The following is a 144,179-nucleotide window of genomic DNA, read 5'->3' on the forward strand; positions in this document are numbered from 1 at the left end:
AATAAGGCGTTTCATGTTTGGTTTGGTTTTTAAAATTTGCTTCAGAGTCATGGAAATTTATTGGTAAAAATGTGTATGTACCCTGTTTAAGGAGACAAACGACTTGGGGACACACAGGGGCTCAGTTAGGAGAGCGGGCGCCCCATGTAAAGATTTTTATTTTATTTTTTTAAACGGAGGAAAATAACTTGTATTGAGTTATTGTTTCCAGTTTACTAACGTGGCTCATCTTCCTCAGAGTGCAGACGCCGGCTCTAAACAGAAGAGTGAAGCCATCGCTCGCCTGGAGGAGAAAATAAACCAGATGACAGGGACTGTAAAACAGATGGAGACCAGGTGAGGACATTTCTTTACAGCCATGATGGATCTAATGAATAATCATCACAGTAGACAGTTTTTTTTTCAAAATCAGTTGAGCAAACAAACATCTTATTGTCCTGTTTTGTCATTTTTCTCCCTCCACTCTCATTATTTTTCATTATCATTATTTGTTTTAATCGTTTAATCAGTGAGAAACATTTGGTGAAGCAGGCCAAAAACCTGAACTCAGCAGCAGGGAAGCTGCTGCAGCTGCAGCAGTAGCTCCCCGCTTTCATAACTCTGAATACAAAACATACAACCCTGCCTAACATAGAAACAACCAAACTAGGATGTTATCTTTTCTGTACGATGCTCCTTTTGTTGTTGAAAATAAAACCATTTTCCCACAACCTCCTGCAGTGGCTCTCCAGCATCAGCTTCGAGTAGTGTGGACTGAATCGATCCTTTTAGCAGCCCTTAATCCTTGTGTTCTCTGACAGATCAGATTTATACTTTTATTTGGTAGGCATTTATACGGAAGCCAAGAACATCCATGAATGCAATTTTTTTTTTAATTTAAATGTTATGCCATTATTTCAAGATCACAAGTTACTGATTTTGTTAGCTTGGTACAATGTTTCGGGGGTTTGGGGCAAACTCATGGCGTTTTTTCATGCGTGTATATCCTCATGTCAGTCTGCGTCCCCTCTCTAAATTCAGGGGTTTTCACAGCACCGTGAATGCAGCGCAGCGCGGGCATGAGTTCTTTTTTTCCTCAGCAACAGTTTGTGACTCATGGGGTGGATAATCGATCTGTCAATCCGATTACGACTGATCAGATCAGATCGATGGATGACAGGAGCAGCTGCTGCGAGTGAACTTTTAGACCCAGCAGAATGAACGGTTAAGTTTCACTTTCAAGGCGCCTGATGTTCTGCTGCTCCATCCCAAATGAATGAATGTGTGGGAAACCCTGCAGGATAACAAAGCCTGTTTTCTCATGTTAATCTCATCAATTCTCAAGAAAACATGTTGCCTTTTTCTTGACATAATGAGATAATTTATCAGGAGAAAACAACTTTTGTTTCCTGGAGATCACAGGGTAATTATGGAGAACTTGAAAATGACTGTTCAAATCATTGATCACCTGATTTAAGCCTTTCGACGTCACTTTCATGACCATCATAACAGTACCTCCAGGATTTCATGGTGTTTTGATCACAAAAATTTACGCGAATTTATCTAATTCTCGTGAATTCCACACGACCTTGCAATTTTGTCAAATCACTGCAACTTTACTGCAAAGTTGACTGTTTAAATAGGTAAAAAAAACGTTCTGAAGAGCTGCCTGCAGTGTATTGATCCGCTCAGCCCTTCTCCAAATCTATCTGTCTGTTTATCATGAAACTGCTGCTGCGCCTGGGACAGAGTCACACACGCAGTGACAGGGATAACTGTTGGCATCCCACTGCTAATTTACCCAACATGCATAATATTGCATGTTGAAAAAAACACCGAAAATGCCATACTATAGTATGGCCTTTTTGGCTAAAAATGTCAAAATCTAAAATGTCCAAAAACCACTTGGAATCCACCTTAAATAACGTGCGGAGAAGGGCCATAGCAAAGAAAGTTGCAAAAACGGTCAAAAACACCATATTATTGCATGTCGAAAAAACCACCGAAAATGCCATACTATAGTATGGCATGCCATAGCGAAGAAAGTAAATACCCATAAATTACCCAATGTAGTCTAACAGGTTTCATGACTGAGCTGAACCGTTTTGGTGTCTGTGTGAGAAGCACCCTAATGCAAACATATGAGCCCCCCGCAGCTCATCTCAATAATAACGCCTAAAAATATTGCAACCTGCACTGCATTTTTTTTTGAAAAGCTGTGGTGAAATCAGGCATTTCAGGACGCAACAATCACAAAAACAGCCCACAAAATTGCCGGAGGGGCTGCATAACAGATTCATAACTCCTGTCTGTATTATACCTACAGTCTGATGCGTTGATCAATAACAGGTAGTATCTCCTTAATTTGACATTTTCACTTAAATCAGTTGCTACATCAGTGCATGTATGGCACATCTGAGCTCTGATGAACATCACAAGTTAGAAGAGGAAACAACCATTTGTGTTCTTGAGATAACAAAACAATGAACTTGCAGTCTTGAGAAAATGACATAAAAATAAACTTGCATGCATGGTCGTTCTTGGCTTCCTTACTTTTCTTAAAAATACCGCATTAATGCTTTTTTGGCAAAGGTAAGACGAGACGATGGCATGGTCAGATTTAGATTTGATGGACTGATGATTAATGTGAACACGTCCTGGATATTTGGGAGGTAGTGGGCTTGCTGTAATGTTATTCCAAAGAATAAGACCACCATCACAGACTGTACTTGAATATTTTCAACCATCATAGAGAATCAGAAACTCTGAACTGGTGTTTAGGGGCTGGTATCAAATGTTTGGTGATCCACATCCAAGTGTAGAAAACCAGGACAGGAGCAGGGTAAAGTAAGAAATAAAAGGGCAAAATTAATTTATTAATTTTGAATTGTATGTGAACATAACATTGGTGTAAACTGTAGTAATCATTAGGCTAATAAAACATTAAACAAACACAGCCTGCTTCATCTTCTTTGGCTAAAGTTTCCCTGTTGTCCTCGTTGGATTTCAGTCCGCAGATATTTTTGTTTTTTTTTGTGTGTGTGTTTTTTTTAATTTAGTTCCTTTCCAACCATGTTTTCTTTTGCCTTCATTTTACCATAAGTTTGTATAACACCGCCCCCCTCCCCAAACCAGATGCAAACAGGCTGAGAGAGAGAGGGATCTGGCTTTAGAGGCCAACCGGCTCTTCAAACAGGAGTTTGGAGACAAAATCGAGAGTCTGCAGACGGAGGTGGAGCAGCTGAGGAGGCACAGGTAAAGTCTGAGGAGGCGGCAATCAAAATATGAGTAGAAGCTTTCAGTGTGTAACTTTTAAAGACAAGGGTGCTGACATTGTTGAACAATACTGAACAAGATACTGTATATCTGTGTCTCATATGTATAGTCATAAGTCATAAAGGGCCCCAACATCATAATCAATGCTATTGTTTGTTTATGGTAATTTTAGATCCTCTGATTGATTTTAACATTGCTGCATGTAGCTTTAACTGTAGTTTTATTGTATATTTGGCCTCCTCATTAGAAATATCTTCGACTTGAGGCATTATTTTTTTAGCTTGTCCGTCCCACCCTTTTTGATGAATGCGGTATCTCACAAACACCTTCAAAGAATTGTTTCAAATTTGGCACAAACGTTCACTTAGACTCCAGGATAAACTGATTAGATTTTGGTGGAGAAAAGTCAAGTTCAGTGTGTCACCTTGCATCCATCTCATTCACCTTAATGCGATGTCTCACAAACACCTTAACAAAATGTCTTCAGATTTGACACAAATGTCCACTTGGACTCAATGATGAACTGATAAGGTTTTGGTTGTCAAAAGTCAAAGTCACTCTGACCTCAAAAACATATTTTTGGCCGCAGCTCAAGAATTCATCAGACAATTATGACAGGATTTTACTCAATTATCCAATAGAACAAAATGATGTGATGACAATTTATACCCAAAACGTTCGAAGGTCAGCTTAACTGTGACATCATAATGTTCTGCAAAAACACTTTTTTGGCCCTTACTCAGCGTTATAATCTTGGGTGTCCAGATTGAAACTGTGCTGATTGTATAGATCTTCTGTGCTGTCGGGGGGAAGATGGATCCATGTTTTCACAAATTTAGATGTAAACTGTAAGTGCAACTTGACTGGTGCGCATTGGCATACAAACGCAAGGCGATGAATCTAGTTTCGTCTTTGGGCTTTTTAAAACATGTTTTATTTTCTTTAAGGACATAGTCTTGTATATGTGGTGTCCACTCTGCCAGGTGAGCTAGTGTGTGCGCTGTCTCCGGGATAAGAGATCAGATCAGATCATTTGAATTATTACATTTTATTAATATATTCATCTATTGATTGTTCTGAATGTTATTTGCATATACTTGAGTTGTATTTGTCCTGTTTCAGGTCTCATCTGGAGCTGGAGTTGAGAAAAGAACGAGAGCGAAGAAGTGAGCATCATCCCAACGCTGCGTCCGGACAGGCCAGTACTCCTCGCAGGGAGCGGAGACACCCAGAGAACATACCAAAGGTAAATCTGTCATCAAAGTAGTGCCAAATGAAAGATGACCTAAACATTTTATTTCTTCATTTATTCGTTTTTTTACAGCTGTCGACTTTGTGCTTATATGTGTGAACTCTACCAACAGCGTCCTCCAGAATCCCCGTCAGTCAAAAGTGAGAATGACCAGTTACTCACAGCAGCAGACGACAAAACAAGCCTCAGCTCCAGCTTGTAAGTAGTTTTAGGAACTAAAAATAAAAAAATGTAATAACTTAAGGAAATATTTTTTATTTATTTATTTATCCCCTTCTCTTCCTTTTAAGGTCCTCAAGGTCACATCATGAGGATGAACAGGTGAGGTCTAATCTACGCTGAATAAATGTTTAATTATTCTTACCAAAAAAAGATGTGTTAATAATTGGTTTTATTACAGTTAAAAAATTCTGCAAGAAAAAAACTCAATAACTTTAAATCCAAGTATACTTTTCACTCTTTTCATTAATGCAGATACATTTGTTAAGATGCAAACAAAAGTCAAGTAACAGCTAAAACAATCGACAGCTTGTGCACTGCCTGCTAAAGGCGGGAATGTCGCATTATTATGCAGCTTTGCACAGCAGAGCGGCACGATGCTGCTGTTGTTTGGTTCTGTGTGAAAATGCAAAGGTGCCGTAAGGGAGACGACTTCGTAACAGCCTTACAGCACAGTCTCTGTAAAAAGGGCTATCATGTCATCAAGCACCGGTGTCGAATTGGTATTTGTTTTCTAAAATCCCATAAAGGCTATAATCAACACTGTGTTGCTGATTGATTTTCTGCAGGAAGAGTCCTTTGTGGAGATCAGTCAGCCTTCCATCTGTACGCTGTGTGAGCAGGACGACTCCCTGCTGAAGACAAAGGTATCAGGATTATTCTGAACATCTAATCTCTCTTTGACAGTTTTTAGATATTTAGTGCCTCTATAAAATAGAAGATGGTGTTTATGAAAGCTTACAGTGCTCCAGTTTTTCTCCACAAACTCATCATTTTTATATCAAGTACTCAACACGTAAAACGTTGACATTGTGATGGTGCACCTAGTGGAAATAGCGTGTAATCTCGCCATATGCCAAATATGATAAGAATGACATTTAGACCAGATGTTAAGATCAAAGACTATAGTAACAGTCAGATCTCTGTGTAGTCAAATTTAAAACGTAAGAAGGTAGTTTACACAATAAGGCTTTATAAATGTACAAATACCAACGAGTGAGCCTGCAAAATGTCAAAGATGGCCAGCCAGCCCTGAAAAAAGCGTATAGCTTTACAGTTTGTAAGAAATCTCAGTTCACTATGATATGCAGTACCAAACATGTGCAACAGTGTGCAAAAATGGAAAATTATAGGTGCTTACTAGGAATTGCTCTAACAAGATGTTAACATGTTTGTTTCTTGAGACACGTTTTGCTCAAAAAAGTCTTTTTTTTTTGTTACGGCGGGCTGTAATCCTGTTTTCTGTCTGTAGAAACAGTGTAAGAACTGCAGCGGGGTTTTCTGTGAGAGCTGTGTGTCCAACGAGCTGCCGTTACCTTCCTCCATTCTCCCAGAGACCGTGTGCTCCGCCTGCTTCTCTCTGTTACTCCAACAATACGCTTCAACGCCAACATGAAGCAACGCGACACGATGATCGGACACATGGAAACATTCAGAGGCATTTATTTTGTACAACTGGCACTGCGAAAATGCACTTTTTGACTTCATGATGCTATGAAAGATCTGAAGGAGTCCTGGGAGTTCTGGATATTTTAGTTACTTTAAGTAAGTGAAGTCTAAACATGAGAGCTGTTTGGATGCAGGTTTTCATTTTTTAAATACTGGTGTCGCCGTAACTCTTCCTTTCTGGCTGTGTTGAGCTGCTGTGGTATTTCTTTAGTGAAAACCTACTCCCAAAAACGCTGTAAAATGGCGCCTGAGTGGAGATTTCTGATATAAAATGACAACTTGAATCATCTCATGCATGAAAAACTAACTTTCCACAAGGTCCACTGAGTGGATCATTAAGTAAAAGGTCAACAACTGTATATTTTATAACTATAATTTAGTTTTAAAAGATGAGAAAAGGAAAAATATGCTCCATAATAACACAGCTGTTAATGGCATACACGTCAGTGTGTGATGTATGTGGTGATGAATCAGATTTTTCATCATTTCACTCAGACAAAGCATTCATTTTGTACACTTCTGAGCTCAAAGTGGCATCTAATTCAGGGCAATACTGACAAAAAAAATATGCCAAACTCGTTTGACCAAATACAGTTTTGGTAAAGACTTTATGTGCTGCCAGAAGCTTTTTATGCACTCTGAAATTGTAAAAAAAAAAAAAAAAAAATCATCATGATAAACTCTGTACTAAGTGAAGGTAAAACTGAAATTCTGTATTTAAGACCAGAAAAAGTCACATATTTACATTATATCACGCTGTTACAATAACCAAAATCTACACTTTTATCTAGTCTCGTAACATAAAATCTGTATTTGATGAACATATCGTCCAGCTCTGGAGTTCAGACTGGAGAGAAAGAGTTGATTATGCTGTTTGACATTTTGGGCAGTGCGCTTATTTTCTGTTTTGTGGAGAACTGAACGAGAAGATTGATGCCGCTCTCACGTCTGTTTGTTCAATAAAAAGCTGCAGCAAGTTAGCTTAGCTTAGCATAAGGACTGGAAACAGGGGGAAACTGCTAGCCTGGCTCAGTGTAAAGATAACAAAATCCCCTCACCAGCATCTCTAAGCTCACAAATGAACATGTTATATCTTTATTTAACACTAACAAAAATGTAAAAAGTCTAAAAATGACTTTGTTTGGGAAGGGGGAGACTCTTTTTTTGTTTGGGAGCAGTCACTTTGTGCATTGTTGAATGTGTTAATTAAGCCCTTTTTACACAGACTCAAACAACAGCGGCATCAGTTCATGTTTTAGACAGCATGCCGGCATCACGGAAGCATGACAGACGTGATGTTTAACACAACAGTGTTTGCCCCCAGTGTGACATCAAACACAAGCTTCAACAGCGCTTTCTCAACAATAGGCACATTTCCATTAACCCTCAAATTGTGCAAATTGAAACTGCAGAACAGAAAATACGCCCACTGGAAACGCATCAAATACAAAAAAACCAACAACTCCCATTTATTGCACAAAAGTTTTTATGCTGGCATGAGTTGGTATTATTTCCCAAAAGTACAATGGAAACACTTTTTTCTTCTCAATAGATCATGTGATGTGCAACAATGGTTGGCGGTAATGCGGCTTTATGAATGCTAACCGCCATTAAACCCAAATACAGTAAGAAGAAGAAGAAGTACAAAGTCACATGACAATCTACAAAACATGGCGTGGTGTGGACGGAGGAAGAGAGCGAGATCTTCTAAACTCTTATATGAAACAAAGAAATAACGGCGGTATTAGCTTGACTTTATCGAGTGGCTGCAATAGAAATAAACCTGACAACGTTTTGAGCATCCATCGCCATGGTTACTGGAATGTTATTGCGAGAGCAAAGTTGCGTAACATCGTGAGAGAAATCGCTTAATATCACTCAATGGAAACGCAGTCGTCTCGCAATTGTGTTATATCGAAATTTTGAAAATATCACTACATTTTATGCATATCTGTAATGGTAACCCGCCTACTAACAATGGAATGAATGAATGACTTCATTTAGTGCCAAAAATGAAAACATATCATGAACAAATAAGCAAAACAAAAAGACAGCGTTTGAAAAGGAGTAACACGTATTTATCCCAACTCTTTCTCACTTTTTTACTTTCAACTCGTATATTATTTCAACAAAATTATTTACACCTAGCATACAAAGGACTATCCCCAATTTACTCATCACCAAAATAACAACATGTCAGTAACAGTCATTTAGCATCTTTGTTATATGGCGGATCTCGTCCTGTGCTCGGAGGGAAGCTCCCAAATCCCATTGTTTTCCATTTTGTGGACTTCACGGCTGCTGTCCGGCTTTGACACCAGTGATTACTCTGCACATTGAACAAATACTAACGTTCAAATCATCGCTAGCATGCTCTCTGCAAATAAGCGCCTGTCCCAAAATGTTGGTTGCTTGTTTCTTTAAGTTTACAAAGCTGAATATTCGGGGTCAAATCTACCTTTACTGTCGCTGTTGTGTTGTGTATTGTTTAGAAGTGGCGTTAATAACAAAAAGGCTTAAAACCATAAATCATCTTTCTGTTGATGACAGTTTTTACTCGTCACATCAGTTTATCTCAAACAGTTTTAAATCATAAAATTCAGCATTTGTTTGTTTATTCTGGATATTCTCTCTTTTTCTGGACATTTTAAATGCATGGCTCTCTGCCTGACTGGTTTGAAGTGGGCGTATCAGTGCATCTTTACAACGGCTCTTATGTTTCGGTGATTTATATGAAGAATAATTAGAAGCTCACTGAAACCAGCTTAGTTGTTCTTGTTGAAGCTAATTAACACGCGAGATGGAAATGCTTCTTAGATCTACAATAAACTTTTATTAAATTTTTCCGGTGTATGACTCTGGATTTTTTCAACCTCTATTTCACCTTTTGTGTGGTGAGCTCAACCCTAAACTTTATCTGAGGACATTTTTCAGTGTGTTTATTATTTTAAATTATTTGTGCTCAAAAGCTTTTTTAAAGAAAAAGCTTTTCGGTTAAAGTAGGCAGCACTAAATTAACGCAATGCTATTTTTTTTTCTTTTTAAGCACGTAACAAAATGCACCCTCCTGCAATTAGTTTTAACATTCAAAGTAACTCTTTATTTCAACACTTTAAGTACAAATTTAAGGTACTTGTACTTTTCTTTAAACCTCTTCTTTTTATGCTACTTTTGCTTTTTTTTTTTTTTTACTTTTTACTTCACTTAATTTATTAAAAACTTCAGTTGCTAGCAGTTACTTGACAAACGAAGATTTTTGTATAATAAACATAACGAGTGTTTTCACAGTGTGATAGTAGTACTTTTACTTAAGTAAAGGAATACTTTGCTTTACTTTGGAATACTTCCTCCACCACTGGATATTTTACTTCAGTAACAGTTCAGACTTATGCAAAATAAATCATGTCACTGTTATAATTATAATTACAACAACAACAACAACAACAACAACAACAGTGGTGATGGTGATGATGATAATAAAATAATAATGAAAAAAGAGTGACTATCATAGTAATTATTATTATCTAAATAGAGTTATTATAGCAATATCTCATTATTATTTGACAATACTATTATTATTACATGTGGACGTACAAAAAATGGGTTACTTGTACTCTCTTTTGCCAAATATGTAATACCCAAAACTGACAGTGGGAGGAGATGCAGCATTATTGACATGGACTGACATTTCAGGAGTTAACAGGAGATGGAAAACACGCTGAACATGCTTTCTCTCTCTCTATAGACATTTTACTGACTTCACACCTTTATCCTGACCGGCTGCACCTGCCAGGTCTGACATCTGTAAAGTGTAACATCAAATCTCAAATCATTTACCAAGAATAAAAAAACACTAGCTTCCCATTCAAATATTTAAAATGTGTTTACAATTTTTGGATGAAGAGTAACTTGATTTAGTTCTCACAGAATAAAACATGCTGCTTCATGTTTTGTACTTTGGACTGAAAGAAGTGTCCCCTTTGTCTCTTGTGTTAACCAGCGAGACAAAACCAGACTTGTCATTAAAACCAGTGAATCAATGTGTTACACGCCAGACGGGGGCAAAGTGCCTTTTGTGTTGTGTTCTCTTTTCTCTGCTTTCTCTCTCTCCCTCCTTTTTTTCTGTTTTCTAACAACCTGATGAGTTTACTACAAAACAGTTGTTTTTCATTGTACTATCCTGGCGGGAAACTCAGCGGTGTCTTGATGAAAACATAATCCGTGGGGCGGCCTCTCAGTGAGGAGAGCGTCCGCCCCATGTAGGCTGAGTCCTCGGCAGCGACCCGGGTTCGATTCTGTCCTGCGGCTCTTTGCTGAGTGTCATCCTCATTCTCTCTCCCCCTTTCCTGTCACTCTCTGACTGTGCTGTAATAACTGCAAAAAAAGTCAAAATAATAATAATTTTCAAAAAATCCGTAATCCTGGCACAACCGTGGCAACAAACTCAGTGATGACTTGCAAAAAATAACAATAAACAAAAAACAAAAAAAGACTTTTTGTGCCACCAACCCATCAGGAAATGCAACACTGTCTCAGTAAAAACAGCCACTTTAATGCCACTATATTTGCAGGAAATGCAGCGATGTCTTGATAAAAAAAAGCAAAAACACTTTTTTTATGCCACTATCGCTACAGGGCACTCAACAATGTCCCAATTAAACACAACCACTTTTTGTGCTACTGTACCAGCAGAAAACCAGGCAATTAATGTCTCAATAATAAACAAATGCTTTTCGTGCCACTATCCAGTCTTGGTGAAAAAAAAATGCACTCACATGCCGCTATCCTGCCATGTCTCAAAAAATAAAAACAGTTGCTTTTCATGGTAATATCCTGGCAGGAAACACAGCAGTCTGTGAAAAACAACAACTTTTCATGATAAGATCCCCGCTGGAAAAGCTGTGATGGGTTGCTGCAAAACGATTATTTTTCATGGCAGTATCCTGGCAGGAAACACAGCAGTGTCTCAAAACAAAAAAATCTGTTATCCTGCCACTACCCTGGCATGTGATATCTCGTTAAAAAAACCCAAAGTTTTAATGCCACTGTCCTGGCAGGAAATGCAGAAAAGGTCGCTACTAAACATCCACTTTTGTTGCCTAAAAAGCTGCAGAAAACACAGTGATGACCCACTGAATCACTTAACAAGTCATCTCTCACACTAGGACTTTTTGGAGGCCTTTATGATACGTATGAAATGTGCAACTGCAGAATATTTATTGTTTGCAGAAACATATATTACCAGCATTTTTTGTGGCGACTGAGCCGCTGTTTAAAGCAGCGAGACAAAGTCGGGCCCAGCGAAGGCATCAGGTCACGAGAGGTCACAGAAAAGGCTTCTCTGTGTCTCCTCACAGACCTCTGCCACATAACTTACTGTACGCTGAAACCTCACATCTGTGTGAGAACATCTGTCCTAAAGCTAATGTACACATGAAAACATGACACTTTTGTCTCAGCAGTCTAAACAACATAAATTTGATCAGGAAAGTAGTACTTTTATGATATGGTTGTAATAACTGTATCAAGTTGCATGATGGTTTTTGAGGCAGTTTCAGACGTGTTTTTTTTAATTTGTGGAATTTATTTTTCTCAGTTTTTCTTCAGGCGTCTCTGTTTTTCCTCTCTGAGGACATTAATCCAGCGCTTGTCTCGGCCTGCGTGTTTATGTCCCGCTTTAAAGCGTAATCCATCTCCGTTTCCTCTGCCTGACTTCTGGCCCGCTGTTTGGTTTTATTCCAGGATTTATTGATGGTTATCGGTCACATAATGTTCCTCCAAAAGTCGTTGCCTAATTTTCTGACTTCGGGTTTGAGGCATTTGAGTTACAGCAAACTGGAAAAGCAGATGTTAGAGAACAATTTGTCTAAATGCCAAAGCGACGCTGTCGTCAGAAAGAGACTTAAATGTCAGTGTGTTCATTTGTGATCTTGGATTTTTAGGGTTTTTTTTCTTTCCAATAACTGTCATTGTTTATTGATTACTTATTTTTTTATAGATGACAGTGTGCATTAATCAATACTGATATTTTGGAAACACCACAGGTCTACCTCAACAGTTTCATTGCAACTAAAAACAGTCTGGAAAAACTTTCTATTTTCTATCCAATAAAATCCCCTGCGGTGATCCTAACTGATGTGATCAGTTGGCATGAAATTCTAAAATATGATAAAATTACAGCGAAAGAGGAAACATAACTAAGAATAAAAATTTAAAATGAAATGAAAATTAGCAAGAAAAGTAAAAAAAAAAAGAAACAACAACAATGATAAAGGAAATTGCCTAAAAAAATGCTAAAATACATATATATGTTCTCATTTTTTCTCTCTTTTAATAGACTAATTCCAGATTCCAGAAAATTGGGAAAATATGTGAAATTTGGGCACCAGGGATTAACCCTTGTGTTGGTAGCATCGACCTGTCGGCCCATTTTGGCATTGTTGTTGTTGGGGGTTTTTAAACTTCTTTTATCATTTTATCATATTTATTTTTGTATTTATTTCTTCTTTGACCTTGAACTCTGGACTTTATATTATTAATATTTATATATATAATATTTTTGCACACTTATTTGCACATTTTGTTCTCTGTTCATACTTTACATATCTTTATTATTATTATTATTGTCATTTTATTTTATTCTATGTTAAGTACCTTCCTTTGTATATATTTTTGCTTTATTTTGCCTTTTTAACCAATATTTTATTCAGTTGCTGCTCTCTTATTTGCTGCTGTAACGAAACAATTTCCTATTTATTAATTTCCTATTCCTATTTATTTTTATTCTGTTCTATAACTAGTTTTTAGTTTGAGAAGCATTCACTTGTGATACACTATAGATTTTTATTGTGTTTTGTGTGTGATGTGCTTTTTTGTTTAGTTATAAAATAAATAAATACAAATTACATTTAAAAATAAATAATAATAAATAATAAATAAATATCTATTTGCCTGTCCATGCAGCCGCCTTGCCCTGACACCTCTCCATTTAAGACATGTGTTTAGTCCCTGTTTGTCTGTATTTCAGGCCTTTGTGTAATAACAATAAGTGAATATTGACGTGTGTCCTCTTGATCTTCTAAATATGCCGTTCTTTTTAAAAATGTTAAGCAAATGACTCTAACACTACAAAAATGACTAAACAAACAGTATCTGACCACGACTGTCACCGTGACAACTGTTGATTAACTGATTTTGTTTAATAAAAAACTTTTCCACAGTTTTATTATTTTAATGTCATGATATGGCTTGAGGAATTTCAGAGAAAAGGTGGAGGTGAAACTATGTTTCCTGGAACAATTTTACATCAAAGGCACACGCTGGCACAAAATAAAACCCAGTGGAAAAACACGTGGGATCAAAACAGCAGCATCAGATCGTCGAACACATTTCAAACTACAAAGGGTCAAAGAGCCGATGCAAATACCTCCCAAATCCTCCTTTAAGGGAAAATCAAGTCAAATACTTTATGTTTTGAAACTGAATTTACAGCTAAGCTGTTGAAAGAGAGCAATGTCCACAATGTTATTCCCGTCTCTTTCTCAACAGTGCAGCCTTTTTTTTTCCAAAAATAAAACTACATGATGGAAAACATGGAAATGCTGACATGCTTTAAGTCATAAATGTGTAAAACAGCAGCTGTTTTGCATTATACACTTATGTATGAGGGACAATCCCGTCTCACACTGGCTCGTCTCAGATATGTCAGACTGATGTTAGCCTTAACAATATTTTGTGTTATGGATAAAAACAAAAAACGTTGTTTTGAGAACAAATTTCAACTTGTGGAAAATTCAAGTATATCGACGGTAAAAACACACCGCTGCAATCTTCTACTTTTGATGATGGCTTGTTCATGAAAAATGTGTTGTTTATCTTGAATTAACCATTGTCAGAAAGGAGGTCTTGTCTAAAAATAGAGATGCCCTGCCCAATAATAAGACACAAAAATACATTCAAATTATCTCAATAAATAAGATGAAAGGCTGAACTTTAAATAATTAAATAATCTCATCTCTTTAAGGTGCTAAATGGTTTAGTTCACACCTGCTCTTGGGTTGACTGCTGATGCTGCTCATATCTTTCCTCAAGAAGTTAAAATCTGGGCTCCAAATAAAGAAAAGAAAGGAAAGAGGAATAAAGCACATTTGATAAAAAAAAAAAAAAAAGTGTAATTTTGGTTCTAAAAATGTTCTGAGAATGGTACAAATCCAACTAGTGAATGTTTTAGTAAGATTTTATTGGAAAGTTTTCTTTATGTTGCCATTTTCTTCTTAGATACCGGCCAACATTCTCTATGGACATCAAATTTTATTTATTTTTTTAATATATCACATTACATTTTCTTCTAAAAAACAAAAAAGATCTGCAATCTCAGTCCCCAAGAACATTTTCTGAATGTTGCTTTGAAAATGTTCCTCCTTTGTTCTCATGTAACATTGTGGGAACGTTTTATAAAAGAACATTCTGTGATCTGTCACCTCTCAACATCACCAAAACATCCTCAGGACGCTGCATTCAATACATCACGTCTTAGTCAGCATTTAACCTTACAGGAGCAGTATTTGAAAAGATAAACATCCTTAAAATGTTCTTTTAACATTAGATTGAAATGTTTTCTTTAAAACATTATTGCAACTTGTAGGGAACGTAGCCAATGTTGTGGGAACGTTGCCTGCTAGCTGGGTAGGGTCGGTCCGAGGTTGTGTTTGAACATTGGGGGGGCTTTATTTCCAGCATTCTGGTGAATTTTCTGAACTAATTTGTGATTTTTAAAAAAATTAATTTATGGTTAAAATGTCGTTTGGTAAAATGTTGTTTGGTATCAAAATAAAAGCCCTCTGGTACTTTAATGTTTTATCAATACATATGTTGTAAATATGAAGGGAACTGTGTCCCCTGTACCACTCCAAAATATATGCCTATAGACTCCAATCACACATATGAACAAATCTGTTTTAAAAATACTTTTTATGCGCAGGACTTCAGAAACAAAAACAAAAGCAGGTGAGACGGTGCAGATGGATGAATTCTCTCATGTGACAGCCAGAGGTCCCTCTCCCGGCTGTGTTTTGGCAATAGCCAAAACACAGTATCAGGTATCGTACTGTACGTGTCGTACTGTAGACGACGCCTGAAACATTTAACATCCTGAGTGAGTAATGTTTAAACTCGATTATCACAAGTTAAATGTTACTCTCCAGTTACAGAGTGTAAGTTTGAGAAACGTGACGGTGCAGCGCTGGAATAAAATGTTACACAGTGACCACGGTTAGTGTGGACAGTTCAGACGTCCAAGACTTCCCAGTGGAGTGATTAAATGCATAATGAAAACATGTTGTGTCTGAGTGTTTCTCAACACTAAAGACAATGTTTCTCGCTTTTAAACAATTGCACATTAACCCTTTAAGACCTGGATCGATATTTATTTTCTTGTGCTGCATTCAGATGCTTTTTACAGACCTATATTTATGATTATTATCATTATGCACATGAAATTATAAATATTTTTGTATAAAAAAAATAATTTCCCTTTTTTAAAATGTAATGTAATTTTTGTGTAACTCCTTTCTTTTTTTTTTTTGCAATTTCTTGTTAAGTTGCTCATTGCCTTCTTCCCATGTTTTTCAAAAGAAATCTAGCTAAATTGCTCAAAGTTCAAAAGGTTAAGGGCATTAATGCAGGTATCAAGTGTGTCCTTTCTGGTTTTTAAAAGCACTCTTCTGAACTCAAAACAACAAGTTAAGCATTTACAAACCTACGCTGGATAATATGGGTGACATCAGTGACAAGACTATAAAAATCTCTCAGTATCAACAAGATGGAAAATATGCACAATCACTCAAAAAAAGACAGATCCCACTTTAATGCAACAAACGTTGCTTCTGTCATGCATTACAGATGAATAATTTAAGACATGTCGTCACTGACACAGCATAACTCCAGCCATACTGAACCATAACATTTATTTTTCTCTTCACTAATCCATATTTCAATAACAGATCAGATGGCCATGTAATGCAAAAGAGGTTGTTCATAGCAAAAAACAAAGATACGTATCGTCTGTTTTCTTGGCCTCTTTTAGCTCATTGTTTTGATGTTACGGCTCATTTACCGTATGCTCAGTCTGGCCGCTGTCAGCAGGCAGCTGTTTTCAGCAAACAAGCTCTGATAAAGTCATTAATCTGGGTTCAATGGGTTTATCTGAGCCAAAATTGGAAGCGAAAGAAATATACTGGGACTTGGTGGAGACCAAAGCAGAGCTGAAAAGTGAGTGATTGTGTGACTCTGACTAACAGGTACTTTAAAAGTACTCAAACCACACTGTGAAAACACCACACTACAAGTGAATCAGGAAAACAGCAGAAAAATGCCCCCTGTCACTTTTAAACTCATATATATCATATATTTAGATCCTTAGCCTTTTAGTCATGGGCAGGGTACACCCTGGACAGACTATTGCAGATAAAGAGACACATATGGACAGACAACCATGAACACTCTCATTCAGACCTACGGGCAATTCAGAGTCACCACTTAACCTGACCTACATGTCTTTGGACTGTGGGAGGAAGCCAGAGAACCCAGAGAAACACATGCAACTCTGCACAGAAGGACCCCCCACCCAAAGTCCGAAACTTGCTCCAACCCAGGATCGAGCCTGGGTACTGCCTGCTGTGAAGCAACAATACAAACCACGACATCCCCGTGCCGCCTGCCCCTAAAATGAAAAGACAAACGTTAAAACACAAACAAACAAAAATAATAAATATATATATATATATAATATAATAATATAATAAAATAATATTATTATATAATATAATAAAAATAATATTATTTAATAATATAATAAAAATAAAATAAATGATAATAAAAGAAATAAGGTGTATACGTCTTAAATCTTCTTTGTACAACTTAATGTCATATATATTATTGTTTTTTTCATTGTTGTGTTTGTTTTATGTTTTTTTTTAATGTATTTGAAATAGTTAATATATGTTACTAAAATTATAATTTTTCAGTGTTTTGAAATTGATTATATATCTGTGCAATATACTGCATAAATGAAAAATGGTCAATAATGATAATTATAAAAATAAAAATAAAAATAATAATAAAAAAACAGACCCATGGATGTATTATAGGGAAGTCAAGATTGGGACACACCTCTTTGACAGTGCGCATGCGCGAACCGTTGCGCGACGTCAGTTTGAATTTGCGATTTTTCCCTGAAACAAAATGTGACAAATATTACCAAAAATAACCGTTTTACTTTGCTGTAAACCCCGTGGAAACGATCTCACGTTATCACATTTAACCATAGCTAATCTATAATGTCGGGGATGCCGGTAACGTTAGTTTTTTGACGAAGGACGCTTGTCCCGGCAAACTTTCTCGTAGCTAGCTAGCTAGCATACGTCAGTTGGGAAGTAAGCTAGCACTGTTGCTAACAGCTGATCGACTGAAATTCACGGTGAATAAATGAGTGTTGGCGACATCACCGACAACATGTAAACGGGTCTAGTGTTATTTTTCAGTAACACTGGTTACCTTATGAAAAGCGGCGCCTGTAAACTTCTGGAGCATGACAGGTACAGTGTGTTTTAACAGTTAACGTATGTTAAGCTGAGCAAAACATTGACTTGTGTTAGCTAACTAACGTTAAGGCATTATGCTGACACAGTCAAATGCGAGACCAGGTTGGCAGGTTCATGTCTTCTTTTTTCTAGTTTTTCACGAAAAGTAGACATTTAACTTACTTTACCTGACAGCCCACTTTCTTAGGATACACATACGGAAACAAGTACTTGATGGTATTTGGTATTTATTCCACAGAGACCTGAGTACTGCATTTCGTTCTTTCAGTGTTTTTCGTTGTAAGAATGACAATAAAATATCCCTGAATCCTTGAAGAAGACTTAATTAATCCCACAGCCCAGTCAGAAACAGAGAAAAATGCAAAAAAAAAAAAAAGAAAAAAAAAGTGATGTGAGTGACAAAGGGATGTAATATTATCAAATCCAAATAGGGATTATGTAGAGATATATAAAATATAATTGCACAGGATAACTGAAATACACACATGGTGTACAGTATGTTTCCTGTAAAAATATAGGAATATAGCCAAGGAATATTAGTGTACATTAAGTGGTTAAATATTGCAAAGAAGGAAAGTGCATGTTACACAGTAAAACTGCTAACTGCTGTGCATTTTTGCTTCGCACTAATGAACTGCTGCACCTCTTCAATTGCATGCATTTTATACAGTCTCTTTTATTGCTTTATTTTTATTAATGTTATCTAAATGGGTTTTATATGCCATCTTATGATATGCATTCTGTGCATTCTATTTTTATCCTTATTTTATCTTGCTTTTTACTAGTATTGTCAAGTGGGTTTTATTAATGCAGAAGACGTATTCTATGTATTGATATGATGATCAATACATAGAATGCATCTATGGTGGTCACATGCAGTTTTTCATTATGTATTTTTGTCTTTTCATGTGACAGTGCATGCAATTTCTTTGTTGTAAAGCATGTTGGGCTGCATTGAATGAAAGATGCAATACAAGTAAAACACATTAGTATTATAGATATTAAAAAATACAAATATCTACATATATTATGTGAATATTCATGATGATTATGGGGAAAAACATATATAATCTGCAAAAGTAGCTGTCATGTTATGAGTGATGGGTGATGAAGGCAGTGAAACAACAGTGTTACATGACATTAAATTGTCTCGTTACAGAGTCTGACTGCTGCTGGGATGAAGGATTTGCGAAGGCGCTCCTTCCTGCACTGTGGATGCCGCAGTCTGTTGCAGAAGGAGTCTCATGCAGGGGGTGAGAGGTGTTGTCCATGATAGACGTCAGCTTGGCAGTCATCCTCCTCTCACCCACCTCCCCTACGGAGTCAAGAGGGCAGCCCAAGACAGAACTAACCGTCCTAACCAGTTTGTCCAGTCACTTTCTGTCCTTCTCTGTGCTTCCAACACCCCAGCAGACTGCTGCGTCACCTCAACAGTGTCCTGCACACTCCAAAGGACCTCAAGTCTCTTCATTGATCCTTATCGAAAAGGTTAATAATATATATGTGTTGAAAACATGGTAATTGCCCTCTGGTGGATTTGATAAATGGTCTTGAAACCATTTTGAACTTGTTATGGATGAATAATCACAAAGTGGCATGAAAATCTAAAAACACGGCTACTTTTATTACTTCCTGAAATGCTTTGCGCATATAGTAGGACTTTGTTTTAATCCAGAATTTGGTAAGGTATTAAAGCCACAACATCATACAACATATACACACACATATCAAAAACTTGTCTTGATGTGCCTAAATTCAGCAATTATATAAATAATAGAAGTAATAAAAACAATAGTTCCACTTAATAAAACCAGAAAAAAATCAGGCTAGTTAAATGAATTATACCACAACACAACCACATAAAATTAGTCATTGAGGAGGACTGGAAATCTATAACAAGTCATAGAGCCAAGGGTGCATTTAATTCATTCATCTAGTCGCAAGCTGTCAACATTTCTTTCTTTTTTTTGTTGAAATGCAGCAGAAGCTATTTATAAAACTCCACTAAATCCTACTAATAGAAAGTCAGAAAGCTTGATGATAATTTGAGCCTTGGACTGACAAAAAATCTACAAAACGTGTGTAATCCTGTGGAGAAAACAAGAGGGAAGGGGAAGAGAGGAGACCTCTCGCTCAACTGGTAGAGTGTGCGTCCCATATGGCTGTGGCTTCTGCAGCGGTCCAGGTTCAAGTGCGGCCTGTTATAATGTTTTTTGCATTTTCTTTGGGTTATTTTATTTATTTATTTTACTTTTTTGTGCTTATTGGGGTAATTTTCCTGTCACTTTACTTTTTTCTTGGTAATTTTCACTTTTTTTTGGTGAGTTCCTAATTGCCCTTTTACAGTAGAAATGACAACTATTGGGTATATAATTTATTGTATTAAGGTAATGACAGCTCATCCTGCTATATTTTCTCCAACAGATGGCGCTGAGATCCAAAATACATTATACACAGCTAAATCTACTGTAATCCCGCAATACATTTGTAGATGGATTCTGGTCAAATATCCTCAAGGGACTATGCATGTTTTGGGGTTTTAGGGTTGCTTTATCTGTATTATTTTGGATTAAAGGACATAATAACAATAATATCTCATTAAACACCGTATTTATTTATTCTATGTAAAAACAAGTACTAACAGAAATACATACATGAGAATTTACTCAAATGTATTATATTTAAAGAAACATTTCTCAGGTATCTTTTCTGTTTTTCAAGAATTCAGGACGCTTTTGTCTGGACTATTAATTTCATTTTGCTGCATGACGTTTCAGTGTTATTTTGTCAACCTTTTTGTAATTATTGATTTGAGGTTTATTAATCTTTTTGCTGTTTATGTTTTTACTAACGTCCACAGGTTGCTGACTTGGTGGTGAACCGTGTGTGTTACAGCATTGATCCAGCATTGATCAGCCTGGCAGAGCGGCTTGATGGCTCGGTTGAGCTGTGTGCTGCTGGGGGCTGATCTGACAGTGTTGATGGTGCAGCAGCGGGGCAGTTTGACCTCCCACCGGAGGAGTGGCGTTGACAGAAGGATGGTCCAGCAGATAGAGGCGGCAGCATGCTGAGCGCAGCCGCCGCACAATGCCACATACAAACTTACCCGAGCTGTGGAAGTAGACTTCTTTACCTTCATGACACCGCAGGGGCGACAACAAGAGCCAAACACACTGAGAGCCAAAGATCAAAACTACAGCGGTGAGTCCGTCACTCGTTTTTCCACCTTGAAGTTGTTTACAACTGAATTTCTTCAGGCCCTGTGTGCATGTGTGAAGAGGCGAGCATAAATCATAATATTTCTGCAGCGTGTCATCGGTGCACTCAGGTTTTTAGCGACTTTATTGTGCTTTATGCCACTTTTTAATGTATTTCGAGCAACGCTATATCCGTGATCTAAAGTTATACTGAGACAATTTATCACACGATTAAAGGGTGGCTTGTGCGTAAATGCGCAACTGGAGTGTGTTTTGTTTTGGTTAAGCGGTTCGTTGAGCCAGTTAACATGATTTATGATACTGTTTCAAACTCCTGTGCTCTTTATTATTATGACTCATAGCAACTGCATCATGTTATAAAGTGTACTTTTGTTCTGTAAAGTGATCACAAAATTATTATAGTTCATGCAACAATGTGTAAAAAGAGTCTCAGCATTCTATTAGTTGTATTACTTACTTCTAAACTGTGCTTGTGATGCTCCTGTGATGGCATTTTGCTGTATTGTGATTTTTTAAAATCAACAATCCTTTTTTTTGGACCAATATAACTCCCATAGTAAGTGTTACTTTGGAACCAGTGCTATTTTATATCCTTCAGATATTTTAATGGTGTAATTCTAGCTTAAAAAATTAACTTTAATCAAGCATTTTGATTGTGAATGACTGTGAGTGTGCACTGGGTCCATAGACAGCAGAGAAATGACCTCTTCTCTATGTGTTACTTTGTCAGGTCAAGCATCAGTAGCTGCTCTGGTGATCCGCTCTGCTCACCGCATTCAGTAAGGAGATTTATCACACGCAACCTGAAGAGATGAGCAGCAGCAAGAAGTAAGTGACTTCAGCAAGCTTAACAGGAGTGCTTTTAACTCCACACACAGATACTTGACCTTAAATGAATTGAATAAGATGTGTAGAAGAGCCTGCTAACAGCTACTGGTGCTTAAAATAAGGAGGAATAAATGCAGGTGCACTTCAGGAACAAGTGGTTCAGTAATGAGACTGACAAGTTAAAACATGTGCTCTAACAGCCAAGAAGGTTGAAATTTATGATTTCAGATACTGCTTTCAGACAGCATACGTAGCTGTAGCTGACTTTGGTGTATTTCATACTTATATGAAATTAAAGTCATATCTGATTAAAATGTACTACTTACCTGTGAAATCTTGTCTGTATATAGTTTAAGTGTTTAAACATGAAGAGCTGTGAAACTGCTTTGCACATACAACTGAGTGTAAACAAAAGTGACCCTAAACACAACAACTTTGTTATCACGGATGTTATTTAGGCTTTATTGACTTGTCTGTGCATCCTTAAAAGTGGATTACCAGACTGATCACTAGATCTTTTAACCTGAGGGCAATTGGTGGCCCAGGTAACACTGCATCATTGTGACTTTGCATTTTTCTAGTTGCCATCAGGAAGCCATAACCAAAATTTTGCCCATGTTGATGGCCGAACTTTTAGTGTAGTTTGTGTGACAGTTACCAAGAAGCAAAGCTTTGAATACCAACCTCATGCACAGAGAAAACTGCTGTCAGACGAAAGCCCGATGTGGCTATCATTTAACAAAAAACTGTAGGTATCTGTTTATTGTGTGGAGAAAGTCTTTGAGGTTGAGGGAAATCTGATATGTGATGACATTCTGCTCTCATGCATGAGGGATTTGACTTTTCAAAACTTGATTTGCGTACAGGACACTAGATACACGACCAGGACACATTCATTCATATCTCATGCAGTGACTACAGTAGATACTGTATACCATAATACCACAGTCTGGATGCCTTCAGGCTGTGTGATATTTCTATGGTTTGGACACGACAGTTGCATCAGCTCGGGTACAGAGAACACACTCACCTCTCCAAACAGATAGTGAATGTAGGCTACATGCAGATTACTGTAGGCCCTACAAGGACAGGGAGACTGATACGTTATCTGCGAAGTGAAAGACAGATAGCAGCTTATATACAATCAAGAGTGCAAAGTAACAGCTTGTCAAGTTTTGATTGCTTGCACAGCTTGTAATAAGGTTGTTTGAAAATTTAGCTATTGATAATCAGTACAGACATAACTTAAAATGTTATTCCTGGTAAATGATTAATGTCATGATGTCAGATTGAGGTATCTTCCATGCAGCTTTAAGAGATCTTGATAGCAGAAATTGTTTCAGTTTTCTACAACATAGAAGGCAGAGCGAGACAAAAAATTGGCTCTAAATCACGGCAAGTAAATACTGTCAATTCCAAACTGGGATCTCAAGCTTCAAGTCCTGAACTGTTGCATCAAAATAATATTTTATAGCCAATATTGTAGTCACGTGAAACTAAATTGCAAGATTTTAGATAGAGATAGAAGAGGTATAATACAAAATAATCACTGCATGGATGCCTTTTGAAAGATTTAAACAAACAGCTTTTGTGTTTTGTATCAACATATATTTCTGAATTGATGCTTTGTGCTGCAAGTAACAGCCAATGGCAGCAGCCTGCAGAGTTGTGTGCAAAGATTTTGCACCATGACCGAGTATGTAGTCCTATCACTTAACCTGCTATTACATTAAATCCATTACATGCACACATTATTGAAACATATGGTAGAATCAGTCATCACCGATGGTGGCTTATGTTATATAATTTAAAATGATGTGAGGACTTTCTTTGATGCTAAAGTTTATCTTGTTGGTAACATAACAAAAACACAAAAAGTCAAAGGCTGCCAACTCAGTTTGGTTTCTGTGCCTTAAACTAAAATTAATCCTTGAAAAAAAGGGTATTTGTGAGCATCGAAATCTGTTCTAGTCTGCATGTTGTGTACTGATGAAGCATTCTGGGAAATGTAGGAAATCACTTTCTAGTTTTGGAAACAGGCAAAAAAGGTCAAAGGGGACAAGGTAAATAAAAACTGAAGTACAAACTTATTTTCAAAATCACAGAAAAGACCCCTGGAGTGCACATAACAATACAAATTGTTGATATGCAACAATGACAGTGGATTCATGTTCAGTCTCTAATCATAATCAAAGCATAAACCCTTTTTTATCTCTGCTGAATAACTTCACTAAAACATGTTGTTGTCCTCTCTTCCTCTGACAATATGTTAAGTTCAGTGTAGATATCAACTTTGGTGCAGATGTGTGTGGGCGGTTGGCTCAGGCAGAGTGGAGCTTGGCCTGTTATGTCCATGATTGTTCCATAGGTGGCAATGGAGGGAGTAGGAAGGCCAGCGTTAGCAGGGAAGCTGGTGAAGTCCAGAAATAAAAGAGCTCAGCTTTTAACTGCAGCTGAATCATGGTGTTGTTTTAAAATGCTTTACAAGTTGACCCGGAGCAGACAGAACTACACATGGAAGTTAAAACTTGATAAATTTGTTTCTTGTTAAGATGCTTTTGAGTAATCAATCAGCCTACCGTCTCTGAATTTTAGGTAATCTTATAATTACCTTTTTTTTTTTTTTATTTTAGAAATAACAAAGTTTTGCAGGAACCAGAATTATGATTTTGTATTTTTTCTCTTTTATGGGAAATTAGAAAGCAGGTTATGTTAGTTTAGGAAAAAAAAATACTCTCAGTTGCAGTAGTAGAGCACAGCATTATACTGGTAGTGTCAGTGTGTTGTGAAAATGTAGAATAATTATAGTTTGTGAATTGAACAGCTTCCTACAAGTAAACACAGGAATTTTTTTCAGCACCATTTTTACTTCACGTGTGTTGATGGAGAGTTGTTTGTCCACACATCATCAGCAAGTGTTAAAACGATTCTGATGGCACAGAAATATCAGTAATGGTTTTACTTTTTGTAGAGCTAAAATAACATGGATAATTTGGCAGTGCTTTCTGTTCTGTCTTTGCAACTTTTCAAAACAAGACGCTGGTGAACTGAATCTGTGAGTGACGTGAAGATTATGCGCCATGATGCAGTGAGCAGAGAATGTCCTCATGAGCAGGACGCCGAATCCTGACCAGCTGGAGGAACTCTGTTCTGCAGCTGACCTTTTGACCTCTGAGACCTCTGTGTCCGAGGTGTCCCCATGCCATTTTACTCAGCTCCTGCTGTGCAGTCCACTTTGACCTAGAATGGACTAAGTTGAGTTGGAAAATATTTAGTGAAGGGATCAATGACATTATGATGAAAAATAGCAGTGCACTAAACAAAAAAGAATCTTAGACAATATATAGAGGGACCAGAGCAACAGGCCAAGCTCCATACTTGTTCTTCATGTTTACTTCAGTCAGTCGACTTTACTTCCCTACTAAGCAAGTAAAGAAAAGCCATCATTCTCGTGTTATAGCTTTGCTATATTTATCTTTTAATTAAAAAAAGAAAGAATTATGCCCCTGATATCATGTAATTGAATATGGTATCGAATGTTGACATTTTTCAAGGTGTTGCATTTAAGTTATAAATTAAGTATTGTGACGACACTATTATCAAGCAGATTTTCTGTGGCCAAATCCTCCAAAAAAACTCAAAATCCCTGTGAATTTTTTTTGAATTCAAGGATAATTATGAGCCCCTAAAACAAAACTAAAAAAAAAGTTGTGATTGTTTCACAAAACAAACCAATTGTCTGTAATCCCATTAGGATAAACCCAGGGCTTAAGTATTTCCGGTATTAACGTGCAACATGCCATGTGTATCTGTGTATATTGTGTGTTGGTTAATAAGAGTTGGGGGGCAGTTTTTACGCTTTAATTGACAGTGGATGCTACTGCTATTCATTTTGACAAAGTTTAATATGTAAATATGTAAATGAGCTGTTTTTGTCAATAATTGCGGTTATTTCTTTTTTCATTTTTTTATGACAGCCCCTGACTGACTGCGAGTACATACTGTATCTCCCCCAACACGAAAACAAACAAACACAACTTTCTTTCAGCTACAGAACCAGCCTAAATGAAACATTTTCTTTTACTTTTTCACGTTACTGCTTGTTGGGAAACATTACGCTTCGTTTGAGGCGCGTGTTGAGTCGTCTCAGAGATGGGAGGCTCCGACACGCCGACCTGTAACGGGCTCCTGTGTGTGTTGTCACTTAAGTAAAGCCGGGGTAATCCTGTAAGGGCGGATGAGTAGACAGACATGTGATGCCCCACTTGTTTCTTAGGTGGAGGTTGGTGGAGAGGGGGGCTGGCAGGCTTTACTGAACAGATGGAGAGGCTTTGTAGTGTGTGTAGGCGTGTGACTGATTAGACACAACACTAACTGATACTATTTCAGATGTTTTTCCCCGCAGTTATAAAACACAACACCTTGATTCAGTGTCCAACAGGTGAAGTGTGGATAGAGACAGATCCTTATGGCTTCAAGTCTCCATCAGTCTGGAGTTTTTTGCCCGTGACAAACACCAGTCATTCTGGCCTTCACACTCAATTAGCAGAGACTTCCTGCCCTCTCGCTCACCCGCCTCCGCCAGATTAAATCCATTACATCGTACCTATTGACTGCGCACTTTGCCCCGCTCAAGGACGACACTCATTGTCACACTTGAGGGTCGTTTACTCACTGAAAGGAGATTTTAAGGAGCTATCTCAAAGCTCTGAGGTAGCCACGCTGTCTGTAAATGAGTCTTTAATGGGTGGAGATGAGCGCCACCAGCAGCACCAGACTGAGCCCCAGTCCAAACTTACTGCAGGTGAACGAGCCTAAGCGCTATGGCTCCACGTTGTCTCTGGAGGAGAAGTGTGAGCAGTCTTTCTTCCTCTTTTACTACTACAGGATGGAGGATGAGGCGGTGCTGGACCGGGGGGCGTCCTTACTCAAGCACATCTGTGACGAGGAGGAGGTAGAAGGTAAGTTTGCCTGCTTCTGTACTCTTTATTTCCTTTGACTTTGATCAGAAAAGTTTTACTTTACCCTCCATGTGATGTAGATGGCAAAGCAATAGAAACACAAATGCCAGGAAAAATCAAACATGGTGCATGAGGAATATTTATACAAGGTTGAACTTCTTTATAAAATATTTTTTCAGTACTAAAACTTCAGCGAAGTTCCTGAGATATTGCTGAATCTCTATTTTGAGAGTCACTTGTTTACAAACAACAATGCCATAACCAAACATCAGTTATTTTTTACACTCTTTTTAAATTGGTGTTTTTTCTTCTTTTTCCTAAACAACTTGGTTCCTGTGAATTGATTTTTTTCCAAAGTAACAACACTCATTGAAAGAAACAGGAAAGGCGTCATGTAGCCTCCTGGGAGACTGCCAAATTTCTTGCACTTCCTGCACATACAGCTCAACTCAGGTAACGCCTCACCTGTTAGGTGAGCTGGCATGAGAGTGATGTAGAACACGCAGCATGTCACCCTGTGTTTACTGCACTAATCTCCACAAAGACCGGCAAGACAACAAAGAGAAAGGGAAGAAAAATACTTTCAGTATGGAGTAAAACTAATATGGTAACATTATAATTGTATTCTCTTTGCATCATTATAAATTGATTAATGTAATCAGGGAATGTACAGTGGTTTAACTGCAAGCACACAAATTTCTAATCATCATTAACATTTTTATTTGAAAAATATTTATAATATTTTATTTTGAGGCAATTTTTAAAGTTGAGTGAGCCTAGCAAATAAGCACATAGGATTTATTTGTCGCTGCTATAGTATTTCTAGTATTTTTATCCTGTTGGGTTCGAGAACCATCTTTTCTTAACAATTTATTTTAGCTTTGAAACTCTTCAATATATTATTGCATTTTTCTCATTCTGGACCAATTTGCTATACAGCCAGCTAATTGCAAATTAATGCATATGCCCATTTAATTTTGTCAAAACTCTCCTCACTGCTCGTGATGCCTCTTGTTGCCGAGGAGCAAAGTTAGGTTTACATGGTGATGACATTAGCCCACAGCCAACATCACGGGTTTATTGGTTCCAGTCCAGCAGATTAAAGGGCCTGGCACTGAGCCACTTTTACCATCCAAGAGGCCTCATCGTTTGTTTTGATTTTTTGAGGGGAAGTTCTCTGAATGTTTCTTAAAAAAAACAACATAATTCAGTCTCTCTTAAAGACTAAACTTAGCAAACTGAATTTGAAGATGGAAAATTGTGCCACACAACTTCATTTTTTTCAGTAAATTCCAGCCAATCTTCTTTCACTAAACTTTTTAAATCAGACTTTATTGTCATGTCCCAGCAATACATCTTAGAGAAAAATGAATGCAGAGTTGATGTTATTATACTTTATTAACAAGCTTGAAAAACCTGCTTATTCATTTTTACAGTATATTGACATTAATAGAAGACAATGGCATATTGTGTGAACTTGGTTGTTCCAGCATATGTTATCATTTAAGAAGCCATCATTGGAAACAGGCAAGCACTTCCAAAAAATACTTAGCATGGATGAACCATCTGTCAATTCCCATCTATGACAGGCTAACCTTAACCAATCTGAGCCAGTCAGGAGAGGAATGAAGAAAAGCCTTCAGTGCAGTTTTATGCTCTTCTTTTAATTAAGATATACTCTCCAGTTTTGATAGAACTGATGCTTAATGCAGCATCTATACCAGTGATATTCACCCTACAGCCTGCGGGCCAAATCTGGCCCCTGATAATGTGCTGAATGGCCCCTCAACAATTTTTTAATGTCCTAAAATCCTAGACACATCCAAAAATCCTAGCAGCGTCTTAAAATCCTTGAAATGTCCTAAGATCCCAGAAATGTTCAAAAATCTTAGAAACGTCATAAAATCCCAGAAATGTCCTAAAATCCTTCAATGTATAGAGCTTCTGGGCCTGGCTCCTGGCCTCCTGACATTTTGCAGAAGTGACCCCCAAGCATCCCCTGAACTACACTGACCTCTTAAAGAGCCACCATTGTTGTTTACTCTCTGTGTCACACACATTAACACAATCCCTGTAGCTGCAAGTAGCTCCTCTTAGTATGCTGACGGATCTGAACCACTGCTGGTTGGGACATAAATAAATTACTTGAGGCCTTACTATGTACTGTATGTATATTTGTCCAAACCTGTGATCCAGCAATTCTTGCATGATATAGTAATATATCGAGAATCCAGCTGCCGTACAAGTTATAACTTTATGTAAGGTTTACTTGATTAGAAGTAAATGGACTAAAACATGCAAAACCACTGGTATGACCCTCATATGACTGTCATTTTCTTTTCTTTTCTTTTCTTTTTGCTGTTGATTTTGTTTGTTGTTTTTTTTTTTTTAGTTTATTTTCAGGTAATTTTCTGTAACTTTTTATTAATTTCTTGTTTTTTGAGGGGCCATTTCTTGTTAAATTGCTTGTCGCCTGTGTTTTTGAAAATAAACCAATTTGCTCAGGTATGAAAGGGTTAAAGTGACTTTGTTGTATGCATGTTTAAAATACATGTAACAGTCAACATTGGAATTTGCACAGCAGGAATCCTCAGGCTGGAGGTGAACATTTTGTCAGGTGTAACCTCAGCTTGAACCCTGCTTCAATCTCACTTACTTCCCGTGCGTAACCAGCGTCTTAGCTGTGTCTGCATGTGTCCCTGTCTGCTGGCTAAATCTCTTTTTTGGAGTCTCCACTGAGCTCAGTCTCCTCCCTGCTGCTCGCTCACAGCCGATAGCCTTAATTGAAGACTGATAAAAAGAACAGAAGGAGATGAGGTGGCTTGACATTTCTCACATTGTACAAGATAAAAGTCTGGAACAGGATCTCTGGTCCATTGGCCTCAATTATCTTTATCTGACACTGATTAGGCTGTGTTCTCGATCAGGCAAAATATTAGCTATCTGAACTCTGCGTAACAGATGATAGCAAAGCTCAAGATAGAAGATTTGGTTACGTATGCACGTAAACACTCACATGTGGAGTGACCTTAGGTTAAATGTGTGTATTCCTGTGATGTAATTCAGAGTTTGAAGATATTGCCTGTTACAGCTGAGTCAGACGCTAAGAGGACAAAAAGCTGTGAGCATCTCTTCCCCCTTATCCAAGAGTGCATTTTTAAAGCTGTTTTGTATTAGCATGCTGTCAGTGCTGTGTGGCGTATTGCCATCCCTCCCCACTGGTCTGGGCAGGTCCATGCGGTGCGGTTACTGGGGAAACTGGCGGCGGCGTTGCCTCTCCTCAGAAATCTAGTGAGCTAAACAAACCTCCCTGCAAACACAAGGATTTTATTTCATTCAGTGTGTGCTCACAGGCAGCTCCAAAGAAGTTCTTCTTCCACACCAAAAAAAGAAGAGGAAGTCGTTTCACAAAGCTGCTCTGGCAGTGTGCAAATCTTCCTTTCCAGCTCCTTGACTCAACTATTTTTTATTCCTTCTCGTCCATCACTCTTGTCTCATTCTCTCGCCTCCTTTCTTGTTGTCGTCCAGCCTCTGCAAACGTCTTCAAGCTCTGCTTTATTGCTCATCTATCAGCACTTTGGTCTTTATCTCTTTTTGTGTGTCCATGTCTCTGTTCTCATTTATTAACGCTGCCCAGCCATCTGCTTCTGGGTGTTGTTGTAATACCCAGTAGCTGTACAGCAAGCCTGATTGCCCTTTTGGTCAACTCTGATGTTACAGAATGAACCAGTGTAAATGTAAAACGTGACCCAAAAAATACTTTATATAAAGCCAGGCATTTATATAAAGCTTTTTTTACTTTCTTCGAAAATGAACTTTCTGACTCAGTGGCCAAGGTAGCTGGTAGATGAAATAATCTACCAGTCAAGCATAGTTTTTTTACCATCCAAAAAAACAGCATAAAAACAACATATACATTTCCTTCAGTACATTTAAATCAAATGATCGCGGATCAGCTGATGTGCCATACAGCCGACAGCGTAGCACAGCACAAGTAGTAGCGCTGGAGATGGTCATGTTCTGTGACTCCGCTCGTGTCTGTGTTAATGACACCAAAAGGCGACAGAGATTCTCAACATAGTTTTTAATGACATGACTATAATGGTACAAACACTTATCAAGTGTAGAGTGTGGCCCTCAGATTTACTCGTCACTCTGAAAATCTACTTGCATTTGGCTCTTGTGGGGGAGTTAAATTCAGATCCTGTTTACTCCATAAGTTTATATTGCTTAAAATTGTAAATACAGGTGAGTGGGTCATTTTGCCTAAATGAGCTGCAAAGAATGTTTTTAGTATTTTTTTTCCAAGTCCCTAACTTCCCTGTTTCAAACACAAAATTCTGTTCACACAACCTGTTTTTAAAAAAAACCCCTCAACTTTTGGAGTCATTTTTACTTTTGAATGTTGACTGTTGACTTCCACAGCCTCCCCTCATCACAAAGGAAATAAAGTGTACAGATTGATGTTACTTTTTTCAAAGCACTCACTCAGAGTTTCAAGTGATGCTCTGGACATGCAAAAGTTTTCCCTCCAGTCCTTATCAACAAGACTTTTTCTGCATTGTGACCCTGACATTCGTAATGTTTTAATTAGAGGTTGCCCAAATAATCGTTGGCAGTGATATTGTGGCTGTTATTATATCAGCCTTTAGAAACTGATTGACCTTAAGGTTGAAAGTGTAATGTGTCAAAATTACACATACAAAAAACAGGTATAAAATACAAAGCAAAATTGGCAGTTTCAGTACAAAAATGTCATTATCAGCCCTGATAAACTCAAACTGATGCAACTATTTGAACATCTGGTATGAAATGAATAAACATAGTCTGCATGGTACACAAGTGCCGTGCTGTTTATTCATATTGTTTAATTAATTCGTCTTCTGACTGAACTTTCACTCACTAGGAATTTTGTTTCCTAGGGGAGATAAATCCTGTGTTCTTATTTTTCTTCTTGGCCGAAGATGCCATCAGGATGTTAGCTGTGTACGATTGATCTAGTGTTTTTATGTTATCCCATAAACACTGGACCAGTACCGTCTTTGTTGAACCAAAAGCCTAGTGGGCAGCAGCTGTGGTGTGGGTGATACGGGTCTGTCTCGAACTGTTTGTCTGTTTTCTTCTGGAGAGTTCCTCCGCCTCTTACTGACTTTCATTCATTCTGTGTCATGTGAGAGGAGAGAGTCACCAAAACAAACTGACGGATTGAAGAACTTATGTAATAATTGTCAAAAATGTGTTCATGTATATCCAAACAAGTTACATGTATTTAATCTGTTTCTCCTTAGTTTTGGGACACAGTTTGGTCACATCAGCAACAATCATACAAACAAACTACGGACTGATGTTTGACAACAGGCTAATATCTGCATATTGGATTAATCTCACTGAAATGTCATGTGAAAACCACGTTGAAAATTTTGCAGCAGACAGCGAAGCAGAAAACTCAAAATCAGGGTTCCCATGGATCCCTAAAAAGTCTTAAAGGGCATCTAATGAATTAATCTAAAAATAAGGTCTTAATTGGTATTAAAATCTTAATCTTAAATAGATCTTTCAAAAGTTTTTAAAAAAGCTTAGACATTATAAATGGGACTTAAAATTATTTTTTCTTATATGTAAAATCTGCATGTCATGTTTATGTTACAATAAAAACTAAGGCTACATTGTTGCAAAGCAATTGATGTCAATTTTGGCTGTGGTAAAAATGGTGTTAAATTTTACAGTGGCATTGATGAAGCCTTAAAAAGTCTTAGATCTAACTTGTCTAAAGCTGTAGGAACCCTGTTCAAAATGTTCCCTTTCAGGAGCCTTTCATGTTTTAGATGAGACAGTTAAAACCTTTTTAAATCTCTCTTGTCTCTGATGCTCAGCATTAGCTTGGTATGCTGAACCGTCGGTGTCACTGAATTTAGATGAACCCTAAAAAAAAGGCATTGTGGTGCCAGTGCATAATGAATGCTGTTGTGCTTCAAGAGAGATCATTGTTTGTTGTTTTGAGGGGTTCAGCAACTTCCTGGTTGGGTCATGTGCAGTGCTTGGCTCAGCGTTACCCGACGTGCTCCAAAAGGCGATGTTTGACACTGATCCCATAGAGCCTTTTGTTTTAGGGGGACTTTTGATGTTTATCCTGAAAGGTTGCTTTTTATAGCCGTCCTCTGCTCAGGAAGGAGAAACATGTGGTACCAGAAATGTAAAACCTCTAAGTTTTGATTAAACTTATGGGGAACCACACAGGTAAAAGAAGAATATAGGTATTAGAGAGAAGATAAAAACTTTGATTGGAGGGGTGTTGACGACACGCAAACCTTTTTTTTTAAATGCTTGTGTGTGTTCAGTACAATATATGCAATAACATACAGGCTAAAACTAAGTGAAAGTGGAGACCAAAATAAGTGAGCGAGTATTGATGGATTGCATCTGATTCACCAGATAAACCCTTTGAAACCTGAAGCAATATAAGCTTTCTTGTGCTGCTTTCAGACACCTTCCACAAAGATTTAAACATTTGAAACCTAAAGAAATTGATTTGATGGCTAAAAGGCAGTGAACAACTTGGCAAGACATCTCCCACAAATTGCAAGAAATAAGGAAAAAAGTAACGAGAAAATTACCTGAAAAATAGTTTTAAAAGAGAGAGAGCATTAAAATTGTTAGAAGTCAATTATAATAATAAATATGTGGAAAATGTCCAGAAAAGTGTATAATATTACTATTAGAATTATTGGAATCTATTTTATCATTATTTTTATATCAGTTTTTTCCCCTTTTTTCTCCTTTCCTTTCTTTTGGTAAATTTCAGGTTATTTTCTTCTTACTAATAGCTTGTAACCTGTGTTTTTGAAAGAAATCGAGCCAGTTTGCACAGGTTTCAAAGTGTTTAATGGCAGAGAAAAATGTATTGGCAAAATCATTTTTTCAAAACACTCTTACCTTACAATACACATCTTCTCTGACTATCACTAATTGCAGTAAGTTTCAAAGATTTATCGATTGCCAAGTATATCACTACATCAGCAAGTGTCAGTGCAGCTTCGGATCTTTGATATTGTTGCAACAGTCAGCATGTTTGTAATGTGGTTCAGTGCTTTGTGTAAACACACTGACACCATATATCACCTGGAAATGTGTCGATTAAATTCCGTCTGGAATACCAAACCAACACTCCTGATAAATTTAGTTAAGATTAAAGGCCCTGAACCTCAGCCAAGTGACCAGCAGGCAAATGATGTGGTCCATCTGAATGGTGTGTTATTAGCAAACAGTCTGGTCTGCTTGGCATCACTGACTCTCAGCCACACAACTACATGTAAAACTGCACGTCCCCTTGGTATTGTGCCAACATACATAACAGGGATGTAGTCATGCAATCAGTTATGGCGTCCTGCTTCTTTTTCTGTCCAATATTTGTTTTGACAGTGTAGTGTGACCTCTGTGACCCTGCTCTGCTACACTGTCTTGAGAATGTGAGAATGTTCCCTGTTGAACTGAACTGAGAAGTGGTCAAGATCGGTATAGGGCGGTGATACTCAACCTGCTTTGCTTGGGGGCCGCTTGTGCAAATTGACAGGAGGCCAGGGGCCAGTCACTCGAGGATTTTAGGATGCCTCTAGGATTTCAGGACACTTTTAGTATTTAAGGACATTTGTAGTATTTTAGGTCACTTCTAGGATATTAGGATGTTTCTAGGATGCTTCTTAGATTTAGGACGTTTAAGCATTTCAGGATGTTTCTAGATATTAAGACATTAGAGGCTTAGCTAGGACCTCTGTTAGAAGGTGCAGGGGTTCTTCCACTGGCACTTTTTTTGATAAACTAATACTATTTTGAAGCTTTTTTATGCACTCTGGCACCTTATGTATACTAAAAGTACAAAAACATTTCCCAGTGTCAATTAGTTTAATTTCATTGTGAATTAGCAAATGGTGGGCGGTTTACTCAGTACCCTATTGGGGGCCAGATTTGACCATCAGTGGTATAAGGGCATGTTGTATTTTACTTATTTACTTCAGTGCTTATGGCATAATTTTGCAAATGTTGATGCATCTGATTTTGCACTGAGTGAATGAGTGTGGATTGAGTCTCATCATTTTCAGGAAGTCAGCTCTTCAGGTGCATCATTTGCAGTCTGAATTTGTCAGGATGTTCAGTGTCAGAGAGTTCATCTGCTGTTTTGCTGTCTGCAGGTCATCACACCATCTACATCGGCGTGCACGTGCCCAAGAGCTATCGGCGTCGGAGGCGTCACCGCCGGAGAGCCGGCCACAAGGACAGAAAGGAGAAGTTGACGGAGAACACCTCTGACAAGTCGGATGCAGAAAACAACGATGAGGCCAGCAACAGCATCCTCAAACCTCTCAGTAAGTTCTGATGGACTCCATGTCATGGCTGATTAGGGCTCTTGTCTATCTTTGCTGAAGGATGCTCTCTTTTCCAGAAAAAAGCCCCTGTAACTCTCCGTGACCCCAAAGAAGTTGCTGAGTCCACTTAGTGGCCAGAAATAGCCGTGCATGTCCAGCTGAGTGACAAGTCTGTTTCGACAGAGCAGAGTGAATTTTCATAGGAAGTAATGGCTACTCAGATGTAATTGCACTAGTGCTGATATGAGTCTCTTGAGTACAGTGTGTAAGCGCATGACATCCTGTGCTTTTGTCCTTGGTTGTAGACATAAGTGTGTCTGTCTTTGTGTGCGTGCCGATGTGTTCGCATCTATATGTGTTACTGCTTACGTTCTTGGTTGACTGGAGCTTCCTCCGTCCCGTAAAGAGTGTAAAGTGCGATATGCCCTCAGGCGCAGCTGCTGTGATCTGCGGATGCTCGGATAAAGAGCCCCGGCCTCTTTGAGGGGGACTTGAGAAAGAAAGGGAGCAGGGAAAGGTTACACTGGGTGACTGTGACTTAACATGGGAGTTAAAGTGTAAGCCCAACTCTTACTGATGTCAGCATTTTTTCTCCACTACGTTCAAGTTAAAGTCCTACTTGCGTTAAAAAAAACCCAAACAAAACAAAACTCTATAGATGCTTAGTGATTAATAATGTCACAGATTTGAAACAAGCTCTTTTAAAATGAAATTTTAATTTAAATCAATTTTAAGGAGTCTTAAGATAATTTAACTTTAGAAAAGTTGAGGAAGGAACATTTTGCTGGCATTTTGCATGTCTTTGCTTTTTTTTTGTAAAATTGTGGAGAGGTTTACTTCAAGGGCCGAAAATGTTGGGAACCACAGCTTTATGTCCATATCTTGGTGAAGACAGGTCCTCTTAAAACAATAACATGCTGTAGTTTTGCAGGAAAACAGGATGGAGGGTAATTCTGTGGTTACATGAGGTCCATGTGTAGCAGCAGCCTTCTGTGAATAAGGCTTAAAATGTCCTTGCTGTCTGTCAAATCCAATAATGAGGCAGGCCACTGTCATTCCAAAACAGTGACGTCATTTTGCACATGCCTGCAAGCACATGAAAAGACAAGAGGAGCAAAATACACCAGAACTGGATTTTACAGTGTGTATGCATCAGTTGATGTGGGGGATTTTCTTCAGGACATAAATCCAATCAGAAAATAGATTACAGTCAGCCCATCTGGTTGTTGCCACCGGCGTGATGCGTATCCAGCAAAAATAGGGAGTCGTATAGATTTTTGTCAATGTCCATTGACCACAATCAGAAGTGTAGAGATACTTGGGGACACACAGAGGTGTTATAAGCCTTCAAAGTGGCCGAAGAAGTAATTATGGATGTAATGTTGATGTTTCAGTTATCATGTTGCTAGCAGTTTGAAATTCAAATGAATCTACAACATTTAGTCTTATCCCAACATTTACCTCTACCTATTTGTTATTTGTCTTGCAAAAAGATTTGTCCTGCTTTGGTTTTTCCTTAGTGGCACTCGACTGAAGAAACACTACTGCCAAAAGGGTTGTCACAGTACGAGAAAACCTTTCCACACTTGATGCCATTTTAGATACCATGGGGAAAAAAATGTAAAAACAAATTAAGAAGCATAAAAAGGTATTTTTTAATTAAGACAAGAACAATACAAACAACATCAATCATCAACATCTGGTGACTTGGCACCATATTTTCGTTGCTGATCAAATAGAGTTGGTGGGATGAGCTGCAAGTGTTTCTTTCTAGTTGCAGGTCCACTTTTTTCATCTTCAGTCGGGAACTTTAAGAGAAGCATAATACTTTTCAGACAGGTTGGTGTTTAGGATAGATGATTAATATTTCAATGATGTTGAAAGGTAGCTTTTCTTACCTCTTGAAATTCCTTAAAGTCCTGGCGTCACAGCCAATCTGACAGTGTTGTGGACGACAGCTAACGTATTCAGCTGCTAGTGAGGGGAGGGGCTGTGAGCCTGCCCGTCTGTAGTGGTGTGTGTGTATAGGTGTGTCAATAAGGAGGGGAAGAAGGCACTTTAGGTACCAACACTGTCACATGATGATCATTTTCAGTGCTAATTTTTTAGATTAGTGTCTGAGTATTGAGTTTTTCATTTTTTTAACAACCCAAATTGCAATACAGATAAAGTCAAAGATGACAAAGTAGTTTGCAGTTGTGAAATAGAAACATTTTTGTAGTTTTAGAGTGTTTGTCTGTTCCTTTTTGTTACAGATTTTAGATGATGAAAGCCTAACTCAAACCAAAGTCTTTGATTCTTGAGCATTTAGTTTGACCTGGCAGGCTGAGATGCAGTTGTACTCACCAAAGCTAGTGGATTGCATCTGTGGGGCCATGAAGGTTATCAACCTGTTGTGTGTAAACATTTTTGCAGTTTCTTACTCTTCATTTGCTCACACTTTAACAAGATTATTGTTGCCTGTATTTGCAGATATGATGGATCATAGCCTGGACAACGTTATCGAGGATTTATTGTGGCTTGTGTGATTGCAAAGTCTGACTTTTGTGTTGGGTTGTGTTATTTATGTGTAATGAGATTGATGCTTGAATTTACAAGATTAACTAAGGCTTTTTATGCCATCACCCAGAGACTAATAGAGTGGAGCAGTGATCAGCAGCAACGCTAACAAACAAGACCAACTCACCAGCACACACTTAAAACATCTCTGTGGTTTGGAATATAACTGTTGTTTCTCAAAAACCCTTCAGCATCTTTCAGAGGCTGCTTTCCATTGCTGAAGATGTAAGAACACAGTGAAGCACTTTGTCTCCCACTTATTCTGTTATTTTTATTCAGACAGGAGACTGTAAGGTGCTTTCAAATTAATTAATTAATAAATTAATAAAGAAAAAAAGTCTGCGTATCATCATTAGTCAATAGTTTGTGCATTATATACTATTTCCTGTTGAAATATTAGCTTGCAAACATTGGACACTACACCAATATACCTTCTGTGGGTTAGTGTGAGCAACTGCAGATGGATACAATCTGACTGGATCTCCCTGGTTTAAAAGTGATGTTATGGAAGTATTTTGGCCTCTGTGGAGTTAAAGGGAAAGGGACCTGGATAACAGCCACACCGGATGCAAATAAAGTTGTTTATTTAATTATGGGTCATTACATATACAGTACACTACATTTAAAAAGCAGCAAGAAGTTCCACAATGAGAAAAATAAATAATCTCTAGAAATAAAAATTCTGAGGAATCAAGATGCATCAATAATTATTTTATAATTGAATCAGGGCCCTGCGATTTTTTGGGGGACATTTTTCTTTATTTGGTTTTACTCACATCTGGCTGAAGCCATTTTTTCTTGAAGTTGCTTTTTTAGCGGCTAAACCCAATATTCCAGATAAGCATTTTGTTTTAATATTTGTAGATATTTGTAGACCGAAAATTAGCTCATCCCACTTAAATTTAGTATTTGACCCAAATATAGTCACTAACTCTGTATCATCTTATGCCAGAAAGCATTACTTTTGGAAAGACCTGAAACAAATGGCAGTGGTTGACTAGCCGTGTCAATTTCAATCAAATTTTGAGGTGCTTGGAGATTCCCACACCTAGTGGATGTGCGACAGGGTAAAGGGATAAATTCATAAATATTTTATTTTGCTCCATCTTTTTTTCGCCATTGCTGATTTCCCTTCGATTCCAATCTACCCAAGCTGCATCAGTTTTTTACCTTTTACCTTCAAAATGCTCAATTTTCCTCTTTTCCCCTCCTGAAACTTCATTGCATACCATAAAAAATATGTCAAAGGGGAACAACTCGTCCTTGATTCCCTAAGAAAAAAACCTCTATGAAGTCGCGCTGAGACACGTGTGAAACCCTAGACACCTGTCCATGTTTACAGCAACACTGGTAATTCTCCATTCATGGAAAATGCGACTATGTTGGCAGGAGACTGTGAGCATTGACGTTTTGTTTACAGTGAACACTGTGGTGCTCTGCTGGTTCATATTGGTGAAATAGTGTAAGTGCTGTTGATGTTACGTAAAAATCTGTCATGGAATTAACAGGGCAGTGCAGTTGGTATTATTGTTCAGTCAGTGGCTCATTTACTTTATTGTATGTCAACAGACTTTTGTACAATATAAATTTAATTTGCTGTGAACCCTTAAGTACACTATTGCCACTGGTACCTTTTCAAGTTATTTATTGATTTCTAGTTTGGACGAATATAAGTGCTTGGTTCCTAGTAATAGAAAGCAGCTTCTAGTAGAATAGAAAAATAGAAAAAAGTGAATCAAGGATTTTCAGCATGCCGAATGCTTTGTATAGCACTTATGTGCACGTTTTTTTTAAATTTTGGATTACGTTTTCCTTAAAAACAGTGTATACATAATCTCTTTCCATCATCACTTAAAGTCCACGTTTAGTGTGTGGTGAAGTATTAATCAGCAGCGACTCCACTCTCTGCCTAGATTTTCTTATTTTCTTGTTATTTGGCTGTGTTTGTGACATTCATCAGCACAGTTTGCTGGTGTGATTGGGACTTAATAAAAACAAGTCGTAAACTGATAATGGATTTTTAAAGGCTGATAAAATCACAGGAAAAAGCTGACTAATTGGCTGATATCTCCCAATCCTACCAAAAGTTTTTGACAGCGTCAAAATTAACTGACCGTCTAAGTCAAAGTGATAAACCAATGTATTAATCTAAAAGTGAACACCACACTAATCATAATGATCTTGGTTGGAGTGATTATTATTTTTTTTTTTGCTATTAATTTTTTCTCAAAGTCAAGATGAGATTTTCAGTAACACAGTAACATTACCCTGACTTTGTGTATGGAGACTCCACACAAAAAATTGATCAGAGATAGGATGTATTAATGTTACTTGTATTTGAAATAAATATTTTCATTGTTTTTTTAGTATTTTGTAATCGTTAAAAAAGGAAAAAATCGAATGCAGTTTGAAACAAGAAACTTTGGAGCGGAGCAATTTTGTATTTTTCAAATTAATCAAAAATGCTTTCTTCATGATTCATAAAGCAGTAAAAACAAGGCTACGTCAAAACTTTATATTTTACTGCACTGTATGAAACTCTAGAAGGCTTTTATTTTGAAATGAGGGCTTTTAATTTGAAGCAGACTAATGGACTTTTGCTCTTGCTCTAGTGGTGCTATGGTGTTACAGCCCTCAAATTCATGTTAATACAAGTTAATATGCAGAGTGGAACCGCTAAACACGGTCACACAGCAAAAGGAAGCTGCTCGGAGCTTGTGCAACGTCCTACTGGCATATACTAATCGGCTGAACTGATAAAACGGTCGTTCCCTGATAATAGGTAGTGACCAGGTGCCAGATCGTAAGCAGCACACATCATGTTCAAGAAAGATTTTTTTTTTTTTTAAATTTGGTGTATAGATAAGGTTGGGGACAGTGCTCAAGAGTCTCTCATGGGTGTTTTGTTGGGTTTATTTAGTAACTGTGAAGACCAGAGCTTAATTGTCATACATGTCAATATTTGTGTAGCTTACATGTGCTAGCTGACCTTTAAGGGTCAAACCAGCCGCAGAAGCTAGTGAGTTAGCTTACTGACCGTTCAACATCATGAATGTGAAGTAACTGATAAAAAAAGAATCAAAATCATTGCAGTTTACATTTTTAAGTTCTTTTTGTCTGTTACTTTTCCAACCTTTGCAACAAAAAATGTTTTTTTTTCGTGCTCTTGGCTATTTGTGACTCTAGCAGCTCTGCTCAACATTTCTTTGGAAAATATTTACACAACTATAACTGGAATCCGCAGGCAGGCATCTGTCAGGCATGCCAAAATTGACAGGCATGCAGTATACCTAATGTCCTACTGTTATTCACTGCCCTCCTCCGTGAAGCTCCCTCTGGGAATCATGGCCGGCCCCCAGGGGGAAGGCGCTTGTCTGTTGTCTGGATTGAAATCCTCTTGTTTGGTCAGATGGACGCCGCAGGGACTGAGAGTACATCCTCCTGGTTACATGAGTGTCCACTGCAGGGCTGTTTGACCCCTGCTCGTTTTGATGAGGTTGTTTTTTTTTTTCAAGGCTTTTTCTGAGTCCTTTTAGCAGGATCAAATGTTCTCTCAAAGTGGATTACAACGATTACTCAGAAAGTTGGTTCTCATGCACAAAGTTTAAATTTCCCGTAGTCAGACACGGCAAGCTTTGACTGCTCTGATGTATTCTTTTTTTTGTGAATTCAGTGTTCTCGCTTCACTGGGAGGATACCGTCCTCTCTCAGAATTGAGAGATTTATAAAGACTTTCAAAAATGATTCGGTAAATTCAAAGGTCGAGTTAGAAAATCTGCCCGTTTTTCTCCTGGTTCCTGAAAAGTTGACATTTTGGAGTGACACAGCTTTCACATGGTTAACGTAATATGTGTTCCATCCCTAAACATTTACTGGTATCACTTTGAAAGACAACTGAGACACTTTTCAGTAAGAAATGTGTCTGTAATGTATACCCAACCCCCCCGATTTTTCTGGCTTCATGTGATATTTACATCTTTGTCACGTATCAGAAAGCAATGACAGGCTCTGTAAAATGTCCTCCTGTTCTTGCACATTGCAAACAGAGTGGAAATAGGTCTGCAGTTGTGAGATTAGATTGCCTACTGAGCAACAGACTGTTGGAGATATTCTTCAGTGTTATAGGAAAAAATAAATTGCATCAGTAGAAAAGGTCTGTGGATATTGATTGTGTAAACCACTTACGGTAAACCTTTGAAAAGCCATCATTTTGTTTGACTGTGTGTCTGTGTGTCTTGGCATTCATATTCATATTTTGGTAAATCATGAAATTCAGAGTGTAATTACTCTGTAATCTTTTGACTGTTGTTTAGCAAAAGTCACAGAGGTTGGCTTAGATTTTTAGATTCAGGTAGTTTGTTGTGTTGTGTGTTGTGTTAAGTGGAAATATGAAAGAAAAAATGACAAAAGTTTGAACAAGATGAATCAAGACTTTAATGGGTTCACCCCTATGGCAAGAGGATTAAATGATTCATAAAAACACTGGTAATGTTGCAGAGTGTTCCTGGACAGAGTTGTGCATTAAGCCCTTTTGTAGCGTAAACAAACTTCAGAGTCACACTCAAACTTGACCCTGCTGTGATGAGTTGCATTGGGCTGTTTACAGTGAAAGCACAGAGCAAATGTGTCTGGACATTCAGTACACCTGCACACAGCACAGAGGTCATTTCATTTCAGGTTGGGTCCCCCCAGCTGGTATTTGTTAGGTTCCCATCAGAACCGGCCCACCTCAGCTATCACAACAAAATACCAGAGCTAGATGGTCTGAGTATAAATACTGTGCTTTCAATGAATCACCCTCTGGGTGTTACTCTGCATTCAACCCAATCCCTGTCCCCTGCCTGTGGTGCAAGCTGCCCTGCATACTGAACGTGAGACTTTGTGGCATGGAAAACATTTCCTGTACTCTCTCAGTGATCCTCTCTTTGCTTTGAATGAATGACACGGAGTTGCATTATCATTGCATGTACAGTCACAAACAATGAATGTGCTATTAGACCCCATGTAGTCTCATACTGTGCTGAGTTTTTGCAAAAAGGTCAGAGGAGATGGAAGGTATTTGTGTAGGATGCATGTCAAGAGTGGGACTAAACAGGCCTTTAGTGGCAGTCACACTAAGCTTTCTGCCGGGCAGCGGGCATTCTTCCTCCATCCCCTATCCCATGAGCCTCTGCTTCTGGGACAAAGTCCCCTTTGTATGCCCATGGCTCTTGGCTAGAGCACACAGAGCTTTGAAATTGCGTTTGAACGATGGGATTTTCATTTCTATCCCTCCTTTTCGTGCCTGCTCTCACCCCTCTTTGCTTTCACTCTGCACTGAGCCTCACCCCCTAACCCTTCTCACCCACCCTCCCACCTTCCCCTTAGCACCAGCACTCTGCTTGTCAGCAGCTTGCGTTTTTTTTCCTGGATGGCTCAGATAGGCAGCATCTTCTCATCAGGAATTAACAAGTTCACTTGGATCAAATTTTTGACAGTCTGAGATGTCTACAAGCTGATCTTACTTACAACAATCTAGGAAAATTTTGTGAATTATTTTGTGAAAGTCTGTAAAAATTGTGAAGTGTTAGCAACAAAGTTAGTCTGACTTAACTTGATTATTACAGAGAGGATTTTGCAAATGAAGTTACAAGATCTGAGAGTTCTATTTTGTTAAGAAAATACAAATATGACTGACTACTTTACAACCAGCAGAAAACATATATATATATATATTTCACCGTAAATTGGATTGTTTTATTACATTATTATTATAATTATGAAATCTTTAATCCTGCACACTGGAAAGAAAACAGTACTGTGTTGCTGCTACTCTTTCTGTACCACCTCTTTTTTATTTAACTGTATGCACATATAGCAATGCATGACCCTACAACCCAAAAGGCTTTGACCCTCTCTTTGCACTGCTTGCTATTGTTTGCATGCAGTTTCGGCCATATAGGTACTTAAAGCTTGTTTTAACTGTTTACTGTAATCAGGGTAAATTGCTGTGGATATAAGTGTCAGCTAAATGTGTGAAACACACATGTAAATTATTCCACCCAAGGTGTTATTAAACAGGTTGCAGTGACTTAAGCTAGTTACAGCTTGTGGAAATGTGTGTGTGTGTGATTGTGTATGTATGTGTGCCAGCAGACAGTTTATCCCCCACCTAGTAATCTTACAGCTGCTTGTCTGGCTCGTACCTTCTGCTGTTATTGTGGTGCAGAAAACACAATAGGGGGAAACTGCAGGCCTTTACTTCATTTACTGATTGACCACTTACTGCTGCTGTCTGAATGGATGAATGAATCAGTCATTGTGGTGGGTGATGTCATGTTAATTGTGGTGTGCATGTAAATGTCTAAATTTCACCTGCAGAAAAAAGTCTAGTTAAAGACAACACTGAAATATTGTCCTTTCTGTGATGAAGAGGTTTTGACGAAATCATCATTTCTAATTTCTCTTTTCACCAAATGGGTTTGTCACTCTGACTTAACCTACTAGACATTTGTTTTCTCTAGGTTTTCCTAGGTTTACAGTTTTTTCTTTACATGTTTTTTTAAGACAGACAAAGATTAGGAGTCAGAGGAAAACACTGACCCACCTTATAGTGAATAAAAATGGTTCCATCTTAATATATATTTAATATCTATAGTCAACCCTCTGTTGCCACAGTATTTGCAAGCTGTTATGTAATCAAATCAGGCAGCTTTGTTATGATAGCGCGCATGCACACACACACACACACACACACACACACACACACACACACACACACACACACACACACACACACACACACACACACACGCACACTTTAGTTTTTGTGCTCTTGTGAGGACCCTCACTGACATCATGCATTCCTTAACCCTTTCTCAACAATCACAGCTATGTGTCCAAACCATTAACCAAAACCTAATTCTAACCCCAACCCTAAAACCAAGTCCTAACTCTCAAAAAGACATGGGGACCAGAAAAAATGTCCTTGCTTTCTAAAAAGGCAACTCAAATTAGTCCTCACAAAGATAAAGGTACAGTTTGAGAGCACACAGACTGTAAGGACAACTCAGTGGTTATTTTATCACGTAGACTAATGCAATATATTCCAGCAACTTTGCCAATAACAAAATATTAGAATAACAAGTTAGTTAACCATACTGTACAGTTAGTGTGTTTATTGTACAAACTAAACTTTTAAAACTTTAAAAAATACTGGAGAAGAGCGATGTCTGTACTAGTTATGTAAATGCACTAATTATATGCTGCATTTCTATACTACTCTGTACTAAAATGCTTTACTATTCTGCAAAATAGTAATTCTCTCAGATTAAGATTAGACATTTTAATAACGTTCAGTTAAGAAGGAGCTGATGCAGGTCAGTATGTGACCTTTAGTGTATTATTATATAGGGAAGCACATTTTACATCACATCATTTGCATGAAATATTAAAATTGGAAATAATTTTATTTAATATAATTCATTCCATTCTTTGTAAACACTACAGCATAACTATTGCATCATATCCTCATGCATATATATATATATTTGTCTTTTCCTGTGCGGTCCAAAAGGAATTAATCGTGTGTGTTCTACCATCGGTCTGACTCCATGAGAACGCAGTATTAGCAGTAGGGCTGCCCCTTGAAAGTCAGAAATTCGAACCATCAATCTGAAACCCCTCATCCGACTGAAATCGCTTCAAGTTGAGCAGTTTTTGTTAGCTAGTCAGTGTGCTGTGCAGTTCACTTCTGTGGCCGATTAGGTCCCCAGATTTTAGCTGTGGAGTGAGCGCTCTTGACTGTCATTCTACTTTTTGGCATAAGTAGCTGTGGACATGCAGGAAGTTGCACAGAGGAGTGATTTTTGCACTGCGAGGTTCTGAGATAACATTTTCTTGTCTCTTCTGCTTAGAAGTGGTGAATTTTCACCTCAAAGCAAGTTTATACAAAACAGTCTCTGGACCTTATTTGATAACTAGTGTGGTTAAATACATGTTGCACATTGCTGAGCTGTCACTAGAACTGTTAACTTTTTTACTATAATGCATTAATACTGTTATCACACTGAACATCCCCCGGAGCCCGCTCAAGCTTTACAACTTTAGATGGAAAAAAAAACCGAACTGGTCAAATATTCATATTGAACTGCAGATCTGATTGGACTGGTGGAATTCAGAGAAGGGGTTTAGCCCTAAGTAGGAGTATATATGAGTAGTTTCTAAGAACTTAGGAAAGAGTTTATGTTTAAGCTTAGTAATGAATTCATGAATCACTGATGCAGTCCTATCCAGGGTCTTCTAAATGGAGTTGAGCCTTCATTACTGTTTTAAGTTGCATCTCTGCTTTTCCTGCTTTCATAAATCAAAATATCTGCCGAGAATATTTGGAAGTGCACCAAAATGTTTGGAAGCTTATTATCAGGAAAAACTGATTCAAAATTATTATTGATCACAATAGCAATAGCAGTCTGATTCTTCGAACAGGGATGTCATCGTTTTGTTTATTTGACCTTTAGCTCTAATGATGCGCCACGCAAGATCAGTGGCCGTCTTCGTTTTCTGCATGGATGGGCCTGCTTTCATTAAAGGGGGCGGTGTCTGTTTGTGGGCATTCAAAGTTCAAATATTGTTTCCACTTGTTGGAAACAAGCGATGATGGTGTCGACCATTCGCAACATGTTTGAATAGCGCTGAAAAGTATAGTTTATATATCAATCCCGTTGAAATTCTGTTTGTGTTGCTCTCTAAATATTCAAATGAGAAGACAAGGGGAAGGAAAGCCAAGCCTCTGTGAAAGAATAGGCCAGTTTGTGAACCATTTCCTAATTGTTAATGAGGGGCTCCAGGGCAGCTTGCCAAGGCTGGAGGGCCAATGGTGAAGGCCTGTTTGAACAGTGAAAGGGGGGGCAGAGAGGGAGAGGGGGCTAGCTGTGGGGACACTGTCACTGAGGGGACCCCTAAACCCCATCGGCCCCCTCCTACCTGGTCCACAAAGTGCTGGAGCAGGCAGCTGAGAGCGGCTGTCACTTCCACCCGAGACTTTAATGAGGGTCTAGCTGCAGCTTCGGGACTCTGATGAGCTTTTGTGGCTCGCTATCTGAGGAGCAAACCCTGGGTCAGCTGATTGGGAGAGTAAAGGGGGGGTCACTGAGTTTTTAAAGATGTCCAACAACAACAATAACCAAGAGGAGAAGGAGGAAAAAGAAGATGACACAGAGGAGAAAGGAGAGGAGGTCATGGTAAAAATCCCACCACCTCCACCTCCTCCTGAGGTCAACGGGAAGGGTCCAGCTGAGGAGGGAAAGCCGGTGCCCAAACCCCTGCCCAACGGGCACCATTGCCAGCCTATGAACCGCAGTATTTTTCCTCTCTCCGCAGTCTCGCCTGCAGCAGAGAGGATCCGCTTCATCCTGGGCGAGGAGGATGACGGCCCGGCACCCCCTCAACTCTTCACCGAGCTGGATGAGCTGCTGTCGGTGGATGGACAGGAGATGGAGTGGAAGGAGACGGCCAGGTAAGGACATCAGTCTCAGACTTATTTTCTGAGTTCCAGTATGTGCACCTTTGATTTTACAGTTTTAACCCTTTGAAATTTGAACAAATTGGCTTGATTTTTTTTTCAAAAACACAAAGGCAATGAGCAACAAAAAAAGAAATATCCCAAAAATTAGCTAAAACAAGAAAATTACCTGAATTTTTATTTTTTTTTAAACAGAATGAAAGAAAAGAAAAAAACTAAAGAGTCTAAAAAAACAGGGAAACAACTCAGAAAAAGTGCTTTAAAAGTGTAATACTTCTGTGACATAATTTGAATATGTAAATTTGACAGTTTTCCCTTTCTCCCCCTAGATGTTTTCCCTGTAAATTTTATTTTAAAAAAAATCCTAAATCTCTTGCACAGTTTCTCAAAGATTACCTCAAAAACTTTTACTTTAGTGCTTTTCATAGTTTTCAGCAGCCAAATAAGTGATCAAAAATCGGTGAACTTAAGCTAGTTAACAATCCTAAATCAGGTCTCCAAACATCAGGGACTTTGCAGTGTGCGCTGAATTTCAAGCAGCATAAAAAGTGAGCTCACAGGGGTTCACAGGTTTCTTCTGTGTGGCCCACTAGTGGGATGGGATAGATGGGCTGATTGTTTATATACATCATTAGTGTTGGTTGAGTGGAGTGCTCTCAGGGGGAAACTGGCTCCCTGGGCTGCTGTTTGCGGCTCCAAACGAGTTATCCTAACCTCTGACCAATTGTACTGCAGATAGAAGTTACATTTTGGTTCACTGTTTGTTGATGGTGAACTCTACCGAAGAACTCTGCTGTCACAGTCTTTTAGTACACTTGAAGTGCTTTTACTTTTACTTCAGGAAAAGTCTTAAGGCTAAGTTTTGCTAAGTTTGCCTCTGATGCACACAGCAAATTCATATTAGATTGATGAAGGATTCGCACAGATTGTATTTAACTAATTATGTTAGAATTAATCAGTCATGCAGGAACCTACCCATTTGGGAATTATGATTAAAATAAGGTTTAACTTGGGCTGGACAAAACATGTCAGTCAGAATGCAAATGAAGTGAAAGTGCTTTATGGTGTTTGACACTTTGGGCTTGGGAACTACTGATCATGTCAACCATCTGGAAAAACCCTAATTATCAAAAGTAAGTGATTGTCATTCTGACAATATTCAGTACACAGGGGAACAAAATTGTTTCTTTAGTGGTACGCTTTACACAATAAGGACAGAAACTTTTTTGTTTTGTTAAAGTGGAAAGACAGTTTCTTAACCAAATAAGGTATGAGTGATGGGGAAAATGTTTACATCAATTCCCTGCAGTCAAGAGTTTCAACTGAAGTACCACAATAAATTTATATAATTAGGAAACCGGTACAATAGAATTAGCAGGGTTCAAAATGTTAAGAGGACTACACTTTCAGAACTTTCAAAAATGTGTCAGTATTTATTCAGTGCTGACATATTGCTTACAAAAGGTGAAATGAACCAACCCTGCATCTTTAATGTCAAACTTATTATTCTGAAAATAACTGCAGAGATTAAGACCCGGTCCAATGTCCCCCTGAGTGCACTCAGTGGATTCAAAATGAATAAAAGATCTCACAAGTGCCGGGTAGTGTTGGCTGTCCGCCAAATGCGATTTTGGCAGCCAAAACTGGGAAAATGAAACCCTGGTTTAGAAACAACTTCTCAGTACCAGTTGAGTTTTTCATCTCCCTGACTCTGAGGAATTGGGGAGTGGAAGTAATTAAATACATAGAAAGAGAAAATAGAAATGATAATACTAATACTGAATTCAAGAAACAGATTATTTTACCTTAACCATGAACATAAGTAAGAATTGAAATCCCACACAACCTGGTTATAGGAATTTCTTCATAATTGGCACAAATGTCCACTTTGAGTCGTGAAAAGAATACCTCCAGAACACCTTGAGTGAATTTCTTTAAATTTGACACAAATATTTATTTGGACTCAACAACGAACTGATTAAAATTTTGGTGGTCAAAGGTCAAGGTCACTGAGACCTTGTGTTTGCCTCTTGAAAGCAATATCAAGAGGATCTCTAGGGAATATCATCGAATTTGGCACAAACATCCACTTGGACTCGAGAATGCACTAATTAGTATTGGGATGTCAAGGGTCAAAAGTCAAGGTCACTGTGACCTCACAAAATGTTCTTTGGTCATAATTCCAGCATTCATGTGCTAATTATGACAGAATTTCACACAGGTGTCTTATAGGACAAAATGATGAAGTGATGACATTATAAATCTCAAAGTTCAACAATGCTGTAAACTGTCATTGCAACTTGACTGCTGTGCGGAGGCAGTATTTTTAGATACTCATGTTTAATATTTATTACTTTGCATGATGATACGTCGCTCGGTCATATGATGCAGCTTGATGTTTCAGTCAGTCATCATTTGTATCTCAGGTCATCATTATTCGATGTATGATATTGCACAGCAAGATTATGGCATAAAATATAATAATATCATACCCTGTTTTAATGATTACATGATCTGTTATTGGATGTCTTGAGTTCTCAGTTTCACCTCTTTTCGTCCCTCTAGGTGGATAAAGTTTGAGGAGAAGGTGGAGAAAGGAGGTGAACGCTGGAGTAAACCCCACGTGGCCACGCTGTCCTTACATAGCCTTTTTGAACTGCGGACGTGCATAGAGAAAGGCACCATCATGCTGGACCTGGAAGCTTCCACTCTACCTCAGGTTGTTGGTAAGTTTGCTGCATGTCACCAGGCAGTTTATATCTGTAAAGAGATAAATTGCTTTATGGTGGTGTGCAGCCAAATTTTCAATGGCGAGTGTGTGTCTTTTTATTATAAAGGAAACATAATAACGCCACCCAGATTAAGTTCATGTTTAACACAAATAGGAAGGGCTTAGACATTGTTACCAACAATGAAAAGTTGTTATTTATTGAATTTATGAAGCACATCATTTTTAAACAGGAGACTGGGGTCATCTAATACACAAAATTAGTGTTTTTTCAATAACTGACCAAGACCACAATCATTAAAGATCCTCTCCATTCAAAACTCTGTTGGCAGCTCATTAACAGTAAAAACAGTTTTCACAGCCTGAACATTACTCCTCGTGAATACCAAATTGATTTTGAAAATCTGTTGTGCCCTTTCAAGTGAATATTACATTATACTATAGTTTTTTTTAGTGATTTTAATGAGTACAGGTCTTTTATTTCCTTCACTATTATACAATGACATTGATGAAGGTCAGCAGAGAAGCCGTCTGCCAGTTTGATTTGATCTGCTCTGTGATGTAGAGTATATGCAGAGCTGCTTCGTGATGTTGCGTGCAGGTTCATGGATTGATGCACATCACACACAGAGGCGCAGAGGTTTCCTTCCTGCTTCTTTTCTGCTTTAAGAGAAGCAAAAGTTCAGAGCTCCAAGTCAGGTCCAGCCTGCACTGTACTTTATGTTAGAACACTGAGCGACTGAAGTAGTAGTTTGTAAATGTTCACACAAAAACTTCCTAATTTGAGGACAGCCAACCGTCTTTGTCTGCATGAGGAGGCAGGAGGAAGCGTTACCACTCAGAGTGATTAATGTGAAGTAATTGAGTGTGCTGCACGGACTGCACAGGCCGAGCTGAGCTGGGCCTCTTGCTTTGAGTCCAGCGGACCTGACTGATGGGCCATTAACAGCACTGCCCCTCCACAAGAAGAGAAACGCCCCGAGGCTGCTATCCGTCAGCATTCAGGCTTCTGACCTTCTTTTTAAAAATAGGCAAGACCTTTTGATTGAGCTGTTTCATGATGCCACGAATAGACTTTCATAAAGGAGCATTACAGTACAGTCTGGGTGGCCCTAATTGAGTCCTTAGAAGTATGAAGAGACTTTTTATGGTGACTCAGTTATTTACTTTGAGTGATGCTGTTACTAAATTAAGACTGTTAGGTAAAATGGCTGCGTGAAAGCAAAGAAAGATCCAAAAAATGAAAACATGTTCATAAAGAACAGCAGGATTGAATTGTGTTTCTCAAAAAATTTGTTTAGTTTATATTGATTGTTTTTAATTGTTTAGAATGATCCTCAGAACTTAAAAAATACTTTTGTCTCATGAAGCTTAATGAATTCATGTAACAATGTAGTAAAGTGCTTAATCAATTAGTAAATTCACAGAAAATGTGTCAATCACAATCCTGATAATTTATCAAATTTTTGATCTTGCACATATACAGGGTTCATATGGACCCCTGAAAAATCTTAAAAGGCAGTGAATTCAATAATGTAAAAATAAGGCCTTGATTAGTATAAAAAATCAGTCTTTCAAAAGTCTTAAAAATGCTCGGGGCATGGGAAATCTGACTTGCCGTAAGCTGAAGGAACCCTGATGAAGTAAAAATACCAAACATTTCTTTGACCAGTGGGTTAACTTTTAGGCTTTGCTGTTTTTTTTCTTTTTTAAACTAATGTCAATCTAAATTGAATAAATTTGGGTTTTTTATGCGTTAGTCTGACAAGTAAGACATTATAAGACATCTTTTTGGATTTGGGGTGTTATTGGGTGTAATAATGTAGTTTTTTGTGTCATAATTTCAATGTGGTTAAACTCCAAATTGTAAAACATTCCTCCCTTCAGAAAAAGACTGAAATCATCTTCCCTTCCCGTCCTCTCTTCCTTCCCTCCCTCCCTCCCTCCCTCCCTCTCCCTCTTCTCTCTCTGCGTTTTCAGAGATGATCACTGACAACCAGATAGAGATCGGCCAGCTGAAACCAGAACTGAAGGACAAGGTGATGTACACGTTGCTACGGAAACATCGTCACCAGACCAAGAAGTCCAACCTGCGCTCTCTGGCTGACATCGGCAAGACGGTCTCCAGTGCAAGTAGGCTGTTTTCCAACCCGGAAAACGGTAATACTGATGCCAGTTTGGTGCAGTCCTCTTTTTCTTTAAAAGATGTGAAGCAAAAAAGTCAAGTGGAGTATCTCACTCTTTAATAGATTTAGCTGCACATTCCTGCATTATTAGGTTTAATATAGATGTTTTTGTCACCTTAAGTTATGACCTGAGGTGTAAAATGAGGGTAGTGAGGAAAGCCACAGTAAGTGATGAAGGACACACTGCTGCCCTCCTCTGCATGAACCCACTAATGTGGCACTCAATAATCTGAAATAAGTGCCAGCTCACCTTAACAGATGCTGAAAACTTTTTTTTTAATTAGAGGCCTGATCAGAAATTTTGGCCTTTATGCTTTATTTTGAAAAATTCGATCAGCGCTACTACCACTTGCTTTCTAAATCTGTCATTGAAGTAGTGAAACTTACATTTGAAGATGTCTTTTGCTAATTCATCACAAACATTTGGTGACATCACTCACTTAATATACTCAGTGTAGGATGTTGTACTAACTGCATTCACAAATATATTAGACCTAATTGATCAGCGCCTGTAAGAGCAGATGGAGCTATCATCAAATTGAATTAAGCTGTAAATTTCGACACTGCAGAATAGATTTTAGCACATTAATTTATAACACTAGGTACGAAAGTCCAAGGCTGTGGGAGATCATAAAACTGACCAGTATTTTTATAGGATATGTGACTAATAGAGATTAAATTAATTACAGCTGTCAAAATCTCTGAATTTGATAAATGTTCATATGATTCTCACTTCTTTAACTCAATTACTTAACCTAACTTAATTTTGGACACTTCAAAGAATACAAAAGTAATTTACCAAAGAATGTAACCCCTCTTTTCATCACACAGGGCGGGCTGTCACTTTACATCAGTGAAACTTATCCCAGACAAATGATTACAAAGAGAACTGAATTCATATTCTTGCAAAGAGTACACAAAAGCACTGAAAGTAATAAAACACTTAAAAAAATGGCTTAACTGGCTGTATGAAATGAATTTAACATCAGTCTGCTGCCAGCTGCAAAAAAGGCTTATTGGGATTCATTATGTTACAGAATCCTTTGTTAATGACATTGAAATGAGCAACTGATGAATATTTTCCTCTGACGGCAGCACAGAGCTGCAAGTCAACACCTTATTAAACCTCATTAAACAGCAGAAGACAGAATATTGAATTGAATAGCTCTATTCCCGTGGCACTACTATTACAAGGGGACGATCAGCAATAATTGTGGAGGCTGGCTCCACCGAAGCGGTTTTCGTGAGGCCAGCATATTTTTTTTAACTCCTTGTAATGGGAGAGACGCTTATTTAGGCTATGCTACAAACCCCAGCATAACAAGGTGCTGTCTTTTTTGTTTGTTTTTTTCCGCCAAGAGTGCTGAAGAACAACAACAATGAAGGAGAAATATGTTCATATACTATGTATCTGTACATATATTAATACATGTTTCCTTTCATGGACCCATATGGACAGTTAGGTCCGTCCTCTCTCCCTACAATTGTCTGCTTTCCCTTCCTCCAGAGCAAGTACTCTACCTTGTGCCGACATTCTTACTTCTTTGGATATTCTGTATCACAGCAACCAGACGCAAAGTATTTTAGCTCCTCCAAGGCGCTCTCACACGCGTCCAGCTCAGTGTCTCCAGAGAAGCACCTGGCGTTTTCAGCTGGGTGGACGCAGGCTCTTAATTCTCTTAATTCTATTTGCCATGTCCGTAATTTGTCATGAAAAAAATCCATTGCAAACTACCAAATGTGTTTCACCAAACACAGAATTTGTGATAATATTAGTCTAGTGTGACTAATGTCATGCAAGTTTTTACATTTTCTAGTTTTCGCCACACCTCTTTCCCAGCCAAGAGTTATAAAGGCTGTATTTGGCCCCTCTTGTTGCGCAGAATTCGGAGAAAGAGTAAGCTGATATTAATCAGATTAGTGAAATCTCTAAATATGATGATATTGATGATGTTAAAATGTGTGACCATATTGGTTCTGTTTGTTTCATTCACATTTAAAAACTGAAAAAAGGAGGTTAACGCTATATATCTATGCTAGTTGTGCTGTGTAGTGTTCCTCTGTGTGTAAGGTGAAGTTACATATCCAGGGGATAATGTCAGTAAATTTCAGTAAATTACAGACTTGCTTATTTTGTACGAATGCGCCGCATGAATCACAGACATGGGGTTTATTTCTAAAACACAAGAGGTCCCCTAGTAAAACTAGTGCCATATGAATAGAGCTTTAGACTCTAAAGGGGTGAGATTTAAGTAAAGTGACAGCCCTAACACACACTGATGTCTAACTGATGTTAACAACACGTGTATGAATGCTTTCACATTGAGTGACACAATGAGTAACTAGATGTTTCACTGTGTTGACAATGTAATTAATCTGTTACCGGCCATGGGTCTTTGGAAAGTTATTTATGACCTGCTATCAGATTTATGAAACCAGTTTATGACTATCAAAAGAAATATTCTGTGATCAGTTTTGTGATGGAAACTCGTCACATAAAAACTGAGCCTCTAATCAGCATCGCAGTTCTGAGATAAAGAGCTTCACTGATAATCATTAATCGAAAACAACTTCAAAAGGATAAAGTGCATCCTGATCTAAACAAACAACATCCTTAAAATGCAGTTTGAGTCCTGCCAAAGTGTTGCTGTCCAATGACCCATGGTCTCCTGATTCAATAAAGCCACTCCTCTTACCTCACCTTTTTGCACAGCTTGTAAAAATACAGATGAATAATGTTTTACATTACTTTTAACCAGCTGATTTTGTTCTCCTAACACATCTCTCGCTTTGGCTCAGTGGGCTTCTCTGTCATCTCTTTTTTCCTCCTTTTCTGCTTCCCTGGATTGGATTTGATAACCTGCTGCTGCTACTAAAAGCTCGTAGTCCTCTTGAGACCTCTGTGACTTGCCTGTCGAGTCGCATCTCAATGGAGGACTTGCAGACCCAAAGGAGTACCAGCATGGACTGGCTTAGTAAGTTCACTGGAACCAGTCTACGTTCACACTGCAGATCATTGATCGCCTCTGAATCGCTGCTCGTACTTAAAGGGAAAGAAACAATAATCACAGTGTTCATATATGAGCTCTTTTTTGACTAAACCGAGGCATCTTTACAAATACCAAGTGTATTTTAGGGTTGGGCGATGTGTTAAAAATTAAAAATCTGGCCACCATCAACCCAGCAACCACCAATTACCAAAATGTTTGCCCATAACTCCCGTCAGAGTTTCAGCTCGGAGATGTGCTCGAATGCTGAGATAGATACAAGCTCGCTCAGCTTGTTTTAGTCTAATGAGTCTCTGAGCAGTGGCAGACCATTAAATTAGCAAAATAAAATGTAAAAAATCGCCTTAAAAGACAGCCCGCATGTACACAACCAGTCATCGGTACACTTGTCCAATCACCCAACACTTGTGTATTTGGCCTTTTTTTCAGTTATATCTGTCTGTCCTTCATGTAAATAACACTCCTTCAGCCAATCTACCAAGACACACCAATTATTCTCTCCAGTCAGATGCCTCAGTATTGGACTTTGGCACATATCAAATAAATATACTCTAAAAGAAAAAGGACGTGGACACTGTGCAGCTTTGTTTTTGATGGCAAACGTCTGATTGGTGTCACATGTGAGAGAAAACAGTCAGAACTGGTAAACTTTGAGCTGCAGTTTGAACATAGACATGAAGTGTAGCCTAAAATGTCACCTGTCATTTACTCTCAGTGTCAAGCACAGTCGTAGTGCTCATTTTTATGTGCCTTACGAAGTAGTCATTGAATATGTTTTTATTTCTTATAAACTTTCCAACTATATTAAGCAAAGATTAGATGTTTTCCCCTTAAATTTAGTTGTTTTTTCCCTTTTATTTCTTTATCAACTATATATAAGTACCACGATTTCATAATTTATGCTGGCTGCATCATACTGACAAGCATGTTATTACCCACAATCCTCAAGGGGCAGATGTATGAAAGGTTACAGTGGCGTCAGAATTTGCTCTCGCAGAGATTCTTTCCTCTCTGGATGCTGTCGCGTACCTTTTGACAGCTCCGCGTCCGCAGTAAGGTCACGTTCTGCTGTCAGATCTCTGCTGCCGGAGTTGACGAGCTGAAACCAAAAGTCAGCAGAGCATCAATCAGTCTGCGGTCCACCTGCCTCACACGAGGAACGCACTTTGACTTTGATGTGAAAGATGGACTCTAAGATGATCAGATATTCATAACAGTAAAGCTCTTGATTTTTCAGAGCTGGGATGGATGTACACATTTTTAAGCTTTTTTGGCAATGTGGGACATTAAGTATTCTATCAGAAGCTATCATGGCAAATGGTTGAACGTGCACATTTTAAGTGCAATGTGCAGCAAATTTTAAGGTGGCTGTTCTGTGGATCTTAGAAAATATTGGAGTGCTTTATCGAGAAAATGCTGACTTATAACTTTGTACAGAACAGCATTAGTCTGGTTATTAATTTAAGATTTTCAGCAGATAGTATGAAGCCCAGTTACTGTCCCTTCAAGTCAGTGAACATCAAAGTTAAAGATGTTTTCAGCTCGACATAGAAATGATCATGAAGTAATAAGGAATTTGTCCTCTGCAATGCTCCAGCCTCGTTTGAAAGTTAATGGTGGCTGAAATCTGTTTATGCTTTTGGTCGTTGTTACCCTTTTATTCTTTTTGGTGCTGCATGGGGAGCAAACTATCTGGGCCACTGTCTTTTCTTGGGACTCTGCCATCCCTTTTTCCCCGTTCAGTATTTACGCCCTGTGAAGGTGAAGCTGTTTAACCTTACAGGATCGATGTGTTTTTACAGACAGTCCCACCACAACTCACCGGAACCTGACCTCCAGCAGCCTGAACGACATTTCTGACAAACCGGAAAAAGACCAGGTCAGTTAACCGCATGATTTAATAGTGGGAATCTGTTTTTGTCAGCTTGATTTTGTCTCTGTTATTTATTTAATTTTTTTTGTTTTGCTGTGTGTTTCTGCTCCGCAGTTACCTAGATATTAATTAAACAAACTGTCGGTAGTGCTAGAACCTTTGTATTTTAACTTTATTTATTTATACATCACCTTTCATACAAACATGCAACAGAGGAAGGAAAAAAAACCCAAAAATCAAGACTTAAAATTACCACTGATTAATTTCTGTACATCATATATTTTTTTTTTTTGGGTAAAAGCAGGGATAACTCTGCTTTAGTACACTGTTTGAGTCAAGTCGTCATCACTGGGTCGCTGCAGCTGCTCTGGACCAGCCACAGCCAAGACTGTAAAACTATATTCAAGTTGATTATGTAATATGTCTACTCAGCTCAGCAGTTTATTGAGAGAAAATCTCAATAAACTTTTCCTTTAATGGTCAATATGGAGATTTTGTTACAGTGAGGATAAGGCTTAGTCACTGAATCGTTCACATTCACACATACTTTTCCAGTCCGCTGCAACTTTACAATAAACTTAGATTATCCGTCACACTCAGAGGAGACATTTCAGAAATTTATCACGGTTTTTGCTATTAATTTTCATAATTCCTGCAGCAGATTAAATACTGTAGCTCCCACAATATTTCTCAAGCAATTCTGCTGGAATTAAGACACAAATTATATCAGCTTGTGAAATAGACTGGTTCACCATTAAAATTTCTCTGTCTGATTGAATTTTGCGACATTTCGGAAGTAGATTAGCTACTAAACAAATTAATTTAAACATCACATTCTTTGTAGTGGGTCACACACTGTTTGCCCTGGCGTTTGTCTGAATGGTTACATCACACTGTGAGCTTCGTTGGTTCTGGTATTGGAGTGGTTAGATTACTACAGTCACAGCAGCCATTTGTTCATATGGTCATCCCAGACTGGGCCTCTGGGAGAAGAGAATTAGGTCAGACCGACCCATTAAGTCCTCCTGTGGGACAGATAGACAACTGGACAGGAAGCACATCTCCTTAACTGAAACTCTTCCACACCCATCGCATATAAATGGTATTCAGACATTTTCTCTGTGGGCTGACATGCAGTAATCATCTCCACACTGGCTGCATTAACTTAGAGAGAGACATCAAGACAAGAGTAAGATCAGGGGGCTTTGTTGGATTATGAACATAAAGTTACATGCATTTAAGTGCAGGATTAGGTGCAATCTTTTTTTCATGTTTTCAAATGAAAAATCCCACTCACCAGTTAACCAAAAACAGTGGTTACAGAGCTACACACACACACACACACACACACAGAGCTGGCTGATAGTGTGAGCATGAAGAGCAAGGAAAGTGTTAGTTTTGAAGATTTGAGTTTGGAGGTCAACGCCGGTTATAGTAGCAGTTTCAAAATAACGTAATTGCTCGGCCACTTAGTCAGCAAGGTGTCCCCGTTGTGACTCGTGTTCCAGCTTCATTTTGTAGAATCCAAGTACTCATGTGAGGCAGGAAAAACCTTCAACGAGGTATATTTTGGAATACAAAAATAATACAGCAAACACAGTCCTTCCATAATCACATCTCGTCTGGTCCACTACCGACTTGATGTCCTTTTCCTGTCTCGCATGAAGCAGCACGTTCTGTTAAAGCGCGGTCAAAAGCTTATAATGATCCACACTTACACAGACTTCTCGTCATCTTCTTGCTCGATGTCATCATATCCTCGGGTAGAAAACTCGCATCAGTTTTGAATTGCGAAAATACGTAAATGTGTTGTTTGTTTATTTTTGTTGTCAGTTTCAGTCGTAACTGTAACATATAAAGAAAAAGAGTTAAACACAGTGGTAAGATCTATGTGATGTTACTGTTGTGCTTATTTTATGAACTGAGCTGCTTTGCTAACGTTTTTGATAAACCAAATCTACCGACACGGAAGCTAAGCAATGTCCTGCTGTTGACAGGGCCTAAGGAAAACATATTTTAGCCACCTAAATAAATCAGTATCAGTTTAGGTGTACGCTATATTTGAATATTTGCTGATGGAGGCAGGTGTAGACCAGCAACTATGTTGTTTATATGTAAACGAGTAAAATTTCCTATTTTTTCTCAGTGGAGTCTGGTGACGTTGACAAATAGGCTTCAAATACCCATCAGTAAGGGCTGATTTACGGCAACGTAAAGCTGCTAAAATTGTCTTTTGTCATTTATTGTATACTTAAACTAATATTGAGGTTTTTAGGTGGCTTGAAACTTATCAACTAAGACAGTTTGCTCAGCGCTGTTTGATTTTTTTGTACATGACCCAGCAGTTTTCTGCCCGCAAGTTAGTGTAAATAAACATTGTGATTCGGGCTACAGTCCTTACAGAACTAGTACTGTTGACAGGTTGGGATGGAGGCAAAAATCTGAGTAAATGAAAATATCATTATGACGACATATTACTACTGTCACTACTATGGCTAATTAAGAAAAAATGTTTTTTCTTGTATTTGGGTGAACTGACCCCTCAAGAAGAAGGTAGCGCTTAGCATAAAAAAAAACAAAGAAATGTCATTTAGTATCATCTTCCAATTTTTTTAGGAAAGATTTAATCTCTGAGAAAACTAAATTTATCACTAAAGCCAGTTTCAGAGTGACGGGAGCAGATTCAGGTATACGTAGTCTATGGAGGCGGTGTGGCGAGGATTAGCGGTGATCAGACTGAGATCACGGTGTGCACTCACTTACGCAGGTTTAACCTCTCGCCTCAATCATTTACAGACAGACTTCTTGCCAACACGGCTCAACAGCCTCTGATGGGATCTGTTTGGATCTCGCCAGTGGAAGGTCACAGGTTTATGGGATTTCGGTTCTCAGAGGTTGATGGCAGCGATCCTGCCAGTGCATGATCTGGGTTTGGCGGGCATGATGACAAGTGATAGACAGACAGCCATTTTGTACTTTTGCACCCTGGTGATACTTGCTGTTTTTCCTCCCTTTTCTTGCTATTGGTTCGTACAAAACAAGATAAAAAAGTCAGTTAATTTTCTATACTTTTCTCTAAATTTAAGTAGTCTTATTTTAGGCACTGAATTTATTTCAGAATGACAAAACAGGCCCCACATGATATATATTTTTTAATCTGTTCATACAGTATGTAATGTTTACCAGCAGCCATGGGCTGATTGCAGAAAATGTCAGTGTTGTTTGTGATCTAATCCAATTTAAATCCTGGCACAGGTGATTTTAAAGCCGCATTTAACATCATTCGATACTCTTGCTCAGTTTGGTATCTTATTAGACTGTTCTCTGGACAGGTGATTCATTTATTGCCCTCATTTTAAGTGTACATAGTTCAGAAAATATTCTTTTATCTAGCACCTTCCTCAACTGTTAAAACCAGGATTTTCACTACAAGAAAAATATCCTGACAATATTTAAGAAACCTGATAAAGCAGAAGCACCAATTATGATAAAATCAGAACTGAGGTCAAACTGCGGGCCGTCATTCTTTCATTTTTAGCCATCTCACTTTATGGTTTCATTGGTACTGATCCCTTAGTTTGGAAAAAAAAGTAATGTATCGAACTGCCCTCATGAAATCAGAAGATATCAGAGTGTGTTCCTAATTGAAATAGTGTGCTTAAACAGTTTTAATGTGGAGCTAAAACAATGTCCAGACATAAGCCAGTTTAAAATTATGTATAAAACATGATTTGTTTGATTACTTAATATTTATTTTTTTCTAGTTTATCTTATTCTTTATTCCTGTAATCTATTTACTTTTTTACATGTTCGAAATAAATCTCACACATTATACTCTAAAATAACAATACTTAAATATTTGCCTGATTAGGCCAGGGAGTCTCTTAAAATAGAGTTACATCAATGACTTTGGCTCGTCAGACAGCCTTGCTTCAGCTGACAGATTGCAGGTTTTTGACATTATCTGAAGGATTTTTGAATAAGTTGGACTGCAGGATTAATTCATAAAAGTGCATCTAATCATTTCACTCATTTAAAAGCATAAAAATCATGAACTGTGAGATTTGTTGTTGCTGTAAGCATTCATGTTTGTTGCTGCAGAAATACATTTTGATTTGACATTTGATTTTGGTGTGGTTACATACAGTACAATACAAACTTGTATTTACTTATTAATGGTTCTTGGTGTTTTTAGGTTTAAGTTGTTGTAGTTGTCCTCATCTGCATTGAGGAGAATAATCAGGTTGTTTAATTTAACCCTTTTTTTTAAAAATACTTAAATACTTCAGATTTCATGTCTGGTGCTATTTGATCAGTAAATTCAGACAACTGAATGGAAACTTCCGTTTATAATGTTGAAAACACTGAAAGTTAGTGTGACTCTGCTTTAAAACATCTTTACGTGTGACTGTCCAGGGCACAGAGAAGCTATAAAGTGTCACCGGCTGTGTCTCAGTAAATGTTTCCTTCCGACTCTCTGCTGTTTTGAAGTTAATATGTAACACAGTAGCTTTCCATGACAATCTTATCAAGATGTTTGTGGTTCTTTGTCTTTGAGTTTTATTTATTAATGATCTCTGTCTCCTCATAAACATGCCACTTCTTTATCATATGGAACATCTTATGCAGGAAATATGATTGTGGAAGTGTGATGTATTTGAGAGCGTGCAATGTCATCTCCTGGATTATAAATACACAGAAGTGAGATAGATTTAGTGTATAAATGTGTTTGAATTTGCTTTTTATTACAAAATCTAACAATTGAACACATTTGAACCTTAAATCCTGTAACATAATGTCAAGTTGTTCATCAGTCAGACTGTTAAGTTCCATGTTGAGTTCACCGGGCAGCACATTGGTTTGTGTGGCATGTTGGTGTGGTGGTTAGCATTGATGCCTCATATCAAGAGGGTCACTGGTTCAAATCCAGGTTGAGGCATGTCTTGGCTCTTGGGTCAGGGGACTTTTATGTGCATAGTTTGCATCTTCTAGATTAATTAGTGACTATAAGTTGCCTGTAGTTGTGCATGTGAACGAGACAGGTTGGCTATCTCTTTACTTATGTACAAATCTAACATGTCACAATATTGTACCAAGAATAGTTGTGAAAATGCCCCCCAGCAGTTTTTTTATCTGACCCCCATCCACAGTAGTACATTGCTCAGAGTCTATGTAAATACTCCTGCATACTTCTCCAAACTGGTGACTGCCAACCGCCACCTACTGTATGTAATACACTGACTATGGATAAGCACCTCATACAAACCCACTTCCAAAAATCCTATCTGTCCCTGTAAGTGTTGCTCATTCTGGCATGAAATTGTTCATGTGCGTCACCTCCTCAGTCCAATTCTTTTTGCAAACACAAGAGCAATAAGTTTATTTTCGGAAACTCAATATCAGAAATCTACAGAGCAAAAATTAGATATCCTGTTCTTTGTGAAATGGTCCACTCAAACATTAATTAAACACGTAAAAACACCGGTATGTTCCTTTAGTTGCAACTAGGTAACAATTACTCAAAGACACAGTCAGAGAGATGTACATGTCCTTTTAAAGGTAAAATGTTGAACCTGTGGAGCTCAGTAGGTGTCTGACCTCCATCTTCACACATCTCACCATCACCCCGACAGAAAGAAATACAGATCTCATGTTACTGCGTGTTCTGTGTTGAGACACCATGGCAGCCTCCTGGTTTGGTATTTAAGCTGAATGGGATTGTCCCATTTGATATAGGTTGTTTAATTCCGTGTGCACTGTATTGGCTAGCTCGCTGGTGTGAACATAACATTTAATGTCTCCCCCTGTTTTCCTCTTTTGTACTTTATAAGCTGAGGAACAAGTTCATGAAGAAGTTGCCAAGAGACGCCGAGGCCTCCAACGTGCTGGTGGGGGAGGTGGACTTCCTGGACGCGCCATTCGTGGCGTTTGTTCGTCTGCAGCAAGCTGTGATGCTGGGAGCCTTAACAGAGGTTCCTGTTCCCACAAGGTGGCTGAGATTCATGTCTGAACTCCAGAAATTCATAAATAGGAGATAAAAGTTTAATGTAGGAAAACGCATCAGACCACAGTGTCGATGAAAGTGTTTTAGTTTTCTAGATGCAACTCAGGCTGTCTGAAACACAAATTTTAAGGTTTTCTAACACTTACAGTAATTAAAAACCACTAAAAATAAAATATAAAAGTTTAAAAATATGCATTTAAAAGTAAATTTGTCAAAAGTAATGGGGACACGAAAATTGTCAGAGAACAAAAGTGGGTCACATTATATTGTCTGGTAGACAAATTATTGTATTTACCCTGTATTCACCTTAAAATTAGAGAACAACCAATATTCCACTGTTTTTAAAGACAAAAACTTTCCAATTGTCATCATCTTACACTTTAAAAAGAAAGAAAATCATGAAAACCAAAATTGTAAATTGTATTGAGCTAATATAAAAGGTTAGTTTGTAAAGGCAAATTTTCTTTATTGTATCTTAATGTTTGTTCTCTGGCTGCTGATGAGTGTCATAAAGCCACACGAGTGACGCTGAACTGGCTTTTGCAGTGTTGTAACCAAAGAGCCATAAAGCAATTTTGGAGGGAACTTTGCAAGAAGTTCTGATGAAATAGTTAATGTTCTACATATTTTTCAGGAATGTCTCTGCTGTGGTGATGTAATTCATGTCTCACCATTATGCCCATACTCAGAGTAAACACTCTTTAAGGTTTTATTGTTATTATATAGCTTGAAAAGAGCTCGACAGGTTTTTGAATGGAGGGCTGTAAACACAGCTGCCTCCCTGCAGTCAAATCAGAATGACAACATCTTTGTGCTTGAAGTAAATTTGTCCAAACAGGTGCAGTTTGCAGCGTTGTATAGATAAAGTAAAGATGCTGTAAACTCTAATTTCAAATTATGTAACCAGATACCTCAACAGTTGTAAGTATTAAACGGGTGCTAATAGGGCTTAGGGAAATGGAGAAAATAAAATATTACAATACTTCTGACCAAATACCTTGATATTGATATTGTGACTGGGGTTGATGATTGGTGCTTTCACACGATATTTATTTACACAATAAGATTTTTAACGAGTAATCATCAGTAATGTGGATATAATGACCAAATAAAAGAAAAGCTAGAAAAGTTTGTAAGTTTAGAAAATCACATCACTTGCTGTAATGGGGCCATTAAACCAGGAAAAGACAGCACTTACAATATTACAATATAAAAAGTCTTATATCACAATGTTGATATAGAAATACTGCTTAACTCTAGGTACTAATAATAAAAACTAAACTTTGAATTGTATTTTATGCAGTGACAATTATGTTCAAGTATGTCTTATGCACTTCTTTGATCCAGAAGTTTAGCCGTTACCAGAAATAACAGGTAATACACGCTATAAATAACAAATGGGTTTGTTGTTTTTTTTGCAGATTTTTATTCATCTTGCTTGGACCCAAAGGCAAAGCCAAATCGTACCATGAGATTGGCAGAGCGATCGCCACGCTGATGTCAGATGAGGTTAGATTGCAGCTAACACACATTATTTCTAACTTGTTATGATTAATTGGTGGCTATGACACTGACACGGACATCAAAATGAGATCTTTCATGCAATGCAACATATCATTTTCACTCAAAATATTTATGCATTTATGTTTAGTTTGTTCTTCATCAAAAATTACAGGGTAGATCGGTGGTCCCCAACCTTTTTCCTGCAGGGACCCCTTATGTATCACTGAGTGAAGTAATGCTCCCTGACTAAGTGACAGATTCTATGAACATTTCATATTATAATAAATGCAAAGCAAAAACTACTTTTACTACTTACCTTTTTACTCACCTGCAATGCTGGAATAAAAAAAATATGTTGGTTTTTCTTTCAACCTTAAAGTCTTAAATTTGGTTACCGATGATCTGGAAAAGGTCTAAAAAAACTGAACTTTGAAACACCAGAGCCAAACAGTTTATGAACTGAGATTGCATTGTATTAACATTTTATTGCTAAATATGCAAATGAATATTAATTATCTCATTCTCCTCCTGATTTAATCCTCAGATTAGATATTATGGTTCGCTGCATGCTTTGGCACGTCTCTCTCACACCTGAATGCCTCGTCTCGCTCTCTGTCTGTGCTCAGGTCTTCCATGACATTGCGTATAAGGCCAAGGACAGACAAGACCTGCTGGCTGGTATCGATGAGTTCCTGGACGAGGTGATTGTGCTTCCTCCTGGAGAGTGGGACCCGGCCATCAGGATAGAGCCTCCGAAATCCCTCCCATCCTCTGACAAAAGGTCAATAACCATGTTTGATGTGAACTTTTCATTTAGTGATGCTTCTTTGGTTCTACTGAATGTACAAGAAATACCAGCTTGTTTGGCGCTGTCATGAAAACCTAGAAAAGTTTCCGTGGCAGAAAGTGGTGGTTCAAAGAGGAATCAGATAGTCGAGACACAGATATCAGATGGGGAATCTCTTTTTTCACAGCGGCCCTAATAACAGCGCAGATCAGTTGACAATTCTTCTTCCCCTTCTCCAGATTGTGACATCTTCTTTTATACCCTCAAATGTTCTGTGTTCAGCATTTGTGTGTCCATTTGTTTGGACAGTTTCTCTTAACATTTCGGCAAGATTAACTTCCAATGAAGGAAACACTTTAGGCCTCCCCCTTAACTTGGGATCCAACCAACTATCTCCACTTACTATGTTTGTGTGTGATGTACTTGCCTTGCTTGCCTTTTTCCCAAAATGTAAGATGTTTTTCCCTTCTCATGTTCTTGGCTTCTTCCTATCTTTTTTCGCCGCCAGTCCATGTCATAGTGACCCGGCACTCACTTACTAGCGGCCAAACAGGGACGTAACCTGCCCTGAATGTTTGACCCTATCATTCTCCTACAAAGTCATAGAATTTATTAAAACTGGTGTCATTCAAAACCAGTTTTCTTTAAAAATCACCCAAAAAATTTCAGAAAAAAAAGCCCATTTCTTCATTAACAGTCAACAAAAATCTTTAAATGAAATTTTATTTTAAAGAATAGATAACACCAAACAGCCCCCAATAAAGCACTTAGTTTGTGTCGCCATTGTTTCCTCTCCAGCAATGTCCTTGTGTTGAAAATTAGAAAATTATTTTACTTTGTAACTGGAGGATTATAAAAACGTGACAGCAGCCAGTTAACCCCTTTGGAGATTTCTTTGTTGTGATCACTGACATGCTTGCTTTAGCAGATGCAAACTCTGGTTTACAGTTGCCACTATACCTCATATGTGTTAAATGATTAAGCCTTAGAAGCAATTTAGATGAAACTGTAAAAAAATATCTGTAAAGGGTGAAAAAATGAAACATATAATCAATGTAGGAGTACATTAAAGAACAAAAAAGTAAACTCAGAAAATGATAGAGCGTGAGACTATCCTGCATTAAACATGTAAGATCTGTGCCGTCTCTGAATGCTGTGTGTGCAGTGACTTCATTATGTTATAGAAGAGCAGAGGTTGCAAAATCACCGAAGAGCGTCCAGCTGTCCAGCGCAGTGTTCAATTATGAAAGAGCAGCTGTGGGTTTTATTTAGAGCTGCGGGAACATGTCAGCTATTTAAAAACGTAACACACATATCAAAATCGACTGACTGACGCTGTGACAACATGCTGACAGTGACAATATGAGATTACTGTTTTCATGTGAGAAACTGATAATTGGAGGTGAAGTGCCTGCCAGACTCAACAAAACCATGTGCGTGTTTTTGTGTATTTTAGGAAAAACATGTATGCAGGAGGGGACTCTCAGATGAATGGAGACATGCCTCATGATGGAGGTCACGGAGGAGGGGGACACGCTGTAGGGGACGAGCTGAAGAAGACTGGAAAGTATGAAAAATACTTTTTCTTTTGGTTGTCGGTGTTAAATATTTTAAAAATCATGTTAATTGCTGGTCACCATTTCTGTGATTAAAAGTTTTAAAGCAGCTGTGGTGATACTGGTATCATCTGAAACTAGAAGACCCAAGGAACCAGGTCATCTTCTCAGTAATGGGATTTAGGATTTATTTAATCAACATTTTCAGTTTATATTGGTTAGTATAAAGTATACAGGGATTATGTACTTATTTAGTATTCTGGCCAGTTCTTTAATGCAAATAAGAACTTAACGTATAAATAAGTTGCTTTAAAATAAAAGTCAAGACAATAAAATGTTTGAATTTCTTTAGATACAAACTGTGTATTCATAACTGAGTGTCTGTGGGTCCTTAAAAAGTCAACAAAATAAATTCAGTTTCATAAATATTTGTCCTTAAAAGTGATGAAACGGTCTTAAATTTAAATTTGTGAGGTCTTAATCACCACAAATATTTTATCTCAATTAATTTAACCTTTTTTTAATTTGTTTTTGTCAAAGTGACTTAAGCTCTTCTTGGTGAGAATCCACATTTCTAATGTTATAAATCTGAGAATTACTTTACTAAGTAAATATGGACTTCAAAGTTCCTTTGCAATGCAAAATTAAAGAATTAAAAAGATATGATTTAAAAATGTGGTTTATCGCAATTAACTGTTCAAATTCTGCAATTAATAATTAAAAAAAAAACAGTTTGACAGCCCTAGTATACAGCAGCATGACTCCTGCAGATATCCAGAGAAAATATTTAAAAAATGCCACGGACTTTGTGTTCGATTTGCATTATAGTTGTCGAGCGAACGTGTGTAGAAACAGCTGTTGCGTCACCTAATGCTACTCTCATATGGGGCAAACATACGCAGAAATAATTATTTATTCCAACCAGAGAGAAACGATCAGATTTGGTGTTTATATGGTTTTTAGGTGCTATTTTGCCGCTGACAGTATTATGAAAGTTTTACAACACCTCCCTCAACCCTGTTGATAATTCCTCTGATCAGACCAGTCGTCTTTTGATTTAGGTGGTTATATGAGGCATTTTTTAAAATTTTTATTGGGCTATTATTCTAATTATTAGTGGGATGTTAGGGTCCAAGGCAGCTAGTTTTGCATATGTCATGTTTTGTAAACCAAAATGAGTTATACGTATGTAGTACTATAGTATAGTAGTTCTCTAATACCATAAACATAGTAAATATTCAGAGTGTTTTTTGTCACACTTCCATATTGTGGAAAAAAACAGTTTGTTTCTCTGTTTTCAGGTTTTGTGGTGGTCTCATACTCGACATCAAAAGAAAAGCGCCTTTCTTTATCAGTGACTTCACAGATGCATTTCACATTCAGGCCTTGTCGGCCATATTGTTTATTTACCTGGGAACTGTGACAAACGCCATCACCTTCGGCGGTCTCCTTGGGGATGCTACAGAAAACATGCAGGTCAGACTGAGATTTGAACCTTTTCGACAGTTCGTAGAGTGTTTGCCATTTATGTTCTGAACCGTTCTCCTGCATGTGTGCAGGGTGTGTTGGAGAGTTTTCTGGGCACAGCGATCAGTGGCGGGGTTTTCTGTCTGTTGGCCGGCCAGCCTCTCACCATCCTCAGCAGCACCGGTCCTGTTCTGGTGTTTGAACGGCTGCTCTTCAATTTCAGCAGGTACCATCTGCATTTTCTCAGTTTGCCAGTGGCCCGGTTACTCATTAGATTATCCAGGGCTTGAAGAGTATTTAATTATTATATAAAGTTTTGATTAGTGACGCTCAAAAGACGCCAAATATGTTTATGTCAACATTTTTAATGTAAGCAATGCAGAGCATCAGAACCACTGTTGGTATTTTAAAAAAAAGCCTGAAATTTTAAGAAAGGAGTTGAGATATTTTAAGTCTTCAGAATTGAAAAATGTCCACAAATATTCTAATAGTGGTCAAGTAGGAACAGTGGAAATTGAAGATGTAATATTATTGTATATTATTACATTATTGCATATATTATTGTGACCCAGTGATTAATGAATGTGTACTGTGGCCTCTTTCTCGTCATCTTTTATCATTTTGTGCTGTTTTACATACTGCACATGAGTGCACATGTATGGGTATAGATGTTGGAGTTGACTGTAATGTGTCATTTTACTTTATTTGTTACAAAACACAATAAAAACAGTTAAAGAAATGTTTTAATATGCAGTAAACAGGTGAGACAAGTCTGTCAGGTTTCATGACTTTATCTGAACATCTCCTTTTCTTTTTTTCAGCGTTATTCTCATAGCTTTACAACTTTTTGCTTAAAGTATAATGATTGTACTCAAACGTTCCTCAGTATTGGTTGTAAAAAAATATATTTTCTGACGTGTTGTGTTTTGTCTCCATACAGAGATAATGACTTTGACTACCTGGAGTTCCGCCTGTGGATCGGCCTGTGGTCGGCGTTCTTTTGCCTGGTGCTCGTGGCCACTGACGCCAGCTTCTTGGTTCAGTACTTCACCCGGTTTACCGAGGAGGGCTTCTCCTGTCTCATCAGCTTCATCTTCATCTACGATGCCTTCAAGAAGATGCTCAAACTAGCTCATCACTATCCCATCAACTCAGAATTCAGGATGGACTACGTCACACAATATGACTGCCTCTGTATGGCCCCCACTGTTCTAGGTGAGCTGATGTTTAACTTTCTGGCGTTTAGTTAAACCAGGGTTCCCATGGTCATGAAAAACCTGGAAAGGTCATGGAATTCTACAGCAGTCTTATTTTTCAGGCCTGGAAAAGTAACAGAATTAGTAAAATCATTGAAAGTTTAGGAAAAATCATGGAATTTTGGTGTGAAATCAACTTTGTCAGTAATCTTTCCTGGATAACCGACCTCATAATCTAGGCCAAACAAAAAGGCAGATTTGTTTTCTGTAGCCATTGAAGTAGCTGTGCTTCACGTGGGCATGTGTTGCTGCGTGATGTACGTTTCTTCATTTTCTCTCCATATTACGTCTCTCCCTCCATCTATGCCAGCTAGCTGAAATTATGTGTGAAATGAGTTTGCGCCTTGTATGTTTGAATAACATAGGGCAAGTGGGGCAAGAAAAATAATGTTGTGACAGTCTGACTTAACATACAGAGTCATTAATTACAAAGTTTCCATACCTATGCACTAATACAACTTTTCAACTGTACTGCATTTTCAAGATAGAGCAACTGACACAGGCAGCCTAGGGCTTTCAATTTTCACTTCGAGCATCAATGCACACTTTGATTTTATTTAACTTGAAAGTAGTGCATGGTAGCATAAATATAAGGAGCATCACTTTTTCTCCCAAACAAATTAACTAATGAGCCAGCCGAAACTGTTGGATGTCACTCCCCACTCTGGGAGCTCTGCTGGTTTATTCCCACGCATTGACTAAAATATTATAATCAACATGAGGTGTCGAGCACCACACAGTTCTGTTCCTGTTATAAGTTTGAAATGGTCATGGAGATTTTTATTATTAGACCTGGAATAGTCATGGAAAAGTTTTAAAATTTTGTATATGAGAATGAGTGGGAACCCTGTCGAACGTTGGTATCTAGACAATAAATTAGCAAAGTTTGTTTTTACTGTTGCAGGTTTTGGGAGCATCTTGTAAACCAACATGATATGAGTTGAGAGAGAAACATTTAATTTGAGTTAATGGGAGGTTTGCCAATTAGTTTGCAATGGTGTCATTATTTGCATTATAACATTGGCACTGAAGATATGAGGAAGCGTAATTATACGCACATCATGTAACTGCAAAGCTAACAAAAAACTACATGAAAAAACGCCTGCACACTTAATCTCTCACAGAGGATTAGCAGTTTTTTCATGGAGCGTTTGGTTTTAGGAGTAATTACAGCTTTATGGGCTGCTGAGTTGTAGTTTTTGTCTTGTCTTGGCATGACTGACCAGATATTTCCATGGTGTGATAGTTACAAAGAATTTTTTTCATGTGTGACCATAGAAAAAGTGAACAAGTGCTGTTGATACGGCTTGAATAAGACACAGCATGCTTCTTTTTATTTTGGAGGGGAGATGAAGAGGGGGCAGCCCTGAATTACTGGTAATCCCCTACTGTTTTCATAAATATCTCTCTGACACAGACACACACACAGACATACACACACGATTGTACTTCTATTCTGGCAACGAGAGTCATTGACATAATGCATTCCCCAGCTCTTTACTGTTTTCATATTTGCTGAAAGTTTTGAAAACCTTGTAACTAAAATCGGTTTACCAAGTCATGGTCTATTCAGACATAGCGTAACTTTGCAAGATCTCACTTTGCATCTTTTCCCTGAGATGCCTAAGAAAACTCTGAGAATATAAATAGGAGTAAGAGAATAGGTAACTAGGTAGCACTGATCAAATATAAATCAATCTTTTGTTACAGCATTGCTGATTTCTCACCATAAATGTTTTCAGAAACATTTTTTGTGCACTGTTTAGCTGTAAAATGAGAGTTTGTCCCCCGAATGCCATGCACCACCGGCCGGAGCAGACTTTCTCATTTTACATTACTGCCATCAGGGTGAGCCGTTGCCATGTAGAGGGGGTCTGTAACAGTTTTTTGGTGGGGGGAGCTTGTCAAGTGGCATTGTTATGGATGCCAGGATCCAAGGTTTCCCAGCAACAGTGCATTGTAGTGAAATTATTGATGTTATTCACGTCATCTGTCAGCGGTTTTAATGTTTTGGCTGATAGATGAATATGCTAAGTGGGAATGCATGTTACATTTAACACATGAAGATATAGACATTACAGCCAGATGGGGCTCTTGTAGCATGGGTTAAGACAAAGTCTTGTTGATTTGGAGACTTATTCCTTGTTATGCATGAAAAATGAAAGTGCCAGGGTAACCAGTTGCTCACCTGATAGAGCGAGCGCCCCATGTACAAAGCCTATGTTCTTGCTGCATGTCACCCCCCCCAAATTCTCAAAAGTTGTCAAATCCAATTAAAAAAAAGCCCAAAAAATAGTCTTTAAAAGAAAAAGAGAAAAATGAAAATGTGTTAAAAACTGAGGTTTTCATTTGTTGTGTTTTTGCAGAGAACAGTACAGACATCATTGGCGATCCTTTAGATGGGACTTCGTTGTGGTTCTGGAACAACACTGATCTGGTAAGTGTTTCCTGTTTTTATTGCTGGAAAAAAGGATTAACCTTGTTTAAATCATCTTTCACTTTTTTCTTTTAATATTTGTACCGACTGCAAAAACATTTTTACTATCCCCTTTTACACAGAAATTGTGCCATAGGGCTGCTACGAAGTCTCTTCTTTATGCCTCCTTTAACGTATGCACAGAATTAAATAGTGGCAGCATCATGCTGCTCCGGTGTGTAATTTTAGGCAGCATACCGGCATCATGGAATTAAGAGGCATGACGTTCAACACAACAGCACCTGCCTCTAGCATGACATAAAACATAAATGTCTGCTGTGCCTCTAAACAATAACACTGGCATTAACAATAACCATCATTTACTGTTTCTGTTATAATAATAATACTTGTGCTTTACTTACATACAGTACTTAGTCACCTTCTACCACTGCATGCTGTCTCAACTGTAGCTCGACTATACTGTAGTGTACTGTTTATATTTCACCGATTTACTCCCAGCATTGTTTCAAACTAAAAGACTTTGCTGTGAATTCTTTGACAATCTCGAGGGCGTCTTGGAATTGGGTCAGAAATCACATACCAACCAGCTGGCAAGATGAAGAGAAAATTGAAGAAGACAGTTCAACAATGTCACAATGAAAATAGAACAGTCTGATAAGCACTTTGTTTCCAATTTGAGGTTTTTGTGACCCTAAGTTGGCTTGTCTTTATCTCTGTTTACTCCAAAACACTGAAAGTCTGAGAGGGTTATCAGTCAGCTCTTCTCAGCCTCAGACTCCGTCGCAGCTTTGGCGGGACGCTCATTTGAATTTATAATCATTTCTTTATGAGCTTTTTGTTTTTTATTTGAACACACATACAACTGTGATGATGAAAAAGGAATGTGTCAGAAAATGTCAAGAAGCCACAGGTTTATACTATGGATCTCTCCTGTATTTTAATTTAAAAAATATATATATATTTTTAGTTCACATTATTATTATTATAATTTTTTGCAAGATAAGATACAAAACAAAAAAACAACAACAACATGAGGACAGTGAATACAAAACTGAATATAGGCCAGAAGATGACAAAATTGTGCGAGAAAAATTAAAATAATTAAAATCAAGATTAATATAATTGTTTCTGCAGCAAATAAACTTTATGAAGATTGGAGGGGTTTGTATTTGCCCAAACAATATTCCCATAAATCACATATGTTAAATCATGGAATAATGTAAAGATGTTGAAACTTCACAATTTTATGATTAAAAAGCTAATCATGATGCTCTTTGTTTTTTCCTGTGCAGCCAATGAACGCCACGTGGTCGTCCCTCACAAAGACGGAGTGCTTAAAGTACAAAGGAGAGCTTGTGGGGAAGTCCTGCGACTTTGTCCCCGACATCACCCTCATGTCCTTCATCCTGTTCTTTGGGACTTACACCTGCTCCATGGGTCTGAAGAAGTTCAAGACCAGCCCGTTCTTCCCCACCACTGTGAGTCACTGTCAGCCACACTGAGATAACTCAAACCAACAGCTCATCTGTCCAGGAAATGAATCAGTATCCAAATGTTTGAACAGCAGGATACAGAGAGCCACTTTGTCAGGTGTTTGTGTTAACTTTCACCCAGGTGAGGAAACTCATCAGTGACTTTGCCATCATCCTGGCCATCCTTATCTTCTGCGGAGTCGACATGCTCGTAGGAGTCGATACTCCCAAACTCATCGTGCCAAGTGAATTTAAGGTGAGTCCTTCCCTGCTTCCTAACTGCTCATAGATACCGTCAGTCTATTCATATTTAGCAAGTGTTATGAGGGAGGAGCCGTCGAGGGGGAAAAAACAGCTTTTCAGTTTGGGAAATCCTGGTTTTTAAACTCAAATAAGACACACTATTACATTTATTATAGAAATTGTTATTCAAAGCTATGATGTGTGATGTCTTAGACTAGCATCGAGTGTCAGTGAACTCCATGCACGTTTTGAGACAGTATAGTAGCGCTAACGTTACTCAACGCCGTTAAGCCGATGTTTGGGTGATGTGCTATAATGTTATCGCGCAGGGATTTATAACTGCAAGAACTACAGGTCTTTGGACTTTTTTACTAATGACTAAACAATCTAACACTGTTTGAATTAAGCATTAGATCATTTTTGTTAAATCAGAAACAGCCCCAAAATCACCATCGCCAAACCCACCAGACTCTGCCTTTTTAAAGTGACGTTTTGTGGGTGTCAAAGCTGCTCATTTCAAGTGCATTTTTATTTGGGGTATTGCTTCATGAAACATGATAAGATGACAGTAGACTCTGGTCAGAGGGTTTAATATAAAACTACATACTATGTGACAAAAAATAAATAAATATTTGCTTTGATTGTTTACATTTTTCAAGCAAATTTCAAGTCACTGTTGTAAATATCTGAAATATATCTCTCTGCATAGATATGTACATACAATTAGAAAAATTCACCAACTTTAAGTTGTAGAGTGACATTTTACAACAATACAGACAAAAAAAGAAATGACAAAGTATAAAAAGAAACAATCAACTGAAACAAAATTTAAAATTTAAAAAAAGGGGGGAAAAAAAACATGACATATCAGACGTGCAGTACCACATTACAATAAACACAACCAGATAGCTCACTATAAGGGAATTATAATAATCTTTGTGACATACGGGAATCCATAAATTTCTTGAAGGCTGAATCTTTTCCAGGTATATAAATGTGGGATATTTAATACCCAGCGGGTATGAGTAGGAAAGTGACTGTTTTCAAGGGAAGAAAGCTACAACAGCCCCATAAGTGGTAGACGGGATAGCAGTTAAATTAATGGCTTTCCCATCCATGTCAAAATAACCTTGAGCAACACACTAAACTCCAAAAGTGCTTTGTGAAGGGAGGAATTTTAAGTTGCTTTGGACAAAAACATCTGCCAAATGAATGAAATGTAAATCAATCTGATGGGGTTGGAAGATAATCTGCAGAAATGCAAAGTGATAGTTTTGGTTTATGAGCTGACAAAAACAGTTAGACATAATTTCTATCCTCCTGAGTACCGCCGCCTCTTGAGTTGACTTACATGTTGAAGCTTCTGTCTTCCTCCCTCACAGCCAACAAGTCCTAACCGAGGCTGGTTTGTGCCCCCGTTCGGAGGAAACCCCTGGTGGGTTTACCTGGCGTCGGCTCTCCCGGCCCTGCTGGTCACCATACTGGTCTTCATGGACCAACAGATTACTGCTGTGATCGTCAACAGGAAGGAGCACAAGCTGAAGGTAAAGATGAAACTTACTGACAAAAAATGCCTTCATAGCCAGATGGTAATTTGTGAAATGAGAAATGTCATTACAGTTTCAGTGATTATGAGGTTGATGTGTTGTGTGTGAGCGTGGCAGCGGAGTCATTTCTGCAGAGTTTTGGTTCTACAGATGGGAGGATTTGTATTACGACTGTAAGCTGTTCTCAGAACTGGACCAAAATTTAGTGTAGCATATAATTTTGCAGCACAACTTTTATAATAAATTTACATTGTATTATTCAATGTGTGAACAATTTTCAGCTTTTCATAGTCAAATTCAATTTAAATTAGAAATCCAACCACCAAAATAAAAGTTTTCAATACAGCTGAAGTCCTTTTTACTGTCTAACTTGATTTATGTGAAGTGAGGATTTTCATGAGTTTCCCACAACATACTGCAGTTTGCACAGGACACTGGCTGCCTTCACACTGTAGTTAAATATTGTTGTCATTCTTCTCGTGGGAGTGAGAGATGTTTCATGGCAGTGACTGAGAACAGTTTGGTTCAAAAAGCAACAACTTACAATCATCATCATCACCAAACCATTGTTTTTTCAGGGAAAACTGACTGAGCATCAAGCACTTTTAAAGCAATGCCCTGAAATCACGTTCAGTGTGCTAGAAGGATAACTGATATGTGAGAGCAATCACAATAATACTAGAAGCAATGTGTGTCAAGAATTGTATACACATTAATATAATTTTATATATAGTTAGATAACAAACAGATCTGCCATTGGTGAGGGATACGTAACAACAACAGCAAAAAAACAATAAAATGTAGAAAATAAAACAATAAAAACTCATGTCTGATTTAACCAAAGCAGGAGCACTGCACAACGACCATATCATCCAGCGCACAATTCAAATGATCTACCAGCACATACTTGTATTTATCTGGTGCAAAAAAACCACTTATTTACAAACTCTGTACTGATCTAAAAACTTTCAAGACATATGAATATCTGTGAGCGTATGTGATGAGAAATGGATTTGATTTTCAAAAGAGAACTGAGGTTGAAGGGTAACTTTCTGAGCAGGCAGTGCCTTTCCCTTCAGTGAGAGAAGACCGCACCACGTTCTGATACAGCTCACAGTGGTCAGAGTCGACTTGCCCCTTTAAAGAATGGGATTCTCTAAAAACTTGGTATTTCAGCTGTGGTTTTGCAAGATGTGGCAGTGAACACTTCGCTGAGCTCCGTGACAGTGTCAGCCTGTGCTCTGGCACGTAGTGTACGTCAGTACTTTATGTGATAACCTGCATGCACCTTTGCAAGAGCGCAGAACAAAATACTGTATTATTATGGTTCGATGAAAATGAGACGTTGGACTGAATCACAAAGTTTCGGCTAGTTTTATTCCTAAAGCTTGGAAAATGAGGCAAATTAGACTGAATAATACACAAGCATGTAGGCATACAGAATATACTACTCTTTTTCCCATCATTTGTGCATGTTGTCTCACACGTATATGGAAATGGATAGTCTGCTTTGTAAGCTTGTTTGGGATCTGTTGATGGTAAATAAATGAACTTTAAGTTAGATTGGCTTGAGTGAAGTTTCCAAACAGCATTTGCTTACAGAATATTGTCTCTGGCTGGTAAAATTACGTCCAATCCCTCTCTCACTTTATTTGAAGAATAACAATAAAATAAGTCCCACAGCTTCGACAGAGCAGGTTGAGGAATTTTGCTCTTCGGTCGGTTAAATCAGAGTATGGCCTCTAAGTATTCTCAGTGTAGCTGAGTCAGATGCTGCATGTAAGAGGTGATGCGTAATATGTTGCACTGCATCCACTTTTCCTGACATCTGTTCTGATTTGTAGCATTTGTTTTTGCATTGTAAATTTCAGAATTATTTCTGACAAAGTGATAAATAATCCTGTTTAATCTAAATCTAGATACAGTTCAACTAAATGTCAATATTTTTAAGCACTGATTAGTTGTACGTATTTTCCAGTGTAACATTATGATGGTCAGTTCGAGAATTTATCATCAGTCGGGTAAAAGTCAAGTCATCTTTGTAAATTGATGATTACCAAAAAATAAATGAATGAAAATCATTTCTGTTTAAAGTTAGTTAGATGTTTGGTCTTTTGTAGGCAAATATTAGGTTAACAAACAACTTTTTAGGTTACAGTAAAGCATCCAATTAGTGACGAGATGACCCCTTGCGAGCAGATGAGAATATGCATCATGCGCATTAGGCACCGTCCCCGGGTGAAACCCCAGTTGTTTAGGGAGATAACTGGCAAATCATTTCAGAGGACTTTGTAGCAGAGCCAAAGAGCTTTTCTGCTCCAAATTATTCAACACATTATGATCAAACCATATAAGCGCTGTTGGCTTAGTTTGAGGTTTGTCTGTCTGCAGCAGTGCTCTGTTTATTCCTGAGCATGTACATACTGTGCATGACCTTTGACCGTGTGTTTGTTGTCTGTACCAGAAAGGGGCAGGTTACCATCTGGATCTTTTCTGGGTGGCCGTTCTGCTCATCGTTTGCTCCTTCATGGGTCTGCCGTGGTACGTGGCCGCCACCGTCATCTCCATCGCTCACATCGACAGTCTAAAGATGGAAACGGAAACGTCGGCTCCTGGAGAGCAGCCGAAGTTCCTGGGTGTGAGGTAAGACTGCTGCAACGTGTTAAAGTACTTCATAGAAGGCCTCTAATAATAGACAAACAATGTCTTGAATTTTTCACTTGAATCATTTTAAAATACACACAACAATAGACTTTATAAAAATTAAAGTGATGACAGGTATGATTTTTAGGAAAAAAATGCAAAACCAGCTACATCCAGACAATCAGAAACTAGGTGCTGGACAAGAGATCATACAGGAATAAAAAAAGATCAAAGTCTGCACACTGGACTATGCTCCCTCGCTGGTAATTTAAATAAATATTCACAGGATCATAGTCTAGTGTGTGGAGAATACCAAATCCTTGTTGGTATTATTACAGCATTACAGATGATGAAATAGAAGAGATGAGGAATTCTGACTCAGAGTAAATTAAAGTTACTCTGTTGCTGTAGCGCCATCTGTAGGTGACTCATTTTACAGAATCACTTGCAGAAGTTACTGCACCTGTCAGCAAAGTTTTACACTTTAATAGAAAATAGAATAGCATATTAAAATACAACTGGACAACTTTAGAGACACATATTTAAAGGATTGCTTCACCCACAAAATGAACATTTGTATATTTATTACTCACTGTGTGTAACCTTGAATTTGGGAAGAAAGAGTTCTCATATGCTTCCACTGTGAAGAGAATCCAAAAACTTTGTCATAAATTGAAGTTAACTGTGTCTGTTTAATAACTCTCACACAACTCATGGAGTATAATCCAAGTCACATTAATCCAGTCGTATGCTCAGTGCTTAAAAAAACACATGCATTTTTATTAAAATGTTACGATTAGAAACACGTCAGTGCTGTCTGACGCATGTTGGAGTAGTGTGTGTCTGGGCACCTGCGTGCGTTTCACCACAGAGGCATACAAGAGTTTTTTGTGAATTCAGTGCAACACAGGTTGACTCATTTTGGAGGTGAAATATTCTCTATAAAGTTGTCAGAGGACTATTTTGCAAATGTAAATGGTGCTGTGTGTTTTGTCAGAAATGTATGTGGTATATACTCAGAGATTACTGAATTACTCCAGAAAAAAGGCTTTAGTTTTTACAGACAACGCAGTTCAGCCAAAACACAAAATACTCCATAATTGGTTTAAATTGTTGCACCAGATTTGACAAAAAAGTGTTTTTTTTAGATGTCCTACAAACTAACTAACAACACACAAATTAACAACACACTGGGCCAAAAATGAACTAAACTGTAATCAGATTATTTGGGTCATGAGTTAAGCTTCAAAAACATGTACACATTAGATTATAGTTGGATTGTTAATCCTGACTCCTAAAATGTTGTTTCTCTTTCTCTTATGTTTTAACACACTTCCATTAAATTAAATACTGTATTCATCTCCTGTATTCATTGTATTTTAGAGAAACACTCAGAAAATACCAAATCCTCTCTTCTTTTCATCCCCTTGAGTTTTTGAATTTCTCTCTGACACGCATTACTGAGCATCAAATCATTATTATGTATTTGTACATGTGCCAGGTTTTGTGTTCATTATTAGACGGTACAAACACTTTGAGATTTCCTTCCTGTTTTTATCGGAGTTTGTTTTTGTGTCTGCTTGGTAACTCCTCCAGAGCCTCCTGATGTGTCAGCTGTAAGCTGAACAAACAAACTCTTGTTACATCTACACCAACTTTGAACTTCACACAAATGTTTGGGTTTTTCTTTGTTTTGGCTAAACTAAAATGAGATTTGGTAAATTAATATACTCAAGTGACCAACACCACTCCTCAGGCTTTTCTTGGCTTTATTATTACAGAGGCACAAGTAAAGTTCAAATCATGAAATTTTAACAAACAGACATTTGATTTCTGTCCTCCCTCTTTTTTCACAGAGAGCAGAGGGTCACTGGTGTGTGTGTGTTCATCCTGACAGGACTGTCTGTTTTTATGTCTCCGATTTTAAAGGTAATTAATCTCAGATGTTTTCTTGTTTTTTGTTTTTTTTTCTGCATAAGTTTTATCTTGTCAAGATGACTGAGCTACCGTTGTTGTTGGAAACAAACACCAAAACATTTTAAATGTCATCAGACTGTGCTAAAGCTAATTTAAAGGTTTAATCCAAGACTAACTTTAAATGCTTTAAGTATTAGAATGCAAACTGTCGGGATGTTTTAAGACTTTAATAGGAGAAACTGCATGTAAACACAGTTTATTCATGCACTGATCAATTTTGAGATTTTTGGCTGTTTTGCTTCCATACCATGTCTTCTTTCAAACTAGTCAGGGTTGTCCACACATTCATTAATTTGTCCTGATATATATGTATATCCCTCAGTTGCACCACACTCTTGAAGCCCAGAGCGTACTTTTGCTGCTGCCACACACAGTTTAACCTGCAGAGTTTCCCCTTAATCAACATCCATCAATAAAAGCACTTCTCAAATTTGGACATACTTCAAAATGAATTAACTGTAGTGACACCGGTGTACTATATAACAGAGTAATAATAGTGTTTTGATTGGCCAGAAGGCACAAAATCAAATTCAAAAAGCTGATTAGCTTCCTCATACTGTCACTATTAGGTGTATTTTTTGGATGCTCCGTTACGAACTGTCAAAAAAAAGAAAAAAAAAACATAAACAAGCTGTTATTCTGTATCAGTCAGTCCACAAACCTCTGAATCACACTAAAGTCCATGTGTGAACAGCTCCGAGGAGAACAACATCTGAGTATAAATATACTTCCAGTGAAACAGTGTAAATTTTGGATTATCGCAGACTCATTAACCTCCATCTCCAGCTGCTGAAAGACACATTTGATCCATTGTGTTTGGTGCTGAGGTGAAATGCAAAAGAAAATGTTAACTGTACATCTGCAGAAACTGACAACATATGTTCTATAAACGTTTTAACATCATTCATGTTTCGAAGTTATAAAGGTGATACTAAGAGCTTCTAAATAAATATTCTTGGAGCAGCTTGTTGTTGAAAACTGAGCTGGCTGATTTGCGTTTTCTTGTTCACATTAACATTAAAATATTCTGCTTTTCCTCTTTGTTTTACCCAGTTTATCCCCATGCCTGTGCTGTATGGAGTCTTCCTGTACATGGGGGTCGCCTCTCTCAATGGAGTGCAGGTAAATGTCACTTTTTTTTGTTATTGTAAAATAAAATAAGTAGATGAGAGTGTAAAACAAACAAAACTTAATATGCTCTAACTGACACCTCATGTTACTATTTAAGCCTTCTTTCTAAAGAGGAACCTCTGAAAATCAAAGAAACAAGCCAGAGACCGGCTGTTACTCTGATATATTTATTCCTGCAGTGCACCTTGTCATGTGTACCTGTACTTGTATCTGTCTGCAGTTTATGGATCGTCTCAAGCTGCTTCTGATGCCAGCGAAGCATCAGCCCGACCTGGTTTACCTGCGACACGTCCCCCTCAGGAAAGTCCACCTCTTCACCTTCATCCAGGTCCTCTGCTTGGCTCTGCTCTGGATCCTCAAGTCCACTGTGGCTGCCATCATATTCCCCGTCATGGTAAGAGACATCTGTATTAGGATTCAACAAATATAAATTATTTCAAGACTTGTGAATTTGCTTTATATTTTGTGTTTATGTGTGTCTTTTAAGATCACAAGATTTTATGCCGTTAAAAGCGCCTCACTGATTATTCTATTCATTTATTTTGTGTTTGAATGATAATAGTGATGTCTGTGAAATGTACAGGATAATGAAAAAATGCCTGTCACAAGTTGGAACAATCAGAAGGTTTTGTGCTCACTGAGGATTTTTTAGGGACTTTGGGTTGCATCTAATTGCTTTCATGAGCAGTGGGAGTTTATTTAAAGATACTCTATAAAAAAAGATAATCAACTACAAGCTGCACCAATGGTACAAAATCGTTTACACAGCCAGTCTCCTTAATAGTGCGGCCTGCTCTCCTGATTATCTCCCCACGCCATTTGGAAATGTTGTAAATGTCATGGATGATTCAGAACAATACAACAATACATAAAGTACCAATATAATATTTTATTTTGCCTCTCCGACTTTAATATCTGATATCATAATCATAATAGTAGTTTTACTGTAGAAAAAAAAAGTTTTATTTCATTTAAACTTTTGATTCATAGTTTAATATGTAAGTTTATTCAAATTTCTGTTTATCTGGTTGGAAAGTGACATTAACTCAGCAGCACTACATTGAAACAGACCGACAGAGTTTAGCACCACAGAGCGAAGAGATTCTGTGTTGCCAGGTTTTACAAGAGCGGGCTGCTGAGTCAGAGACACGTCTCTAACGGTCTCCTGAAAAATGCCATTTTAGTGTCTGTATTTACTTGTACTCATGTTCACTTTTCCCATTGGAATGAATAAACTCGCTGCTAATAGGCGGGGCAGTAGCCAAACCCACGTGACACAGATACAGGAAATTAATCTAAAGTGGTTTATTCATTTTACATGTGGATTCAGTTGTTAAAATGTGACTTTGGTGTTGAATTTTGGGCATGATCACAGGTGCATATCTGTTTAATTGAGGCTGAAAAAGCTCCAAAAATGTTTGGACTTCGTGCTTTTATTCATTTCCAAATTCTGTATTTTGTGTAGTCTGCAACTACAACAATAGATTATTAATTAACTTGTCTTTTAAAGGACGAGGGTAAAAATGGAGCGATCAGAGATAAAAGCAGCTCATTGGATCCAGTCAGCTGGATGTCATCAGACTGACTCATGGCCTCATTTTACATAATTATGATTCAAGGTCAATAATGCAGCGCCCAAGACTTTATTTTGCAGTTTGTGGTACTTGTTACTTTGTGTTGTAGTTATTGTTTTTATGCAGGAAGTGACAGTCAAAGAATAACTGACTTGGATTGAAAGATTACCAATATTATTTGTGATTATCAAGATTGATGCAATAAGATGTAACCTCATTTATTACATGCTATTTAAGCTACCTAAATATATACTATTATAAAAAATATTCATAATTACACAGTATTTTAAATTTTTGGCATTTTTAATATTTTTTTCTCTAAATTCAAGTGTGCATCATTAAAGGGCTTGAAACTACCAATAACCAGCTCTTGGTATTGGCTGTTGCACAATGGAAGATTTTAAATTATAAGGAATGCAGGAAATTGGATATTTTGCACATTAACTATATCGATATATTCACGTTATTCCTGCAAAATTTTTGTGATCAAGTCTCTTCTGTAGTGGAATTAACATTATATTATGCATGAACACACATGTAATTATGGCCCACCGGCAGATGGAGACGTAAAGTAAAAAGCTTTCCTGTGTATGTAATATTCATTCATTGTGCAAAATAAGAAAAATAATTCAACTTGTTCACTTCACAAATCGTTTTGTGATATTGGCAGAAATCATTGGCCGATTCCGATGTTTCATGTTAAAGCCAATATTGGCCGATACAGATGATGTACTTACATTATTGTGTGTCTCTAAAAAAAAATGTATTCATAAAGTTGTGCATCAAAGTATTTATTAATTCACTTTATACTCTAATATCAGCCCACTCATAAAAAGTGCATAAAGTTGCGTATTGATAGTGCTGATGATCTAATTATGATCGACACTTCACTCTGAGCCTCTCGTTTCTGCTTTTAGATCCTCGCTCTGGTGGCTGTCAGAAAAGCGATGGACTACATGATCTCCCAGCATGACCTCAGCTTCCTGGACGACGTCATCCCAGAGAAGGACAAGAAGAAGAAAGAGGACGAGAAGAAGAAAAAGAAAAAACGAGGCAGCATCGACAGCGACGCTGAAGACGTGAGTGTTTTGAATTTAACAGTCTCAGCGTGGTACACTTAAGTGCAACAAGTTAATAGATAACGTTTTTTTTCTTTTGAGTTTTTATAATCTTTTTTTACATGACAGCCCATTGACAAGTCTGTCAGCCTCACCAACAACCTGCAGCCCTCCCTCCCACTCTTCCTTTTCAGCAGCATGCACCATTTGAGTATTTATCTACTGGCCGTCCAGCTCTACAGGCGTCTGTTTACTTTTAAGAGATGTCTTTCCGTTGTTTTCAGTTGATGTTTCTTAGTTTCCCCAATCAGTCAGAATAAGAAGGTTTGAGATGTGCCACAGTCGTAAAAAAGATGCAGAAATCTTAGAGGGATATTATAGGTAAAAGGTGCAAGTGCCACCATCCTTTTCATTGATTACTCATGACTCCTGAGCAGGAACTGTAAACATCCTGCAGATTTTTGTTTGACAACTAGAAGTTAAATTTTACAGATTTTCAGTAGAAACTCTTTCAGTTTCTTGTACTTTTAAAGACTGTGTTACTATGACCTTTTCATGGCATACAATACTGTCTTTTGTTTATTTTTACTTTTTGAAAGGCAGACTATAGTGTAACTTTTTTAAGATACTTAAAAAATACTTTGACTTTTTATGACATACTATACTATGACTTTTTAACATTTTTTGATGATGCTTTGAGCCTTAACTGATGTTTTTTACTTACTGCACCATAGTGTGTTTTTTTTTTAAATATTTTTTGACATAGTATACTATTCTTTTGTGACAAATGATATTCATTTTTTCAAAATTATAACATACTGTACTATAACATTTTTACTTTTTTTATGATGGGCTATGATTTTTTTTCACATGCTATACTATCACTTTTTGTATGATGTACTATACTATTTTTTATATCATACTATACTACAACATTTTTATGATATACTATATCATGACCTTTTCTGCAATTTTTTACAAATAATAAGCTATGACTTTTATGAATTTTTTGACATACCATATAATGACTCTTTTATGGCATACTGTGCTGAGTTTTTTGACGTGTGTTTTTTTTTAAGACTTACTATACTGTGACCCTTTTTTTTTACTTACTATACTGTGATGGTTTTGTTGTTGGTGTTTATTTAATTTTTGACATATCATACTATGACTCTACTCTATACTATACTTTTTTTGAAATGTTATGACATACTAGGTTATGACATGTTTTAATTTTTTAATTTTCATTACAACTATGTTATACAGTCTAGTTGAGATGACTCCTCTCACAAGCTGACCCCTACTGAAGCTGGACATCAAAGAGTTAAAGTATTATCAGATTTAAGTATGGATGCTCCTGAAAGAAGCTCTTGCCCTTTGATTCTTGCAGACAGGCAGAAAGGTTTATCCAATAACTGATTTTCCAGCAGCACCAGAAATTTGTCAGTGGCATGTTGCATTGTGTCTTTCAGCACTGGGAAACAGGAAAGTCTAAAATGGTCCCAGAGATTTGAGATGCTTCACCAGCAGCTGTTTTGTAACCAGCAGCATGAGGGAATGTGTGTGCTGATGTAAATTCACCGACATCCAGAGGTCCCATCTCAGGATGTGTGTTTCCTCTCTCCAACAGTCTGACTATCCTTACAATGAGAAAGTTCCCAGCATTAAAATCCCCATGGACATGATGGAGCAGGAGCCTTTCTTAGGTGATAAGGCCTCTGACAGTGAGTAGACGCAAACCGCCTGCAGCACCGGAGGAAAGCACCTCTTCCTCTGGATCCTGACTGACTTTTTTTTCTGCTCTGCTTCCTCATTCAGTGTCTCTGAAGACTTCCTCTGTTACTAAGAGTTGATGTGGCCTATTTGTCTTCAACTCACTGCATGACTTTAACCTTTTCCCTGCCTGTCTCTTTCTTTATCCTTCACTTCGGTCCAAAACAGCATGAAATTAACTCACTTTGTTGTCCTTCTTAACTTTTTTTCTTGAATTGTCTTTTAATTCTTGCTTGCTTGACCTAACCTTTTTTTCTTCAGTTTAAAATTTCACGCTACCTGCTTTAAAATATTCATTGTTCATTTCATTAATTTTATTGTAGACATTAAAAACAAATACAGCTTTACCTAAAAGGGCCCGCATCACTGACAGTTAGCACACTTACATCTAACTTTTACCATTAAATATGTAATTATGTTGGCTAAATAACTTAACTTTTAAAATAAACACAACATTAATCCCCTGGCTTCTAATCTACCTAATTAATGCACAATTAAGTGAAAACATTAAATTATCACCCAGAAACTACAGAGAATGATCTACCACCAGTAAGTAATAATGACAATAATATCCTCAGATAAAGTTTTATTCATTTTTAACAGATTTAGTCTAAATACAGTTTCTATTTGTCTACAGCATGAGAAGCTGTATAAAAATAATCATGCCTTCTACTAACAACCAGTGTTGGGAGGTGTACTATGTATAATAATAATTATATGTGTGTGTGTGTGTGTGTGTGTGTGTGTGTGTGTGTGTACATTTTAGAAAACAAAAATAAATAAATAATATTTAAAAAAACAAACAGTAAAAAAGGAAGAATAAAAACTCAAAAAAACTTTTAAAACTTATTCCACCACAGATTACTGAATGTTACTGGCTGTACGTCTCCTCTGCCACTGTGGTGTGTCAGGTGCACTGCACACACTTTTTGTAAACAAACCGACATCCGACAAAAACTCGACTCAAAACGGCAGCGCTGCATCACTCGCAGTCGGAAATTTCCAATATAAAACAATTCTGTCAAACTGATACGTTTGATTAACTGAGTTAGGACTGTTGTGATAGAAGAAATAAAACCAAACTAATAAGACAATCCCTCTAAATAATCATTTTTTTAAAGACAGTAACTGAATACCACCAATTGTAATAGTAACTGAATATAGTTACTAAAACTTTGAACTAATTTAAATACATAATTTAGTTACTTGTGTTCAGTTACTCCCCAACACAACAGGTTTTCAGGTGTCAGCACTTCTTAATCATCATTTACTTATTTACTAAATAGATGTTGTAAAAAACTAAAGTTATTTTTTTTTCAAGTAGGTAATCCAATAAAGTCTGTTCATGAGTTTGCAGGTCGTCAGTCCATCCACACCCATTTAGCTGCAGATTTCTCAAACTGTCAGACCAAACATTATTTTGGGTAAATCCACATGCTAACGGCTATTTGTTTCCCTCCACAGGAGAGAAGTCCCCGTCATTCCTTGAACGACACACATCGTGCTGAGCAGCTTCGCTACTACCAGGCCAACTACCTGTCCAGGTGAGATGTGTGTGATGGGTGTGTTTAACTCACCTAACAGGCCACATAAACTGTGAAAGAGGAAACAAAACTAAATATAACTGGAACATATTTTCTTTTGAATTCATTCTTTGATGACTGTGGCATCAAAGGTCTCGAAAGGTCAGAAGGCGAGCGAGCTAGCTAACCTGTAATGATAGTCTGAACTTTAAAGGTCAGCTTGGATAATTACTTTACCTATGGCTCAACTGTATGTTTTCAGTGGGTAGCAGAGACAACATATTTTAGCTCAGACGTCCCTCTGGACCTCAAATGTAAAGTAAATTATTTTTTTGGCCACTTGGCCGCATAAACAAATTATGAATACGAAATTGGCATATCATCACCCTTTGAGCACCAGCAGTTATGGAGAAACATGATGCTTTGGAGTTGTGTTTGTGTCCACCTGATGAAGACGCAATAGATTTTAGATTTATTGCAGATTTAAATTTCATCGAGATTTCAGTGAGTGAACAGTAAGAATTAGTGATAATAATGTTTCAAAAGGAGCCCGATCTTTCAGACCTCATCACCGTCACTAGATCACGAGTGGTTGTTCGTGTTAAATGCACATGGTGCTTCACTGATATGAGCTTTAGAGGACACAATCAGTCTTGAAGAGGCAGAACAAGCCTTTTTCGTGCAAATATTGAGAGCGATGATTATGATGCTCAAGAAGAGATTATGTTTCTCCATCATGCCCTCAGCCTCTCATGATGACCAGGATCCACTGGTGTGGTCCTGTATTATCCCATCTGCTCTACAGTGCTGACGAAAGAGGATTAGTTTTTTGGGACAATGTGTGAAAACGCAGCTGTGATCACAGCACATCTGTGATGCCAACAAACAACACAAAAGATTTGTTTGTTTTTTAATAATTGGTCTTCAGCTGTTGACATCACGCTGACGGATTGGCTTTTGTTCAAATGGCCGGTGACTCAAAACATATTTCAGTGATGGTATTGCAGTTTATGAGGACATAGTTTTCTTTCATACAACTTCTTTGAGTCAGCCACTTCCCTAACATAAGTACTCAGCTTTAATTGGCTCCATGCTGTTGAAAGAATAAAAATAAAAATAAACTCTCAGCCAATCTCAACTCCTGGCAGGAATTGTAGATAAATTGAGAAAATGTCTGACTTGAATAATTTGTTTACAATTTATATAAATACTTTTATTAAAAAAAAGCTTTTTATTATATGCCTGTTCCCTACCTTCATTTGTCCAGCTTTGATGTCCTTGTTCTTAGCTGTTATGTCTCTTTCTGCGTAAGTACATTGAGAGCAATGAAAAACATATTTGTAGTGTGTCTTTATATTCTCGGCCGATAAAGCCGATTCTTACTTTGATGTTGCTTAAGAAACCTCAGACATAAGTCATAAATAGTCATACAATAACATGTCACGAAAAGAGTAATAGTATAGTACACTATGAAAAAGTCATGGTATAGTATGTCAAAAAAATCAACAAAAAAGTCATGGTATGGCATGTCATATGAAAAGTCATTGTATTGTATGGCATTAAATAATACACTGAAGTCATAAAAATGATGGTGTAGTATGTTTTGACAAATTTTGTAAATTGTCATAAAATAGCATATGATTAAAATGTAGGTAAAAGGTCACAGAGTATATAGTATGTCATAAAAAATCATAAAATAGTCAATATAGTATGTGATAAAAAAAAACCCAAAACAAACTAAAACATGTAAAAAAAAAATTATTAAAAAGTCAAAGTATAGTATGTCATAAAACTTCTACTATATTATGTTTCATCCAAACTTCATTAAAATTTCTTAGTGTATCATGTGATATAAATGTCAATTTGAGATATTTTATGGTATGTCTTAAAATTGAATAGTATCATACAGCATTGAAAGATTCATACTCTAGAATGGTATTTTTTTTTTAAAGTCACAGTAAAGACTGTCATAAAATAAGTCATAGTTAATTCTGTCAAAAAAGAGTCAGAATCTCAAAAAAATTAAGGATCTTTAGAATAATATGTTATCAAACAGGAATCATAAAAAGACTCAAAGCACATTATGTCACTGAAAAGTCATGTAAAAAATGTCATACAAGTTATAGTATAGTATGACATTAAAAAGTCATAGTATGTCATAAATATCAGAAAAACAAAGTATGTTGTAAAAAAATATTCAGAAGGAAGTCATTTTATAGTACATCATAAGAAAGTCATAGGATTGTGTGTAAAGTTAAAAAAATATATAGTATAGTAATATAGTATTTCAAAAACCTCATAGAATTACAGTATGATAGTATGTCACAAAAATCATGCCATAAAAGTCATAGTTTCAGAATAGTATGTCATAAAAAACTATAAAAGTATGTCAAAAAAATAAAAAAAGTATGTCTTTTTAAATCTTAAAAAAGTATGTCATAACAAGTCATAGGATAGTATGTTAAAAAAAAAAAACATAAAAAGGTAATGGTGTAGTATGTCATAAAAAGTCAAAGTATAGTATGTTAAAAGAAAATATAAAAAACTCAATGTAGTATGTCAAAACATTATTGTATAGTTTATCATTAATAAAGTCATACTATAATATGTCATAAAAAAGTCATAGTATAGTAAGTTAAAAAAAATCATGAAAATGTCAGAAATGACGACAGTTTGTCATCAGACAGTGTGTAAAAAAAGTGATAGTATAGCATGTCCTGTATGATCCGGGCCGAGTCTGTCATTGTCTGTTACACCGAACATGAATCTAATAGTGATGACATTACTCTGCCCCCCTCCGGCCTCGAAAACTAATCCTCTCCCCACTAAGACTGATGCCAGATTGCTTTGAGATCAGATGAAACCTCCATCTCTGGTTGCACTTCTGCTTTCAGAGACCAAAACTGATAGAAATGATTTATGTCTGTGTAACGCCTTAATATGAACATTTATCATCTGCATTTGCAGACAGACAGAAAAGGAACAGCCCCTCTCTGAAATGACCTCGCTTACACAAAGTATTTCTTTAATTTAACTCATTTAATGTCATTCGATTTATAGCACCCTATACCATGAGATTTTTTGGTCATTTTTGACCCCCTAACCCAAAATACTAAACAGTGACATTTTATGGCAATTTTTTTATGATGTAATATACTGTAACATTTTTCAGAAGATTTTTTTTAACGACCTACTGTATTAATACATTTATATAGAAGTTTTGACAAAATACTGTTATGACATTTTAGGGGGAATTTTTGTGCAACCTACTACAGTATTACAATTATTTTGTGTTTTTGACAACATAACTACTATGCGTTCTATGGCCATTTTTGATTTGCTACTGTGACTGCGCTATTTTGGGCAACATACTGGACTATGCCATTCATGTGACATTTTCCACGACATAGTATGTAATAGTAAACTATGTAGTCAAATACAATTTCTGGGATGATATACTAAAATAAGTAATCAGGTATTTAAATGAATGGATATCAAAACGCTCCGAGGGAGAGAAAGCGAGAAGAAGAGGAAGAAAAAAAAGAGAGAGGGGAAAAAAGACATAATATACTTTGACTTTTTTTGCTGTTTTGGATGACACACTATACTGCAGCTGTTTTTTGCTGTTTTATACATACTACATACTATACTAAGAGATTTTATGCTATTTTGGACAACATACTGTACTATGACTTTTTTATTATTTTGAGAGATATTCAAAAATATAGCATTTTTATGCCATTTTGGACATAATACTACAGAATGACTTTTTTATGCTGTTTCGGACGACATACTATTCTAAGAAATGTTATGCTATTTTGGATGACATATTATACTATGACTTTTTAAAAATATTTTGGACAATATAGCCATGACTTTTTATGCCATTTCAGACAATATACTTTAAAATGAGTTTTATTTTATTTTTATTTCAGATGACATATATTTTGGATGACATGCTATTCTATGACATTTTTTGGGCATCTTTAAGGACATACATTGCTATGACATTCCTGATATGCGTCCTAACAATATTTATGTTTGTGCTTCAGCCCCGAGATGACTCCACTGAAGTCTGTGCCTCAGATTAGAATAGACATGGACCCAGACGATGAAAATACTTTCTACTGGAGGAGCAGAGGATCTGAAACGTCTCTGTAGAGCACCAAACCCCTGACAGACGCCTCCTGCAGCACCTGCAAGATAACTTTTACTCTCCTTTATAAGACAATATTCTTTTGAACCCAAAATTCCCCTTCACTTTTGCAAGAGTTTGTTCTGAGTGTGTCGTACAGAGAAAAGGGGAACACGCCCAGGAAATTTGAGAGAACTCTACTTTTCTAATAATGAAGCCATTTAAAAAACATTTCTTTCCTCACAATTTCCTTTTGGTAGCTCCCTCACAGCTCCACAGTAAATGGATAATTGTAACTCATTACTACTCCTCCTCTATGCAACTTTTCCCACATATCAACAGTAAACGCTGCAGCTATCTCTGAGTGCGCATGAACCCCTCCCCCCCCGCTCTTTTTATATCAATATATATAAATATCATATTTCTGAATTTTTATATAAATCGGGATCATCAGAATACTCCATTAACATTTTCCTGTAGCAGGAAAATTATGTTTTTTTTGTTTGTTTTTTTTATAGCTCTACCTCTTGTTTTAGATTAAAAGCTTATTATGAACAAATGTAACATGTTGATTTTTGATGCAGCATGGGGTTTTGATATTTTCTCTCTGTCTTGTAGAGTTGAAACGATTCAAGAGATTTACTGTATTATAGCTCCTGAAGGAAATACGTGCAACTAGATTAAACTAATTAACATAAAATTAACAATGCACATTTGTATGTGCAGATGAGGTAAATATTTTTATTATCACTTTTTGATGCAGTTTTGATTGCTCCACCTTCCTAATTTTTCGGAATCTTTCTTTCAAGTTTTAGCTTCAAAGCTTTTGTTACTCTTTTAAATTAAATAATTTCTTTTTGTTTTTTAATGATTATTTTGTTTGCATGTTGGAAACTTTTTCTTATTTTTTTTTTGTTTGTGGGTAGAAAACAGCTCAGCAGTACATAATCATTCAAATTTCCTCAGCCAAACTTAAAGTCTAACTAGATATGTATATCATATAAATCGCTTGTGCTGCACAAACTCCTTTACCGAAGTGGCTTATAAGAGATTGTTCCAGACTTATTATGGTAACAATGTGACTAGGGATTATGAGAAGGGAATCAAACGTAAGCTCCATGCAGCAGGTTTATTTCTTGTTGTCACAGCTGCTGTTGGAATGATCTGATGTGAAAATGCGATCATGTTTTTTTTTGTTCATGTATGAAAGGATGGGTTTGGATTTTTTTCACAACTATTTGCTTAATGAGACAAAACAACTGCATTTGGTTCTCTAAAGGATACCTACTTGATTTGTCGCTGAAGCTTCATGAGCTTCGACTAAATCTAAAATACATTTTTGCTCAGGACTATAACATTAGTCCTCCTCTTTTTTTGTTTTTTTTTTTACTCAGTGTAGTCAGGTAAAAAAGACAATTTTTAAGAGTCAGTATGGAGAAGAGAAATGATTACGGCTAAAAAAAAGTAACTAAATTAAGACTTGTAAAAATCCAAACTTATCCTTCAAACAAAACATCCACATTTTTTTGTACTTGTCTGCTAAAATGAGTCAGAAGATGTTTAAAATAGTCAGTGTATTTCTTAAATAGTGGCCAGTGAGTCTACAGTCACATAAAGGAAAAAAAATCAACCTCGTCAGATCCAACAACTTGAATTTTATTGGCCAGTATTTCTAAAGCACTGTTCATCATAACAGTATCCCCACTTTATCTTTAAAGGACACACTGATGCACTTTCTCACATGGATGTTAAAGTCCTAGTGGAAGTCTTTCTGTCACCACTATAGATCTAAAATTAAACCGTGCGATGAAAGAGCCGCCGTCCTCCTCAGTAAATCACATACATAAAAGGCACGTCGGCTCAAACCAAAATGTAACAACTTTTTACCATCGCAGTTCATTGTGTTAAATTTGTTTTTGTCAGTTTGTTTCAGTTCATCAGCTGGAGTATCTGAGATCCACATCAGTGTTTGTAGCCATCAACAGCAACAAAGTGGGGGAAAGTGTGATTCAGTGTCTGGGACATATTGTATGAGGTGAGTTGTTAGTATAAATTATCGTACTGTGTGTCAGCATGTTCAACAAAAATCTACAACATCAAATGGAAAACTTGTTAATGATGTTAATTTTAGCAGACAGATTAAATGCTGATACATTGTTTTGATTAACATTTTGTGACTTTTTAGGAACAGGTGAAATGGTTTATTTTAGAATTTATATTTTTCAAATGAAATGTATATTGAAAATAAACAGAATTATCGAACAGTAATGCTGTGCTTCTAATCAGTCTGAGCGGAGACAAAACAGAAACAGCTGAGACCTGCATGAAATAGCGTGCCATAGCATAGCATGTTGCAAAAGCTGCCGAAAACACCATAATATGTCATGTACAAAATAATGACCAAAAATGTCAAAATATGACATGTCCAAAAAACAGCTGAAAACCACATAAAATAGCGTGCCGAGACACGTCACTGCATAGGATGTCGCAAAAACAGCCAAAAACACCATAATGCATGTTAATTTTTGTGGTTTAATGTGGTTTTCAGCTGTTTTCTGGACGTCATATTTTGACATATTTTGCATTTTTGGTCATTTTTTATATTATTGTGTTTGGCAGTTTTTGCAGCATCCTATGCTATGACGTGTCTCGGCATGCCATTTTATGTAGTTTACAGCTGTTTTTGGAAATGTCATATTTTTTCATTTTTAGCCATATTATAGTATTGCTTTTTGGGTCATTTTTCGACATGCTATATTATGGTGTTTTGGCCGTTTTTGCAACATCCTGTACTATGGCGTCTTGAAAAATGTCAAAAAAACCCCTTATCAAATAGCATGCTGACACACGCCATGGCATAGAATGTTGCAGCCAAAAACAGCCAAAAACACCATAATATGGCATGTCGAAAAATGACCCAAAAAGCAAGGCGATAGTATGGCAAAAATGTCATTGTTTAAAAACAGCATAAAACTGCATGAAATATTGTGCTGAAACACGCCATGGCATAGAATGCTGCAAAAACGACCAGAAACGCCAAAATACGGCATGTTGAAAAATTGACCCGAAAAGCAAGGCTATAGTATGGCAAAAATGTCAAAAAATGGCATGTCTGAAAAACAGTTAAAAACAGCTGAAAACTGCATAAAATAGCGTGCTGACACACGCCATGGCATAGAATGGTGTAAAAAACAGCCTAAAACACCATAATATGGTATGTTGAAAAAATAACCCAAAAACCAAGGCTATAGTATGGCAAAAATGTTAAAAAATGACATGTCAAGAAAACAACTGAAAACCACATAAAACTACGTAAAGTAGCATGCCGACACACGCCATGGCATCGCATGTTTCAAACTGGCCCAAAACACCATAATGCGTGCTATTGTTTGCGGTTTTATGTGGTTAAATGTGGTTTTCAGCTGTTTTTTTCGACATGGTGTTTTTGGAACATCCTATGCCACGGCGCGTGTCACCATGCTACTTTTTGTGGTATTCAGCTGGTTTTAGGAAATGTCATTTTTTTGGCATTTTTGCCATAAACATGGTATTGCTTTTTGGGTCATTCTGACATGCCATATTTTGGTGTTTATTGCCGTATTTGCAACACTCTATGCCATGGCGTGTGTGGACATTCTGTTTTTACGTTTTCAGCTTTTTTTGGATTTTCACATTTTTGCCATACTGTAGTATTGCACGGAGGCAGGGTCCCTGAAGACTATGGGGAACCTTCATCCGTATCCCTGGCAGAGGTCGCTGAGGTAGTCAAAAAGCTCCTTGGTGGCAAGACGTCTGGTGTGGATGAGACTCGCCCTGAGATGCTGAGGGCTCTGGCCGCTGTAGGGCTGTCTTGGTTGACGTGCCTGTTGAGTGTTGCGTGGTGGTCGGTTATGGTGCCTGTGGAGGGGGGGTGGCCTCCCACGGAGGCTACATCCGATTGTCGAACCTCGGATTCAGGAGGAACAATGTGGGTTCCGTCCGGGCCGTGGGACGGTGGATCAGCTCTTCACCCTCGTGAGGCTGCTCCTGGTCGTGGGACTTTGCTCATCCGGTCTACACGTGCTTTGTGGACTTGGAGAAGGCCTACGACCGCGTCCCTCGGGGAGTCCTGTGGGGGCTACCGCGGGAGTACAGGGTGCCGAGCTCCTGCGAGCCATTCGGTCCCTGTATAACCAAAGTGGGAGCTGTGTCAGCACACTCGTGTGAGGTCAAACACGTCCCCAGGGTTGTCCCTTGTCTCCGATCCTGTTTGTGATTTTCATGGACAGGCTCTCCAAATGCAGCCGTGGGGAGCAAAGGGTCCGGTTTGGGGACATCAGAACTGATGTTGTTCTGTTGGATCCATCACACTGCGACCTCCAGCATAAACGGGGGCTGTTTGCAGCCGAGCGTGAAGCGGTTGAGCGGATGAGAGTCAGCACCTCCAAATCTGAGGCCGTGGTTCTCTGCCGGAAAACCGTGGACTGTTCCCCCTGAGTGGGGAGTGAGTTGCTGCCCCAAGCGAAGGAGTTTAAGTATCTCGGGGTCTTGTTCACAAGTGACGGTAGAACGGAGCAGGAGATGGACAGACGGTTTGGTGCAGCATCTGCAGTGATGCAGGAGTTGCTCTGGACTTTGGTGGTGAAGAAGGAGCTGAGCCGGAGGGCGAAGCTCTCGATTTACTAGTCCATCTATGTTCCAGTCTTCACCTACGGTCATGAGATCTGGGAAGTGACCGTTTTCAACATGCCATATTTTGGCATTTTTGTCCATTTTTGCACCAGGCAATGCCATGGTTTGTATCAGAACGCTATTTCATGCAGTTTACAGGCGTTTTAAGCTGTTTTTGGGACATGTCATTTTTTGACATTTTTGCCATACTATAGCCTTGCTTTTCGGGTCATTTTTTCAACATGCCATATTATGGTGTTTTTGGACATTTTTACACCATTCTATGCCATGGCGTGTGTTAGTACGCTATTTCATGCAGTTTTATGCTGTTTTCAGCTGTTTTTAAGACATGTCATTTTTTGACATTTTTGCCATACTATAGCCTTGCTTTTCGGGTCATTTTTTCAACATGCCATATTATGGTGTTTCTGTACATTTTTACACCATTCTATGCCATGGCGTGTGTCAGCACGCTAATTTAAGCAGTTTTATGCTGTTTTTAGCTGTTCCTAAGACATGTCATTTTTTGACATTTTTGCCATACTATAGCCTTGCTTTTCGGGTCATTTTTTCAACATGCCATATTTTGGCATTTTTGTCCGTTTTTGCACCAGGCTATGCCATGGTTTGTATCAGAACGCTATTTTATGCAGTTTACAGGCGTTTTAAGCTGTTTTTGGGACATGTCATTTTTTGACATTTTTGCCATACTATAGCCTTGCTTTTCGGTCCATTTTTTCAACATGCCATATTTTGGCATTTTTGTCCGTTTTTGCACCATTCTATGCCATGGCGTGTGTCAGCAGGCTGTTTTATGCGGTTTACAGGCGTTTTCAGCTTTTTTTGTGACATGTCATTTTTTGACATTTTTGCCATACTATAGCCTTGCTTTTCGTGTCATTTTTTCAACATGCCATATTATGGTGTTTCTGTACATTTTTACACCATTCTATGCCATGGCGTGTTACAGCACGCTATTTCATGCAGTTTTATGCTGTTTTCAGCTGTTTTTGGGACATGTCATTTTTTGACATTTTTGCCATACTATAGCCTTGCTTTTCGGTCCATTTTTTCAACATGCCATATTTTGGCATTTTTGTCCGTTTTTGCACCATTCTATGCCGTGGCGTGTGTCAGCAGGCTGTTTTGTGCGGTTTACAGGCGTTTTCCGCTGTTTTTAAGACATGTCATTTTTTGACATTTTTGCCATACTATAGCCTTGCTTTTCGGGCCATTTTTTCAACATGCCATATTTTGGCATTTTTGTCCGTTTTTGCACCAGGCTATGCCATGGTTTGTATCAGAACGCTATTTTATGCAGTTTACAGGCATTTTAAGCTGTTTTTGGGACATGTCATTTTTTGACATTTTTGCCATACTATAGCCTTGCTTTTCGGGCCATTTTTTCAACATGCCATATTATGGTGTTTATGTACATTTTTTCACCATTCTATGCCATGGCGTGTTACAGCACGCTATTTCATGCAGTTTTATGCTGTTTTTAGCTGTTTTTAAGACATGTCATTTTTTGACATTTTTGCCATAGTATAGCCTTGCTTTTCGGGCCATTTTTTCAACATGCCATATTTTGGCATTTTTGTCCGTTTTTGCACCAGGCTATGCCATGGTTTGTATCAGAACGCTATTTTATGCAGTTTACAGGCGTTTTAAGCTGTTTTTGGGACATGTCATTTTTTGACATTTTTGCCATACTATAGCCTTGCTTTTCGGGCCATTTTTTCAACATGCCATATTATGGTGTTTATGTACATTTTTTCACCATTCTATGCCATGGCGTGTTACAGCACGCTATTTCATGCAGTTTTATGCTGTTTTTAGCTGTTTCTAAGACATGTCATTTTTTGACATTTTTGCCATACTATAGCCTTGCTTTTCGGGTAATTTTTTCAACATGCCATATTATGGTGTTTTTGGACATTTTTACACCATTCTATGCCATGGCGTGTGTTAGTACGCTATTTCATGCAGTTTTATGCTGTTTTCAGCTGTTTTTAAGACATGTCATTCTTTGACATTTTTACCATACTATAGCCTTGCTTTTCGGGTCATTTTTTCAACATGCCATATTTTGGCATTTTTGTCCGTTTTTGCACCATTCTATGCCATGGCGTGTGTCAGCAGGCTGTTTTATGCGGTTTTATGCTGTTTTCAGCTGTTTTTAAGACATGTCATTTTTTGACATTTTTGCCATACTATAGCCTTGCTTTTCGGGCCATTTTTTCAACATGCCATATTTTGGCATTTTTGTCCGTTTTTGCACCAGGCTATGCCATGGTTTGTATCAGAACGCTATTTTATGCAGTTTACAGGCGTTTTAAGCTGTTTTTGGGACATGTCATTTTTTGACATTTTTGCCATACTATAGCCTTGCTTTTCGGGCCATTTTTTCAACATGCCATATTTTGGCATTTTTGTCCGTTTTTGCACCATTCTATGCCATGGCGTGTGTCAGCAGGCTGTTTTATGCGGTTTACAGGCGTTTTCAGCTTTTTTTGGGACATGTCATTTTTTGACATTTTTGCCATACTATAGCCTTGCTTTTCGGGTCATTTTTTCAACATGCCATATTATGGTGTTTCTGTACATTTTTACACCATTCTATGCCATGGCGTGTTACAGCACGCTATTTCATGCAGTTTTATGCTGTTTTCAGCTGTTTTTGGGACATGTCATTTTTTGACATTTTTGCCATACTATAGCCTTGCTTTTCGGGTCATTTTTTCAACATGCCATATTATGGTGTTTTTGTCCGTTTTTGCACCATTCTATGCCATGGCGTGTGTCAGAACGCTGTTTTATGCGGTTTACTGGCGTTTTCAGCTGTTTTTAAGACATGTCATTTTTTGACATTTTTGCCATACTATAGCCTTGCTTTTCGGGCCATTTTTTCAACATGCCATATTTTGGCATTTTTGTCCGTTTTTGCACCAGGCTATGCCATGGTTTGTATCAGAACGCTATTTTATGCAGTTTACAGGCATTTTAAACTGTTTTTGGGACATGTCATTTTTTGACATTTTGCCATACTATAGCCTTGCTTTTCGGGCCATTTTTTCAACATGCCATATTATGGTGTTTATGTACATTTTTTCACCATTCTATGCCATGGCGTGTTACAGCACGCTATTTCATGCAGTTTTATGCTGTTTTTAGCTGTTTCTAAGACATGTCATTTTTTGACATTTTTGCCATACTATAGCCTTGCTTTTCGGGTAATTTTTTCAACATGCCATATTTTGGCATTTTTGTCCGTTTTTGCACCAGGCTATGCCATGGTTTGTATCAGAACGCTATTTTATGCAGTTTACAGGCGTTTTAAGCTGTTTTTGGGACATGTCATTTTTTGACATTTTTGCCATACTATAGCCTTGCTTTTCGGGTCATTTTTTCAACATGCCATATTATGGTGTTTCTGTACATTTTTACACCAGGCTATGCCATGGTTTGTATCAGAACGCTATTTTATGCAGTTTACAGGCGTTTTAAGCTGTTTTTGGGACATGTCATTTTTTGACATTTTTGCCATACTATAGCCTTGCTTTTCGGGCCATTTTTTCAACATGCCATATTATGGTGTTTATGTACATTTTTTCACCATTCTATGCCATGGCGTGTTACAGCACGCTATTTCATGCAGTTTTATGCTGTTTTTAGCTGTTTCTAAGACATGTCATTTTTAATTTTTGCCATACTATAGCCTTGCTTTCATGTCATTTTTTCAACATGCCATATTTTGGCATTTTGTACATTTTACACCATTCTATGCCATGGTGTGTGTCAGCACGCTATTTCATGCAGTTTTATGCTGTTTTCAGCTGTTTTTGGGACATGTCATTTTTTGACATTTTTGCCATACTATAGCCTTGCTTTTCGGGTCATTTTTTCAACATGCCATATTATGGTGTTTTTGGACATTTTTACACCATTCTATGCCATGGCGTGTGTTAGTACGCTATTTCATGCAGTTTTATGCTGTTTTCAGCTGTTTTTAAGACATGTCATTTTTTGACATTTTTGCCATACTATAGCCTTGCTTTTCGGTCCATTTTTTCAACATGCCATATTTTGGCATTTTTGTCCGTTTTTGCACCATTCTATGCCATGGCGTGTGTCAGCAGGCTGTTTTATGCGGTTTACAGGCGTTTTCAGCTTTTTTTGGGACATGTCATTTTTTGACATTTTTGCCATACTATAGCCTTGCTTTTCGGGTCATTTTTTCAACATGCCATATTATGGTGTTTTTGGCCATTTTTACACCATTCTATGCCATGGTGTGTTACAGCACGCTATATTATGTGGTTTTATGCTGTTTTTAGCTGTTTCTAAGACATGTCATTTTTTGACATTTTTGCCATACTATAGCCTTGCTTTTCGGGCCATTTTTTCAACATGCCATATTATGGTGTTTATGTACATTTTTTCACCATTCTATGCCATGGTTTGTTTCAGAACGCTATTTTATGCAGTTTTATGCTTTAGTTGTTTTAAGACATGTCATTTTTGACATTTTGCCATACTATAGCCTTGCTTTTGGGTCATTTTTTCAACATGCCATATTTTGGCATTTATGTACATTTTGCACCATTCTATGCCATGGCGTGTCAGCAGGCTGTTTTATGCAGTTTTATGCGTTTTCAGCTGTTTTTAAGACATGTCATTTTTGACATTTTTGCCATACTATAGCCTTGCTTTTCGGTCATTTTTCAACATGCCATATTTTGGCATTTTGTCCGTTTTGCACCATTCTATGCCATGGTGTGTGTCAGCAGGCTATTTTATGCGGTTTACAGGCGTTTTCAAGCTGTTTTTAAGACATGTCATTTTTGACATTTTTGCCATACTATAGCCTTGCTTTTTCATTTTTTCAACATGCCATATTTTGGCATTTTGTCCGTTTTGAACCAGGCTATGCCATGGTTTTGTATCAAACGCTATTTTTATGCAGTTTACAGGCATTTTAAGCTGTTTTTGGGACATGTCATTTTTTGACATTTTTGCCATACTATAGCCTTGCTTTTCGGGCCATTTTTTCAACATGCCATATTATGGTGTTTATGTACATTTTTTCACCATTCTATGCCATGGCGTGTTAGTTAACGCTATTTCATGCAGTTTTATGCTGTTTTCAGCTGTTTCTAAGACATGTCATTTTTGACATTTTGCCATACTATAGCCTTGCTTTTCGGGTCATTTTTTTCAACATGCCATATTTTGGCATTTTGTCCGTTTGCACCATTCTATGCCATGGCATGTAACAGCACGCTATTTTATGCAGTTTACAGGCGTTTTAAGCTGTTTTTGGGACATGTCATTTTTTGACATTTTTGCCATAGTATAGCCTTGCTTTTCGGTCCATTTTTTCAACATGCCCTATTATGGTGTTTTTTGGACATTTTTACACCATTCTATGCCATGGCGTGTTACATATGCGCTATTTCATGCATTTTATGCTGTTTTCAGCTGTTTTAAGACATGTCATTTTGACATTTTGCCATACTATAGCCTTGCTTTTGGTCATTTTTCAACATGCCATATTTTGGCATTTTTGTCGATTTTTGCACCATTCTATGCCATGGTGTTCAGCAGAACTGTTTATGCAGTTTACAAGCGTTTTCAGTTGTTTTTAGGACATGTCATTTTTGACATTTTGCCATACTATAGCCTTGCTTTTGGTCATTTTTCAACATGCCATATTTTGTGTTTTGTCCGTTTTGCACCATTCTATGCCATGGCATGTGTACATACAGCTATTTTTTATGCGGTTTACTGCTGTTTTCAGCTGTTTTTTGGGACATGTCATTTTTTGACATTTTTGCCATACTATAGCCTTGCTTTTCGGGTCATTTTTTCAACATGCCATTTTATGTTGTTTTTGTACATTTTTACACCAGTCTATGCCATGGCGTGTTACAACTGCTATTTTAAGCAGTTTATGCTGTTTTGCTTAGCTATTTTAAGACATGTCATTTTGACATTTTTGCCATACTATAGCCTTGCTTTTCATGTTTTTTTCAACATGCCATATTGTGTTTTGGCATGTTGAAAAATTCTATGGCTATAGTATCAAAAATGTCAGTTTTATGCGGTTTTCAGCTGTTTTTAAGACAGTCATTTTTTGACATTTTTGCCATACTATAGCCTTGCTTTTATGTCATTTTTCAACATGGCATATTATGGTGTTTTGGACATTTTACAACCATAATATGCCATGTTGTTACAAATGCTGTATTTCATGCAAGGCTTTATACTGTTTTCAGCTGTTTTTAAGACAGCATCATTTTTTGACATAAAATTTGCCATACTATAGCCTTGCTTTTCATAGAATGGTGTATTTTTCAACACCATATTATGGCATGTTTTGGCAAAAATTTTCTACCATTCTAGCCATGGCATGTATAGTATGGCATAAAATGCTGGTTTATGCTGTTTACAGCTGTTTCTTTTTTGGGACATGTCATTTTTGACATTTTGCCATACTATAGCCATGGCTTTTTCGGTCCATTTTTCAACATGCCATAATTTTGGCATTTTGTCCATGCACCATTCTATGCCATGGCGTGTACAAACTGTTTATCATGCGTTCATAGGCTGTTTTTAGCTGTTTTTGGGACATGTCATTTTTGACATTTTTGCCATACTATAGCCTTGCTTTTGGTCATTTTTTCAACATGCCATATTATGGTGTTTCTGTACATTGTTACACCATTCTATGCCATGTTGGCGATAAGCGCTATTTCATGCAGTTTATGCTGTTTTAGCTGTTTTAAGACATGTCATAAAACTTTTTGCTGTAACCTATAGCCTTGCTTTTCATGTCATTTTCAACATACCTATGCTATGGTGTTGAAAAATGACACCAAGGCTATGCCATGGTGTTTCAAAAATGACATGTCAAAAGCATTAAAACTGCATATAGCTGTTTGACATTTTGCCATACTGGCATAGAATGTAGTTAACATGCCATATTATGGTGTTTTTGACATTTTACACCATTCTACCAGCGCTATTTCATGCAGCATGCTATTTCAGCTGTTTTTAAAACATGTCATTGACATTTTTGCCATACTATAGCCTTGCTGTCATTTTTCATACCATGGCATATGGTGAATTTTGTCCACCATATGCCATGTTGTAAAAACGCTATTTTATGCAGTTTACAGCAAGGCTTTTAGTATGGACAAAATGTCAAAAATTTTTGACATTTTTGCCAGCTGAAACAGTATAAAACCTTTTCGGATTTTCAACATGGCATATTATGGTGATGTTTTTGCACCATATGGCATGTTATGTTGGCTATAGTATGGCAAAATGTCAAAATGACATGTCTTAAAACAGCTGTGCATGAAATAAGCGTATAACACGCCATAGCATAGAATGGTGATCAGAAACACCATAATATGGTGTTGAAAATGCAAAAACACCACTATAGTATGCGCAAAATGTCAAAAATGACATGGCTGTCAAAACAGCTGAAACAGCATAAAATGCTGAAAATATGTGCTCATGCTGGCACAAATGTCAGAAATACCATTATGGCATGTTGAAAAATATCTGAAAAACAGCTATAGTATTCAAAAATGACATGTCTTAAAAACATGAAAACAGCATTACTGGTATGAAATGGTTGTAACCATTCTATAATGGCGTGTAAAATGTCAGAAACACCATAATATGGCATGTTGTACGCAAGGCTATAGTATGTGGCAAAAATGTCAAAAATGACATGTCTTAAAAACAGCTGAAAACAGCATAAAACTGCATGAAATAGCGTGCTGTAACACGCCATGGCATAGAATGGTGTAAAATGTACAGAAACACCATAATATGGCATGTTGAAAAATGACACTGAAAAGCAAGGCTATAGTATGGCAAAATGTCAAAAATGACATGTCTTAAAAACAGCTGAAAACAGCATAAAACTGCATGAAATAGCGTATGTAACACGCCATGGCATAGAATGGTGTAACAATGTACAGAAACACCATAATATGGCATGTTGAAAAATGACATGAAAAGCAAGGCTATAGTATGGCAAAAATGTCAAAAATGACATGTCTTAAAACAGCTGCTGAAAACAGCATAAAACTGCATAAAATAGCGTGTTGTAACACGCCATGGCATAGAATGGTGTAACAATGTACAGAAACACCATAATATGGCATGTTGAAAAAATGACATGAAAAAGCAAGGCTATAGTATGGCAAAATGTCAAAAATGACATGTCTTAAAACAGCTGAAAACAGCATAAAACTGCATAAAATATGGTTGTAACACGCCATGGCATAGAATGGTAAAAAATGTACAGAAACACCATAATATGGCATGTTGAAAAAATGACATGAAAAGCAAGGCTATAGTATGGCAAAAATGTCAAAAAATGACATGTCTTAAAAACAGCTGAAAACAGCATAAAACTGCATAAAATAGCGTGCTGTAACACGCCATGGCATAGAATGGTAGAAAAATTGCCAAAAACACCATATTATTGCATGTTGAAAAAATGACCCGAAAAGCAAGGCTATAGTATGGCAAAAATGTCAAAAAATGACATGTCTTAAAAACAGCTGAAAACAGCATAAAACTGCATGAAATAGCGCTGTAACACGCCATGGCATAGAATGGTGTAAAATGTACAGAAACACCATAATATGGCATGTTGAAAAATGACATGAAAAGCAAGGCTATAGTATGGCAAAATGTCAAAAATGACATGTCTTAAAAACAGCTGAAAACAGCATAAAACTGCATGAAATAGCGTGCTGACACACGCCATGGCATAGAATGGTGTAACAATGTACAGAAACACCATAATATGGCATGTTGAAAAATGACATGAAAAGCAAGGCTATAGTATGGCAAAATGTCAAAAAATGACATGTCTTTAAAACAGCTGAAAACAGCATAAAACTGCATGAAATAGCGTGCTGTAACACGCCATGGCATAGAATGGTGTAAAAATGTACAGAAACACCATAATATGGCATGTTGAAAAAATGGCATGAAAAGCAAGGCTATAGTATGGCAAAAATGTCAAAAAATGACATGTCTTAAAAACAGCTGAAAACAGCATAAAACTGCATGAAATAGCGTGCTGTAACACGCCATGGCATAGAATGGTGTAAAAATGTACAGAAACACCATAATATGGCATGTTGAAAAATGACCCGAAAAGCAAGGCTATAGTATGGCAAAAATGTCAAAAAAATGACATGTCCAAAAAAAAGGTGAAAACAGCATAAAACTGCATAAAATAGCGTGCTGTTACATGCCATGGCATAGAATGGTAGAAAAATGCCAAAACACCATAATATGGCATGTTGAAAAACTGACCCAAAAAGCAAGGCTATAGTATGGCAAAAATGTCAAAAAATGACATGTCTTAAAAACAGCTGAAAACAGCATAAAACCGCATAAAATAGCGTGCTGTAACACACCATGGCATAGAATGGTGTAACAATGTACAGAAACACCATAATATGGCATGTTGAAAAAAATGACATGAAAAGCAAGGCTATAGTATGGCAAAAATGTCAAAAAATGACATGTCTTAAAAACAGCTGAAAACAGCATAAAACCACATAAAATAGCGTGCTGTAACACACCATGGCATAGAATGGTGTAACAATGGCCAAAAACACCATAATATGGCATGTTGAAAAAATGGCATGAAAAGCAAGGCTATAGTATGGCAAAAATGTCAAAAAATGACATGTCTTAAAAACAGCTGAAAACAGCATAAAACCGCATAAAATAGCGTGCTGTAACACGCCATGGCATAGAATGGTGTAAAAATGTACAGAAACACCATAATATGGCATGTTGAAAAAATGACACGAAAAGCAAGGCTATAGTATGGCAAAAATGTCAAAAAATGACATGTCTTAAAAACAGCTGAAAACAGCATAAAACTGCATGAAATAGCGTGCTGTAACACGCCATGGCATAGAATGGTGTAAAAATGGCCAAAAACACCATAATATGGCATGTTGAAAAAATGGCATGAAAAGCAAGGCTATAGTATGGCAAAAATGTCAAAAATGACATGTCTTAAAAACAGCTGAAAACAGCATAAAACTGCATGAAATAGCGTGCTGTAACACGCCATGGCATAGAATGGTGTAACAATGTACAGAAACACCATAATATGGCATGTTGAAAAAATGACATGAAAAGCAAGGCTATAGTATGGCAAAAATGTCAAAAAATGACATGTCTTAAAAACAGCTGAAAACAGCATAAAACCGCATAAAATAGCGTGCTGTAACACGCCATGGCATAGAATGGTGTAAAAATGTACAGAAACACCATAATATGGCATGTTGAAAAAATGACACGAAAAGCAAGGCTATAGTATGGCAAAAATGTCAAAAAATGACATGTCTTAAAAACAGCTGAAAACAGCATAAAACTGCATGAAATAGCGTGCTGTAACACGCCATGGCATAGAATGGTGTAAAAATGGCCAAAAACACCATAATATGGCATGTTGAAAAAATGGCATGAAAAGCAAGGCTATAGTATGGCAAAAATGTCAAAAAATGACATGTCTTAAAAACAGCTGAAAACAGCATAAAACTGCATGAAATAGCGTGCTGTAACACGCCATGGCATAGAATGGTGTAAAAATGTACAGAAACACCATAATATGGCATGTTGAAAAAATGACACGAAAAGCAAGGCTATAGTATGGCAAAAATGTCAAAAAATGACATGTCCAAAAAAAAGGTGAAAACAGCATAAAACTGCATAAAATAGCGTGCTGTAACACGCCATGGCATAGAATGGTGTAAAAATGTACAGAAACACCATAATATGGCATGTTGAAAAAATGACATGAAAAGCAAGGCTATAGTATGGCAAAAATGTCAAAAAATGACATGTCTTAAAAACAGCTGAAAACAGCATAAAACTGCATGAAATAGCGTGCTGGTACACGCCATGGCATAGAATGGTGTAAAAATGGCCAAAAACACCATAATATGGCATGTTGATAAAATGGCATGAAAAGCAAGGCTATAGTATGGCAAAAATGTCAAAAAATGACATGTCTTAAAAACAGCTGAAAACAGCACAAAACTGCATGAAATAGCGTGCTGTAACACACCATGGCATAGAATGGTGTAAAAATGTACAGAAACACCATATTATGGCATGTTGAAAAAATGACACGAAAAGCAAGGCTATAGTATGGCAAAAATGTCAAAAAATGACATGTCCAAAAAAAAGGTGAAAACAGCATAAAACTGCATAAAATAGCGTGCTGTTACATGCCATGGCATAGAATGGTAGAAAAATTGCCAAAAACACCATAATATGGCATGTTGAAAAAAACTGACCCAAAAAGCAAGGCTATAGTATGGCAAAAATGTCAAAAAATGACATGTCTTAAAAACAGCTGAAAACAGCATAAAACCGCATAAAATAGCGTGCTGTAACACGCCATGGCATAGAATGGTGTAACAATGTACAGAAACACCATAATATGGCATGTTGAAAAAATGACATGAAAAGCAAGGCTATAGTATGGCAAAAATGTCAAAAAATGACATGTCTTAAAAACAGCTGAAAACAGCATAAAACCACATAAAATAGCGTGCTGTAACACACCATGGCATAGAATGGTGTAACAATGGCCAAAAACACCATAATATGGCATGTTGAAAAAATGGCATGAAAAGCAAGGCTATAGTATGGCAAAAATGTCAAAAAATGACATGTCTTAAAAACAGCTGAAAACAGCATAAAACCGCATAAAATAGCGTGCTGTAACACGCCATGGCATAGAATGGTGTAAAAATGTACAGAAACACCATAATATGGCATGTTGAAAAAATGACACGAAAAGCAAGGCTATAGTATGGCAAAAATGTCAAAAAATGACATGTCTTAAAAACAGCTGAAAACAGCATAAAACTGCATGAAATAGCGTGCTGTAACACGCCATGGCATAGAATGGTGTAAAAATGGCCAAAAACACCATAATATGGCATGTTGAAAAAATGGCATGAAAAGCAAGGCTATAGTATGGCAAAAATGTCAAAAAATGACATGTCTTAAAAACAGCTGAAAACAGCATAAAACTGCATGAAATAGCGTGCTGTAACACGCCATGGCATAGAATGGTGTAACAATGTACAGAAACACCATAATATGGTATGTTGAAAAAATGGCATGAAAAGCAAGGCTATAGTATGGCAAAAATGTCAAAAAATGACATGTCTTAAAAACAGCTGAAAACAGCATAAAACTGCATGAAATAGCGTGCTGTAACACGCCATGGCATAGAATGGTGTAAAAATGTACAGAAACACCATAATATGGCATGTTGAAAAAATGACACGAAAAGCAAGGCTATAGTATGGCAAAAATGTCAAAAAATGACATGTCTTAAAAACAGCTGAAAACAGCACAAAACTGCATGAAATAGCGTGCTGTAACACACCATGGCATAGAATGGTGTAAAAATGTACAGAAACACCATATTATGGCATGTTGAAAAAATGACACGAAAAGCAAGGCTATAGTATGGCAAAAATGTCAAAAAATGACATGTCCAAAAAAAAGGTGAAAACAGCATAAAACTGCATAAAATAGCGTGCTGTAACACGCCATGGCATAGAATGGTGTAACAATGTACAGAAACACCATAATATGGCATGTTGAAAAAATGACATGAAAAGCAAGGCTATAGTATGGCAAAAATGTCAAAAATGACATGTCTTAAAACAGCTGAAAACAGCATAAAACCGCATAAAATAGCGTGCCTGTAACACGCCATGGCATAGAATGGTGTAAAAATGTACAGAAACACCATAATATGGCATGTTGAAAAAATGACATGAAAAGCAAGGCTATAGTATGGCAAAAATGTCAAAAAATGACATGTCTTAAAAACAGCTGAAAACAGCATAAAACTGCATGAAATAGCGTGCTGTAACACGCCATGGCATAGAATGGTGTAAAAATGGCCAAAAACACCATAATATGGCATGTTGAAAAAATGGCATGAAAAGCAAGGCTATAGTAAGGCAAAAATGTCAAAAAATGACATGTCTTAAAAACAGCTGAAAACAGCATAAAACTGCATGAAATAGCGTGCTGTAACACGCCATGGCATAGAATGGTGTAACAATGTACAGAAACACCATAATATGGCATGTTGAAAAAATGGCATGAAAAGTAAGGCTATAGTATGGCAAAATGTCAAAAATGACATGTCTTAAAAACAGCTGAAAACAGCATAAAACTGCATGAAATAGCGTGGCTGTAACACGCCATGGCATAGAATGGTGTAAAATGTACAGAAACACCATAATATGGCATGTTGAAAAAATGACATGAAAAGCAAGGCTATAGTATGGCAAAAATGTCAAAAATGACATGTCTTAAAAACAGCTGAAAACAGCACAAAACTGCATGAAATAGCGTGCTGTAACACACCATGGCATAGAATGGTGTAAAAATGTACAGAAACACCATATTATGGCATGTTGAAAAAATGACACGAAAAGCAAGGCTATAGTATGGCAAAAATGTCAAAAAATGACATGTCCAAAAAAAAGGTGAAAACAGCATAAAACTGCATAAAATAGCGTGCTGTAACACGCCATGGCATAGAATGGTGTAACAATGTACAGAAACACCATAATATGGCATGTTGAAAAAATGACATGAAAAGCAAGGCTATAGTATGGCAAAAATGTCAAAAAATGACATGTCTTAAAAACAGCTGAAAACAGCATAAAACCGCATAAAATAGCGTGCTGTAACACGCCATGGCATAGAATGGTGTAAAAATGTACAGAAACACCATAATATGGCATGTTGAAAAAATGACACGAAAAGCAAGGCTATAGTATGGCAAAAATGTCAAAAAATGACATGTCTTAAAAACAGCTGAAAACAGCATAAAACTGCATGAAATAGCGTGCTGTAACACGCCATGGCATAGAATGGTGTAAAAATGTCCAAAAACACCATAATATGGCATGTTGAAAAAATGACACGAAAAGCAAGGCTATAGTATGGCAAAAATGTCAAAAAATGACATGTCTTAAAAACAGCTGAAAACAGCATAAAACTGCATGAAATAGCGTGCTGTAACACGCCATGGCATAGAATGGTGTAAAAATGTACAGAAACACCATAATATGGCATGTTGAAAAAATGACATGAAAAGCAAGGCTATAGTATGGCAAAAATGTCAAAAAATGACATGTCTTAAAAACAGCTGAAAACAGCATAAAACCACATAAAATAACGTGCTGTAACACACCATGGCATAGAATGGTGTAACAATGGCCAAAAACACCATAATATGGCATGTTGAAAAAATGGCATGAAAAGCAAGGCTATAGTATGGCAAAAATGTCAAAAAATGACATGTCTTAAAAACAGCTGAAAACAGCATAAAACCGCATAAAATAGCGTGCTGTAACACGCCATGGCATAGAATGGTGTAAAAATGTACAGAAACACCATAATATGGCATGTTGAAAAAATGACACGAAAAGCAAGGCTATAGTATGGCAAAAATGTCAAAAAATGACATGTCTTAAAAACAGCTGAAAACAGCATAAAACTGCATGAAATAGCGTGCATTAACACGCCATGGCATAGAATGGTGTAAAAATGGCCAAAAACACCATAATATGGCATGTTGAAAAAAATGACATGAAAAGCAAGGCTATAGTATGGCAAAAATGTCAAAAAATGACATGTCTTAAAAACAGCTGAAAACAGCATAAAACTGCATGAAATAGCGTGCTGTAACACGCCATGGCATAGAATGGTGTAACAATGTACAGAAACACCATAATATGGCATGTTGAAAAAATGGCATGAAAAGCAAGGCTATAGTATGGCAAAAATGTCAAAAAATGACATGTCTTAAAAACAGCTGAAAACAGCATAAAACTGCATGAAATAGCGTGCTGTAACACGCCATGGCATAGAATGGTGTAAAAATGTACAGAAACACCATAATATGGCATGTTGAAAAAATGACACGAAAAGCAAGGCTATAGTATGGCAAAAATGTCAAAAAATGACATGTCCAAAAAAAAGGTGAAAACAGCATAAAACTGCATAAAATAGCGTGCTGTAACACGCCATGGCATAGAATGGTGTAACAATGTACAGAAACACCATAATATGGCATGTTGAAAAAATGACATGAAAAGCAAGGCTATAGTATGGCAAAAATGTCAAAAAATGACATGTCTTAAAAACAGCTGAAAACAGCATAAAACCGCATAAAATAGCGTGCTGTAACACGCCATGGCATAGAATGGTGTAAAAATGTACAGAAACACCATAATATGGCATGTTGAAAAAATGACCCGAAAAGCAAGGCTATAGTATGGCAAAAATGTCAAAAAATGACATGTCTTAAAAACAGCTGAAAACAGCATAAAACTGCATGAAATAGCGTGCTGTAACACGCCATGGCATAGAATGGTGTAAAAATGGCCAAAAACACCATAATATGGCATGTTGAAAAAATGGCATGAAAAGCAAGGCTATAGTAAGGCAAAAATGTCAAAAAATGACATGTCTTAAAAACAGCTGAAAACAGCATAAAACTGCATGAAATAGCGTGCTGTAACACGCCATGGCATAGAATGGTGTAAAAATGTACAGAAACACCATAATATGGCATGTTGAAAAAATGACATGAAAAGCAAGGCTATAGTATGGCAAAAATGTCAAAAAATGACATGTCTTAAAAACAGCTGAAAACAGCATAAAACTGCATGAAATAGCGTGCTGTAACACGCCATGGCATAGAATGGTGTAACAATGTACAGAAACACCATAATATGGCATGTTGAAAAAATGGCATGAAAAGCAAGGCTATAGTATGGCAAAAATGTCAAAAAATGACATGTCTTAAAAACAGCTGAAAACAGCATAAAACTGCATGAAATAGCGTGCTGTAACACGCCATGGCATAGAATGGTGTAAAAATGTACAGAAACACCATAATATGGCATGTTGAAAAAATGACACGAAAAGCAAGGCTATAGTATGGCAAAAATGTCAAAAAATGACATGTCTTAAAAACAGCTGAAAACAGCACAAAACTGCATGAAATAGCGTGCTGTAACACACCATGGCATAGAATGGTGTAAAAATGTACAGAAACACCATATTATGGCATGTTGAAAAAATGACACGAAAAGCAAGGCTATAGTATGGCAAAAATGTCAAAAAATGACATGTCCAAAAAAAAGGTGAAAACAGCATAAAACTGCATAAAATAGCGTGCTGTAACACGCCATGGCATAGAATGGTGTAACAATGTACAGAAACACCATAATATGGCATGTTGAAAAAATGACATGAAAAGCAAGGCTATAGTATGGCAAAAATGTCAAAAAATGACATGTCTTAAAAACAGCTGAAAACAGCATAAAACCGCATAAAATAGCGTGCTGTAACACGCCATGGCATAGAATGGTGTAAAAATGTACAGAAACACCATAATATGGCATGTTGAAAAAATGACCCGAAAAGCAAGGCTATAGTATGGCAAAAATGTCAAAAAATGACATGTCTTAAAAACAGCTGAAAACAGCATAAAACTGCATGAAATAGCGTGCTGTAACACGCCATGGCATAGAAGGGTGTAACGACGGCCAAAAACACCATAATATGGCATGTTGAAAAAATGGCATGAAAAGCAAGGCTATAGTATGGCAAAAATGTCAAAAAATGACATGTCTTAAAAACAGCTGAAAACAGCATAAAACTGCATGAAATAGCGTGCTGTAACACGCCATGGCATAGAATGGTGTAAAAATGTACAGAAACACCATAATATGGCATGTTGAAAAAATGACATGAAAAGCAAGGCTATAGTATGGCAAAAATGTCAAAAAATGACATGTCTTAAAAACAGCTGAAAACAGCATAAAACTGCATGAAATAGCGTGCTGTAACACGCCATGGCATAGAATGGTGTAAAAATGGCCAAAAACACCATAATATGGCATGTTGAAAAAATGGCATGAAAAGCAAGGCTATAGTATGGCAAAAATGTCAAAAAATGACATGTCTTAAAAACAGCTGAAAACAGCACAAAACTGCATGAAATAGCGTGCTGTAACACACCATGGCATAGAATGGTGTAAAAATGTACAGAAACACCATAATATGGCATGTTGAAAAAATGACATGAAAAGCAAGGCTATAGTATGGCAAAAATGTCAAAAAATGACATGTCCAAAAAAAAGGTGAAAACAGCATAAAACTGCATAAAATAGCGTGCTGTAACACACCATGGCATAGAATGGTGTAAAAATGTACAGAAACACCATAATATGGCATGTTGAAAAAATGACACGAAAAGCAAGGCTATAGTATGGCAAAAATGTCAAAAAATGACATGTCCCAAAAACAGCTGAAAACAGCATAAAACTGCATGAGATAGCGTGCTGTAACACACCATGGCATAGAATGGTGTAAAAATGTACAGAAACACCATAATATGGCATGTTGAAAAAATGACACGAAAAGCAAGGCTATAGTATGGCAAAAATGTCAAAAAATGACATGTCCAAAAAAAAGGTGAAAACAGCATAAAACTGCATAAAATAGCGTGCTGTTACATGCCATGGCATAGAATGGTAGAAAAATTGCCAAAAACACCATAATATGGCATGTTGAAAAAAACTGACCCAAAAAGCAAGGCTATAGTATGGCAAAAATGTCAAAAAATGACATGTCTTAAAAACAGCTGAAAACAGCATAAAACTGCATGAAATAGCGTGCTGTAACACGCCATGGCATAGAATGGTGTAAAAATGTACAGAAACACCATATTACTGCATGTTGAAAAAATGACACGAAAAGCAAGGCTATAGTATGGCAAAAATGTCAAAAAATGACATGTCCCAAAAACAGCTGAAAAAAGCTGAAAACAGCATAAAATAGCGTGCAGAGACAAGCTATAGCGTACGATGTTGGCCAAAAATAGCCAAAAACACCATAATACAAACCCTCATGAAACTGCATAAAATAGCGTGCCGAGACACGCCATAATAAGCAATGTTGTAAAAATGGTAGTGTAGCACCTTGCTTAAAATAGCATCAACAAGTGATAGTATAATATGTAGTCCAAAATCACACCAAACACTGTTAATACACAGTCATCCAAAAGCGCACCAAAAAGTCATACTATAGTATGTTGTGAAAAATACCACCAAAAAGTAATAGTTTAGCATGTCTTCCAAACTAGCACCAAATAATAACCACCAAAGAACACACGTTTCTTATGTTTTAGCTGAACTCCAAAATACCTGCAAAAAGTCATACTATCCCGTGTTGTCCAAAACAGCACCAAATACTCATAGTACGGGATGTCTTACAAATTAGCACCAAAAAGTAATACACCATGTGTCATCCAAAATCTACCCGAAAAGTCATACTATAGCACGATTTCCAAAAAAGCATCAAAAACTAATCATACAGTATGTTGCCCAAAACAGCACCAAAAAGTCATACCATAATACTTCACACTGAATAGCACTAAAAATTCAATCATAGTGTCTCCAAAATACTGCTGAAAAGTCAACACAACGTAAGTTGTCCAAAATAGGACCAAAATATTATAATATAGTATGTCGTCCAAAACAGCACCAAAAACGTAAAGTATAGTTTGTCATCTAAACAGCAAAACAGTTCTTGTGTAGGATACCGTCGGAAAAAAAACCAGCAAAAAGTCACACTATAGGTTGTCTTCCAAAACAGCATCAGAAAGCCGTATTACAGTATGTCGTCCAAAACTGCACAAAAGTCATACAATCCTATGTGATCCAAGATACTGTATACACTAAAAGTCACAGTGTAGTACGTCATCCAAAACAGCACCAAAAATCTATACAATAAAATGCTGTCCAAAATTGTGCCAAAAACTAATTCTATAGTACGTCATCCAAATTCACACCAAAAAAGTCATAGCATAGTACCTCATTCAAAATAGCACAAAAAAATGTCACCGGTTGGGCTGCAGCCGAATGCCCGGTTAGCTGCCGCGATCACCGGTTGGGTCGCCGTGGTCGCGCTGTGGGCTGCTGCTGGAAGCCTGGTCTGCTGCCGTTGTTTGTCCTGTGAGCAATGACAGCAATCTTTACGTTATTCAAATGTACATAACACATATATTAAAGTGATGAGGCGCTGTAATGTACTGTACCAGCAAACGTTCGCTAGCACAGTCAGTTAATAAAGAGTTGAATTTAATCTATGCAGACTGCACACTCTCAGACAGTGGCACAAGTAAAGGTGTGTGTATTTCTCATTCACTTTTTTTTCTAAAGTTAAAAATTGCCAAGACTGTTAGGGTTGCACAGGTTCTTCCCCAACTCCCAGACATTGTTTTCAAAAGTAACGTTACGCAGAAAGAGGGGTGGGGTTTGAGATCTCAAACGGGACGGACAAAACCTTATCGACACATGCAAATGACCTGACTACATAAGATGTATTTGCACAAAGCTGTGCAGCAACCAACGTGGCCTCAAAACCATCAGGCCAGGATGAAATGTGCGGAGCAGGAGAACGAGGCGCGGTGCACAAGCCTTGAACAGATCCACAGATGACAGCATCTGATTGGCCCTGCACACCATTCTAACCCACCTGGATAAAGGAAACCATTACGCCAGGATATCAGAGACTGCTTTGCGTACATCTTCGCAGAGACATGCCGGATCAAGCTGTTGCACTGGGTGGGCAGACCTTGTTGGGAGCCATAAGGACACAAGACTCTGATGCAAATTCAAAAAATGCACTGCAGGAATTGAATGATGCCATCAGCTGCAACATTGCCCAAGTAACCAGGTCGAATCTTCTCAGCAGCTGTTGATTTTAATCAGTCATCCGTCAACTCAACAAGATGTAACAGGATCAAGGACAAATGTATTTTCATTTTTCAACTTTGTTTAAAAAATGACTAGTGAATCTACCTCCTATACTGTTCATAGACTTCAGTTCAGCCTTCAATAACATCAACTCATAGCAGCTACTAGACAAGCTCTGCCTGCTCGGTCAGAACACCTCTCTCTGCAACTGTATTTTGGATTTTTTGTCAGAAAGAAACGTATCACAGTGAGCACAGGGGCCCCTCAGGGGCTGCGTGCTCAGTACATTACTCTCTTCTGACACATGACTGTACTGCCAAATCCAGCACAAACCAGCTCACTAAATTCGCTGATGACACATCAGTCGTGGGATTCACCAGTAATGGTGATAAAACATTTTACAGAGAGGAGGTGGAACAGTTGGTGGGTTGGTGTGCAGAAAACAACCTGTTTATTAATGTCAATAGGACTAAAGTGATAACTGTGAACTTCAGGTAAAAGGCTGAATACTTTCCTCTGCACATCAGCGGTTCCCCCGTGGAGAGGGTCAGCAGCACCAAAGTCCTGGGTGTCCACATCACCGAGGATCTGTCCTGGACCTGTTTAAGAGAGCACAGCAGAGAATGCACTTCCTTAGGAGGCTGAAGCCTGTGAGATATGGATCCCACTGTACTATGACATTTAATGTCATGTTGTAGTGTGCTGCAAAAGTAGCATAAAAATATTTAGGTACATATAGAATGTTGTCAAAATGCCCAAATAATGTCATAGTATAGTTTGTTGTCCAACATGCCCAAAAATATCATATTATTATAATTGTTAAAAATGCCCAAAATTAATCTTTAAAAAAAAACAAAAAAACTGTCATAAGTCATAATAGCATGTTCAAAAAAACAAAATAAAATAAAGTCATCATGAGATCCTCCTTGTGTCATAAAGTGTGTCGTCAAAAAGTATAATTTATATAAATAAAACTCAGAAAAAGTCACGTCATAAAAAATTCAAAACAACCCAAAAATGTCACAGTACAGTGTTTCATCTCTGTAAAGCATGACATAAAAAAATCTCTTTGAAAAGTTATTTATGGTAAAAACATAAGAAATACACATTAAAACATAAAAAAATCAAACAGGGCAACTTCTTCCTCAAGTGAATGCACTTTACTAAACAATTAATAAATAATAATAATGATAGAAAGAACAGATGAAACAAAAGATTACTCGCTGTAGCCCAAATAAGCCCCACAATCCATACTGCAATATTGATTTTGAGTTATATATTATATATTTCAGCAAAAACTACACTCACTTGATGTCTGAGTCTGCTGTTGGCGGACTAAATTAGAAAAAGAAGAGCTAATTTTACTGTCAGCAGAGCATACTGCAGAATCACACTAATTTGCCCTGAAAACATGGGCTTGTTTTGAACATGCTGAACAGGTGCACACAGAGATTTTTGTTTTAGGGTCAATTAGTTAAATAAGGTTCAATTTCGCTTTATCACCAGATCTCATTCTTCACATTTAAGTACATTATCTTAAATTAGAGCTTCAACCTCATACGACCTAAACCCTGTATTTGGATGTCACCCTCTATGAGTTTTGTAATGATTACTGAGCGAGTAGCTCCCTCTAGTGTCCATCCTGCTGCATTACATCCTACAGGAGGAGGAGGTCATCAATCAAACAAGGTTCACAAAGAACAGGTTTTGTGGTGATTGAGGTTTACCTGTGTGATTTCTTTTGTCATCGGTGCTTCCTTTATAACATTATTCGAGTTAAAATCAAGGTGCAGTACTCTTTGATAAAGCCATACAGTATTCTGAGCTGTGTTCAGTTATTGTGGTTGATAAGATTTTTGCTTTTTATCATGCAAAACAATGAAGGAAGCTGTCAAACAATCACAGTCCTGCAAAAACATATAAAAATGCGTGAATGTACAGGTACTTTAGTCTTTTCTCCAAGCTCATATTCTTATTTTGGTTATTTAATGCATCCTATATTTTAAAAGTTTGCATTATTATCACTATTGCTATTAAATATTTATGTGTTGCAATGTTTAAGATAAACACATTCACAAAGATTTCAATACCAGCATGAGTGCTATAGTAACACTGATACATGTGTGGTTGTGCATTGGCAGTAATTCAAACGTTACTTTGTTGTTCACATTTAGGAATCACATCACCTCAAGCAAGGTAAGTATCAACTGCGGGAGGTCAAAGTGGTCGTTAATGGTCCAAAAATGACCATCAAACTAAACATAGTCAAAGAGAAACTTCAGTAAATATGTCACCAAAATAGAGATCAAATTTAGATAGTAGCATCAAAAAGACACATTAAATAAGTGATTCCAGATTTGTTCACATTATTTCTGTCTTATCTGTAGCACTGCAGTTAATTAACAGAAAATGACACATCAGCAAATTACAAAATGACTTGAAAAGCAGCAAAGTAATGAGCTGAATACAGAAACACATTCACAGAAATACAAAGAGTAACTGCTGTTTGTTTCCACTAGAGGACTAACAAGAGCCATGGAGAGATACTGAGCGTGTGTGTGTGTTTGTGTGTTTGTTGTTTCTATGTTTCTATGAATGTATTCTTTTATCTGCATATACATGTCATTATTGTTTCTCTTCTTTATTTTATTATAATAATAATTATTAGTAGTAGTACTAGTAGTAGTAGTGCTGCTGTTATTATTATTGTTTGCCATTATTGTTAAATATGTACTGACGGTCTTATTTGGTTTCAAGTCAACCAAGTATCCTTGGTTGACTTGAAAGAAACTTATAAAAAATGTGTTATTATTATCATTATTATTGTTGTTGTTTTTCGAAACTGTTCAGTTTTCATCAGTAATCCAGAATTATTGTTATACAAGGGAACCAAGGCAACGTTAGCTTCTGTTTCAGCCTCAGAAGACGTCATCCCTGCAGCATCCTTTAACAAGTCTGTTTGATCTCATGCCCTCTTGACATTTGTTTGTTTGTTCTCCTCACTTCCATTTCTCTTCTCTTAAACTGAGCTGCACTGCCAATCAACAGGATTTCAGTCACTGATGCACTCTGGCGTCTCTAATGCCTATTGAACACGGCGGAAGAGAAAAAGTAGTCCTACCAGTGCAGGAAACACCGCAAAAACTAGAGTAACAACCAAACATTATCTGGCGGCTGACATTCGCTGTGGTCTGTCAGGCTGCTAACACTCCTTTTCAGCTCTATCCAAAGTAATGCTTATTTTTTCAGACTTATCTTTTTTTTATGTATCCAGTTTGGACAGTTGGACAATGTGCAACAGACGAGTGACAAAGGAGTGACAATTAGCCACTGATGAATGAAAATGGAAAGAATAGAACATGAAGGCATTCAGAGTGACAAGATAAATACAAACTCTGTTACAGCGTAATGATATAGTGTAATTAATCACAGTGCCGCAGCTGAAATCAGTAACCTTAAACAGCACATTCTCTTGCAGACATCAGTCCAACACTGACAGGCTGTGTTTATGTGGTGTACACTGTCACAATGTCATCATATCAGCTTTTTTCAGAGTTATTTGTCTATAAGAAAAGACAAGGATGTGAAAACAACACTGTAAGCAGCAGCACAAAGGTCCAAGGACGCATGGAAGAAGAAACGAGAAATGATGTTGCATTTGGTCTCTGAAGTGTCTTCATTACAATTAAACAGAGGTGAACATGCAGACGAACGCTCTGCTTGTCGTGGAGAATGTTCTGCTCATCAAGGAAATTAAGGAATTTGTTTGTTTTCTCAAGGGACATTTAAGTGTTACGTGAGAAAACCACATTTCAGCCTTCGTTTGATTCTCAGAGCAGCGACAGAGACTGATGTTGATGACTGTTAAAGTCGAAACTGACAATTTTTTTGCTTTCATTTATTATCAAGAAAAAATGTTGACAGCAGAGTGACATGCAGTCCCTCCAGGGTTTTGCAATGTTGTGATTGCAACAATTCACACAAATGCAGGCAGTTTCCATGAATTGCGCTGGGCACTGCAATTTTGTCCAATCACTCCAACTTTCATCCTTCTGATAGCAGCATAATAAATCATATACTAAAAGCATAACATACAAACAATAATACAGTATTAAGAATACACCAAGGTGGAGCAAAATGCCTGAAAACAAACAAAATAAAACTACACACCAAGGTAAAAACTGATCCAATGTCGACTGTTGTCCATTTGCATAACGTTAACAAAACACCTGATTTACTTAACCAGCTAAAAAAGTAGGACAAATATACTGACAGCAGTTTCACCACATGCTTACTTCCAACTCTTAACACCGTATACAAACACTGGAGATAAAAGTGTGTGAGAAATGAATATTTCAGTCAAATGATTCAGCTGCTGTCTTGAAAACAGCGTTGCCTCTTTTATCTGCCACCCTCAGCTCTCTGCTCCTCTGACTGTAAACAACCTGCAGGAGGAGCCTCATTTATCGAGCTGCATTAACCTCAGCCAACAGCCGACAATTAGCTTACTGAAGGAGCAGGAGAAAGAATCCAGTCTCTACACCATGGACATTCAACTTGTATGTGATCCTCCTTTCTCTCTTTCCGAGCCTGTCTATCTATTTTTGCACTTTTACCTAATTTGCTGATATTTGCTTGGACATCACTGATTTTCTGTGATTCTCTAATATTTACTGCAAGTATTTCTCATCTGTGTTGTAGATGTGTTCTGCACAAGAGTGAAATCTACAGATGTTATGGGACAAAACATTTGTCATCCATCCATCCATTTTCATTCACTAGGTTGCGGGGACAGGAGGCTGAGCAAAGTACTCCAGGCGTCCCTCTCCCCAGTAACGCTCTCCAGCTCCTCCTGGGGAAAGTGGCATTTCCAGACCAGATGAGATATATAATTTTTCCAGCGTGTTCTGGATTTGCCCCGGGGCCTCCTACCAGTTGGACGTGCCTGAAAAACCTCTAACGGGAGGTGCCCTAGAGGCATCCTGATCAGATGGCCAAACCAACTCAACTGGGCCCTTTCGAAACAAAGGAGCAGCAGCTCTACTCAAAGCTCCCCCTAGATGTACGAGCACCTCATCTATTCTTAAAGGCTGAGCCCAGCCACGCCACAGAGGACACTCTTCCAGTCACTTCCCAAAACTCATGACCATGGGTGAGGGTTGGGACAAAGATGGACTATAAAAATCAAGAGCTTTGCCTTCTGGCTCAGCCCCTTCTTCACCATGAAGCACTCATATTTCTGCACCGCACGCCGCACCAAACCACCTATCCATAACAAGCTCCATCTCACCCTCACTCATGAATAAAATCCCAAGAAACTTGAACTCCTTCATTTAACTCTCTCCCTAGCTAGAGGGAGAAATCCACCATTTTTCCAGCAGAGAACCACAGCCTCAGACTTGGAGGTGCTGAGTCTCATCCTGGCTGCTTCACCCTCGACAGAAAAATGCCCCAGTGCATGCTGGAGGTCGCAGTGTGATGAAACCAACAGGACCACATCATCTGCACAGAGCAGAGATGCAATTCTTCAAAACGAACCGAACCATTTTCTGCAGGAGGACATTTTTACAGTGCCAGGGCGGCAAACAATCATTATTTTGATGATTATTAAATCTCGTTATTATTCTCTCAATTGATTATTCACTCTAATAAATGGCATAAAAGTGCTCCCCGAGCCCACAGAAACATCTTTGAATTGCTTGTTTTGACAACTTAGAGAAATTTTTGATGAAACATTACTTAAAAAAAGGAAAAACAAATTGAGCTCCATGGTATGACAACTTATAAAGTCAAAATAACTGTCAATAAGTTCAATAACTATCAATATTAATAGTAGGTTTAAATTATCTTTTGTAAGTATTTGTTGTGCAAAGTGGCTACTCTTAACTTTGCAGGATTCGCAATGAAGCTAAACAAATCTGTTAACGCAATATTAGATTCTGTATTTTCCTCCAGAAAATGTTTGGATTTGGAATCCATAGATATCCTTGCTGGGGAGACTAAAGACGAGCCGCTACTATTGAGGTTTAGCAAAATTTAGAGGCAAAGATGTCAGGCTGTGGAGACAGGATGCACATTTTAGTTAGCAAAATGTTTAAACTTTTCTTGGTGTGTAGGCTACGTATCATTAGAACAGCAAAGTGTAGGAATTTCTTTAAGCCTACAATAAGGAGAGAAAATTTATTATTTTATTTTGATGTGAGCTTTCAATTGTCTGTGGAACTCTTATTTTTTCTCTGAGGAGCATTTTTTTTTTAGTTTTTGATTTGCGGGGCAGAGTATTGATCAGTGGATCAGAGCTGATCAGATCAGGGTGATGGTTGAGAGGCAAAAGCAAATTTTTTTAACCCGAGCAGTGAACGGTTAACAGTTAATAACGGACGGACAGACGGACAACATGCAAGCTTTCGTCTCCTCAGACCTATGGTTTCATGTAGCCTTCAGCTGTTAATTATCAAAAAGCTGGAGAAATTAGCTGAGAAACATCCACATTTCCTTAAACCCAGCTGACATTTAGCTCAAATAATCCAATTAACGAGACTCTCCCTCCACAAATAGTTACATAACTTCTCCTATAATGTGCTGAGGTAAACACAACTGTCACATTTCAGTCTGATATAACATGTCTGTGTGATCTGAACCGGGACTGAAGATTCGGTCAGCTCACATGTAACGAAAACTCTTAGCTCCTGTGCCACTCTGTCTGCGACACAGCTCATGATGTTTTTTTCCTGTTCATACTGTTCAGAGCTGTCACTGTTCGGCTGGATGCACAAATATTCAATATACTCAATATAGCTGATCTCAGTCAGTCGAACAATGCCTTGACTGACTCCGACACTGATCTTTGAGATTGGATCCACAAATCTCTTTCCAAAAATCCTGCAAAGATGTCGCCAGATTTTGCACATACACAATCAAAATCAGCCATAACAAAAAATATTGCACAGATGCCTGGGCTCAGCCCATTATCTTAGGTTTCTAGAGTAATTTGGGTCACAGCTGTGACATATTTGTACTTTACGTGAGTATTTCCATTTTATGCTACTTTGTACTTCTAATACACTACATCTCTGAGGCTAATATTTTATTTTTTTACTCCACTGCATTTGTCTAATAACTTCAGCTATTTTTCAGATCAAATTTTGTAATATCCTTGAAAACTATGTATCTCCAAATTTGGTGATTTTGAATGTTTGTGATAAAAATCGAAGGATGAACTGTTTCATCATGGGTTAAAAAAAAATCCTACTTCTTTAAAAGGAAACTATTTTTCAACTCGAACCTTATTTTACCATGATTTTATGTCTAAGTGACTTATGGAGACAGCAGTTTTTTGCTGGTCCGGTCTTGAGCGAGTGCGCAGCAGCCACAACAGCAAAACAACTGCAATTTAATTCCTGTGGTGAGTTTGCAGCATAATTCCAGGTCGATTAAAAGTGTTTGTTTTTGCCACTGACAGGCTCAGACAGCTAATAAGAGTGTGTGAGAACATTTTTGGAAGACCCTAAAGAGAAACATTTTTCTTACCTTTCGCTGTTCTGTTGTTACTGTCTTGGTCTTGGTCACGGAGGAGTCCCGTTTAGAAATCTTACGAGAGGGGACTTGCTGAAAGAAAAAAGAGGGTTGACACGTTAGTGAGAGTTGGAGACAGGAGCGCCAGGAAGAGTTTGTTGTGTTTGAGTACAGAAAGTATAGTTTTGTGTTATCTAAATGATTGTCAAAGTCATGGCTGAGTATTCAGAGGGAGACTTCTCCTTAAGCAAGACTTGGATACACACAATAATAAATAGATCAGCGACAGGTAAAGAAAAAGGTTTCATTCCTTCTGTAATGTTATCAGACACTTAAAATAACAATCTGAGTCTGTCAGTGGTGAAAAAAGCACTTTTAATGGATGTCAACTAACTGTTCATAATTGCCATTTGGGTGTACTTTGCTGCTGTTTAGCTGTGGCGGCTGCAGCTATCTCTTTCATTAATGGACCAATTTAGAAAATTGTTCTCTCCATTAGTCACTAACACACAAAAGCAAGTAAATATGGTTTGGGTTGAAAAATGTGAAAGAGTCCATTTAAGCTCAATAACTCTATTTAAAAACCCTCTGGGATCAACAGGAAAAAGCTTTGTCACAAAGCTGAAAACAGGGCTATTTTTCTGGCACCATAAAAATTAAACTTTTCGGAGATTAGCACCTCTCACCAACACGTTCTCATGTCGAGTTGTCACATACTGCTGCTCTGTCAGTGGAATTTCACGTCTACATATTGCGCTCTAGCTATTCTCCTCTGTATGCTGTTGATGTTTCGGGACGCCATAACCAATGCCAGGACGTCAACAAAAGCACAAAGTCCAGTTTAGGCAACAAAGGCATGCAGCAACTGATGCTGGTACATGGACGCCAGGACGTCAACTTCCTGGGTGAAGTCAAGGATTTGTTTAACCCATCCACTGCCCTTCCCAATCACCCTGCAAGAACTTTCGCACTTCTTATTACATCGTTACTGGCAGCATTTCCAGCTGACACCACCCTGCATGTCATACAGCAGGGAAAGGTGCTATCCGATCGATTGGCGTTGTATTTTAAAGTTGGTGAAAGGTGGCTTTTGGCTTTGGTGTGTGACGCCGAGATCACTGACAAAGCGGCGATATATGTGACGACTTTTTGAATTAGAACGGGCTGCTCTCACAGGACAGCCACACTAGCACATAATGATCTTATAATATGATGCATTGCTACCCAACAGTATATAAAGGAATTAAAATGGGCAAAACCTTGAACATCTACAGCAGTGAAATGCAACATACACAAATTAATGCACAGTAATATTAATCCAAAAACATCAGATAAAATGCATAGCACCGACAGGGAACATTTTACTGCACAATTGGTAATTTTACATTTCATACTTAAAGTACATTTTGCTGATAATACCTCTATACTAGTATACTACCACTCTGTACAAGTAAGGTTTTGAATGCAGGACTTGTGTGTATCAGTATTTTACATCAGAAAAGGATCTGAATATTTCCACCAGCGGCAGATGGAGACCTGAAGATGAGGAGCAGCACGATGCTTTCTTTAAAGCTCCTGGTGCTCAGTAGCAGCTTGTTATTTTAGGTCCTTGTCAAAACAGCAAAACAAACAAAAGAATTGCTTTGCTCCGTGTGCACCATCCATACATGACACTTCCATTGTTTTTTTTATCCTCTTTCTCCTCCTCTACAGTTCGCTATTGTTTGTCCTTTCCCTCGCTGCGTACAACGTTTGTCACAGTGAAATAAGTCAAGACGCTGGAGTTTAAAGCTCCACAACCACAAAAGATGAAAAGCCAAAGAGACAAATAAAATATTTACTGCTCCAAGACGTACATTATACCTTCAGGGGTGCACAGGGCTGATAATCAACAGTGTAAAACAATTACATGTTCCCAGTCCTCTGTGCCTTAAGTTTTCTACCATTATAGTGAAGCTTCACCTCTTTTGAGCTTTATGTTAATTTCAGCATTCGGCCTTCATCAAACAAGAAACAGGAGAGGTTGTGGCGAGTCAGATTTAAACTGTTGATATTTTTGTCTTCATGCAACACTATGCATTTTTGTTTTTTAAACAAAGACTACAACGGACACAAGTTATAGTTTTCAGTGTTTATTTACACAATGAGATTTTAGATGATAATCTGTAATGTGGATTTAATAACTGAATGGGTAAAGAGCAGTTCAGAAAAAGACATCGCTGAATTGTAATGCAGCCTTTACAGCTAGGAAAAAATCTAAACCCCAGACACACCAAACCAATGTCAACAACTAGCGGCGACAAAACCAGCTATCACATTTTGATAACAGGCACACCAGTCTACTTTGAGTGTTCTGCTAAATATGCAGGCATTTACTTTTGAAATACAGGAACTCGATCAATTTAAAAATTAAATAGCCTGCTGTGACCTTAGAACTTTTCATCCTTTTACAGATGATCCTGGACAGGATTTAGAGGTAACTAATGCTGGATTATGACATATAATAAACTTTAGAAATGTTCTCGGCTATTTATTAAGAGGATTGTAACACTTTGGCCTTGAAGAGGTCGAAAGCAGTCATAGACGTTTTTTCAATGCTGATGGTCTGAATTTACTGACTGAAAGACAAATTAATTATGTGGTTCTATTCAGTCTGGATATAAACGAGAGTGAATGAGTCTGAGAGGTTTATTCATTTGTATGCACTTTACTGCAGTAACAATCTTATTTCAGCTGTAATGGTTTCTACAGACGCCTCTGGCTCTTTGAAAACACAGCTTACTGTACTTTTCTGATCAGTGTGAGTAAAAGGATACTAAGTGTCTTTTCAGCACTTCACAGTTTGAAGTATATCTACTTCTGTGTTACATCTCCTGTGGAGCACTCAGGTCACCTCGAGCTACTCTGCATACTGTTCGTCTGAGGCTTCAAACAAAAGAAGCAGCATCAGCAGCATCAACAGCAGCAGCAGCAGCAGCAGCATCAGTGAGGCAGATTTTACATCCACTGCTCTTTATGAAATAACTGGAACTAATTTTCAGAAGATCTGAGGTCTACTGCAACTCTAAATCAAGGCTACAACCTTTCCAATTTTGCTTTTTGTTTAATTTATTTCTGCACTGAAACTGCACACAAACTTAATTCCTGTCATTGTTAGTCTTTTGTTTTTTTCATGTTTCATTTGACTGCATTTTGATTTGTTTCATTTTCCTTTTCAGTGTCTCATATGCTTTTTAATACTTCATCATGCCTTGAAGCAAAATGAGTCAGTAATTTTCAGATTTCATCATATTAAAAGTTGGAAAAACTAGAGCTTCTGCCTCAGGGTTGAATGTCCCTGCAAATGATTGCTGCTGTTACAGTTTACATCCATGTCTGTCCTGACAGTTGACAATGCCTCAAAAAAGGATGACGCCACAAAGAGGATATATATTCTTACATGATTATACAGCTCAGAAGATCAAGACAATCAGCACAGTTTCAAGGTGGACACCCAAAGTTAGTTTCACCAATTCTGTATCTGACCAAATGTCTCCCCTTCTGTTCCTGAGATTTAATGTTGAGTACTGGACAGAAAAGAGTTTCTGCAAAACATTATGATGTTAAAGTAAAGGTGACCTTTGGGACATAAAAAATCATGACTTCATCATTGTATCCCGTTATAAATGTTGTTATAGCTAGCATATAAATTATGGGGTTACGGCCAAAAACATGTTTTGTGAGGTTACAGTGACCTTGACGTTCTTGAGAGCAAGTGGATGTCTCAAATTTCAGGAAATAATCTCCAGGTTTTCCTGAAATTTCACGAGAATGAGATGAAAGCAAGGTCACAGTGACCTTAGCCTTTACTACAAATTCTAATGAGTTGATCTTTTATACATTACTTTTAATTTTAGATATTACTTTCACGAGAAAGAGATGAACATAAGGTCACTGTGACCTTAACTGCTGACTGCCAAATTTTAACCAGTTAATCCATAACTCAAAGTGTGCTTTTGTGAAAAATTTGAAAAACAACAACAAAAAAACCACTAAAGGCATTCTTGATATATCAAGTTGGTGAGAATGAAACGGATGAGTTCATATTGACTTTGGCCTTTGACCACCAAAATCTAATCAGTTCATCCTTAAATCCAAGCGGACTTTACTGCAACATTTGAAGAAAATCTCTCAAGGCGTTCCTGAGATATTGCGTTCACAATTAAGAGACTGGCCAGGTCACATTGACCTTTGACCACCAAAATCGAATCAGTTCATCCTTGAGTCGAAGTGGACGTTGGTGCCAAATTTGAGCAAATAAACTAAAGACCTTCCATAGATATCACATTCATGAGATCACAGTGACCTTGACCTTTGATAACCAAAATCTAATCAATATATCCTTGAGTCACCTAAAACGTTCCCTCCATGAATCCCTCAAGGCATTCTTGAGATATCACATTCACAAGAGTTAAACCGACCGGGTCACGGAGATCTTTGACCACAAGTTTAATCACTTCATTGGTGAGTTTTGTGACAAATTTAAGGGAAAAAAGATGGATAAACGCGCAGACGTACATAAAAACAACCAGAATACATAATGCTTCCAGCCATGGCTATCACCAAAAAAATGCCTTTGGAGGCAGATCATGTTGTGTCGTGGTAAATTATATAAAATCTGTTTGATTGACAACTGAGCTGAGTCATAGAGACACAAAGAGCTTTTAACTGCAGCTTACAAGGTGAGGACTGTTTCGTAAGCAGCAGTACTGAAGTACAGAGACAACACTAATTAGCACCTAATCCAATGTTGACATTTGTTAATAAGTTTTCATGCTGTTTAATGTGCCACAGTTGGCTAGCTAATTAGCTATCTGGACTTCAAACACCTCTTTCAACAGGGTTGGATTTTTTGATGCTTGTTGAGAAAAATGAGATGCAAAACTTGAAGCTAGAGTTTTAATGTTGGTTTTCGTTCAAAGTCTGAGGCTCATTTTGTGTTGTGTGGCTGTTAATCAGCATCACTGAAAGCCAATAACAGAACAGTCATGTACTGCTCTATGTAAGCCAAGTTCAAAATTAATGATTTGACGATATACAATATGCAGTTTTAAATAAAGGGCAGGAACTTGTAACCAAAAAAAATGACAGTGACTGCACCCTGAAGAAGGCGCAAACCAATAAACATTGGTGTATTTGTAATGTTTATAGCCCTATGAATTAAAGGGCTTTTATGCTCTCCACAGTTTTTTTGGTCCTGCCCTTTTCTTTAAAGTATTCCCTTCCATGAGCACCGGTGGTTTGAGGGACACCAGAAGTCCTCCGGTTGTCTTCCTTTTTCACATGTAAAGAGTTTTAAATGAGTTTGAAACAATTAGTTGATAAATTAATTAAATTAATATTAATATGCTTCTACTTTGATGAGCCATTACTCAGTTTTAGTACATTTTTGGAGCAAAAACAGCAATTGTTTTCCTGTGCTGTGGAGAAGTGTGATAGGCATTTTATGCAATTCTTTGACATTTCATAGATCAAACAATGCATTTATTCATCGTTAAAATAATTGTTAGATGCTGTTTCTACATCAATAGGAGGGCAGCATAAAATAAAAAAATGATAAATATGAATTTATGTCTTTTGGGTACTGATTCTATCTCCAAGGACATGTAAGTATATGGTCAGGCAGCAGCAGAAAAAACCCCCAAAACCATTAAATTAAAGTTTAACCCTTTTCTTTAGCTGCTTTCACAAGTATTTAAACATTGAATGCTGAACAAATTGGTGCAATTTCTTTCAAAAACATGGGGAAAAAAGGCAATGGGCAACTTGGTAAGAGATGTCTTAAAATCTGAAAATTATAGTATTTACCTTTTTTTAAAGAAAAAAGCTGGGGTAAAATGTCTAGCAAAAAAGAAAAAAAGGCAGGAAAAAAATATTTATAGGCAGTCATAATTGCATTTTTAAAATTATGTTACAGAATAAATACATATTTTCTCAGCACTTTAAAGTAGTTTTCTTGTACTTTTTACTAATTTCTTGCTTCCATTGCTCTCGTCCCATGTTTTCGATAGAAAGCAAGCCAATCTCAAAGGATTAAACAAAATTACAAGATTTTTTCTAGAGGTGCTTTAAAGATAAACCTGCCTTTTCATATTCTCTTATCCTCTGAGAAAAAGTACAACTGGCACCATCCACAAAACAAAAACCACCTCTCAACATCTCTCATCTGGTTTCAAGTGTACTCAAAGCACTTATCCACAGTTCCTGAAACAGTCTTCAGAAAAATAAAAAAAAGACATACGGCTGAAAACGAGGACATGAAAGCTGAACAAAGACAAGTACAGGTGAACACAGAGCTATGTATGATCGAGGAGGTGAAAAATATATATATATATTTATAAAAAAGGAACAATGAAAAACATGCAATGTCTAAATGCTGTTTTTAAAATAAAGAAATAATACAAGGTACACAATGCAAGGTTGCAAAGAGCAAAGACTGCTGAAACGAATATTGGATGATTGATGTCATTTTTCTTCATTTTAGAAACTGTTTCTTTTTTTGTGCAATTAACTTTTACATTGCAGATGGGGTATGAAATCAAATATAGGTTAAACATGCAACACAATGTAATTTAATGGTGCTTCAAAGCCTGCTTTTCTAACGTTCTCTACTCTTCTGAGAAAAAGCACAATTAGCACTTTTAAAGTTAAGATAAGGGTAGAAAAACATTACACCTAGTTTCATGTGTAATCAGTGTCCCAAAAAAGGAGTTTGACTGATCCACCTGTGTGACTGTGTCTCAGAGAGCAATAGTGCCACAGCAGACACAGTCTCATTTTCCTTTAATCCAATACCGTCACAGCGCCGCGTGAAACCATGATGAAACCCAACCAAGGAGCGGAAAAAATTGACTCGTACCGTGTTATACTGTGTCATCATCATGTGTGACCGCCTTTCAATAAACCTGTTCACACTCTGTGGAACAGAGGAGCGCTGACAGAGTCATCCAACAGAAGCTCAGTTAAATATTTAAAGGGAGCCTATAAAGCAAGGCAGAGTTTCAAAAAACGAGGTAAACATGTAAAAGTAATGCCTATGAGAGGTAACATCAAGCTTTAGACTGCTCTGAATACTTGTCACAGGTGTCTTGACATGTCCATCTGCTCCATGAACTCCACTGCAAGTGTTTAACTTTACAGTTATACAAGACTGTCCACGTCTGTCAGCATATCCACCGTTTCTGCGCCTAATTACGTTGAAAGAAAGAACAACGGCCAATGGGACAAGAGCAACGTCACACTATCAGTCACACTGACCAATGGCACAAACTATATAAACATTTTCTAGAAAAACCTCACGTGCAAGTATGAGCCTGAAAATGAGAACAATAGGTCGCCTATAAAGTGCTGCTGAGGTGCATCGATGTAGCGAGATGACCCTTCACATACCGCTCTCCTGAGAGAAACCTCATGTTTAGACGAGAAGTTAGCAGCTTTGTATCACAGTATTTAATTCATTTCTATGTAACAGCGGTTCCTCTCTTAATGCATGTGGTCTTCTGATCAGATAAAAGCCAACACTCTCCTCTAAATGCTTTTAAAAGATGTCTCAAGTGCTGGACCTGGCGTGGGAGGAAACTCGCCGGGCGATAATGTTCTGCTGCATGGAAAATCAACGTCCCCTCAGATATGAAATACAGCACGCTGTGAAGCGAGGCCTCTTTCATTTACACTCAGATTAAGCTTTCATTCCTGTGTGCAAAAAATCCATTTTTTTGTAATTTTACCTTGAAATGCCTTCCTTCCAGATACATACTAACGTGTATTGCTGCCATTATGGTTAATTGTGTCAGATTTTGTCTTTCGGTCGAGAAAATGCTCTGTGTTTATCGCAGTTATTGAAATTCTTGGTGCTTGGACACGTCCTGCATTTCTAAAGAAAGCAGCTAAAAACTTTTCTAAGCCTCAGTCAAATGCTCTGTTTTTCTGTGGTAAATTGCTGCAATCAGTTCTCTTTGTCGAGTGAATTAATATTAGAACCGATGTGCAACATGGGATCGATTTGTCAGATCTGTAAAGACAAGTATTAGTACTGGAAACAACGCACACAGTTGATTAGCAGTATTATTACTGGACAGCCTCAAAAGGACTCATACATTACACATTATAGCACTCTCGCCAAACAGGTACAAAAAAGTGCTCTTATTCATTCATTCAGCTGTTATGTAATGGATGACAACGCATCACTGTGCATATGCTTGCTTTGTGTGGAAAACGTATTACGCCTGCATCAACTTTTTCATCAGGCTGGATGTGACAGAGCCAATCTGTCACTTCACCGTTCTCCTGCAACAAGCTGGGCCTCAGCAGGTCTGTTACATCACAGTCAGAAATGAATGAAGGGCTGTAAGTGAACTGAGTGGTGGTTTTCACTGCAGGTTACTGCTCTGGTTGGTTTCTTTTAATGTAATGAAGCTGAAAAATTAATACATAAGACTTCAAATATGACTTGTTGAGTCTTTACTTTTTATTTTGCCAGGAATTTATTATTTTAATTTAATTGATTTGCTTCTGTGTTTTCTTAATAATGAGGGAAACATTATGGCATTGTTGTATTTTGGGCATGGTTCAGTGTTGTGCACTGGGAAATGTAGTGTTTCAGGAAATGTTGAAGTGCTTTAGAAATGTTGAAGCGTTTGGGGAAAATACTGTAGTGTTATGGGAAATGCTGAAGTGTTTCTGGAAATGTATGTGTTTTGGGAAACGTTGAGGTGTTTCTGGAAATGTGGAAGTATCTTAGGAAATGTTGGAGTGTTTTGGGAAATGTTGACCATCAGGGCCACTCTATAACCCAAACAATAGCTATTAGCTTAGTTAGCACAGTGTGTTATAGTCAAGAGTCAACTGTTATCACGCTAAAGCTGTTTCTCCAAAAAACTGTAAAATACTCAAAAAACCCACATGTTGGTACCCATGCAGGTAAGCGGTAAATGGGCTAACTGATAAAAGATTAAAGTATCATTAATGGGTATAAAGGTGCTCCTCCAGAGGCTCTGTGATTCACACGTAAGCAGGGCGTGAGGTTCACCATCTTGTGAAAAACCGTGTGGGCAATCACTCCAACATTTTAAGAAAAACTTTTCTCAAAGCAGAATTGATTCTGAATGCCTTTTTTGGCATTCAGAGGGGAGTGTGGACTTCTATGTGCTGCAGAATCATGTTCAATCAACCAGCGTTTAAAATAATTACCGGAGTTGGCAATCAACAGATAGACCCTTCTAGAAGCAAGGAATCAGTGAGTGCAGTGAGCGCGAGCAGTGAAAGCCAACAAGGTCGAACAGAGAAAGAACAGAAAAATAGGCACCAACTACAAGCACTCAAGCCTCATCCAAAGAAAATTCAAGGCAAAAACTGTGGATTATCAATTTGACAGAAAAGTTGCAAACAAACGGAGGAAGAAGTGTGACATTGTTAAAGTGGCACATAATGTCTTTAAACTGAAATAAGCTTAAAGCTGAAGGTTTTTGGGAATTGCGTGATGGTGTAATTAAACTGTTTGGCCTCTTTGAAAAATTGGTTTCAAAGCCCAGCGTACTTCTTATGGGCTTGGTTACCACAGGCTGTGCATTCATCTGTATGCTTCCATTTATTGTGCAGCCAGTAAAATAAGTGCTGTCAGTCGCTTGGGTGGCATGCGCGTTATCCTGATTACTTAACAACTTGATCAGACAGTATGTGGCAACAACTTCAAATGTCAAATGAACACACCTTGAGATTTACCCCTAACTCCACCCGGTCCGTCAACGGTGCGTTACGGCCATGGCATGGCCTCTGGAGCTGATTGCGGACATTCTAAACAATGCTGATGATTCAACCCAGCACACCTCAAAACATCTCAGCATTGTCCAAGGTGCAGCTCACCACTCTGCTCTGCGTAAAAACGCGCCAATTTTTGTCAGAGACGGACAGAGACACGTCAAGCCGCACAGAGCAGTGCAGCGGTGCATCCAGTAAATTTTCAAAATAATAGTACTAATAATACTTTAATAGTGTCTCTGCTTCATCATTGCAGAAAATGACTTAAAAGGCACTGTGGCGGCAGGTAAGTCCTTATGGGTCGTTTAAAAGCACAGTTTCTGAATACAGACTGTGCATTTCTCTGTGGATTGAACTTTTTGATACTCTCACAGTATTTATGGGACCTTTAATGTAGGCTAATTAACAGTTAATGTTTTTACACCTGAACACCTGTAAAGTGCAGTGATACACACATACTTAAAATCGGCGCTGTTATGCTCTATTCCTCACTTACTGAACGCCTCCTGGCAAGTCAAATTTCATGGTCGAAATGAAAACAGGCAGCCAAAACGATCTGGCCAAGCATCGTCTCAACTTCTGAAATTAGTTGTGCTGCGTACGGTTGCCCAACTCGGCATGAATGACACCTAAAATTAATTATCAGTATGTCTCTGCAAACAATAAAACTTTGACCATCATCCATTTTGTGAGTTTGCAGGAAACTTCACAGAGCCTCTTCCCCCACAGATGTTTCACATAATGAATGTGTGTACCCTGTCACAGCTATAAATGTACATCAGGCATAAGCAAAAATGGATTCTCTGACAAAATGTTGCTGTCAGTATCGCTCGGAAGAACTACAAAGGCAAACAGGTCGGAACACAGACAGCATATTAATTCTCACATCTGACGACTTCTTCCTTTCAAAGGGGAAAATAGACATTTCCAGAGTCATGGATGGTGTCTTGCATTTAGATAAATTCCATTTTTTTCTGCAAGAAGCTCAATTTTATCTTAAACTTAAAGGTGTTGGAAAACTTTGGTCGCTGACTAGATTTTTACATCTTTAGCTCAGTAGCTGCTTTTTAAATGTGCTCTGTAAAATTGCACACAATTCAGCCAGCCATTTTCTGTAACTGCTTGTCCTTGTGGGGGGCGGGGCAAGACAGACAAGCATACATGCTTACAGTCACACCTAAGGGCAATCACCAATCAACCTGACCTGCATGTCTTTGGACTGTGGGAGGAACTGGAGACCCTGGAGAGAACTCATGCAGACATGAAAACTCTGCAGAGAAGGGTCCCTGCATATGGACCAAACACTGTTCCCACTGGGATTTGAACCAGGGACCCTCTTGCTGTGAGGCAACAGTGCTAACCACGACGCCACTGTGCTGCTCACACAACACAGCTCAGATATAACTAAGTGTATATGCATGGCATGTTGAAATGACCATTTTTACATGATTTTTTTCAGTCCTTTGAAATCTGTGTTCTTATGATGGGAATCTTGGGAAAACATTTAGAAAATTATGTATGTATTATGTATTATTATATATTTAAAATTAGGTTAAATCAATAAAATTAAATAAAATTATATATATGTTCCTGTTATTATTATCATTATTATTATTACTGTTTTATTTTGGAATTTTTTTCAGGTAATTTCTGATCTTTCAACTTTTTTTGTCAATTTCTTGCTAATTTTTGGGTCTTTTTCTGTTAAGTTGCTAATTTCTTCTTTCCATGTTTCTGAAAGAAATCAAGGGGTCCCTATAACCCTAAGGAAAGTTATATTTAAGACTTCTTAAAACTTAACAATCACCAAAACTAAAGAAAAAAAAACTGAGATCAATTACTTGGTTAATATAACTGCACTTGTAAAGTGCTTTTCTAGTCATTAGACCACTCAAAGCGATTTTACACCACACATTCACACATGGCTGAGGCTAGAGTACAAAGTGCCGCCTGTTACTCAGGGTTTTAAAAAAATAATTATTACACAGGTGGAACAGCCACTAGATACAATTTTGGGTTCAGTATCTTGCCCAGGAATACTTCAATATGTGGACAGGAGGAGCCAGGGATTGAACTGCCAACCTTCTGATTGGAGGACAACCCGCTCTTCCTCTGAGCCACAGTCATCAAACTTACTCAGTTAAAGTTAGGGACAATATTGTGTATTGATCAATAAAATATTGCCTTTTTGTCTTGTGGCGGAGACAAGGGTAGAGCTTAACTAGGAAATACCTGGCGTTTGTTGACAAGTTTTCGATTTTATGTCTCTCTTTGCATGTGGGATTCCACTACTTTGATTTCCATCATACCCATTTTGAAAAACTTTTTGAACAAAAAGCCAGAAATAAGCCCAAAAAATGAGTGTTGTTGGTTCCTCTATTCTGATCTGCATGACGTTAATGCGATAGGCATTTAGTAAATTAAAAAAAAAGTCATCTCATATTACTGCTTAGCAGTGGACTTCCACATCTACATATTACGCTCTCAGTATCAATCTGTATCTACTCTTTGTATCCCAGGATGCTGCTACCGCCATGTTTACACAAGCACATGGTGGGATTACGCTGCACATGGCTAACATTAGACAACAAAAGCACAAAACAACCAACGCCAGGACGTCAACTAACGTACACGCTGGCACAGATAGTTAGGATTAGGCAAAAGCCACGAGGTAAGGTGCAGAAAAAAAAAAACTTTACATTCAGACGGGAAGCAAACTCCTGCATGCAAGTTTGAGGTTTGTTGGACCCATCAATTGCCCCTCCAGCCTGCTCTTTAGGCATCTTTATGCTCCTTTTAATTATGTTACCAGCAGTTTATCATGCACACACAACAGCTTCCATCCATATGAGGTAGCTTTTGATGTTGTTTTTGATGATGTCAGAATGAGAACGAGCTGACTTTTTAATTCCACTTAAGACCTTATTTTTGCATCAATGAATTCAATGCCTTTAACACTTTTTAAGGATCCACTGGAACCAAAGTCACTAGGTCTTAGCATCGCTGAGTACAGCTTTCTTCGTGTGTTTGTGAAGTGCTTGCAAGGTTGTGCAACTGCATGTCACAGTCGGCCTTTCTGCAACTTTCTCACAGCTAAATTTACACAGCCTCGAGTCACGGTCACTGCCCGAGAACATGTACTCAGAAAAAAAACACGCCTGCGGAGGTTGAGCTGTCTCTCAGCCCTTAGATCCTCAAGCGGGGATGCATCACTTTACCCCAAAGTCTAGACTCAGAATTAAAAGGTGAATGTGACTTTGCCGTTCCGACTTCTTGAATGTGGAACAACAAGCTTGTTTTAAATAAGAATCTACTGAACTGCCTCACTTTTGATTTTTTTTTAAATTACTGAATTGTAGATTTTTTTTAATATGCAGCCAGCTTTATTCAAGACTGAAAGTTTCATTATTTCAAGTATAATGTTAGTGTTGTTGCACAGCACCAATTTTTGAAACAGCTTTGACACAAAAATACATTTTCTTATTATTATTTTGTGCACATGCTGTTTTCTAATCCCAGCTCCATCTCAAAGAAGATATTGATGAATACTCTCCAGTAGGGATAAGAGGTGAAAGCAGATATCCCTGTGGGACTGCGGTGTCTTATATAAAACAGCTCTTATTAATTGGCTTCCTGGTTTTTCCCATTGATATTTCCATTTCAAAAGGTTCACAGCAGGTCCTGATTCCTGCCAGATAAAGCTGTAAAATCACCCTGGTTACAGCTGGGCAGCCATAGATTCCAGGAACTGCCATCAATACTTCTCACCTTCAGTGTTTGCAGTTTGGCTTGAGATGAAAAATGAGGCTGTGTTATCGTTGTGAGATACAGAGATAGCAGCTAATTCAAACAACCTGTAAACCTCTTCGCAGCACATTTTACCTCAGTGTTAAAAGAGCTTTACAGTTTTAATCACAACAACAACAACAACATAATGTTATTTTGAGTTTTCACTGCAAATTCGTAAGATCTAACACAAGTTGTACTGATCCATCTGCATAAAACCATATTTCATGATGTACTATTGTTATAGCCACAATGCTTTTAAATATATTAAAATGTATGCGCTGATGTGGATTGAGCACAGTGCAGTTCCCTTTTGGTATGTGGGTTTATCAAGCAGGAAATAGCATTTTCTAGCAGATGGCAACATGACAGAGTTTGGGGAAATCGACTCTCAGGTGATTGTATATTAGTCTTTTTAAGCTTGAGAGCACACTTGAGTTTCTTAAGGAATAATCCCAAATGGAGCCCCATCTTGCTGTCAAATCGTAGTTAGACTTATAGTTCTGTTTTTAAAAGGTAAGTCTGGTGATATTTCGTATTTTTCTTATTATCAATGAATCCCATGAAAAAAAAATTAAACCAACAGTAACATACATTATCTGTGTATCTAAAGCCTGATATGTCCTCTTCAGATATTGCATTTACGAGAATGAAACAGATGCAGGATCACCGTGACCTTGACCTTTGAACATCAAACTTTAATTAGCTCATCATTGAGTCTAAGTGAACGTTTGTGTCAAATTTGAAGAAATTCCCTCAGGGTTTTCTTGATATCTCACATTCAAATGAATTAGACTTGCAAATTCACCACTGAGATGTAATGTTCACAAAAATTAGACAGACGAGGTCACAGGGACCTTGAACTTTGATCCCAAATCTAATTAGTTCATCCTCGAGTCCAAGTGAATGTTTGTGCCATATTTGAAAAAAATCCATTGAGGTTTTCTTGAGGTATTGTTGTCACAAGAATGGCACAGGTGAATCTAAACACAGTTTGATGCATTTTAAAATAAAAACTACTACTATTTTTGACATATTTTAAAGTAGGAATGGATGGCCTCTGGGCTGAATGCCACAGGCATGGAAATCATAAAGTATTAAGAAATGGACTAACACATTTTTGATTTTTGTACTTTTCATGGGATTTGATGACTGCAAGAAAAATCCATAGTAATGCCAGTAAAATCCTATAACAATCACAACAGGAATGCAGGTTAATTCAAAAGAAATGAAACATTATTTTGTATTTGACTTAAAATATTTCTATGTTTAAGTTGCCAGTAGTTCTTTTTTTTCCATTATTTGAACATTTCCTTGCCAAAAACCCTCAGTAAATAGTATATCTACCAGATATAACACATAAACACTGCAAAGCTTTGATTCAGACACTCTGGCAAACATATTGTCTGTTAATGAAGAATTAACACAGAAGAACATAATGGAACAAATGCTTATAAAAAGTTTTAACTGATTCTAGGCAACACTAATGAGCTGATTTAACAAAAGAAGACCACTGATTTTCTTCCAACACATCTGGAGCAGACAAAGATAGAGGAAAAATTTGTGATGCTGATGAACCCGTAGCCCTGAGCTATTAGCCTTTCAGGTGGTGAGAGTCTGGAGTGTCAGTTGGTATCGGCTGAACTTGACCCTAATGTGTCTGTCAATGACGATCCAGATTTATTCCTGGCGTGCATTTATCATTCTTGTCTTCAGCAGCCATCACCCCAGAGTTACCTCGCTTAACATCACAGTTTGGTCACATGAAGTGATGTCGGTTCAGGAGTGAGCCGGTCAGAATAGTTTAAAAGGTAAAATGGATAGGAAATCCCAAATGCAGCTGACTTGTATAATGGCAGAACAAAAGATAAAGCTATGTGCATTATGACAGCCATTCTCCGCTCAATTTGAGTTACAGAGCAGCTATGAATATTTCATAAATTTAAATAATCTTTGCTTTAAAGGTGCCATCAGCATTTTAACAACATAGTAAAAAAAGAAATACAGGATTTTCCAAGTTCTAATTCTGTGTCCGTACACATTGGTCAGTAGGATTGAGCCGGTGTGAAAACTTACAAACTGGTTTGATATTAAGCCAAACACCGGCACGGACCACTTTACTGAATATTACCAGATGACCCGCTTGTTTAAGCAGTCAATCCTGAGTGGAACATAATGACACCATATTCCAACAGAGAGTGAGCATCTGACAACCGCTAAGCATCGCAAGCTCTATGAATCAATTACTGTTACTTCATGCAAACAAACCTTGTAGCTATCAGCTGTGCGAGTGAGATCAGACTGGAGACGTAAACACTTAAAAGATGTGTGAGCAATGTGTAGCAATGGCCATTTACCATGGCGGAAACTCTCAGCTACCCAGCAATCTGCAGCCAGCTGACAGTGTGTTTAGGTTTTTGTAGTGGAAAAAAAAAGGTTTGTAAAAAAAAATTCCTCATTTTATCTTCAAGAATCGGCCGTTCCAGGTTCAATGCAGTGCGACAAGAATAAATAGAAACAGAGCTATGACTGAAGTTTATTTGCATTTCTGCATTGGCATCATTTTTCAGACTTAGAGGTTGCTTTTTGATGCCTCCCTTTCAACGGATAAATGCCAACAGATATGGATTGAATATGGATATTTCTTTAGATCAAAACGTGTTACAAATTTTTGAAATAGCATTTTCTTTTTAAAATAAATTTTGACTTTTTGATTTGACGCCACTCCGCAGTCATTGAAAATGTTTTAATAGCATGAATCTGAATCGACCCTACGCAGCCACCACTGGAAAATAACCCTACAAGGACTGTGGCTTCCCAGCTGCACCCAGGGTGATTTTACAGGTTAATCTGGCAGGAATCAGGACCTGCTGGGAACCTTTTGAAATGGAAATATCAAGGCAAAAAACCAGGAAGCCAATTAATAAGTAAGAGCTGTTTCACATAAGGCACCTCAGTTCCACAGGAAACCCCATGTCGTTCTGTGATATCTGCTCTCACCTCTCATCCCCGCTGGAGAGTATTTATCAGTATCTCCTTTAAGGTGCAGCTCAGATGGGACAACCACATGTGCACAAGATAGTCAAAATAATAACAGGGATTATGCTAATAATACTTAATAATCACATAACTTTTCCACTTCGGAGGTGAGGTACGACCATTTCTAAAACCTACTCGACTACTGTAATGCACTTTTTAACCTACTGATTCTTAAACCAGGGAATACCAGCTTGTTTTTTTCTAAAACATGTGAACACAGCAATGAGCAACTTAAGAAAAATGACCAAGAAATTGGCAAGAAATTAGTAAATGGTACAAGAAACTTACCTGATAATAAGTCAAAAAGAAAAAAACAACTAACAAACACTGAAGAACAACAAAAAATGGCAAAGTAAAAGAACAGCCCCCCAAAAAACAAAGAAATGACTCTGAAAATTACATTAACACAGTAAAATCATTTTAAATATATATTTATGAGTCTAATGTATACTTCTCAGGACATTTTTCTCAATCTTTAAAATCTAAAACTTAAATCTACTAATTCTTCTTCATTTTGAGGACCATTTCTTTTTAAGTTTCTCATTGCCTTTTTTCTCATGTTTAAAAAAGCATAATCAAACCAATCCGCTCAGAGTTCAAAGGTTTAAATACTAAATCAAAATACTTTAATAAGCATCTAAATGCAGCACAAGCAAAGTGACGTCTATCCAAGTTTGAATGATTTATGGTTAAATGATTGTAAAATGTATGGTTTTGCTAAAATTGAGTTATGATGCCTATGCTGCATTTGTTTTTGAAAGGTGCTATATAAATAAAGTTTAAATAAAACAAATAAAATAAAAGCTTCACAGCAGTAGGATGATGATTAAGAATTTAAATGTTATTGATGAATACTGAAGCTCCAAACTCCAACTTAAAAAAAAAAAAAATTCCACTTGACAGTGAACTGTAAGATTGCCTGTTTATGCAGACAAATGAAATGTTGTCAGTGAACATTTTGCTGAAATGTTAAATTAACTAGCAACATTTCCTCGTTTTGTTAATATATACTTTAATTTGCATGCCATAGCATTTCCCTCACACACATTTGTCACTTCAGATCAGTTGTATATAACTATAAGGAAACAGGGCTGTAATGTTGAATGTCACTAATGCTCTTGTGGTTGAGTGGGAGAAAATCCCTGCAGCATTGTTCTAATGTCTGGTGGAGAGCCTGAAGCCATTAGAGTGGAGGCTGATTAAATATATAATTAAATATACCTGTGTGACATGTTCAGCAATCACATGTGGGTGTTTGGAGGTCCATGTAGATTGGACCATGTAGCATAAATTATACTTTACATGAAAAATAATGAAGGATATTTCATTCTATTCACGCAAAAGCTGCTGGTGTTCCCTTCTTACATGCAGACAGCAACTGCCACTGCGCTCAATGTATTGTTGTTCATAAATTGCAGATAAATCTTTGAGTCTTTGCATGCACATGCAGCGGTCAGAAGTCTGGCATTTGCTTTGGTTAATGAAACCTGAAAATGACCGTCTTTTTTTTATTGGCTGTTGTCTTTGTATCTGGGCAAGGAGGGAAGAAACTGCCTCAGAGCACATGCGCAATAGCATCTGCCGTTTATGGCAACATTAAAAGGACAAACCACCACAGTATACATTAAAAGTAGAAATGTGCTACATTATATAAAGATTATGTTTACACTCCCTAATAATGAATATTTAAGTCAGGAAAAAAACTGTTGTAGCATTGCATGTTTTTCAATTATACACGTGCTTCTGTTATTGTGGATTACTCAAATATTTTAAAAATATTTTTTTAGCCAATTTATAGCCAATTTTAGGTTTGTTAAACCTCAACTGACAAATGCCTGAAAACATTCAAACATCCCCCTAAAAAGATTAAAAGTTTATATGAAAGCTATAAAGCCATTAAGTGGCTCAAATCTCCACTGAAGTTGTACTTTCCTCTTTCATACCTGCGTGTGCTGCCTGACACTTAAAAGTTTTGGAAACCAACCAGCAAAAACTCGTTCTTCACCCTGTAAGATAGGACTCGATTAGCTTGGCACCACCACACTAATTCACAAATGAGAACCTGCCACAGTAAATAACACATCAGGTCACAGATATATCTGGTTTCTGGGCTAGGACTCAGTGTTTTTTTTAACAAATAACACATGATTATGCTTGAAAGTACTTTTCAAACAACATCCTCCGCTTGACTGAAAGGCTGAAAATTTCTCTTAGTGAACCAAAAATGCAGAATTGGGGGTTTATTCAGGTTTATCTGTTCTCCTTTATGTCTTATTTCTTTTTTTAATAGATCAAGGTGTTTATGGTGAATATCGGAGCAGAAATTAGAAATAATCATGTTTAAAATTAATTTTTTTTTTAAAAATAAAAATGAAAAAAGTATTCAAGTATTACTTTTCTTTACTGATTATGTCCAATGGGCATCCTGGTGTTTTGTTTGTCTTGCGTATATTTTGCTTTGCTCTCCTATTATATTTGGCATGTTGGAAATAAAGATCTAACCAACGAACAACATCATACACTTAATCATTGTTTACATTTCGAACCATTTTTACATGGTTCGATAAAATGAGTCAGCTGGAGACAGTGTTGTCTTCAAGCAAATAATTACCTTAACATTTGTTTAATTTACCAGCGAAAGTCTACCATTTCGAGTCATTTCAGCCATTTCTATCAATAAGTAAGTCTATGCAGTATTGTTATATTACAGCTCTCTCATTTTTCAGTTAACAGTAATATCTCAAACCAGACACCAAATGAGATCAATTGGATTTGGTCGGGGTGGCACAAAATATCGTGAAGATTTGTCTGCAGCAGTTAGAAATATTTGAGACTGAGTTTCATATACGCACAAAGATACGAGGGGAAGAGACAGTCTGAAGGAAAGTAACAGAAAAAACATAATACTAATGATACATTTTAACCGCAGCTCAGTCACCAGAGAACATTTGCATGTTTTTATATGTTGAACCTTTACATTTCAACAGAGCTTAGGTCGGGGCACCCAGTGGCTCAGCTGATAGAGCGGGTGCCCCATGTACAGAGGCTATGTCCTCGCCACAGCGGCCGTGGGTTTGATTCCGGCCTCGGCCCTTTGCTGCATCTCATCCCCTCTCTCTCCCTCTTTCATACTGAAGCTTTCCTATATCCAATGAAGGCAAAAGCAACCCCTCAAAAATCTTAAAAATAAATAAATTAAAAAATGCCAGTTTGCCTCTTGGGCACCACCAAGGTGCCCTTGAGCAAGGCACCAAAACCCTGACTGCTCAGGGCACCTTGCCTTTGGGAAGCCCCCCCCCCCCCGGACATCTCTCCATTTAATGCAGGTAGAGGTCCTGTTTGTGCATGTGTGTATTTTTCACACCTCTGTGTATATGGCATATGAGTAAAACATTAAACTTCCCCTCAAATTTAAAAAATAAACTAAAAAAGGAAAACTGACTGGCCTAGGTGTAAAGCCTCCATCCACTCTATCTCCTGATGACAAAGTCAGCTATAAAGTATGTGACTTTATAGCTGACTTTGTCATCTGCTGATTTAATACGTATAAAAAGTGCAAATGTTATACAGCTTTGGTTTGCAGATATGTACAACATCTTTCTCCTGGCGACTGAGCTGTAGCAAACATCTCCATCGTCTTGTCTTCTGTGATGAATGTACATCGACTGCAAAATCAATCAAAGCTGTGCAAATAAAGCAAGACTTCAAAAGTGATGTAGGGGAGAGGGGGGTGAGATGCACCACTGCCTGAGGAATCCTTAAAGCAACGGGAACACGGTCATGTAAGACATGTACAGCATATGAGGATTATCTCAAAATAACCTGTTTGGAAAAGTGAGATAAAACATTTGACTTGGCTAATCCCTTCAACTGCCAGTTAAAATGTGCTGGGATCGAGATATCCTAAAATCTATAACACAGATAATGAGTTGTTAAAGGTAGGAAGCACATTCAGCTCATATTTTACAATAACTATATTGAACTCCATGCAGACTAAAGACGACACACCATATAATATCAAACATGTGTTGGCATGGTATTGGACACATTATGGATTTGTCTGGACGTGGTGATCTTATGGAGGGATGCAACGGATTAGTCGATAGTGTTTCAAGGTAATCTTCTTTATCTTTCATGTATCTGAACGTCTCAAATGTAACTGTTAAACTGTGAACAGTGATAAATGTAAAGCTCGTGCAGTCACGTATTTTCTCTGAAAACAACTCAAGAATCTAAAGAAAAAGCAAACACAGTGCCTTTTTACATATGGAAATAAAATAAATAATCCTAAAGACCCGGAAAAAAAAGAAAAGGAATCATTATGGACAGGTGTGGATTAGATTTACAATGCGATTCAGTAGCTGGTTTTCTCAGGAAAAACAGAGTGGCACTGTTTTTAAGCTCTCACTTTAATGCACTGTGTGCACAAACCA

At 37.5% G+C, this 144,179-nt stretch overlaps 2 protein-coding genes across 13 annotated transcripts in view; both read left to right on the forward strand.

The window, feature by feature from the left end:
* The window catches only part of rufy3 (RUN and FYVE domain containing 3), a 28,757-nt gene extending 19,738 nt beyond the window's left edge, over positions 1 to 9,019 (forward strand). For both annotated transcript variants that reach the window (XM_042487745.2, XM_088076368.1), the window contains exons 12-18: positions 239 to 336; positions 3,115 to 3,234; positions 4,378 to 4,501; positions 4,620 to 4,705; positions 4,798 to 4,828; positions 5,296 to 5,373; positions 5,979 to 9,019. In XM_042487745.2, the coding sequence (XP_042343679.2) occupies positions 239 to 336; positions 3,115 to 3,234; positions 4,378 to 4,501; positions 4,620 to 4,705; positions 4,798 to 4,828; positions 5,296 to 5,373; positions 5,979 to 6,122 (681 nt within the window). In that variant the 3' untranslated portion in view covers positions 6,123 to 9,019. The remainder of the gene's footprint in view (positions 1 to 238; positions 337 to 3,114; positions 3,235 to 4,377; positions 4,502 to 4,619; positions 4,706 to 4,797; positions 4,829 to 5,295; positions 5,374 to 5,978) is intronic.
* An 11,755-nt stretch (positions 9,020 to 20,774) lies between these two features.
* slc4a4a (solute carrier family 4 member 4a) lies at positions 20,775 to 93,352 on the forward strand. Of its 11 annotated transcripts, none has more exons than XM_088076373.1 (27): positions 20,775 to 20,976; positions 21,724 to 21,821; positions 26,709 to 26,782; positions 34,969 to 35,142; positions 47,062 to 47,197; positions 49,769 to 49,929; positions 51,912 to 52,091; positions 54,997 to 55,092; positions 56,928 to 57,004; positions 62,830 to 62,987; positions 64,424 to 64,511; positions 65,132 to 65,286; positions 66,749 to 66,859; positions 68,150 to 68,324; positions 68,408 to 68,541; positions 69,256 to 69,530; positions 71,938 to 72,008; positions 73,301 to 73,486; positions 73,623 to 73,736; positions 75,106 to 75,267; positions 77,735 to 77,913; positions 79,770 to 79,842; positions 80,944 to 81,012; positions 81,242 to 81,415; positions 83,513 to 83,674; positions 86,891 to 86,970; positions 91,002 to 93,352. In XM_088076373.1, exons 2-27 carry the CDS (start codon positions 21,805 to 21,807, stop codon positions 91,108 to 91,110), a joined length of 3,390 nt encoding a protein of 1,129 aa, XP_087932499.1. In that variant the 5' UTR covers positions 20,775 to 20,976; positions 21,724 to 21,804; the 3' UTR covers positions 91,111 to 93,352. The 11 variants fall into 11 exon arrangements, 10 of the variants coding, with proteins under 10 accessions (XP_087932499.1, XP_087932502.1, XP_042343629.1 ...); XM_042487695.2 differs by lacking the exon at positions 54,997 to 55,092 and adding an exon at positions 85,284 to 85,377 and having other exon boundaries at positions 20,778 to 20,976; XM_042487697.2 differs by lacking the exon at positions 54,997 to 55,092 and adding an exon at positions 85,284 to 85,377 and having other exon boundaries at positions 20,781 to 20,976; positions 51,912 to 52,064.
* The last annotated feature ends 50,827 nt before the right edge of the window (positions 93,353 to 144,179 follow it).

This window comes from Plectropomus leopardus, chromosome 4 (genome assembly GCF_026936395.1).
Source record: "Plectropomus leopardus strain MGB_pleo_1.0 chromosome 4, ASM2693639v1, whole genome shotgun sequence".
Lineage (NCBI taxonomy): Eukaryota > Metazoa > Chordata > Actinopteri > Perciformes > Serranidae > Plectropomus > Plectropomus leopardus.

Excerpts from the sequence above, each read along its gene's own strand:
- slc4a4a (XM_088076370.1), top strand. The coding sequence starts at position 26,575 with ATGAGCGCCACCAGCAGCACCAGACTGAGCCCCAGTCCAAACTTACTG. Across the intron at positions 35,143-47,061 it reads CAGCATCCTCAAACCTCTCA|TCTCGCCTGCAGCAGAGAGG; the intron begins GTAAGTTCTGAT and ends CTCTCTCCGCAG. Across the intron at positions 52,092-54,996 it reads GTTTTCCAACCCGGAAAACG|CTCGTAGTCCTCTTGAGACC; the intron begins GTAATACTGATG and ends TGCTACTAAAAG.